Source organism: Nuphar pumila, chromosome 5, assembly GCF_984573655.1.
Source record: "Nuphar pumila chromosome 5, dmNupPumi1.hap1.1, whole genome shotgun sequence".
In the NCBI taxonomy this organism is placed as follows: Eukaryota; Viridiplantae; Streptophyta; class Magnoliopsida; order Nymphaeales; family Nymphaeaceae; genus Nuphar; species Nuphar pumila.
Window position 1 is genome coordinate 10518940 of NC_143253.1, and position 105761 is coordinate 10624700.

At 38.5% G+C, this 105761-nt stretch overlaps 3 protein-coding genes, 1 long non-coding RNA gene, 1 other non-coding gene and 3 pseudogenes across 6 annotated transcripts; 4 read left to right on the forward strand and 4 right to left on the reverse strand.

Moving 5' to 3' along the window:
- The first annotated feature begins 9662 nt into the window (after nucleotides 1-9662).
- On the forward strand, nucleotides 9663-11203 carry LOC149836747 (kinetochore protein NUF2 homolog). Its single transcript, XM_090007107.1, has 4 exons — nucleotides 9663-9734; nucleotides 9832-9989; nucleotides 10077-10172; nucleotides 10945-11203. The coding sequence occupies exons 1-4, from the start codon at nucleotides 9695-9697 to the stop codon at nucleotides 11014-11016; spliced, it is 366 nt and encodes a 121-aa protein (XP_089863233.1). The 5' UTR covers nucleotides 9663-9694; the 3' UTR covers nucleotides 11017-11203.
- A 741-nt stretch (nucleotides 11204-11944) lies between these two features.
- Nucleotides 11945-12063, forward strand: LOC149836748 (5S ribosomal RNA). Its single transcript, XR_016432281.1, has one exon. It is a non-coding gene; the product is annotated as a 5S ribosomal RNA (ribosomal RNA).
- A 4465-nt stretch (nucleotides 12064-16528) lies between these two features.
- On the reverse strand, nucleotides 16529-17572 carry LOC149836749 (glucan endo-1,3-beta-glucosidase pseudogene; annotated as a pseudogene).
- A 10695-nt stretch (nucleotides 17573-28267) lies between these two features.
- Nucleotides 28268-31337, reverse strand: LOC149836750 (glucan endo-1,3-beta-glucosidase-like). Its single transcript, XM_090005556.1, has 2 exons — nucleotides 31198-31337; nucleotides 28268-29397 (listed from the first exon to the last, which is right to left on the reverse strand). Exons 1-2 carry the CDS (start codon nucleotides 31265-31267, stop codon nucleotides 28445-28447), a joined length of 1023 nt encoding a protein of 340 aa, XP_089861682.1. The 5' UTR covers nucleotides 31268-31337; the 3' UTR covers nucleotides 28268-28444.
- Nucleotides 31338-40241: 8904 nt separating this feature from the next.
- Nucleotides 40242-43554, forward strand: LOC149836751 (glucan endo-1,3-beta-glucosidase pseudogene; annotated as a pseudogene). The gene has a single exon (XR_016431833.1). The product of XR_016431833.1 is annotated as a glucan endo-1,3-beta-glucosidase pseudogene (transcript).
- Nucleotides 43555-66566: 23012 nt separating this feature from the next.
- LOC149836752 (glucan endo-1,3-beta-glucosidase-like) lies at nucleotides 66567-69128 on the reverse strand. The gene is made up of 2 exons (XM_090005557.1): nucleotides 68974-69128; nucleotides 66567-67705 (listed from the first exon to the last, which is right to left on the reverse strand). Exons 1-2 carry the CDS (start codon nucleotides 69041-69043, stop codon nucleotides 66744-66746), a joined length of 1032 nt encoding a protein of 343 aa, XP_089861683.1. The 5' UTR covers nucleotides 69044-69128; the 3' UTR covers nucleotides 66567-66743.
- A 5003-nt stretch (nucleotides 69129-74131) lies between these two features.
- LOC149836753 (glucan endo-1,3-beta-glucosidase pseudogene) lies at nucleotides 74132-74752 on the forward strand (annotated as a pseudogene).
- A 24097-nt stretch (nucleotides 74753-98849) lies between these two features.
- Nucleotides 98850-105029, reverse strand: LOC149836754 (uncharacterized). The gene is made up of 5 exons (XR_016432053.1): nucleotides 104914-105029; nucleotides 104498-104614; nucleotides 104313-104404; nucleotides 102246-102313; nucleotides 98850-99715 (listed from the first exon to the last, which is right to left on the reverse strand). It is a non-coding gene; the product is annotated as an uncharacterized LOC149836754 (long non-coding RNA).
- Nucleotides 105030-105761: the final 732 nt, after the last annotated feature.

Here is a 105761-nt window from a genome sequence, read left to right on the forward strand (position 1 = left end):
ATGAATAGTAAGTTTGTTATATATTATCTAGGGCTTTAAAAAGGTCAGATGGCGCCATGTCCCAAAACAATCTATATACTAATATTTTCATATATAAAAAGTAAAAAACATTATTATGTCCTAGATCAACAGATTGTCGCTGATCCAGTGAGATTTGAACTTGCATGCCCAAATCAATATCTTGTAGATTCAGGGTTTGCATGGTGTATGCAACAAGATGTGTTGGGACACATGTATGCGACATAAATAGGGACGGAGCCAAAAATCTAAACTAGGGTGAGCACAAATGCACAGTAAAAAAACAAATCAAAACCCAACAACATGATTCATGGATATGTTAATTGAAAAAGAAACATAAAACCCCTAAAATTCTAACCAAAGTCAAGCATGTATTCATGAAATCATATTTAATGTTGATTGAAAAAAAAAAGACAAAAATACCTAATTAAATATTCATGGCATTTTAGAAACCAAATAAAAAACTTAAATTCTAACAAAAACCAAAGATTTAGGGGTTTGATAAGTATAATCAAAATCAAGCATGCATTAATGGAATCTTGCTTAATGATATATAAAAAGTAAAACTAACAGAAAAAAACCCAAAAATTGTAATTAAACATTTGAATCATTCGAAAAAATGCAAACCAATACCTTAATCTCTAAAAAAAACATGGATTTACGTTCAATGAAAAAATCTTTAATATTCTAATTAAATCAAGCATTAATTACATGCCTAATGCTAATTAAAAAACATAAAAAAACCTTAAAACCCTAATTAAACAATTATGCTATTTAAAAAATAACCTAAATAAAAAGTAAAAACCCTAACTAGCATCATATATTATGCGCGAGCGAGAGCGAGCTAGAGAGAGAGAGAGAGAGAGAGAGAGAGAGAGAGAGAGAGAGAGAGAGAGAGAGAGAGAGAGAGAGAGAGAGAGAGAGAGAGTATGTACTCGGCTTGGGGTTGTTAAAGTGTATATATATACTTAATTGTATATATACATTAATATGTATACATTTTTTTATGTAATAAGTGAAACCCATTAGGAGTATTTTGGTCATTACACATTATGTAATTAGTGGTGTTCCTAGAGGGCACTTTAGGGTTTTCCTTTTTAATGTATTCTATTCTTTTCCTCAAGGGCATTATAGTCCTTATAATGCCCTTGAAATAGAGCTTTTGGGAGTGCTCCCAACAACTATATTTCTAGCTGTTGGGAGCACTTCCCAATGGCTCTTCCTTGCTTCCTTTTGTGTATAAATAAGTGGTGTAACCCCTCTTGTATGTTAAGCTTGTTCACAAGCATTCTCTTAATAATATTTGTATATGTGGCTTGTGTGGTTGTGCTCTTGTATTAACCCATAAGTTGTTTTGATTGTATATGTTCTTGTGTTCTTGTATGCCCATAAGAGACACTCAGATGTACTCTTTTTGTATTTTCATTACATGGTATCAAAGCATTGGTGCTCTTGGGTTGTATCTCATACGTGAAGATCAAGAGGAAGATCGTGAAGAGCGGTGAAGCTTTGGTTTGTTAGTTTGTTACCTCGGGAAGAACTATCTTCGACTATTTTAGACTAAGAACTTTTGGATATAAACGTTTTATTCTTACCAATAAAAATGATAAACTTTCTTCAAGAGCCATTCATTGTGTCTTTCTTTGTTATGGGGAAAGTAAAAAAAGATTTTGATGTTATGCTTTTAAGCATGATAAACTTTATATATCAACGGATCACACCTTTATAGAAAAAAAGGTTTCTTTGATTTAAATGTGCCTATTAAAGAAAAAATGGTTACTCTTTTTTGAAATTGTCTCCTAAATGCTATGTCACAAGGTGTAGGTGCGGGTGCGGCGATGTGGCATTCTAAAAAAACTTGGGTGCCAGGGTGTGGAAGGGTATATACATATATTTAGTTTATATATATAAATTTTTTAATATATATATATATATATATATATATATATATATATATAACTTATCCATAAAAAAAGCTCTCAATAAAAAAATCCGTTTTTCACCAGAAACAATAAAAAATTTATAAGTATTTCTTAATCAAAATTTTAATCGGGTATTGCTTAATCAGATTTGGATTTATATACATTTAATACAAAGGTCCATTCCAATGCAGTTTTCACTTTTTTTATTAATGCATTTAATACAAAAGTTTAACCTACTTGGTTCTCTCCATTTAATACAAAAGTACATTTAATATAGAATCCGACCTACTCAGTTCTCCTTGTTTAATGTAGAAATTCATTCCAATGCAGTTTTCACTTTTTCTATTAATACATTTATGACAAACCTCTATAAAAAGTATAAAAGAAAATGTAATGGCTCAACTTTTTATGATAACTTTTTAAAAACAGTAAAATAATGTACGTGTCTCAAAACATTTAATGCACAAATTTTCAAACTTTCAAAGCTTTGTATATGGGACAAAACTTTAAATAATTAATTTTTTTAGTGTAACTATGTTGGACAAAAATTAACCCTGGGTGTGGGTTGACTGCACCCAGGGTCACATTGACAGCTTCGGGTGCGGCACCCGCACTCTCGTCGCGTCGACGCGGGTGCGGCGGCCTCTATGTCGAGTCCTTATGACATAGCCTAAATGTAATGATGAAGTGTTGAACAACAATGATGTTAATGATGAACCTCAATATGACGTCCAATGTGGTGAGTCCCATGATATTAATGATGGACCTTTGATTATCCAATACTGAAAAACTGATGATAGAAATCCCAGTGCCTTAGAACAATATTCTAGCATAGAAAATCTTGAACAATATCTAGCTAAAATTTTCTCTTTGAACCCTCTTCCTACAAACATGACAAAAATTATCCTAAATGGATGAATGCTATGAATGATGAAATGCTAGCCTTAGAGAAGTCTAAAACTTGGGATGTAAAAGATCTTCCTCATGGAAAGAAGACGATAGGTTGCATATGGGTATTCAAAATTAAAACTAAAAGTAATTGAACTTTAGAGAGGCACAAGGCTAGATTAGTGGTCAAGGGTTACTCTCAGGAGTATGACAAAACTTTTGCTCCAGTAGCCGGAATGACTTTTGTTAGAACTCTTATAACTGTAGCTGCCATTAGATGTTGACCTATTTATCAAATGGATGTCAAAAATGCCTTCCTCAATGGTGAATTGAAGAAAGAAGTTTATATGGATCCACCACCTAGATATGAGTTTCTTGTTGGAATGATGATTCATTTAAGGAAAGCCTTTTATGGTTTGAAACAGACACCTAAAGCCTGGTATAATCGTTTTATTTCTGTTATGATTAAACTTGGTTTTACTTCTTGTTATATTGACACTATTATGTTTATTAAGAGATTGAATGCATGTATTGTTAACCTCCTCTATGTTGACGACATGAACATCATTCGTGAAGACAAACAGAGAGTTAGTTTTATTAAAAATGTTTTAAAACAAAGTTTTGAAATGAATAATCTAGGCTTTCTTAGATATTTTTTAGGGACTGAGGTTGCATATTTCGCTCGTGGTTATTTTCTAAATCATTCCAAGTTTGCTTCTGACATACTAGACAGGTCTGACACTACTAATGAAAAAGGGTAGATACTTCTGAAGTAATAAATGCAAAAATAAAGATAGATGATGGCATACCGCTTGATAATCTAACTCCTTATCGCCAAATAATCGGGGTCCTCACATACTTGACAATTACCAAACCTGATATATCACATGCAGTCCATACTGCCAGTGAATTCCAGCATTCCCTTACTACTGTTCACACGAGTGCCGTTATACGTATCATTAGATATTTACAAAACTCTGTTTCTAAGGGGATTGTTTTGTCTTTCTCCCCCTCTACTTGAATTAATTGCTTATACGGACTTTGATTGGAGAGGAGATCCTAATGATAGACGCTCAACTATATGTTTCTATATATTTGTAGGTGACTCATTGGTGTCTTTAAAATAAAAGAAGCACCATAAGGTGTCGTTGTCGTCCATTGAAGCTGAGTATCGTGCCATGGCCACCACAACATCTGAAATCTTGTGGTTGAGAAGATTATTGAAAGACATGGCGGTGCATATGCTCTCACCCTCAAGGTTATGTTTTGACAATAAAAGCACCATCTACATAGCTAGCAATCACATGTTTCCATCAGAACACCAAACATAGGTTTGTTAAACTTGTTCACAAGCATTCTCATAATAATATTCTTATATTTTTTACTTGTATTTTAGCTCTTAAGTGGATTGTGTAGTTGTTCTCTTGTATTGACCCGTAAGTGGCCTTGATTGTGTATGTTCTTGTGTTCTTGTATGCCCATAAGAGACACCCATTTGTAATCTTTTTGTATTTTCATTACAGGGGTCACCCTGACCCATTTGGGTCGGGCACGAGTGGTGCCCACCCTGACCCAGGGCACTGCCAATGAAGCATTTATTATATTCTCCACTTTAATACGGCTTTTGTTTGGCCATTTGGCTATGAATTTAGCACTTGCGAGTTTTCAACTTTTAGCACTGGATTTGTGTTGGTGAACATGTCTAAAAACATAATTTTAGAGTAGCCAGAATATGAAATAGTTGTATATGTTAAAGAATGTAATACATATATTACAAAAAGTCGTGCTACCTCTCTCTCTATTGTATATTTGATTTATTCAGAGGGGTACTTTTGTAATTTATCCATTAGGGCACTTAGTCAATTATTTTTGTCTTTTAGCCTATCCATAAAGGGTTGAGCCCTATTAGTTGTGATTTCTTTGTTCTTTTGAGTTAATGAAGCAAGCGTTCTTTCTTCCCTTTGTGTCTTCTTCCTCACTCTTCTTCTTCTTGGTTTCTTATGCAAATCTGTATATGCTTATAGTATACTAGCCAGAAGAGAGAGGTGGATAGCCTTGTTTTTTTATTTGAATTGTTGTTTAGAAGCAATATGCTTTTTCCCCCAATCTTACCTTATTATTGTCCTTGCAAAATATGATAGCATTACTAAGGTCGTCTATTCAATCTAACCGTTTTGATCTAGCTCAACTTTTCATGTTCTCCATTTGTTTTATTGTTATTTAGTGGATATGTATATTTGTCTTATGTGACATTTTTCCCCTTCAGGCATTGAAAAAGCTATCAAAGTACTTGACAGAGATGCAGACTATGCTAGAACAGGTTCGAGTCTTTAATCCTGAGTAGTCCTTTCATCTTAACTGGTGGCTCAGTTGCATCCTTTGGTTTGGTCTGTTCTTTTTCTAGATAGGCTTTGCATATCAGGACTCATCATAAACAATGGTAGAAGTGATAAATGAACTATGAGAGATCTGCCTTATATTCCAAAAACAGGAATCCTTACATGGAAAGGAACCAGGCTTGCTCTATGCCACAAATATTTGCTGGTTCAGGCAGTATTTGTCAGCTTGTTTCTCCAGATCCATTCTCTCTGATTGAACTTCCATGGATTAACTTGAGTCACCCATGCCAAAATTCCAACAGTTCCGTTCTCAGGACACTTCTAAATATGTATAGGTGCAAAAATTGTGGGGGACTATAACTAGGACAAATATATACAAGCAACTCGAGATTGAAAATAAAACTGTTAATTGCTGTGTTACTTTTGCCATTTCTACTCAGTTATAAGATAAATAATAAATTTCAGTAAAACAGTTTTTTTAGAGAACTGAATATATTGAATCAACGTAGATAACTATAAGTAGTACAGATCTCGTTAATAAGGCGGCGTGTGATGAGAGATCACACCCCTACAACATAAAAAGAATTGAACATACAGATCCACAAAAACCATACCAATGACCAACAGAAAAATCCATACAAAAGACCATCGTCCCAGCCATCATAGCCCACACCATGCCCCATCTCAACCGATTCAGTTTGGACCTGAATGTGTCCCCAAGGCAGCATCAAGAGACCAGCCAAGTCCCCCTAGCCAGTTGATGGAGCAATCCGGTCATTTGCGTCTCGCTCTGTCGTTGACCTCCCATCTTAGTTGGTGTAGAATGTTATGAAGGCTGCAAGCCTTTCCTTCAAAGTTGCATTGATTCCGCTCTAGCCAAATTAGCCTCCAAGCTGTCAAAATCCAAATGCGCCAAACAAACTTCCAATGGTGACCATTGGAGTGCATATGGGCTGCAATCAAAGCCCCCTTAGGAAATGATATACTGTCCCATTCTGAAAAATGGTCCTTTCATATTTGATGCAATAAGGAATGCATGAAAAATAAAATGCAATTCCAAAAGAGGTGGTGAGAGGATTCTTCTTCGCAATAACAAAGTGAGCAACGGCTAGCAAGGTGAAAACCCCATGTTTTGAGCCGGATTTCTGTGTTAACCACATCATGAAGTAGCACCCAACCCATAAGGGATACTCAAAGAGGTAGACCTGCTGCCCATAAAGCCTTATTCGGAAGCCATGAAGGTGCTGGTGTGCCTAGGGACCGATACATACTTGATATGGAGAAGGATCCATCACTAGCAAGTGGTCATGTGATCGTATCCTCCCCTTGAGATAAAGACCTTCCCTACAATAAACCTATAATAAGTGATGTCCCTTCATGAAAAATCGATTCCGATGGTTCCCTTTTAAGAACATCCCACATGCCCTCCCTACTAGACCAAAAATCACAAACTTTACCATATTTGGCCCTAGTAGCTGCATACAAGAGTGGGAAAAAGTCTTTTAGGTTGGAGTCAGCAAACCACACATTATGCCAAAATAAAGTTGCAATGTTATTTCTCACCTTGTAGTTAATTTGCACGTTGAAATGATCCAATGCCACCCATCCTTTCCAAATACCGGATCCTTTCTTCCATTTATGATTATCAGACCAGCTCCAAGACCAACAAATCAAGTCATATTTTTCCAAGAAAACTATGCGTAGTTTGTCCTCCCTACCACATAACCTCCATAGCCATTTGGACAAGAAGGCAATGTTGAATCTTCCCAAATTGTGTATCCCCAAGCCTCCTATATGCAAAGGTTGTGAGATTATCGACCACTTAACCGGTGCTATAAATTTTCTTTCAATCAACCTATGCCAAATGAACTTTTGAAACATAGTATTGAGGCGCTTTTCAACCGTCTTGGGCATCTTGTAAATTTATAGAAAGTGTCACCAAAGGGGATATATTAAAATAGATGAGGTTAATCCTTCCCGCTCTTGAGAGTAAACGGGAAGAGCATGATTTATTTTTTTGCAAACTTTATCTTCTACCATGCTCCAATGCGATTGCCTAGAGACCCCCAAGTGAAGTGGGATGCACAACTATTTCATTGTTAGGGAGTCTAGGGACCCTTCTTCACAATTAAATATTGTCGCGACAAACTTTTGCAAGCCCCCAAATTGATCATTGAACACCATGATTTGACTCTTTCCTTCATTAATACGTAGGCCCGAGATCTTCGAAAAACATTTAAGGATCACCCATAGGGCCCACATATTTTCCTCCGTGGCTTTCCCAAAAATCAAGAAGTCATTCGTGAAGAGAAGGTGTGATATATTAATCGATTCTGACACCTTACATCCACAGAAAACACCCTCCTCCACACTTGAAATCATCACTGATAGTGCTTCCAAAGCCATTATAAAGAGGAGAGGGGAGAGCAGGTCCCCTTGCCGAAACCCCTTTTTTGGTTTAAAAAAGGAACCATTTTCTTCATTGATTGTTACCACAATCGTGGTTGTAGAAAGCAATCCTTCCACCTATTGCCCCCAATTCTCACCAAACCTTATATATTTCATACAGTAAGATATGAATCTCCAAGTGGTAAGTGGGGTCCTCTGTCAAGCTGAAGGTCCAAGATTGAATCCCTCTACCACATTGGGCAACCATTGTTTTGGTAGGGGTCCACCTAACCCCAATTTGCCTTAAAAAAAGAAAAAATATATGAATATCCAATCAAGTAAATCGAAAGTTTTTTTGAGGTCAATTTTCAAGATAAAGGACTTCGTACTTGAATGCTTGATGAAGTGAATAGTTTTGTGTGCCAAAACACATGCATCATGAAGCCGCCTATCTGGAATGAAGGCACTTCACGATTTCAAGATGAGTTGTCCTATTACACCTTTTATTCTTGTTGCCAAAATCTTGGAGATGATTTTAAAAGTTGAACCAACCAAGAGATGGGTCCAAACCTTCCAATCTCATCGGCTTGTGGATCCTTAGGAATAAGAACAAGTGTTGACTTACACGTGAGACTCCAGACCATTGCATTATAGTTAAAATCCATCATAATTTGAAGTAGATAGCCATTCATACTTTTCCATGTAAGCTTGAAGAATTCTATAGGGAAACCATCACACCTCGACCTCGGACTTTTGCCATTTGGAAGAGACCAAATCACATTCTTTATCTCCTCCAAAGTGAAAGCACTAGAGATGACCCTCCTTCCCTCAGCTAATGATTTGAAAGCCAAACCGGATATATCGTATTCCATCGGTGGCGTTATGCAAAATTCATGATCCTTCATTTCGTGTTCCATCAATGAACAAAGATGGGATGTCATTTACACTTCTTCTCGTAGAGGCATAACGGTGAAAGAAGTGGGTGTTCAGCTCTTTCGCTTTGAGCCAATGAGCCTTCGCTCTTTGCTTTCATCGTAAGCATTCCCGCATCCTCCACTCCCCAATGCGGTCAATAAGCCTTTGATACTCTTCCACTTTCGTATTATTTTCTTGCTGATGTATAATTTTCAATTGAGCCTCCCATTCATCAATTTGTTTGAACTTTAATGAACAATGCTTTTTGTTCCATTTGATGAGTTTACCTCTCACAAAACCAAGTTTAGCATTGATTCTTTGTGTAGCCAAATTCCACCATTCACATAATAGCTCCATGAAGCCTGGCTCCCTTCTCTACCAAAGTTCCATGTGAAATCCTCTACTTCGGACTCCACTCCCCACACCCCAAGATAACCAAATGGAGGAGTGGTCCGACACCGTGATTGGGTCCACTGCAGCCTTCAAATCATAGTGTCGTTGAAGTATGTTTGTGGAGACCAATTACCTATCAAGCTTCCTCATTACCGACACTACCCTCTTGTTAGACCACGCGAATTGTGATCCTTGCATAGGAAGGTCTTACAATTGTGCTTCTTCCATAAAAGCCTCAAACCGCCTCATATTCCTTGTGTACAATTGTGCATGGTTGGAGTCTTTCAAGCGAAGGATAAAATTGAAGTCACCCCCTACACACCAATCCTTCTTTATGGAGGGGCTCAATTCCACTTTTATTTTCAGCAACTCTTTCCAAAATTCCTTTTTCAACCCACTAGTGCAAGGCCCATAAACAGTTGTAAGAAGGAACTCCATTCCCGCACTTTCAAGAGAAAAGAGTACGGAGATGGAGTAACTTCCAACATGAATAACATTACCATCCAAGCACTCCTTCCATGCCATCAATATGCTGCAGGACCGGCCAACCGACGGACGAGTGACAAAAGAGCAATGTCTCCAACGCTCGTTAATGAACGATCTATCCTCTCTGACATCTTTATTTCTTGAACACATATTATATCCATGTTTTTTGAGCAATTAAGCTCGATATATATGGCTGTTTTTCAGGAAAACTGTTATAGGTGATCCATGCATGTATGTCTCTTCAAATAAGATCTCTCTACTGATGACCAGGTAAATTCCTGCAAGTCCATTGAGAAAGATGTTAAAGCAATAAAAGCTAAGCTTAGTGATGTGGAACTGACGGCTATGTCTCTTGACGCAAAACGGGTTGAGTTGCAAGGCAAAGGTTGCAAAAAATCCTTCATATGATTTCATTAGACATTTGGCCTTCTATTTATCTATCTATCTATGTCAAACAAAAATATTTTGTATTTATTTTTCAGTTGATGATGCTGAAAAGACGTCAAGGGCATTAGAGCAAGAGAAAAAGCTAAAATTTGGGGAGGCCGATGGAGAATTAAATGCTGTCAAGTCAGCAACAGAATTAGAACTACTGGAGCTGGATCTAAGACACAAAAAGATTGAAGCCATTATTGCTGATGTATTGCAAAATATTGCATTGAAATGAGCAGCTATCTGGAATATTTCAAACTGACAAATTATTTGTTGGCTTCTCTATATTTTGTAGGCAAATAAGATAAACATGCAAACAACTTCAACAAGGAATAATGGTGAAGCACTATTGCAGAAATTAGGCAGCAAATGTGAAGAACTTGTAAATGAGGTAAATTTGCTTGATTGTGTTCTTTTGATGCTAGATGACAGGAATTAAATATGGTTCCATGCATTTTAGAAATTATTGAGCTTACTGGCTATTCTCAATATATATATATATATATATATATATATATATATATATATATATATATATATATATATATATATATATATATATATATATATATATGACGAGACCGTCGCTGAGAACCGGGGCACTTAATGAGCCAACCCCCTGTAAGGTAAACCCAGGGTGGGGTCACTAACACCCAAGCCCTTATGGTGCCCACCAGTTAAAGGTATCCACACACCTGGTGGGAGTCAAACCTGGGATGAAGGGGTCAGCACCTTCTCCCTAGGCCCACTGCCACTCAAGTGACCCAGGTGGGTATTATTCTCAATGTTATTAGCATTCCATTGCTAGCAGAAGTGAAGTACTTGGACTGATTGGGGCATGAGAGATGAAATATTCTCTCTCTCTCTCTCCCCTTTTCCTTTGGCTTTCCGGAAGCCGGTAATAGCTCATTTTGGTGGATGATAACAGTTATCAAGCATTCAAATCCAACAAGTAGTATGTGCTTCATGCAATTTTGTGCATTTGATGTAAAGACTTAATATGGGTTTGTACAGTGTCCCATAGCATATAACAGGCACACTTGGATCCTTTTCATGTTCATCCCTGGGGTTACACGTGCATAAATTCATGTCTCCTGGACAAACTTCAATAAATGCATTAAGGTTGCTTGGAAATACTTAAAGATGTGTTTTTATGATTGCAGTTTCTCAACTATGCAGCTCCAATTGATTCCCTTCTATTGAAGCTAGAAGAGGAATGCAAGCAAATGCAGTGAGGTGCATCTTGGTAACAAAACCTTTTTTTATATGGAGCATGCTGCTCTTTGTATATTTTTAGGTTCTCGTTATGTTTTGACCACAGTGATGCTATGAGCCTATGATGCTCTCAGACACACCCCTAGCTACTTTGACATTCAGGAAGGTACAGAACATTTTTTGCATAAAATTCAGTATCATGATAGATGTTTCTTAAATGGCATCTTTGCTTATACATCATACAAGGTTAACATAATATGCATAACATGCTGATAAGAAATGTCACATATGCTGGTATGTTAGAAAACTTTCTGTGCATAATCTCATAGTACATTTTTCTGATAATGAAGAAAACATGTCAACGAATATAGCTTTATAGAAACTGGACTAACTGTTTGTTTCTTGTTATAATTTAATCTTTTAGCATTTAAAAATCACATGAATATGAAAACCTTAGTCCATGTTAACTTAATAAGCCAAGGATTATTTGTGATCAATCTCATGAGGAGTGGATTAAGACTGGTTAGTTCATTCTGTATCTGAAAATAAATGTAAGATGCTAGCATTTGTGCTTGAGAGGCAATTTAGCTGCATAAAATTATTTAATAATAAACCAACGAGGATGAGCTATCATGGATTGGATCCTAGATTACGTGGTTAAGCAATTGAATTACACAAGCAGGTGTCTATTGTTGGGTAAGTTGGACTTTTTTCTTGTGCTCATTACGTTGATTTAGTGTGAATGCATTATATTAATCAAACTTTTTTATTTTGAAAATAATGAAATTTATTTCAGGAATTGTGGAAAGCAATCACATACATTGTATTAACCAAACTTTTAATCACATTTGGCTGCATGGTTACAATTCTTTTAAATGCAAAAAAATATTTATTTTGAATGAAAATTGTTATTTTTTCAAATATAAATATTTTTTCAAAAATATTTATGGGTGCGATCATACCAGCACTAAAGCACCGAATCCCATCAGAACTCCGAAGTTAAGCGTGCTTGGGCGAGAGTAGTACTGGGATGGGTGACCTCCTGAGAAGTCCTCGTGTTGCACTCTCTTTTAGGGCTGCCAAGAGACATCATATTCAAAAAATGAGTGTAGCTGAGATGCGGATGTTTAGATGGATGTGTGGAAATACAATAAAAGATAAGATTCGGAACGAAGAGATACGTAAGAAGGTAGGTGTTGCACCCATTGAAAATAAGATGCGAGAGAATCGTTTACGGTGGTTTGGACATATTCGGCGAAGGCCTAATGATGCTCCAGTTAGAAGGTTGGAGAAATGGGAAAATATATTTGTTAAAAGAGGTCGGGGTAGGCCTAGGAAGACTTGGATGGAGATGATAGGAAAGGATATGAATGCTTTGAACCTCACCGAGGACATGACGTTGGATAGAAATGATTGGAGGAAAAGGATTCATGTGGAAGACCCAAAATGAATTTCTTTTTTGGTTCATATCGCTGACCCCAATTGTTTTGGGATGAAGGCGTAGTTGTTTTGTTGTAATTTTGCTACTTTGAATGAAAATTGCTATTTATCAAATATGATTTTTCTAAAATTTTGTTTTATGATTAAAGCTAAAAATTTTACAAAATTATATGTGGGTCCATTTATTATGCTTTTAATATATCTAAAATTGGTATTTATAGAAGTTTCATATTTGTGAGTTTTTTAAAAGTTCGCTTGTAGAGTTTGGCCTTATCTGAAAGTACGTCAAGTTAAGTTGGAGTCAACTAGGTATTCCAATGTCAAAAGAAAATTTAAGTTTTCCAATTTTATCTTAGCTGGTCTAACTAATTATTATTATTTTTTAACCAAAGTGCTACTTACTCTAAGTAGTTGGGTACTTTGAACTGTATGCTCAACATGTAAGATTTTTTTTTTTATATTTATAACCCAAAGAAACTGCACTTGGCATGAAGACCTGGTTGCGCTGGCTCAGTCTTAGATTCGTTATTTACTACTCTTATGCATGAACATTACTCGTCTCTGATTAATGTGCAATATTTATATTTTTGGTCCTCTTATTAAAATGAATAAATATGTGACGCAACCAGCTTCATTTTTCTTTATTTGATTGTAGTTGATGTTAGATTCTCATTTCTTTTCTTTGGAATCAATCATGTCCATATGAACGAATAATATTGTTTTAGAAGATTGGCACAAAAAGATTAATGTTGTCTTTTCTTTTGGGATAACTAGGAAAAAAACCCTCCTTACTCGTGTACTCATTGGTGTAAAAACCATAATTTCTCATATCTGCCCATGCCCAAAATCACAAATAGGCAAATTTATTAGGACCTGTTTACCCTTTGCATGTCCGAAACTGACAAAGTTTGTGCGATATAAAGGAAGTTCACATGTTTTTTGTGGACTTCATGAAGATTGCATAATCATATTTGCAAACATCGCGAACATCCTGTTAAACTCACACATCAAAGCTTTACAAATACCTGAACTCAACTTGTGGGTCTCCTAAGTAAAGGCCTTCATTTTCTTAGTTTGGTTCATGCATGAATTTTCTGCAAAACCTAGCCCTATCTTAATGATACTACTGGGTAGGGTCATTGGTTGGTGTACCTCACCCATGAGGTGCATTTACTTTCACCTCATTCTTCATGTTAATTTGACGATGTTAACACCTTTGCATAGACCAAGTTCGTATGTCAAGCTTATCTGGATCATATCTGACCCAAACACTGATACATTTAATGAAGGGGTTGTACCGATTATTGGGCCGGGACGTCATGGATTATCTGGTATGTAAATGACATCAATCCTAAGACAAATTGATGACCGGCAAGGGTTAATCCTGGATAAACCCAGGTTCGAATCTGAATCTGTTTAGGCAACATGTGATTAGTCAGATTTGGTATTGACAACATCCGATCCGAATGTGAACCGATTACATCCCTGTTTGCCGTTAAATCGTTTTCAGATTAGCAAGTTTTGTAGTTGGAAAGTTATGTTCTCGTGCATGCTTATCTAACTTCTGTGTTTTGAGAATGGCATAAGCTTCCAAATCTAGAGGAAGCGACTGCCTTGAAAAGTAATTCCTTTGATTACTGGATCCATAATCGGCCCAAAGTGCATCGCCGAATCTGGGACAGTGCTGACCCATCTTATGGTTGCAAACCCAATGCGCTTGTGTACTTTAGATTAAGGGTGTCAACGGGTTGGGTTTACCCATACCTAACCCCAACAAAACCCTATAGGGTCTGAACCCAAAGGTCTGATTAGTATATGGACCTGGGTATAGTTTGTAAAATTTTATAACAGACCTGGGATTGACCCAAGTTCTGATTAAGACTCACAAATTTTTAATGAAAAAATGACAAATAAAATATAGTTTTACTGGGTATTGCCCGAGTCTGGTTCATGTAGTTCTTATCTATCGGGTCCGAGTATGGCTTCTCTTTTGGTGGGTCTGATTAGGCTCAGGTCTGGACCTGCTACCATACCCGAAAATTAGGCCAGGTCTGGTTCTACCTGGGTCCTAACCAAACCCGACCTGTTGACACCCCTACTTTAGACCCATTTGATGGCAGGCCAGCCGCATCGGTTTTATAATACTGATCCCATCTTATGACATATGATATGATCTATCTGTGTTGATCCTTTGTCGTCCAACCAATGGCTAGGATTAGTCCATATTTTCCTTAGGAACGTGGACTGGTCTCAGCTATCGATAAAAAAATAGCCTGCTAAACCTTTCAAAAAACATGGGGGACCTCTTTAAAAAATCAACCAAAAGCTGAGGCTCTAGGGCACATGTGAAAGCGAGAAAGATGTAATAAAAGTGATGCAAAATTAAAAACCCATACGGATTTTCTGACCCATACAAATGAGAGAAACTCTTTTCAGAGAGTTTTTCTAAAAAACACACCTTTTGATGGGAAACATTCCTTTGTGGGGGAGGTGGAGTAATGTTTCCTACTAAGAGAAAAACTATTTTTATACTCCTCACCACCACCACCACTACCCACCATCTCACCATTACCACCACCATCTCACAGTTTGACCCTGTCTGAGCCCTCATAGCATTTTACTGGTTCCTTTTCACTGTTTTACTTTTTACTACTAGGCGTCTTCTAGGGTGTGCTTGATTAATTCGGATCTCTGACGAGAACCGATGTTTAGTGGATCGAAGAGGGGTGTCGGACTAGAGAACCTCAGATTACAGATCTGAGGATCTCTACTTCAGAATCCTCGGATCTCTAATATGCGGTAATCAAACGCAACCTGCATGCACCCATATCTTCAACTTGTGGGTCTCCTTCCTAAAGGCCTTCATTTCCTTCGTTTGGTTCATGCATGAATTTTCAGCAAAACCTAGGCCGATCCTAATGATACTGCTGGGTATGGTCATTGGTTGGTGTACCTCACCCATGAGGTGCATTTATTTTCACCTCATTCTTCATGTTAAAATTGACGATGTTAACACCTTTGCATAGACAAGTTCGTTTGGCAAGCTTATTTGGATCATATCTGACCCAAACACAGGTCCATTTAATGAAGGGGTTGTACCTATTATTGGGCTTGGGCTTCGTGGATTATCTGGTCTAAATGACAAAGATCCCGAGACAAATTGATGGCCGACAAGGGTTTCCGATTAGCAAGTTTTGTTGTTGAAAAGTTATGTTCTACCGCATTCTTATCTAACTTCTGTGTTTTGAGAATGGGACACACGCTTCCAAATCTAGAGGAAGAGGTCGCCTTGATTACTGGATCCGTAATCGGCCCAAAGTGCGTCGCTGAATCTGGGACAGTGCTGACCCATCTTATTGTGTGCAAACCCAACTTGTGTGTACGTTAGACCCATTAGATGATGGCAAGTCAGCCGCATCTGTTTTATATTACCAATCCCATCTTATGACATATGATAGGATCCATCTGCGGTGATTATTAGTCGTCCAGCCAACGGTTAGGATTAGTCCATATTTTCATCAGGAATGTGGACTGGTCTCAGCCATCAATACACATCGGTTGGACAGCTAGCGTTGATGTACCACCCTATGGGATTATTTTTCTGTTTCATACAGATTTGCCATCCCTAACCATGGATGAAGTGTGCTACGTGATCTGTTTCATACAAATTTAAAACTTTCAATAATTCATGGTCTAATGGCCCTACACTTCCAAGCCTGTATAATAACCTTGTCCGCTGACCATTTACACAAAAATTTGACACTTTGCTTCACATTTATTCAGATGACAAGATCCTTAGTTATTACATTATCACCATCACCAGTCTTGTTATTATACTACATCATACTTGAAGCAAAATATGACTCAGGTCTTATCAACCACATCCCCAAACCACTTGATGAGCAGATCAGGTGCAATCACATTGCACACTTTAAGTGTGCCGCTGCACCTGGTTGCCCTCCACCTTTGGCTGACATCCCATCAGTTGTGGGGCCCAACAGCAGATGAAGGGCAGTTGGGTACAGCGGCACACTCAAAGTGTGATACGTGATTGCACGGGATCTGCAGTCAATCCCTTGGTCCTCGACTTAATTAAGGGAAGTTAACTTGGTACACCAGCTTCTTGTTGGGGTAGAAGCGCCCCCAGTTCTGCTCTATTCCAGCAGGCTTCTGGTTCTCATTGTGTAGGCAAATATGTAGGTTTCGAGCGGCGCCCAGGGTCTCTTTGGGGTACCTTGACCCACGTGGTTCACTAGGTTCTGGTTGTACGTCTGTGCATTGGCCCTGTTGGTGATGCCGTCATAGCTGTTGCACCTGTTGCACTTTGGAGGACCTTCGCCGACCGCCCGACGGCCACCCACTCTCCGAGACGATGATGGGAACATTGGGTCGATCGACCCTCGCCATTGCCGAGTAGAGGGTGTCGACATCGACCCTCTCCATTGCCGAGTAGAGGGTGTCGACGATGGCGTCGAAGAGGCACCGGTACCGGAGTTGGCCGACAGGGTCGGTGAACACGTCCCAGTTGGCTCTGCAGAGGGCGTACGGCAGCGAGATGTTGCTGCGGTTGCCCACATAGGCAAAGTAAGTGAACACATTTGCCATGAGTGGGGCTCCTGATTTTGCCAGGAAGTTCACGATTGGGCCCATGAAGGGTGCGGCTTCCTGTGTGAATGTGGCCGCTGAGGGAGGGAATCCGCTGACGACCGACGTGGCCACTGCTGTGGATACCTTGATCTGGTCTTGGAGACCCGACCCACGAATGGCATTCAACATGTTCTGCATGGCCGGAAGCACGTATTGGGCTTGGGCTCCAGGGACGAGTTCGACTCCCATGGTGATGTACCGGAACCGGACGTCCGGCAGGTATGCCTGGACGTTCGTTGCGAACCACCAGCCAGCGAATGATGCATTGGTTGCGAGCTGCTGGATGTCTGTATTTGGGGCACCTAGGATCACTTCGATCCCAGAGTTTCTCAGCGCTTGGAGGGCTGCTGGGTTCGGTTCGTACAGCCGGACCCTTCTGATGTTCTTTGATTGTAGCAGCGCAACGACTTCCACTGGAGGCGGCAAGTTGTTGCCGTTCATGCCGTAGCATACTCCGACGGATTGAGCTTCTGCGAAGGGTAACGACATTTCAAATTTCAGAACTTGATTTTCCTTTCATTTTTTTAAAAAACATGACAAGTTTTCTAGAACATTAGGGAAAAAAAGTAGGAAGGCTTCGTTTGTTTCATGCAACTTTCATGGGAAAGTACTGAGCTGACAATCCTAATCAATGAAACAAACATCAAATCATTATCATAGGAAAGTGCTATGCTGGCACGAGTGAGCCCCAGATTTTCCCACCACCTATCATTGTTTATGTGTAAATCCTTTCATACCTGAAAGCTTTCTCACGAGAAGTCTGAGCTGACAGGATTTTTTAAAAATCCATGCCCATTCTCAAGAAAATCTTTCCTTTACATGAGAGCAGAGCCTTATAAATGAAATTTTTATGAGACGAGATCCAGTGATCTGACCAAGTAACCTTGGTTCTTGGCATCCTACTTGGTGAAGAATAGCCGATTTTTTTTTTATAGGCAAACTGAGGTTAGGCAGACCCCACCAGTTATACAACCATACCATTGGGATTTGAACTTGCAACGTCCCAACACAAGGTGATGTGCCTACCAGACAAGCGGAGTCCCGTTGGTTACTGACTTCATGAAGTGACTAAAGTGGACAGCAAGAGGATGGAGTTTATCAAATCTTAGTCGAGTTAATGAGTTCATCAAGTCACCGTATAGTAGTGACTAAAGGATCGAGCCTGGACTTGGCTTTAGGACAATTACAGTCAAATTCTATTGTAGAAAATGATAAAGGAGCGGTTTAGACACGCTGTTACTGTTGCATGTGGTCCAAAACAGTTCTCATGTGGAGTTGTGAATAAATTTAACAAGATTACAGTTTGAAATTTTGAAATTGAAAATTTATTTGTTTTCTTCAATAGCAGAAAGAAAGTGAGCTCTTAAGTAATTGAAAAAGAAGTCACGTGGGAGATCATGGAGAGGACATTTTTGGGGAGCTTTCAAGTCCTTAAAAAATTGAATACCCCAAGAAGGATTTCCTTTGCGGGCAAATGATATCCTCCTTCAAGCTAAAAATCTCCTCCATTTGAGATCTGAGCAATTAAAACGCTACCGTGGGTTGAATTGTTCGATTGCCTGACCCATTTGGTGCTCCAAACAGCAGCCCGAGTAGAACCAATGCCCCCGGTATTGAGAAATAAGGATTCCACACAAAATTAACCATTGAGAGAAAGAGAGAGATACTAAGTCTGGGATGCCTCCAACCATTAGTATATATAAGAGAGAAGCAGAAGGGTTCATGCATTGCCGGTCAAGTTGGGCATGGGACCGCCGCCACATCAAGACTCAATCGAGATTCAGGATAAGGGAGGACAAAAGTTTGTCCTGGTCATGCATCAAGATACCACTGGGACATTTAATCGGGTTCTTTATATTTTTAACCACACACACACACATATATATATAAAAAAATATATATATATATATATATATATATATATATATATATATATATATATATATATATATATAGAGAGAGAGAGAGAGAGAGAGAGAGAGAGAGAGAGAGAGATCGGTTCCTCCTAATGGGAGGAGAGTGAGGACAGTATTTTTTTTCCGGATCATCACCTTCCAATGTGATGTACAAAGTTTGTTACGAATCATCAACTTTTGAATAAGCCAATTTCTATCATTTCGACCATGAAGAATGCATATATGAGGTCCCATTATGTTAGAATAACCTGCACCTTTGATTTTTACAGGCGACATGACATCTTGGGAAAACATGAATAATAAACACCCACAGTCGTGAACTAGTACAGAACCCGAGAGAGAGAGAGAGAGAGAGAGAGAGAGAGAGAAAAAGGTGGGTGCCCGAAAAAATTAAGGAAAAAAAAAACACACACGTGCAGCATGTACAAATGTGTTAACTGGATAAAGAGTTGTTGCAGTCTGCAACTTTAACCAATTGTCAATAGTTTTTAGCAATTATATGAAGCGCACATAGCCTCCACACAAGTAGTGCATTATTTGTATTGTCCACGCACAAAGTGTAACAGACAAAGCATACCTAACATTAGCACCAAGATTCAGTGCCCTCCAAATGGTTTCGCTACTATCATTCTCAGGTATCTCAAAAAAGAGGAGTAAGACCGATGGCCTTGCATAAGTTTTGATGAAATTCAGATTGGGGAGTTGTGCCGATTCTCTCGACTCAGGAGTCCGGAGCACGGGTGTTTCTATTGTACACAAACGTGCAGTAGGGCGTCCAAGGAGAGGGCCAGCCTTCATCTAGAGGCTCCAAGCCTTGGGACCCTGGTGATAAAGCATCCTCCAAGGCTCGAAGCTGGTGGTATGTGGTTGGCAGTGGATCTGGTTGCTAAGCACAGAATAAATCACTTGGAGACTTGTGAGCAGAGGTGGACAATGCTCCCGGCTTGGGACTATAAATTAAGTACAAGGACATGGGACTGCTCCTTAAATAGTGCGCACAGGCACTATAACACAAAATCTGGTTCAGCGCACGCAGGCGCGACTCAAACTTGCACACACAGGTGCCGTGTGACTCAGTGCTCACAGGCGCAGTGAAGAATGCACTCGCAGGTGCATGCTTGTAGGGCGCACACAGGCACAATGTATCAGCGCACGTAGGCGCCTTAGCCACAATGCTGCACACATGCAGTCGGCCAGTGAACCGCGGCTTGCGCAAGATCGCAAATGCTTGATGCTTCAGCCGATCGCTGGCTGTATGTCCAATCGCCGTGCTAGCTGGAATGTCCTTCCGATCGTGTAGAGAGCGTGAGCTCTTTAGCACTGACAACAATTTCCAATTCTCAATGGCACGCTCCAACCACACGTCATGTGAACATCGATCATCTTGCAAATGTCATTCCTTAAGATGCAAACCTGTACAGGAAAAGGTGATTTGCAGATGCAACAGATCAACTGGTATCTTACTTGAGTGATTGCACTTAGCTGTAATAGTTTTATCGATGATCAGGAACTTATTGAAGTTCCTAAAATCGTCAAGAGTTCTTTGGATTCCGGTGATTGCCGGTTGGATTGCGACAATATTGAAACTAATCAGATCGAAGATTAGAAAGTTGTCAGAACGGAATGTGAAATAAAAATGAAGGAAGTGAACGATGATCCTTCACTAATTAGCGACAAGACTAGAAAGACCAAACTCCTCTATGCGAGACCATCTCCAAATTTGAGCCAAAAGCTAAAAGCTTCATTGCTGATTTTTTCACTTTTTTGTGCTAAATCATACTGGTGTGGTCTTACACTTATTGGCCCTTACTCTTTCATTAGAGGAATATGATGATCTTGGGAGCGTGAAGGAGGCAACCCTTTAGGTTCTCCAAACACATCTTGGAATGACTCAAGTAAATCATTCATATCCGACAAAACTTATTCTTCTAGCTTGGACTTTTCTTTAGTTGCAAATGGTTGTGCCAAATATATAAAAGCCATATGAGTAGCCCGAAAGATTTTGAGTGCTTCTTGGCTATCAACAATTACTTCCTCTAATGAGTTATTAGCTTTCAAGCTCATAGGTCGTCCCGCCTTGGCAAATGCCATCTCCATATTAGTGATGTTTCATGTGACACTTCCAAGTGAGCGTACCCAACACATTCCAAGCACCACATCGGCTCATTTTATGGGTAAAACAAACAAGTCCAACTTAAAATGAAAACCTTGAAGGTTAAGTTCCACATCCATGCATAGGTGACCACACTTGAGATGACTTCCATCTCCTACCATAACATCGAACCTCGAATGTTCATGTGGCATAAACTTGAGTTTAGACACTAAGTCTTCTCTGACAAAATTGTGTGTTGACCCCATATCTATGAGAACTTCAACTCTCTTGCCGAAAAATATGTCAAAAGCTCTCATAAAATTTGGGGCGGATTTACTCCCCAAGGCATAGCATTGACCAATTGATCCTTGAATATTTTCAATTTCCTCTTGGTCGAACTCTTCCATGATTTTTTCTTCTTTCGAACCACTTTCTTTTTCATCACTAGTCACTAATAGGCATTTGAGAGAGTTACACTTATGTCCGAGCTTCCAATTGCTCTTGCATTTAAAGCATAAACCTTTTTTTCTTAAATCATTCTCTTCTTCCGGAGTTATGCACTCAACTTTAGGGTTATTGGAACCCTTAAACCCAAATCCCTTATTAGGTATGTACTTTGGTATGACTTTAGAATTTGAAGTGGAATTCCATGAACTCTTGCGCACTCCATGCATTCTTTTATGTTTTTCCTCCACTATGCGCGCTTGAAGATAACACTCTTCAAGTGATTTCGGATTTTGAGCTAAGAGCTCATGATAGATGTCATCTTTGAGTCCTCCTATGAAAGAACTCAAGAGTGCTCCTTTATTCTATTCTTTTTATAAGGAACATAAATTTTTGAATTATGCTTGATATTCTTGCACACTCCCTAATTGGCAAAATTGCTTCATTTCAGCCCCATGGTGGTTGATGTAAGGAGTATGACCAAACCTCTTCACAATATCATCTTTAAGGATATTCCAAGTAGGGTACCTTTACCTTTGCTCATACCATCGAAACCATCTCAAAGCTTCTCCCTCGAAGCTCATGATTGATGCTTAACATTGTGACATACAAAAAACTGTCGAGCTTTATAGATCCATTCACTTGGATTCTTCCTCGAGAATGTAGAGAATGGAGTTTTGATGAATCTTGAAAAATTTGCATGTTTTTCAAATTATTTGTGGTATCAATCAAAGTTGTCGTAATCATGCATTTTTGCCCCTTCAATCCATTCATCAAAATCATCCTCGTGTGCACATTCATTGTAATCCTGCTATATCAAACCTGTCACTGTTGTGCGTATCTCTTGCACAGATAAGGCTCTTCGTCCTTCATGCTCGTATGCCATGGTACACACTTCATATGCTTGTGGCATGCCATGCTCGACGGGCAAATCGTGCTCATTACACATACCACGCTCATCTCGTGCATCATGCTTATCACGCACACTGCGTTTGTCGTGTACACCATGCACGTCGCACACACTGCGCACCCCATAGCCTTCCCGCGCATAGCGCATGGCGCAATCAACACGCACACCATAACTCTCATGCGCATAGCACGTTGTGGTATATGCGCATGTTCCGCCTATCTCCCGAGTGTAGCGCATTTTTCCTTATGCGTACAAGCTATCATCCTCTAAGTCCTCACGCGCACTTGGCACACACTGCTCACCAAAGGCGTGCAGTATAGCCCACACATCCCTCTCCTGGCGAAACTCATGCATGCAACATGTTCCTTGAGTGTTGTGCTCATCATGACGCTCATGGTCCTGCGTCAAACCATACCCCGTGCGCCTGTCACCATAGTGCGCAGGGATACTACCACTAGGTAATTTTGGGTTTAAATCCTGTGAAATCGTACCTTTACCTTTAAGCTCATCTCGATCTGGCATATTGGACGTCATCGGCTGATCTTGCTGATGTTCATCTGGCAAGTGTTCCTTCTGCACCTCTCTGTGCGATTCTTTCTTACTCAGCTGTTGTTGATGCAACTCCATCAGAATGGTCTGCATATCCACCTTGATTGATCCGAGTTGCATTTCCAGACTTTCAAGTCTGTTGTCAGATTTGTTGAACTGCTCCTCAATTGCATTCAAGCACACAATACTTTGATCAATATGTTCTTCTAATTTTTGCTGGATCTGATCAAGCATGATCTCTTTCAATGGAGTAGACTTTGGCGGCATGGCTCTGATACCACTTGTTATGCCCTGGCTAGGAACGTTCATTGCCTTGAACTCCTTAACTAGTGTGCACAAGCTCTATGACACAAAATCTGGTTCGATGCACGTAGGCGTGACTCAAACTTGCGCACATAGGCACCATGTGACTCGACGCTCACAGGCGTAGTGAAGAATACACTCGCAGATGTGTGCTTGTAGGGGGCACACAAGCATAATGTATCAACGCACATAGGCACCTTAGCCAGAATGCTGCACACACGCAGTCGGCCAGTGAACCGCAACTTATGCAAGATCGCAGATGCTTGATGCTTTAGCCGATCGCTGGTTGTATGTCCAATCATCGCGCTAGCTGGAATGTCCTTCTGATCGTGTAGAGAGCATGAACTCTATAGCATTGACAGTGATTTCCAATCCTCAATGGCATGCTCCAGCCGCACATCATGTGAACATCGATCATCTTGCAGATGTCATTCATTAAAGCCCCTCTGACAACGACCTTTATCCTTCTGTTAAAACCATTTCATCACTTAATTTAGCACATGCTGAACTCTATACCTCTTACCCAACTGATCTGAACTGCTTGAACTGACTGGCTGAGCCCCTCCTACCGAACTTGACCTTTTTAGCTGGATTTGGCTTGTTCTTTATTGACATTTAAAGTGAGGCCCGTATCACATGTGTATATATAAAACATAAAAAAAATATAATATATTATACATAATATAATAGGCCTGGCCCGGACCAGCGGGCCAAACCCTATTGTCAATCAACGACATCCTGGTATACCATGTACTTGAAGTCATGAACTTAGTTTCAGTCTGGATTCGTCTACCGAACCTATCTATCAGACTGTGGAATGGAGAGTTCCTTTAGGATGTTGCCGAGTATATGGTGGGCTATGTCACAGGGATTCAACAGCAGGGTGTTGCACCCATGTCGACGCAATGCGACTCAGGTGATACAGTCCCTCTTGATTTCTGTATCTTTGCCACGCTTATACGGTGCTTACATGCACCAGTTACAAGATTTAGCCAATGGGCGCAAACAGGTGCCTCAAGTACAGTGACAGGTTGTGCACACAACCGTAGCCTGCAGTTAACTCACATAGGAGTTTGCAGGTAATGTGCTTGTACCAAAATGTAAGTCACGCACGTAGGCGTCTTAAAGCTCAAGTCTTTGCCTGAGCTATGGGCGTTGTCTCCTTTGCAGATTCACTATTGTGGTTGAAGGAACTACTGCAAATGTCTAAAACTAAACTAACTGAGGTTAAGCCTGTAGGATACAATAGTTAACGGTTTGAAGAATGATCAGTCTGGGTTCGGTTGTTGATGCACTTAGCTTAGAAGGTTGAAGCAGTGAATGAGGACTGGCTCGATTCACTGGAGCGTTCGGCCAGTGTCCAATTTGAATATCTCAAGTGAGATATGCGCCCCTGCGGTATAATCTATGATCACTTTCTTGACTGTCTTTCCTGTTAGATCAATCACAGGTTGAACCGCAGAAGCGCCATGAGAATCTGCATCTACCGCAGGTGGCTCTGTAGATAGCGCAACTTAAGGAAAGTTCTGTTTCTCCTAGGAGTGCAAATGCGACATTATTTTAGGATACTTCTCTGACATTTCCAGCTGGAGCACAATGATGCAGCCGTTGAATTGATCAAGCTTCATCTCTAGTGCAGTTGTTCGTAACACAATCAACTCATCTTTTTCCTTAAACTTCTGCTGTAGAGTCTCCAACAGATCTTCCTTAAACAATGTCTTCGGCGACATTGGCTCTGATACCAGTTGATACAGTCTCTCTTGATTTCTGGATCTCTGTCGCGCTTATATGGTGCTCGCAGGCACCCGTTACAAGATTTAACAAATCGATGCACACAGGTGCCTCAAGTACAGTGACAGGTTGTGCACACAACCGTAGCCTGTAGTTAACTCACACAGGAGTTTTCAGATAACATGCTTGTACCGAAATATAAGTCACACATGTAGGCGTCTAAGAGCTCAAGTCTTTGCCGAAGCTAAGGTCGATGTCTCCTTTGAGGATTCACTATCATGGCTGAAGGAACTACTGCGAACATTTGGATATAAACTGACTGAGGTTCAACCTGCAGGATAGTAGTTAACGGTTTGAAGAATGATCAGACTTGGTTCAGTTGTTGATGCACTTAGCTTAGAAGGTTGGAGCAGTGAATGAGGACTGGCTCAATTCACTGGAGCGTTCGAACAGTGTCCAATTCGAATGTCTCAAGTGAGATGCGTGCACTTGCAATATAATCTATGATCACTTCCTGCAAAGAATTGCATTTCAACCATTTATAATAAAAATCCAGAGATAGTCGAGTATGCACTTAGCTGTAGCTGAGAGATCAGTGCATTAGACAGATCGCTAATGTCACTGGAGGTTGAGTCATTCACTTAAGCATGATCTGACTGAAATTCTCAAGCTGACCGACTTAGAGCAATGAGATTGGATGGAAATGGGATGAAGATCGTTAGAACGATCTAAGGAAATCTTCTTCAGCTTGCGAAAGAGCTGAAGGAGCCGATCCTCGCTTGGAGGCCATTCTAAAGCTAGAGTCAAAAGTCAAGTTGTTCTTATTGAATCAAACTCAGATTATAGAAATGTTCAAGAATGGATTTTACACCTGCATCTACTTATTTATAGAATGGCTGAAGTGGGCACCAGCTCATTGGGAGGCCCACACTTCAAGACCTGCTGATGACGCCCTTATTCCCTGGTTGCTGACCACTGCACCAACTGTTGCTGTTGACAGGTTCTCTTGCTGACTGGGCAGCTTCCTTTACTGCTTACACATGCTGTTGGCTGTTGCTGCGCATTATTCGTCTGCCCTAGGCAGTACGGTTCCAACTTGACCCGTATCACAAGTGCGGGTGTGACACTCGGTGCAGTGTCCTACCCTTGACCCCCCCCCCCCCCCCCAAAAATAAAATAAAAATAAAAATAAAAAATGAATGGGGTTGGGTGGGGAATTAGGGCAAAAACTAAATGTCTTTTTTATTTTATTAGTGCTATTGTTAACTGTTAAAAATTATATATACCCTCCTGCACCCCCCACCTTATATACCCTCCCGCACCCCCACCCAAGTTTTTTTCAAGTTCCACATCACCGCACCCACACCCGCACCCGCACCCGCACACCTAAACCTATGTGACATAGTTGGTGGGTAAACTCATATGGATTGATCAATTTACAAAAATCACCCCGAGCATTAGGGGTGGCAAAACTTGACACGACCCGCCAACCTGCCTCTTAGGCGGGTTTGGGTTTGGCTTAAATGAACACGTTTAATAAACGGGTCAACCCGCCTAACCCATTTATTAAATGGGTCGGGTTTGTGTTAGGGGTATGCCAACCCGCCAACCCAGCTGAACCGTTTAATAAACGGGTTAGGCGAGCGGGTCAACCCAACCCGCTAACCCGTTTATTAAACGGGTCGGTGGGTAGTGTCGGGTTACCCGTTTAATAAACAGGTCAGGTACGTGTTTGCGACAGCCGATTGGGTTGAGGTATGCTGACCCGCCAACCCGCCAGGTCAACCCGCCTACCCGACCCGATTGCCACCTTTACCGAGCATGTAATCCTTTGCTAGGTGCTGCGTGAAATTTCCACTCTCTCCCCTTATCTCTTTCTCATTGTTATGGAGAGGCTTACTAGTGGATTGTTGTTGGCAGAAAGAGACAGACTCATGGTACTTGCAGCTATTAGAACATTTAAATATGGAATCATTCTTTCAATGCTGATGATACTTCTTTATCAAAGGCACTGGTAGGTTAGTGGAAAATTTTAGAATGATTCTACATCGTTTTGAAAGGGTTCTGGGTATCCTCAATAATAAAGGAAAATCCACTTTTGTGACTTTTAACCATCCTCTTTTTCGCATCACTTATATTAGAGGTGCCTTTGGTTGGAAAAAAAATAATTAAAAAATATTTCGTGTCAATCAGAATGTGACACCCGTCCTATCGTCATAGCTACCTAGGAATCTCATTATAGCATGTTGTTTTGATCAAATCTGACACAGTAGATCTTATCTACATGGTCAATTTACTGAAGTTTGATGTTTGAATGGACAAAATCTGATCTTTATGCAAGATTTTGCTGCTAGTAAAAAATAAGGATCGTAAGCTACCAAAATTTTATGATTTAAAAAACCAATGTTTTTTAGTCGAAAAAACCTGATTCAAGGATTGATCCTTATAATTTATGAGGGTGCAATTGAAAAAACCAATGTTTTTTAGTAAAAAATAAGGATCATAAACACAGTTTTACATTAATTGATAATGAGAATTGTGGGTACATAAAACTTTTTTATAGTTAGGAATAAATGTTGACAATTATTTACATGATAAAGAACAATCGTCTCTCCCTCTCTAACTATGTTTTCAATCTATTTTGGAAAAAATTTATTTACATGATAAAGAACAATTATTTACATATATGCACCGGATGCGGAATATATAATGTTCGCTAAACCAACCTTTTCTCTGTCAAGACTCAAGCCCCGACCAACCTTCCGTGTCAATCCCGCCATAGACTTACTTCTTCCAAGTTGAGTCTTTTTTTTTTCTCTTTAGGAATAAGTGACACAATTGCTAGGTGAACATGAACCGACAATCTGCCATTGCGATGAAACTCAGCGAAGACACTAAGAATGTCACTCTTAACACATTGCCAGAATATGCGAAAGAAATCCACTGGATACCCATCAAAACCTGGAGCTTTCCACCCAGACGAATCCTGCACCGCCGAGACGATTTCTTCTTCGGTGAATAACCCCTGAATCGAGTTGGAGAGCGCTCGATCCAAGGACAAAAATAAAATCGTACCCATATTGCCACCTGCAGCTTGGTTGAGAGAGAGAGAGAGAGAGAGAGAGAGAGAGAGAGAGAGAGAGAGAGAGAGAGAGAGAAATTAACGGTTGGGTCACCCGGCGTTTCATACGATCCACTCTCCTCCAAGGACTTACCAAAAAAAACTTGAACACTCACCATTTACGTGAAAATCTTAGTGTTTGCGTCACATTTCTTCAGATGACCACATCCTTCATTATTACATTAGCACTATCATCACCATTATCATGGTGAATTATTATGCAACATACTTTAACTTATGCATGACCCTCCGATCTCATCAACTATGGCACTAAATCCCTTGGTTCTCAACTTAATTAAGGGAAGTCGACTTGGTACACCGGCTGCTTGTCGGGGTAGAAGAGCCCAAAGTTTTGCTCTGCCTCTAATCCAGGCTTCTTGTTCTCATTGAACAGGGCAAACACGTAGGTCTCCAGGGGTGTCCCAGGCCTCTTTGGGGTGCCCTGACCCACATGGTTCACCAGGTTCTGGTTGTACGTCTGCGCGTTGGCGACGGTGGTGACATCACCGAGGCCACCGGCGGACGGCCACCCGCTCTCCGAGATGACGATGGGGATGCTGCCGCCGCCGACCCTCTCCATCGCCGAGTAGAAAGTGTCGACCATCGCGTCGAATAGGCAACGATACCGGAGTTGGCCGTCTGGGACGGCGTCCGCGTCCGGTAAGGTAAAGAGGGCGTACGGAAGCTTGATGTTGCTGCGCTTTTCCACGTAGGCGAAGTAAGGGTACACGTTGACCATGAGTGGCCCCCCCAAGCTCGCCAGGATCTTCACGATGGGCTCCATGAAGGATGCGGCGTCCTGAGCGAAGGCGCCTTCGGAGGGAGGGAAGCCCGTGATGACTCGCGAGTGCACCGCGGTGGTTACCTTGATCTGATCCTGGAGACCCGCCCCGAGAATGGCGTTGTGTACGTTCTGCATGGCCGGGCCCACGTACTGGGCGTCTGGATTGGGGAAGACCTCGTTGCCGACGGTGATGTACCTGATCTGGACGTCCGGGTAAGCCAGGACGTTCGTCGCGACCCAAGAGCCCGCAAACGATGGGTCGGATGCGAGGTGCTGGATATCTGAGTTCAGGGTGCCGAGGTTCACTTCAATTCCCGATTTGCTCAGCGCCTGAAGGGCTTCTGTGTTAGGGTCGTAGAGCCGGACCCGCTTGATGTTTTTCGATTGTAGGAGCTCAACGACTTCTGTCGGAGGCGGCAAGTTGTCACCCATCATGCCGTAGCATACTCCGGCGGACTGAGCTTCTGCGCAGAAGATAACGGGCTTTTCAAATTAAAGGGACTCGCTGTTTTTTGAAAACTTGATATTTAGTTGATAGTTATGGCATCGTAGTGTTAAAAATAAAGAAGCTAGATAGTGAGCGGACGATTTTGTGAATTAATGAATGATGAGCTCGTTTAACATGTTTTGCATGAAATAATCAACGTCAGGTTTTCATTTTTTACTGATTAAAGTTTTAATTGGATGATCATGGCGCTACTAATTGCCGCTTGAAAAACACGTTCAACTTTTGGCAGTTAATTTTACGGAGAATTTCACATAGAGACATGAAGTTAATTATGTGATGGTTAAGTTCAGGGGTGTCAACAAGCCGAATTTATAGCAGATACAACCTGAATTTTTGGGTATGGGCAAAAAAATGATGACCCGAATAATGTTCAGGTCGACCCAAGTATTATATGGGCCGGGTTGGGCTATGATTTTTGCCGCGCAATAGACCCGACCCTTTTTTAATTTCTGCCGGGTACCTAACCTAACCTAACCTAACCCGAATGTTTTATTTGTATAATTAAAAATAAATGTAAACTTCTGAAATTATATGTATTCGGGTTTGAGATTTCATTCTCCTAACCCAGCAAAACCCAAACCCAAACCCAAACCCAAACCCGACGTGACATGTTATTTGGGTGGGATCGGGTACCCGACCTGTTGACAGTTTCAGTATGTTTTTATCTACAAGTCAAACTAGGAAACTCCCTCTGACATCCCGGATTGACAGATTCAAATAAAAAAGTTAGGCTGTTGAAACTTCAGAAGAAAAAGAAAACATGGGTTCTCTTTGAAACTTCAGAAGAAAAGCTGAGGGTCTTTAGGTAAAAGTCTTAACTGAGTTGGTGTTTATCATTGACCCACAAATGCCTAGGTCATCCGATAGCCTGTCAATGTACGGTAGATGATGAGATGTTTTTCCTTGATCTGACTGAAAACAAAAAGAAAAAAACAAAAACAAAAACAAAACCTTGTCATTGTGTAGGATAGCTTCTTAATTAAGCTCTTGCAACATGTGGGTGATGATCAGTTGGCCGCTCCGTTTGAAAACTGGTAGTCCCAAGGATAGCAGCTGCCAATTCCTGGATTTGGCAGCTACCACCCCTAGGAGGTGGTGGTCCTTATCAGTTTCTTTCTTTAGTGCAATTACAAAGGAGAGTGGACCACACTTTCTACCTCAAATGCATAAACACCCAGCCCAGCTACTTGGTTGCAAATATCCAAATCAATCGCTCGAGTAATTCAAAAAAAAATCTAAAGAGGACATTTTTTAAGGAGATTTCAACCTCCACGCAAATGGCCTCGTTTTAGTCCGACAGATTTTAGGACCGATCGGGAGGGGGGTGGTTTGGACTAGAGATCCTCAGATCTCTAGCTAAAAACCTCCCAAGGTAATCTTTCTTGAAAAAAAGAAAAGTGATGGGATTTGAACCCAGGCTAGATCCCAAGGTAATCAAAAGCATCCTAAGGGTTTTACCAACCCGAAGCCTGCCAACGTGTAACAATCCAATATTATCGTGTTACCAAATATTGTAACAACATGAAAGAGAAGGAAATGCTTTTTATATTCAGATTCAAAATTGGTAAAACAGGAGAGAGAGAGAGAGAGAGAGAGACGAAAGTAATATAACATTACCACTCATGAAGATCAACAAAATGTTGAACCCATGAACTGAACAAGAACAAAAGCCAAAACAAATAAAGAAAGCACAAGAGAAGACAGATAAAATGGGCTCACGCCGGAGCCAAGAGAGAGAGAGAGAGAATACAAATACCTGCACCGTTGGGCACTGCTAATAGCAGGCCAAGAAGCAATGCCACCAACGTGGCAACAAAACTAATCATTGTATGAGAAAAGAAGAAAGAATTTCAAAATGATAGAAGAGTAAGTAGCAGATAGCGCACTCGATGCTGTGAGATCTTTGAGCAATCTTACACACATATATATGCACCCATTGGTGAAATAATGTTGGCCAAAACCTTCCTTCTCAATCCCGCCAATAGACTTGAACAAAAAACAAAGACGGTGACTTAGACTTTTTTATTAAAGATGGTTTCTTATACTTTTTCCACAAAAAAACGACGACTCTGGTCTTTTTTATATATAAAAGATTCTGACTTAGTCTTGCATCGCTTACATGAGTTCTGAAAATTACTCAAGTGAATGCGATATTTTGACGCTCACTCTCCCTTTTAATCGCGACATTTTTGTTCAAGTGCTATCAAAGAATTGGATTCACAAAGAAAAAACAGAACAGAGGAATAAAGAGAAACAGAAACACAAAAATAATGGTGGTTTGAAGATGCAGAACAGAGGAATAAAGAGAAACAGAAACACAAAAATAATGGTGGTTGAAGATGCAGAACAGAGCAGCGGTTCATAGCAGAATCACTGAAACATAAGGAGTCTGAATATAACTGAGGCCCACTCGTCACAGATTTTGAGAATATAAATTTAACATAGATAAGTAAATTCAGTTAAAATATCGGAGCTTAAATTATTTTAAATAATGTATGACAGAATTTCTAACATCAAGTAAGTTTTTGCGTTATAGGTTCCGAGTTAGTGGATTGTTTTGCTTGGTTGCATGAAACAGTTCGAGAGAGGTGAACCAGATGAATTTGTGTCATACTTTCGAGCAGCACGTGGGCATATTGAGGCAGTGTGTAGGTGCAATTTTTTATAAAAATAATTTGAATACAAAGTGTAAATTATGTCATGATATATAGGATGAATGACATAATTGGCACACAATGGGTGCACTGTTATATCCAAGTGGAGAGATATCTCAATCGAATGATCTATGAGATGATATGCATGTTTGAGCTGGATGGAGCTCATATAACATGAATGTATGCTACAAATGTTATGGATCCAAAATTGTTCTTGTAAAGAATATATGAAGGTTAAAGATGTAAAAGATACATAAATAGTGTACTAATTTTTTCTCTTTGGTTGCTCTCTAAGAAGGTGAAAACCTTTGATGGTTGTTATAACAACCCGACTCTTTAGACATCGTAATATGACAATACTTTGAGTTAAATATAAGCATTTTCGTGTTATGAATATTTCATTTCAAATAAACATTTGTTTTTCATGGATCTCGATCTCAAACAGGTCTAGTCCAAACAGGTCTAATTTGGGTTTGAATCAAATCCATCACAATTCAAGGAAAAAAAAATTAGTTTTTAAAAAGATAATGGGCCTTTGGGCAAAGAACATGCCCAATATTCTTGATAAAGGTTTATGATACTTTTTTCATAAGGACATAAAAGAGATTTTTGAAAAAGATATTAGTTTTTAAGGGTAATGACAAAATTATAAATTAGGTGGCATATAACGATAACATTGATATGGGAAGGGCATGATAGGAATTCTTTTACTTTTTTAGGGCACTGCTGTCATTTTAGTAGGATAGTTGGTGTAGTGGTGTGGCCAGGTTGGCCTACCCTCTCTCTCCTTTTTCTATGTTGACCCATCTTAAAAAAATGAGATTAAAATGTGGGTTAGTGTTCACCCATTCTTCCTTTCCTATGTTCCGTATGTTGTTTCTCACTCCTCTCTACCACCTTCTCCTTTTTCACCAATGCTTATAACACTTGTCCTTTTCCCCCTCTCACTCACCTCCATCCCCTTCTTCTCTTAAACTCTTGTGAGATTTTAACAAGTAGGAGGGGCAACAACTCGTAGAACCTACGTTTTGAAGGAGTTTTGATTCCTTGGGGATTTTTGCAAAACTAAAACTGATCTTAGACAATTGTTGGTTGTATTTCGGTGTTCTTGCACGATCTAAGAGGTAGGTTGCCCTACTTCCATGACCCTTAGGAAGTATGCAATACGTAGATGAATTTTTGAGCATGTATTTTAGAATTTTTTGTGGTTGTGTCTTGGCCAAGATGTTGGTATCATGATAGTGAGATACGTAAAGCATTAGCTCGAGTTGCCTTAACCATGAGAATATGATGCATGAATGTATGTTATGTTATAGTTTTGAGCTTATGGCAATTGAAATACGCCACTAGATACCATTGAGCTTTTGTTGGATTGTCTTCTCTTGGATTGTGATTATTTGTACTATCCTATATATGACTTGAGTTTGGAAGTCTATGTTGAGATTATCCTGGAGTTTACCCCTTAATTTTTAGATTGTTGGATGTAGGGTCGACACCTCCATGTTTAGCTTGGTGGTTTGGCTTGATAGTCGATCCTTGGGTTTGCAAGGTTGACCCCTCCTCAGAGTACAATTGTCTGTTTGACTCCTTAGTGATGGTTGACCCCTTGGATGGCAGGGCCAATACTTCTTAGGTTTTCTTGATATGTTGAGTGTGGTTGAAGGTCGACTTCTTGAGTTTTGGTTATGATTAAGCTTTCCAACCACAAATGCTTGATATGCTAGTCTTAGTGGATCGTGTTGAGTGTTGGATCATGCTGAGACACATGTAGTCTCAACTTACTACTTGAATTATTTTTTGGTGCTTTTTAGGCGGGCAAATGATACAACACGGTGGACTCATTGGCATCTGTGTAGCTGGACCTAAGACTGTTTCTTGGAGTTGTTTTGGGTTTTGGTACTTTGCCACGAACAGATGATGTATTTTGTGAATTTACACATTGTGAAATGAATAAACATATTTTATGCCAAAACCTTGTGTATGATTTTTTTTTTTTTGGGTATTGACCCGGTACCAGAATGGTACATTAGGATTGGCTTAAGGTTGATGTCGAAATGGTAAGTGTAAACATAGTATTGTTGACCTATAGTTGATGTTATAATGGCACATAAAGAAAATGATGACTTTGCAAAGATGTGCAAAGTATTTAAATCATTGAGGTCCTGGTTTGAAACGTGTGTTTCAAAAGAGGGTTTTGTAAAAAGAAAAAGTCTTCCACAGTGTTGGCCTTTCAAAAAAGGAAATTTTAAAATGAATTTTGAAATTTTTTTTTGGATCTCACAGGCATCAACGAAGGATGCAACATCCATGTGAGGCACCAAGGAGAGAGAGCAGAAGAAGGGAAAGGGGTCTCTCTAGCTTCCAACGCCTTCTTCAATGGCTTTCACAAAGGGAGGGTTTTTGAACAACAAACAACAAAGGACCCCCTTTCACATGGTGGGGGTTCTCCTTAAAACCAAAGGGGAAGTGGGAGATGTTCAAACGTCTCTCTCATTTCGGTTTTCATGCACCACCCAAGTAAACCCAATATTGGGTCCTTGGGGGCCAATGGGTGGGAGGCGCATAAGTGCCCCCCCCCCCCCCCCCCCATACAAGGATGAATGTTTGCTTATTGAGGAAAAATTATAAGTATATAAATGTATGCTTATACAGGGATGAATGTGTGTTTATACAGGGATGAATATATGCTTAAACAAGGATGAATGCATGTTTATATAGGGATGAATGTATGCTTATACAGAAAAATTTATTTCTAATAAACATAATAATTATTAAAATATATTAATCACATTTACTGATGCTAAATTAGCACCATTAAACAAATTTTTTAACGCTAAAAGTGTGCCAGTAAATGTGATTTTTATTAGCACTAAATGTGTGCCAATAAATATATATTTTGTTGGCGCTACAAGTGCGCTAGAAAAAGAATGTTTTTATTGGTGCTAAAATAGCGCCAGTAAAAGTATCATTTAGTGGCTCTATGAGTTAGCACCAGTAAAATTTTTATCGATGACCTTTTTTACTGGAAAAACTGTTGGCGCTTTGCCAGCGCCAGTAAAATCTTTACTAGAGCACATCATGTTTTTACTGGCTCTATTTTAGCACCAGTAAAAGTCTGATTTATTTTAGTGATACCCACAATGAAGAACGTGAGATTTATGATTTACTATTCTTGTGGATTTTAAGATAGCCAATAATGGAGGGTTTTCACTTATTCTAAGTAATTGGTTATACTCTTGATTTGAATTGAGATCCAATAATTCCTTCTTTTACAAGTCTTTGGGCTCTCTCTTTCGATATATGTCCTAACTTTCGATATCAAAGCAAATAAGATTGATCATCCTTTAGGGCACGTTTATTGTCAATTATTGTATTCTCAACAAAGTGAGATAACTGAATTTGGAATTTGGTTTTCAAATGATACAAACCATCACACATATATGTAGAATCTACAGTAATAGATTTTTTAACAATAATAACCTTGAAGTTCTCAAATTTAAAAACAAAACCAAACTTATCAAGTTTTAAAATTGAAATAAGTTTCTGACTATAGAATGAAACATAAAATGTATTGACCAAATAAAAAATAAATCATGACTCCAACACAACTCTGCATGTCCCAACATTCTTGACATACAAACGCTTCTTATTTTCTAAGAATATGCTTCTTTCATGTTCTGTTGGTTCCCTTTTGTTCAAAATGCTTGCAAAGAGTTGGCAATGCGCATCGTGACACCAGAATCAATCCACCAACTATGCAATGGAACATGGATCAAATTGCACTCATGAGAAATGAATGATTTATTATCTTTATTCTCGAGTCATTTCTTATGCTTCAGGCAGTATATCTTCTTATGTCCTTTCTTATAGACAAAACACTTTATAATAGAACTTACTACAGGAGATTTGGATTTTACTTGAGAGTTTGAACTCTCACCAGAGGTTTTCTTATTGAAGAAACTTTTTTTTAGCCCCGACGTATATTTTTTCTTATTAGAGGTCATATGTGCACTCGACACCCTTCTGTCTTTCTTTCTCTTTAATACACTTAGTCAAGAGGTCATTAAAAGGTCACTCATCATTATGTGTGTTATAGGAGATTTTGAGGGGTCTATATTTAGTAGGCAATGAGGTCAAAATGGGATGGACCAAAAAAGAGTCAGAAATAGTAAACTTCATGTCATTCAACCGAGATGCAATGTTTCTTATCTCCAAGATGTACAGTCGCATGTGTCGCTCAACAAAATATTTCATAGACACCAATTTAGACATCAGTGTATCAGCCCTTGCCTTATTAGAATTGATGAATTGAGCCTTAATAACACCCAAAAAATTCTTCATTGTTCTACAGTGGGGGATGATACCTCAAATGTTTTTTGTCACTCAAAATTGCAAAAACAACATGCTAAGACTATTCGAGTACTCCCACTTCGTAGAGGTAGCCTTCAGTTTTTCAACGTTTTTACACGTTTGTTATATACATTACATTTGTATCTTGATGAACATTTCTATGAGATAAAATGAGCTTCTTATCTTTTCTAACTTCCTCCTTGTTATCAGAATAATCTCTCTTCAAGTTTATCTCTTGGGCAAATGGGGTTAATGATATCTTTGAGACCAAATGTGGTTATCAATATCTTTGAGAGATCGATCGGCCTCTAGCTGTTCACGACAAATGTGAGTAGTGATATATCTATCATGATTAAATTGTTCACGTCAAATGTGCAGAATGGGTTTAGATCCGTTGGATCTGATAATAAGAGAGCAGGGGCGGCAGACAGTCTGCAACCAAGCTGGAGTTGTGCCTGTTGCGGTATGGCCTACTGGCAAGAGAGAGAGAGAGAGAGATGGACCACTCATTGTGAAAAAGGCATACGTCGAACCAAGGCCGTCAGAATCCTGGTCGCCGACTGAGAGACTAGAGTCTGGAGGGGCACATGGAGATGATCACTGCGGCAGCTCAACTTAGGGCTTAGGGAATCCAACCATGGTTTATTGCTCTAAAAATTATATAGAATGTATCCCTTGTAACATCAGATTAAGCAAACACACATGACAGTTTTTTTAGTCCTTGGAGCATAGGTTGGAGACAAGATTAGATAAGGGGACCGTATTTTCTAGTCATTTTTAGGTACAAATGCCTCATATTTTTTTTTAATTGTCATGACAATAACCTTACATATGTGATCTACTTATTTTTCTAAGTGAGAATCAGCTCTTAGATCGCCCCATTATCATACATAGATAAGGTTTTTATAAGGTTTAAGAAAACATTGCCCTAGAATGTGCAATACTTTTCTAGGTCATAAAATAGTATTTTTCATAGGAAAACACTATTCAAAGTCGATCACTATATTGGCCATGTTGAATCCATTGTGAGGTCCAATTAAATCAAAAGAACCTTTCACAAGGACATGCAAAGGCATTTTTACTTACAAATGTTTGTGATAATATATTACCGATAGATAGGACGTCTCTCTCTCTCTCTCTATACATATATATATATATATATATATATATATATATATATATATATATATATATATATATATATATATATGTGTATGTGTGTGTGTGTGTGTGTGTGTGTGTGTGTCTGTCGGGGGGTGGGGTGGGTGCGTGGGTGGCTTCCAGACAATCTCAGACCCTTTTAAATGTCATACTTGCAAGCTTTTTTTGCTTAATTCAAACTTGTAGATGCGTTTACCACTACTTATTCACTAAAAACCATACTTTGGTCCAATCAATTTAACAAAAGCTTTTGATTTTTAATCAATCAAGTTTTCGGTATATTACAAACCGTTGATTTTTTTGTTGAGCATAAAAAATGTTTAAATAAAGCATGTTTTCGACTATGTAAAACATAGAGATCACATCTAGTTAGAAAGTCAAATTGGCGAGTATAATTTGTTTAATGAAACCGAGAAGGCGTTTTATCAGAGAGGGTGGTGTATGTTCGCCCCCGATGATTCACTGAATCCCACGCCTGTGTTCGGGGCTTTGAATGAGCACCACGTATACAAGCACATGGGGCTCGTATTCCTGTGTATGTTGACATAACTTTGCATCGGACTCTGGTGTTGTTGCAAAGACTTAAGTACCCTTTATTGCTATTCTTCTCATAAAGTGATGGTTTGAGAAAATGACAAAAATGTCCTTCATTCAAAAAAGAAAAAACAAATTGTTCAAAAAAAGGACAAACATGTCCTCCATCCAGAAAGTCGAGGATGATGTTGACTCTTCAAAGTCTTCTTCTTTTTCTGTTAAAAAAAGGGACAAACATGTCTTCTTCTTCTTTCTCCGTAAAACACTGTAAAACCCTTTCTCTCTCTAGAGAAGAAATCAAGGGAAACAAAGAGTTCTTCCTGGAGAAGGCCATGAACATCAACCCTCTCACTCTCTCTCTCTTCTCTCTCTACTTTTGTGCACATCCAACAGACGATCCTATATTGCTCCATCGTCATCTTCTTCTTCTTCCTTCTTCGTAAAACACTGTAAAACCCTCTCTCTTTGTAGAGAAGAAATCAAGGGAGGTAAAGGGTTCTCTCTCCCTTCTCTCTCTACTTATGTGCCTGATTTAGAGTTTTTGCCCTTACAGGAGGGGGGTCCGGGGGCTCCCCCCTGGCAGCGCCCTCCGGATCAAATTTTTTTTGGGCCTTCCAATAATGATTTGTAGTATTATCGGGCTTTCCTACAGCAATTTGTAGTATTTGTAGTGTCTTCCGTAAATCGCGAAACGCTATAGCGATTTGTAGTGTCTTCCGTAAATCACTATAGCGATTTGTAGTGTCTTCCGCAAATCGCGAAACGCTATAGCGATTTGTAGTGTCTTCCGTAAATCGCTATAGCGATTTGTAGTGTCTTCCGCAAATCGCTATAGCGATTCACAAATCGCTATAGCGATTTGTAGTGTCTTCCGCAAATCGCTATAGCGATTTGTAGTGTCTTCCGCAAATTAGGACCAACTTGTCAGAGCCATATCTCCCTAACCGGAGGTCATATTCCAAATCCGTAAAAAGTGGTGTCTTCGTTATTGAGTCTAGTTTATTTTTGTAAATTTTCAGTAATTTCTATTGTCATTTCATTCCCCATTTTAACTTCAACGATACATTACAACCACAATCATCAAAAGAAAGATGGCCCAAGCTAAGAGTCTCCGTTCTCGCCCTCCTCCTCGACAGCAACTCAGTCGGTGCAGTCGCGCTGAGGATGGCCAGCAGAAGCTCCACCACGTCGTCTTCCTCTCCCTAGCGAGGAGGTCTCAGCGGAGCCGTCGTTCCGGTGACGGGTGTTCATCTCGTTCCGGTGACGGGTGTTCTACGGTGCTTGATGGAGCAATGTATGATCTTCTAATGGATGTGCACAGAAGCAGAAATAGAAGGGAGAGAGAGAGAGAGAGTGAGAGTTGAATGATGCTACCCACGCTGGGATGAGCCCCCAAACCCTCCTCCTGTAAGGGTAAAAACTTTGAATCAGGCTCCACAACAGTCAATGTGCAGGTCAGTCGGTGCTTGATGGAGCAATGTATGATCTTCTAATGGATGTGCACAGAAGCAGAAATAGAAGGGAGAGAGATAGAGAGTAAGAGGGTTGATGTTCATGGCCTCCTCCAGAGGAGATTTCTTTTTCGGATAATCCTGCAGTGCAGAGACTGGGTCTTAAATAATCATCTTCGGGGCACTTAAGTCTTTACAACCACTCATTTTCAAGAGCCGTCATTTTTTTTTGCACCAATGGAGGAGATGGTACTTAAGTCTTTGCAATCGCATCAAACTCCAACGCTAATTAATGCTGACAAACATGGGGATACGAGACGCACATGCTTACATACGTGGTGCTCTTTGGGACCCCCGATTCGGGGGGGGGGGGGAACATATAACCTGCTTCGGTTTTATCAGGCCAAACAGCTTCCTAATAAGTAAACTATGAAAATCACATATACAGAGACCGACCCATAAAAACATTCAGTAAAATATTTTTTTATGGAAGGAGAAACATTCAATAAATTGTTAAGAAAACAGATGGGGTCTGTTATACGGAATGTACCCAATAATAATATATATATATATATATATATATATATATATATATATATATAGAGAGAGAGAGAGAGAGAGAGAGAGAGAGAGAGAGAGAGAGAGAGAGAGAGAGAGTTGAAGGGAAACGAAAATAAATCCCAAAAATGGGAATCAATTTGAACCTTGTTTCTTTTCTTTTTTTTTATTCAATAAATCCGAAATGCCTTTCCTCTCAAAAAGAAAAGTTGAGAATAGAGGACTGGCTCCTCTCTTCTGTTGCTGTTTTTTTTTTCTGTGCAGTAGAGGGTTGGTTGGTGGTTGGTTGGAGGTAGATCGGACATCCAAATGGGCATTTATTTGTAGAATTTGCAGTGATCTTGGAGAAAAATCTTGCTCCGGCATTCTACACTATTAGTCCATTATATTCAGACTCTTTATGTTTCAGTGATTCTGCTATTAACTTCTGCTTCTGTTCTGCATGGCTTCTGGGCTACATTCAACCACCAATCTTTGTGCTAATGTTTCTCTTTATTGTTCTGTTCTGTTTTTTCTCTTCGAATTAAATACTTTCATATCTTTTGAAAAGTAATGTTGAGATGAAAAGGGAGAGTGAGCGTCAAAATATCGTATTTACTTCAGTAATTCTTTGCATTCAAAACTCGTGCAAGCGACGCAAGACTAAGTAAGTCACCGTCTTTTTCTTTTGTTTTTTGCAAATAAAAGACCAAATCACCATCTTTTTTTTTTGGAAAAAAAGGACTTGACTTGGAAGAAGTAAGTCTATGGCGGGATTGACACGGAAGGTTGGCCCGGGCTTGAGTCTTGACACAGAAAAGGTTGGTTTAGCGAACATTATTTGCCTATCCGGCGCATATATATATATATATATATATATATATATATATATATATATATATATATATATATATATGTGTGTGTGTGTGTGTGTGTGTAAGATAGATCAAAGATCCTATAGATCGAGTGCACTATCTGCTACTTCTTACTCTTTATCATTTTGAAATTCTTTCTTCTTCTTTTCTCATACAATGATTAGTTTTGTTGCCATGTTGGTGGCATTGCTTCTTGGCCTGCTACTAGCAGTGCCCAACGGTGCAGGTATTTGTATTACCTCTCTCTCTCTCTCTTCTGTTTTACCATTTTTGAAGCTGAATACTATAAGAAAGTGATTTTACATCTTCACCGTCCATTGCTTCATCCCTCAAGGGCCTCATGCCTCATGGTCCTTGTGTACATTGTGGACGGTGAGAATGCCAACAGATCACTTGATCTGCTGATCTCTCCCCACTCGGTCCTCTTCAGATATTCGAGGTTATCACTCAAGGTCCCTCCACCCACCGGGAAGTACACCCAGATTTGATCTTGTGGCAAGGGGTGCCCCTTTTGAGTTTCGAACCGTGATCATCCCATGTCAAGTGACAAACCACAGGAGATACATGGATCTTATTGAGACCACGGTCTGGTTTATCTTAGACATCTTAAACCAGGTCAGGTGAACTAATAGTTTGAATCTTTGAACTGATCCAAGTATCTGTTCTTGTGGTCCAAATGCATGCAATTATATCGAGCACTGGTTGATCGTGGCTAGTCTTAATCCAATAGACCCAAGATTCAAAACGCCGATTGACAACTGGAAAATAACGATGGACCCAAAGACTGATCGTGGCTAGTCTTAATCCAATAGCTCTGCTTGTCTTGTAGGAGCAGTGCAAGTCACCTTGTGTTGGGACGTTGCAGGTTCAAAACCCAATGATATCGTTGTATAACTGGTAGTGGTCTGCCTAACCCCAGCTTGCCTTTCAAAAAAAAATGCCAAATCTCCAACCAATGGTGATCAATGGCCATGTCCGCAGCTTCTAATGATGACATCACACACCGGTTGCGCTAGTGAAGCCCCCATGGGGAGAAGGTGCTGACTCTTTGGTCCCACATTCAACCCTCACCAGGTGTGTGGGTGCGATGGTCTCCGTACTGTCATGGGTGTCAGTGACCCCATCCGAGTTTACCACAGATTATAAGGTGATTTGATAAAAAAAAATCATTTTGAAATTACCATAGTCACTTCAATCACAATCATTCATTGTGCAAGCAGTGAAACCCACCAAAAGTGCTGATATCATTCCACATTGGATGGTGATTGAAGTAATGGATGATGGTCATTACAAAACACAAAAAATTGTTTTGTCCAATTACCTGATCATGTATAGTTTCTATCTTTTATAACAAGCTTCAAGATTTTAAGAAGCATCTAGTAAGTAATTATGGTTTAGGATATCACTGGACCCATTCCCCCTATAGACTTTCTACTAAGCATATACAAAGTTACTGTAAGCTGTCCTCAAAATTGCTTGTGATCATTATTTGTAGAAGCTCAAACTGCGGGAGTGTGCTACGGGATGCTCGGCAATAACTTGCCGCCACCACCGGAAGCGGTTCAGCTCATTCAATCGTTGGCCATCAAGAAAGTCAGGCTGTACGATCCGAACCGAGATGCACTCAATGCACTAAGAAACACCGGGATAGAAGTCAATGTGGGCACCTATAACCAAGATCTCGAGCGCCTCGCCTCTGATCTGTCTTATGCGAGCTCCTGGGTCGCCGAGAACATCCAAGCCTACTTGCCGGATGTAAATTTCCGGTACATCACCGTCGGCAATGAAGTAATCCCAGGTGACAGTGCCCGCTACGTGCTCCCAGCCATGCAAAACATGCTCAATGCCATACGCGCTGCAGGTCTCCAGAACCAGATCAAGGTGTCCACATCGGTAGCCATGGTGGTCATTGGCAACTCTTACCCTCCTTCCCAAGGCTCATTTTCTGGCCAATCAGCTCCAATCATGGGACCCATCGTCCAATTCCTAGCTAGCAATGGGGCCCCACTCATGGTCAACGTGTACCCTTACTTTAGCTATATGGACAACAGGGCCATACCAGCCCCCTATGTCCTCTTCACTGCTGATGACCAGAACGTGGTCACAGACCCTTACAGCCAACTGAGGTACAGAAGCCTGTTTGATGCTATGGTAGATGCAGTCTACTCAGCCATGGAAAAGGTTGGTGGTACCAACGTCCCGATCGTCGTCTCCGAGAGCGGTTGGCCGTCTGCCGGAGGTGATGACCGCATCGCTACAATCGCCAATGCACAGACATATAACCAGAAACTAGTGAGACATGTGGCTCAAGGTACACCAAAGAGGCCGGGGAATTTGGAGACTTATGTGTTTGCTTTGTTCAATGAGAACAGGAAGCCTAATGGTATAGAGCAGAATTGGGGGCTCTTCTACCCTAACAAGCAGCCAGTCTATCAGATCACCTTCTCTTAAGAGTCCAAAACTTTGTCTGCTTTACTAGTTATGTGTGGAGTGGTGTGATAAAAAATGGTTTTTGAGCCAGTTACGTAATATGATATGATGAAGCTGATGTACAGACCCAAGTTTTATTAATTGCTTTCAAAAGTTGTGGTGAAATGGGGAGGAATAGAAGGGAAGAAAAAAAGGCCCTATCAAATATCTTTACTTGTATTACTGCATCGCCAATGCCAATCATATTCTTGTAAAAGGGTCGAATAATTATTGACTCTCTTATAATTGAAGATGGACCAGTTTGGTGTCGAATCGATTGTTTTCTCCAACAAAAGAACAAGTCATGGCCCAATCCATGCTTGTCTAAAATTTAGGCACTTAAAATTGGACAAAAAGCCACTGTTTTGTAGTCCTACCCTTATCAAAGGCTGTCCACATAAAATTCTTTTTTGGAACCATCAAAATTTTAAGCCTCCAAAATGGAATTCTTTCAGAGTTCAACTTTTTGGATCTGCTGGGACAGTAGCATCGCGAGGTCGCTGTTGTTCGCACCCCATGTGCCTGATGCAAACATCGGACATGCTGTATTCCTAGAGCAAAGGACCAGCGGAACACCTTCTAGGTGTCCCCCAGTGTTCCACTCCACCCTATGGAAAAGTGGTGCTAAGAGTACCTGGGATAAAAAACCAAAAAAAATATAAAGAAATGGAGCAAAACACCTGGGATAAAAACTTTACTTGTCCAAGACGCCTTTTTCGCCTGGTCAGCACTGTCCAGATAAGACCGCCCTGCATTGTTTTGACGGAACAATCAATTAACCTTTACATCAGCGATGTGCGCAACACAAGCGCCCATACAACCTTTCTAAGCCATCTTCAATATTGCTGACTAGGACATCCTCACATGCCCTAACAACCCTTTCTTTTTTTATGTCCCGAAACCTCCCTGATAACACAGGTCGCTTAATGGGTCTGCCTCCCTACGAAGTAAACCCTGGGTAGCCCCCCGACACCGCCATGCTTTATGGAGACTGACCAATGAAAATGAAGGATAACATCATGCCAATCATATTGAGTGTCTTCACACACACCCTGCTAGACAAGTGTGTGCAACCCCCATGATCTTGTTTGATGTATGGTAGATGCAATCTACTCTGCCATGGAGAGAGTTGGTGGTACCAACATTCTAATCACCATCTTCGAGAGTGGCTGGGAGGTGATGACAAAACGCTATGATCACAAAATATTTCATTTTACAAAGCAATCTTTTCACAACTGAACTGAATCTAAATAATTTGCAATTTAGTAAATGGTTATAAGGAATTGCTTTCATCTCACAATTTCTTATGAGTTATGTATATAACCAAAATAATTTAATCCAAATATACATAAGGAACTGGTCAGATCTCACATTTTTTTATGAAAACAGTAATCAAATTAAATAATTAATAAATGGATAATTATGTATCGACATGCTTATCCTATATGCATTAACCATATTAATATCTTTGAAATTAAATTGTTTTTTAATTAAATGTCATGCTAGCAAACATTTCACATAATTAAGTGACCATCCTGATTCAAAACCTGAAGCATCACTATCTCAGTAGATTATAAGCATTCATAACTCGAGAAGATGTTCATTCATACATTTCTTTTCACATTTTTACCTCTGGCTAGTAAAGACATCGACACCAAATTCAAGGAACCTTCGTCAAGGATTGTTGTGATTGACTATGATCCTAGTCAACTACTAAGCACACGTATGTGGTTGGACTACCAGCCATTTCAATTGAGTCCAAAAATTTCATTAATCTGCTTAAGGGAAAGGATCAATTGTCCTTGATATTTTTTGATCTTGGGTTTTCACTCTCACGGGGATCCTGGCCTTGGATTTTCATCCTCACAAAGTAGCAGAATCCATGGGGTTGGTGCTTACGTCGGTTCACATTTAACAGACTCGCGCCTCTAAAAGTTGATTCTTGATTGCCTGCACTCCTCAAAGAAATCGAAGATCGTAGATAGATATAGGTCGATGTTATGAAGGTTTCTAACAGATTAAATCAGAAAAACAATGGAGCTCGAGATCAAAATCTAGAGAGAGGGTCCGGGGAAGAGAGAGAAAAGGAGGGGCATGTGAGGAGAGAGAGAAGAAAAATGGGTTAGAGAGAAGGGAGGAAGGGGCATTTATAGATTTTTTTAAGAGATGGTTTTTGGAAAAAACAATCTCTTGTATTTTTTGGGGAAATGGTTTGGAAAAACCATTGCTTCCCACCTTTTTTTAGGAAATGGCTTTGGAAACACCATTGCCTCTCACCTTTTTTGGAGAAAAGGTTTTCGAAAAACTAGTCTCTCACCTTTTTTGAGAAAATACCAAACTTGTCAAAAAAACAAATATGAAGGAATGAAAACCTCGGGCCATCTAAGTCCTTTACCTATACCCAAAGGAGTATGACAATACATTAGCATGGATTTCATTGAATCTATGCCACCGTCTCAAGGAATGGAAGCCATTTTGGTGGTTGTAGATAGACTTTGAAAATTTGCCCATTTCATGCCTTTGCCCAAGAATTATACCACAAAACACGTTAAATCATTTCAAGATCACGTAAGGAAACTACATGGCCTACCAAAAACCATTATGAGTGACCGGGATTCCATTTTTTTAAGTACGTTTCAAACAAAATATTTTCTTCTAAGTGAAACTAAAGTCCTTTATAGCTTTGCATACCACCCACATACCGATGGTCAAACCGAGGTAGTTAATAGATCCTTCGAAACCTACTTAAGGTGTTTTGCTAGCTCCAAACCTACAAGTCAGATTAACTATTTGTCTTATGCTAGGTATTTTTACAACACCACTTATCATTCTAGTGTTAAAATGTCTCCATTCAAATTTTTGTATGGATACCCACCTCCTAGTCCTATTACATATGAACATGGAAGTTCTCAAGTGGTAGAGGTTGATCATACTCTACGAAGTTGAGATGAAATCCTTAGAGTGTTGAAACATAATATTGCAAGAGCACAAGAAAGAAAGAAGATTCAACACAATAAAGGGAGAAAGAATCGAGTGTTTGAAGTTCATGAGTGGGTATGGTTAAAAAAGACATGCACATAAACAAAGAAGCATGTATTCGCAAAAAAATGCTAAGTTAGTACCAAGATACTATGGGTTTTTTCAAATAGAAACTTGCATTGGGAAGTTGGCATACAGACTAAAACTAACCCTAGGCTCAAAAATTCATCCAGTTTTTCATGTCTCACAGTTAAAGTCACATCATAGGAAAATTCCTTAAGAGATTTTAACATTGGAGGAAGGGTTACAACCTCTAAGGATCATAAGAAGTATGCTAAAAAAGAAGGGTAATCAATGGGTAATAAGACTCCAAATTGAATGGGAAAGAGATACTGAAAAATCTGTGTCATGGATGGAAGAAGAAGAGTTCTTCAAACAATTTTCAAGATTTACCTTTGAGGACAAAGGATAGGCGAAGCATGGTGGACTGATGCGACCCACAGTGAATTCGTGCAGACTTGGGGTAGCAGGTTGTATCGGTCAGCACAGTGACGCATCTGAAAGCTGCACTTGCCAGTGCGAGTTATTGTTGGTTGTACAGAAAATGCTGCCAGCAAAGCTTGCCACTTCAGCTAAGTAGTCAGCAAAGTCATTGAGCAAGTCGGTTGCACAGTTGTTAGTGTGCCACATCAGAATGTCCACATTCATTGTAAGGGAGCCTTGGTCGCCACTTCAGCAGGTCGAATTCAATGTATATACGCCTTGAGCTGTTGGGACCACTTGTGGCAGTTAGAAAATAGTTGTGGTTTATTAGTCTGGTTTCTGGTTTTGTTCAGCCTATAAATAAGGTCCATGTCCATCGAATTGTATCTTTTGAAATCATTTTGAATGAAATTGGACTTCGGTTTTTTGGGAAGAGAGAAATCTCTTTTGGTGCCTTGTGCATTCGGTTCCTTTATTTAGAGAAATTCGGTATTTATGTTCAACATTCATCCTTGAGCCAATTTTAGTTGGTTTTAAGCTGACTGAGTTGGACTTGACCTTGATCAAGCACTTCGAGCCTAGATTAGGTCCATCGCAGGTTCGATGAATTGCGGATTCATTCAGAGTTTCCATTGCAACGAAGAAGTCAAGTTTGCAGTGTTGACCTTCATGCAAAGGTGAGTATTTGACGCCTCTTGTCTTTATAGTGAATTTCATGTCAGCGCATTCTCTAATACAATCTTGATTGCATGTGCTGACTCATGACTGAGGACGATCGTGCTGCTGCCATGTAAAACAAATGAACTCTGCTCATCGTAGAGGTCTTCTTAGCTCAACTATAGTGAAGGGAGGCTTTTCCGCTCCAATTCCTTCGCAGGGAGGTTCAACAGTCGAACTCGCTCCAATTCCTCTAGTGGTCTGTTTGTTGGCTGTAGGCTTAATAGCAATATATATATATATATATATATATATATATATATATATATATATATATATATATATATATATATATATATATATATAGCTGCTACAACCTATAGTGGCGACAAAATGTCGCTATAGCCCATTATATTTATATATATTGCCGCTACAGCCAATAGTAGCAACAACAATATAACCGCTATGGACTATAGCAGCGACAAAATTGTCATCCCTATATGCCAATAGCGGTGACTTAAAAGCGCTGATATGGGCCAATAACAACCACTTAAAGTTGCCACTATAGGCCAACAATGGCCAGGTAATTCTTGTCGTTATAAGATATAACAAAATTTAATTCTTGCCATTATCTCTTACAATGATGACTTAATTGTCGTCGTTGTAGGCTAGTCGCCGTTATAAGGACGTCGTTGTTATAGGCTAAGTCACTGCTATTGGGGTGTACCCTTTAACGGTGACCAAAAACTGTAGCCATTATTTATCAACATAGGCAAATACAAGATGACCATTTTTTGTCGCTATTATAGACCTAAAACGGCGACAAAGAGAGCAATAGCGACGAGTTCTTCTAGTGACCCATATTCTTGTAGTGACATATTCAGCCTTGCAAAAAACACAACATTTACCCATACATTCACACACATTTATATTTCTTCAACTGTTTAGAATTTTAAATCTTATAATGAAATACTTGGTTGTCAGAAATTAGATGATCAAAGAGTGGATTCTTATAAAATCAAGCATATAGAACACAACTCTACGGTCATATTTAAGAAAAACATGATAATGATTCAAAGAAATATTTATTGAGCATTATATTTCATCTAATATGTATCATCATATATTTATGTTAATAAAGACATCATAATTGACTTATTGCATATGAATTCCTAATCAAATAAGATTTTTTTTTAAATGCTAAACAAAAATCGTACAACAGAAGTACAAATCAACAAATAGATTGTATATAAATCAAAGTATAAAACAGATTTGTAAAGTATAGCTCTCAAATTGACAAGGTTTCAAAATTTTCAAAACCTATTGATAAATCCAAAATAAACACACCTGTTATCACTTAAAAGTACAATTACAAAAATACCTTTTCCTGTTCATTACGTGAAGCATGGTGTGCTCAGTGCTGTCAACGTTAGTCGTGAAACAGGGTGCACTGTGTGGGTAACAATGTGAAGCAAGATGAGCATTGTGCATAGTGTTGTGCGTAACAATGTGGGTCGTGAAGCTTACATCAATTGCTTACGGTAAAAAAATATCAAAGGAAAATTGCACACAAAAAAAACCCAAAAAAACAAGGCAGCACTGGCACAATAAAACTAGCATTAATTGAGAGAGTGTGTGTAAAACCACCCGACGAAAGCTTCGGGTGGGAAAGATAAAAAAAAAAAGGGATAAGGTAAGGCGGTTTCCCCTATTTGGGGAACCGCCTTCCCCATAATCGCAGGGGGGATTAGGATAAACCTCACCCCCCACGATTGATGGGTGGGGTGAGGTTTATCCTCACCCACCATGAGGGCTCTATAAAGAGACCTCACGGTGAGCCCTCCACCCCGTCGATACACACACACACACAGAGAGAAAGAAAGAGAGAGAGAGAGAGAGAGAGAGAGAGAGAGAGAGAGAGAGAGAGAGAGAGAGAGAGAGAGAGAGAGAGAGGGCATGAAAAAAAAAATCGAGTGAGAGAGGGAGAGAGGCTTACCGAAACCATCGTCGGCGACACCACATGTATGCCATCTTTTTTTCCTTTTCCTTTTCCAGTCGATCAAAGGGCCGACAACCATGGTTGTCGGTGAGTTGCAGAAAAAAAATAACCCTAGCCTAGTTGCTGAGAGAGAGAGGGGAGGGGGGGCTGGCTGTTGGCCCCTCTGCAACAGAGAGAGGGCCGACTCTGGCTGCTGGCCCCTTTCTGCCCTTTTGTTTAATGACTAGGTTGGTCTGGGTGCGACCCAGACCGAACCAAGTGGTTTGGCTCGAATACAAACCGAACCAAAAAAAAAATGTATCGAATCAGACCGACGCAGTCAGATCGAATCGGTCTGGGTATGAACTAGACCGAGTTGGGTCTGACTGGGTCTTCGTTCTCTGTTTGGATCTAGTCTAATTTAGACCAGACCGAATTTGGATCCAGATCAATCCAGTCAGTCTAGACCGATCCGAATTAAACTAGATTCAGACAAATTTGGGGTATGAATCCTTTCTGACAAATATGGATACAGATCAAAACTTGATCTATTTTGGATGAGTGTTGGATCCAGAACAGAACTGAATCTGGTTTGAATTTGTGTTTAGTCCAGATCAAAACTGGATCAGGATCCAACTAGATGAATCAGTTGTTGATCCATATCATAACTGGGTCTAGATCTAGTCTCATAGTTCTAAATATGGATAAGAACTAAATTTGGATCCAACTCATAGCTGGATGGATCAGTTCTAGATCTAGATCCACACTTCTGACATTTTTTGATCCAAATAAAAAATGGATCTTGATCCAGTTTGTGATCAATTATGAATTTTGAGAATCCAACTGAGTTTTTTAACCAAACTCAGATGGGTTGAGACTAGGTTCAGTAAACATACTACTTTAAGCTCAAACCGAATATGATTTTACCTGGGATGAGTCAGGTCAAATCATAAGAGTAAAAATGACCAAATTACTCATATGTGTATCCAATACCCAATTAAGTAAAATGGGCGTAACTTTACATTTCAAACTCACAATTGAGTGAGGTTTGGTGTGTTAGACTCGTATCATAGAGGAGAATATCCTTATTCTCTGGTTCTAATCAAATTAGGAGCACAAAATTGAGGTTTAACGAGTCAACTTAGGAGGGGTATTTCGATAATTTTATCAAATATAAAGAAGTTATGGGTATTAATATAAACATGCGTGTGTGATGATTAGATCCTATTGTTAGAGTCTCTTGAGACTCGATTGCGATCAGAGCACAATATTTGTATTCGAGGTAAAGGATATTACAAATAATCTTAGTTATTAATAAACCATATTTTGTTGCATGTTATGATTGTTGTTGCATACTTAGAAATGTTGCTCTTGAGTGTGAACATAATATACATAAAATGATCATGCATGATATCATTGTAATAAGATGAATATATGTGCATGTTAGTCATGATATGTCATGCATATTATAAAGAAAATATTTTTGTGATAGCATATTTATGTTATAATATGCAAATAACATGTTTTGTGATGAGATTGCGATTAGACTTGAGTCCCTTTATTCTAGTCATGTTATATAAATTTTACATTGAGATTAGCATGCATAACCCCTTAAATCTCAAAAGTGGTGACCAATGAAAATGGCTACCTGGTTCGCAGTCAGAATGCAGTCAACATGGAGAGTGTGTCATCGATAATTTAATGAAGTAGAGACTCTACTTTTTTACATGCTTAGTATGATTCAAGGTTTGAACCCTAATATCATTCTGAGAGTGAGATCTATCCTGATTATTTCATGATATCACTTGTAGGAGAATGAGTGAAACATGAGCTTGAGAGTAAGGTTCAATGTAATGAACTTAAAATATGACTTAGGTTTATATTCACATAGTATTTGGGACTCTAGACAACCATGCTTGGTTTAAAGTCATTATGGTTAGGATATAGCATGAATCCTGCCGAGATTGAGTTTGAGTCTAACCTCACAACTAACTACCGATAGGATCTCCCTTTTTGTTTTACTGCAGTGCCTGGTGATCCGGGGATCACTGGGAGTGTATAGTTCATAGTCTGACCAACATTTTAGAATTAGAGTGTTCTACGCGGGTTGTTACGCCCATACACGGCTATGACCGGTAGTGTTATAGTTTGGTGTGAGTGAGTATTTGTTTGAGAAAGTTAACGGAGAAAAATTAAAATATATAAACCTTGTGTATTGTATTACAAATTAAATTCATATTAAGGGCTTAGAGCCCACTATAGTTGTAAGTTAAAGTCATCATTTGCCTATAATTATTCTTTACTGAGTTGTAGACACACTCCCCATATAATTACAATTGTAGGTTTCAAGCACACTAGCGCAGGCAGGACGTGATCGGCTACTCCGACTTTGCAGCAGAGTACTTGTTAGTTTATTTTTTTGTCATTGAATAGTTATATAATCATTATTTTTGTATGTTATGATTGATGAACTTGGAGAAAGAAATTGAGTTATTAGAAAAGAATGAAAAAAAAATTAGCCATGTTTTTCCTTTAGGAAGTAATACCAACGAGGCTTGGACTCTCGAGGTCCCAGATAGGGGTGTTACATAGAATTGGTGTGTGAAGTAGCGACGGAAGGGGTCGGTGGTGGAGTAGCGGGGGAGACCGAGGTACTTGTAGGATTGGTGTGTGAAGGCACCATGGGCGGCAATTGTTGAGGATCATCCGGATATCCATGTATAGCAGTGTTCTTTGGATGATCGCAGATGGTGCTTTGATTTTGGTTATCAATATGTATGGTTGGACGCTTGTTGACTTGCTACCAATGAGAAAGATCTTGACTATGAGAGAAACTGCCTTGGAAAGGGAAATAACTTTCATAAAAAATCATATGATGACTAATGTAAAATTGACCAGTATCAACATGTAGGCAACGATATCCCTTATTGTTATCGCTATAGCCTAAAAACACACATGGTAGAGACCAAGGAGAAAATTTGTTCTTGGCATAATCACATAAATGCAAAAAACACCTTGTCCCAAAAACATGAAGATATTCATATTCAGGCCCTTTGCAAAATCACTTCTCATATGAGGACGTCATTTTTAATGCAGAGCTGGGTAAGAGGTTGATTAACCAAATGATCGTGAGAAAGCTTTTACCCAAAATTTTGTAGGCAAAGTAGCATAAAACATCATGGCAACGCTCCGCTCAACAATACTACGATGTTTCCTTTCCGCTCATCCAATTTGTTCGGGCGTGTATGGGTGTAAACACCCCAAATTTTTAAGGTCTTTTCCGGACACCCCCTTTCACATATGTCGACCCCTGTAGATCAGTGTATGATTTTAAACCCTAGGTCTATTCCAGTTTAGAGGCCATTCTACCCCCTTTTTGTTAGTAAAATTACCACTTTACCCCTAGGTCACCTTAGACCTCTGTCAGTTAGACCCAACCAAGCTCATTTTAACTTCAAAAGAGTTAGAATGCCAGTCATTTCTAGCTCTCCTAACCTCACGATGAGTAGTGTCGGTTCATTTCCTAAGAAATGAGCGCATTTCTAGCTTGAATCCAAGCCAATTGTTTCTGAGTCAGTTAATTCCAGTTGACCTCATTTCCCTAAGTCTAACATGAGCTTACCAGGAGTTCAAGTGATCCAGTTTTAGTTCAAACTTGCTTCCCACAGTCTTGGAGTCCATTTTAGCTCATTTCAGATAAAATTGAGCTAATTCTTGCCAGCCAAGTTAGTGTTTAAGCTTCAGATTTAGTTCACTTCAGTATATTTGAGGATCATTTCAACTCAAACCCAGTACACTCTCGTTACTCACTTCACTTCAGTGTGTATTTTCATCATTTCACTGAGAATTGTATTGTTTTTCGATCATCCAGTCTAGGAATCTAGTTAAGTCAGTGTCTTTTTAGCTCATCTGAGTTTAGAAACCCTAGAACCCAGTTTAAATCAGTTCTGCCCAGTGTCACTCTTCACTCTGCAGGGCGAAAAATCATTTCTTGATCATTTTTAATTAGAAAATCAATTCGATCATTTTTTTAAGCTGGGACAATTGTGAATCTGGACTCGGATCAGTCCCTTTATCTGATATTTTATCCAAGTATGAGATTCAATTCATGAATCGGATCCAATACCGGCTCTGATATCTGATATCCATTCTCTATTCTAAACCTGGATCTTTTACTCAATTCACTGTATTATCTATATCCATAGTCCAATTTATTTTCTGAACCTGAATTATCTCATCAAATGTCCAAAATCCAATCATTTGTCATCTCAGATCCGTTCTTCGATCCAAGATCCATTTTCACTTTATTTTTTGATCCAGGATCCACTTTTTAAGTCCATCTCTGATCCGAGAGCCATTTCATTTGTTTTATCAAGATCCAAGATTTATTTTCTAATTCAATAAAAATTTTGAAACTTGTTAATTAAATCTAGAAGCCCTATCTCCCGCCTAAAAATTATTATAAATAGGGCTTCATGGTGGACGTCCAGCCATATGAGTGTTCTCGCCGTTGGCTTCCTCCTCAAGCCCAAGCTAAAATCCCTCTTCTTCTTCTCTCTTGTTTATTTTCATTTTTTCTTGTTTATTTTTCCATGGTGTCACCCCTTTTTCTTAACTTTCTTCTTCTTTCTTTAATCTATTTTTTGTATGGTTGCATCAATGGCTGATCCGGCCACCGGTAAACCCTCAGCCTCTTGCTTTTTTCATATTTTTTTATGTTCTTTTTATCGACTTCATCTCAATCAATAAGAAGATGGAGATTCAACCTTTCATAGATCGAATCCCCTCTTCAATCGACTACATCAAAGCAAAGCAAATCCCATGCTATTTTTGTTTTCTGTATTTTTCTTTATTTTATTAGCATATTAGATTTAGTTTTACATTATTTTATCCATAAAAAAATTTAAAAAAAAAAATTGTATTTGTGTTTTTCTTTTTCGTTTATGCATGTTAGATCAAATTCTTGAATCTTGTGTGACAGTACTGCATGAATCTTGATTTTGGCCATGCGTTAACAACGTTATTTCAAGTACGTATTTTTGTTGTTTCGATCTAAATTTTTTATAAAAGTTATATACATATATTTGCATAAATCTGGCAAAATTGTATAATTTTTGGGAATCTGACGACCCATTTATAAATTTAAGAACCGAAACCTGTTTTCTGCACCGTCAAAACCTGTGCAGAATCAAGAGCAACTTGTCGGAGTCATATCTTCCTAAACAGAGATTGTATTTCAAATCTGTAAAAATTGGAGCCTTTGTCTACATATCTAGTTTATTCTGTGTGATTTTTGTGTTTTTTGATGATCATTTATTATTTTAGTTTCACCCAATATCAAAGCATACTTTTCTTTAATCGTCAGGCACGATTCAGATCCAGGTTCATCTTACCAGAGTAATATCTCCCTAACTAGAGATGATCTCTCTGATCCATAAAAAGTGATCGATCTGCATGCATATTTAGTTTTTGTCATGTGATTTTGGTATTTTTTTCAGATCGTTTATTATTTTCTTTTAACCAAGAACCAGAATCAGCTTTTCTTGAATCGTTAGGCACTGGTCAGAATAATGTGCATCTTGCCGAAATCATATCTCCCTGACCGGAGATGATTTTTTCAATACGTAAAAAGGGTTGTTTTAATTAATATATCTAGTTTATTCCTGTTAAATTCCATGATTTTTCATCATTGTTTGATATTTTATTTTGATCTGATACCATAACAGGTACAAAATAGCATGTTTAATGGCTTATTTCCTTTTTTATTTAATATTTGTTTCTTGAATAATCATAAAAAAATATTTTTCGATTGTATGTTGTTTTTAGGATTGTTAACAGTGTCCATGTCGATTTTCATAATTTTTAGAGGTCATTTTATATTTTATTTAGCGGTTTTACAAAAAATGGATTCCCGTAGAGTCGTGTTTTACTGAAATACGAGCAAAAAATTAATCTTTTTTCTATTATTTAATCTTTTTTATAAAAGTTTTTTTTTTTAGAATCTGATTATCTTCATAATCATGTCAGGGTACTCTCCACCCGATTTGACATCGTTTTGAATTTGTTTAGTCTTCAGATTAAGCGTATTTCAAAGATCTTTTCTGAAAAACCCTGATTTTTAACCCTATTTTGCAATTAGTGTCAACTTTCAAGGGTAGTTTAGCCTTTTATCCTCGATTCTGAGTTTTTTTTTTATAATCAGTTTATTATCATTGTTTATTAAATCATGCATCATCCTTTATTTTATTTAGTTTAATTTATTTTATTTTATGAATGCATGAAAAAAAGTCTTATTACGGGCAAATATCCCTCAATTACCAAATATTGTTGGATAAATCCAGAAAATCCAACATATTTCTTCTAATATGTTTGATAATTTTGCAGGAAATCTCAATACTTTATTTTATTTATTTTCCATTTTTTTATTTTATTATTCAATTATTCAATGTAAATTATAATCAAAAGCCAAAAATAGTGGTTTTTTTTCATAGATTAGGGTTGCATCTGCATATAGTTTATTTTCTTAGTATTAATTGCTATGGTTAATGATTCATATACATTTTCCTATTCTATAATGGTGAAACACGGTTGACACATGCACCTTCTTTTAAGAAGTTAATAAACTTAGTGGAGTTCGTATGTGGTCATAATCAAAATACGAATGAAATTCCGATTTATCATCTTCTTTTAAGTTATAAACAACATACACTCTTAGGCTATCTTAAAAAAATATTACATATTTTCAACACTTTTATTACAAAACCCTCCTTTTATTATTTAATGGGATATATTCGCCAATGCAGAGACATATAACCAGAACCTAGTGAGACATGTGGTGCAAGGTACACCAAAGAGACTGGGGAATTTGGAGACTTATGTGTTTGCTTTGTTTAATGAGAACAGGAAGCCTGATGGTATAGAGCAGAATTGGGGGCTCTTCAACCCTAACAAGCAGCTAGCCTATGAGATCAGCTTCTCTTAAGGGTCCAAAACTTTGTCTGTTTTGCTAGTTATGAGTCTTGGTTATGTGTAGAGTGGTGTGATAAAAATGGTTTTTGATTTAGTTACATTATATGATATGATGAAGCTAATGTCAAGACCCAAGTTTTATTAATTGCTTTCAAAAGTAGTGGTGAAATGGGGAGGAATAGAAGGTAAGAAAAAAAGGCCCTATCAAATATCCTTGTATTACTGCATCACCAATACCAATCATATTCTTGTGGAAGGGTAATTATTGACTCTCTTATAATTGAAGACAGAGCACTTTGTTGTCGAATTGATTCTTTTTCATTTTTCTCCAACAAAAGAACAAGTCATGGCCCAATCCTTGCTTGTCTAAACTTTAGCTGAGGTGATCTTATATCAAAAAATAGTGATATGTGGATTCGGGAAAAACTTGCCAAGGCAATATCTCCCTCGTCGAAGATTCGATCGATGATACATAAGTTGCAGTGTCTTCGTTATTCTGTGTAGTATTTTCTGTAACATTTTAAAATTTTTAGGCATCTGTTTGCTATTTTTCCTCTGACATAAAGTAAAATTGGTTTTACAGAGCTCATTATGCAATGTCTAAACCCTAGATCGACTTGTGCAGATCGTATCTCCCTCACCAAAGATCCGATCGATGATCCATAAAAAGGAGTATTTTTATATGTGTATCTACTGTCATTTTCTAAAATTTTGTAATTTTTTAACACAGTTAGCTATATTTCTCTATACCCAAAACTGGATGTATTTATTTCAACTCGTTATATATTCGCTAGAATCAAGCATATATTGTCGAAGCGATTACTCCATAACCGAAGATGATTTTTTCGATCTTTAAAAAAGAAAATCTTTGTTTTTTTGTCTAGTATCTCTATGTAAATTTTTATGAATTTCCATGGTGATTTAATACCTGATTCAGGTCTAACACTGTGACAGATACGTGCCGATAGGCAAAATCGCGTATTTTAGGGTTTTATTCAGTTTTCGTATGAAAGTAATGTCAAAAATATATTTTTTTGAATGCAGTTTAATTTTAGGGTTATTAGAACTATCCATGTCATTTTTATGGATTTTTTAATTCATTTGATATATTATTTCATTAAATCATGAAAACAGGGTGCCCGCGGAGTCCCGGTTCAAGTAAAACACAGATAAAAATTACTATTTTGTGATATTTTGATTTTTTTTATAAAAAAATTATGTTTTTAATGTTTGATCATGTTTATAATCATGCTAGGATGCTTCACACCCGATTTGGTGTTTATTTGAATCCATTTGAGCCCTAAATCTAAAGTTTTACCAAAATCTTTTTTGAAAACCCTGATTTCAAGGCTATAGTCTTGTTTTTAGGGGTATTTTTGTCATTTTTCTTCAAATTCCGAATTTTAAAGTTGTTTATATTTATTATTTCTTCAATTTTATATCATATTTTATTATGTTTATCTCAGGAAAATATGTAAAGAGTCTTATATCCAGATAAATCCAGTAATTTCCATATATTATTGGATAAATCCAGAAAAGCTGACATATCTTCACTGACAAGTTTGCTAGTTTTGCAGGGACACTTAATGCAGTATTTTTATTTTATTTTTCTTTATTTTAATTCAATTAGTGGTATAAATTAAATGTAAATTTGAAATAAGAATTTACTTTTTCTACTTAGAATAAGGTTGCATTGCATATAGTTTATTTCTTTCAATAATGTCAATGTGTGATGAATGATGATTCATATACATAATCAAATTCACTATGGTCTACACGAATGACACATGCACTAGCTTCTAAAGAGTTGATAAACTCGGTGAGTTTCGTATTTATGACCATAGTCAGAATACGAAGGAAACTCAGATTTATCATCTTTTTTTAAGCCACAAATGGCCTATACTCTTAGGCATCTTAAAAAATCATTGTATTTTTTCAAAGTTTTCTAAGTATTTCCTCCTTTTAGAATCAAATGAGCTATATTCAATGAGTATTTGTGGCCATAATCAGGGATATGTAAAGAATTTATTTTATCTAAATTCTATAAGGCACAAAAATTCTTTTTATCAATGTTTTTCCTTAAATTCTTTAGAAAATATTTTCTCAAATTGCATTCTATGAACATCTCAAAATTTTCAAATTTTCAAAAAAATTTGTTTTTGAATCCATGCCTTAGACAATCTTATATCGAAAAATAGCGACGGATTAGCAACGAAAAATTTTCGTGTCAAAATCCGTCGCTAAGTAGCAACTTCCGTAGCGATAAAAAAATTATGTCGCTAATTTGTCGCTAAGTTGCGACGGAGTTTGACACAAAACTTTTTCGTCGCTAATCCGTCGTTAATTAGCGACAGAATTTGAGACAAAATATTTTCGTATCTAATTCTGTAGACTTAACGATGACTAATCCGTCGTTAATAGACTTAACGATGACTAATCCGTCGTTAATAGACACAAAATATTTTCGTCGCTAATCCGTCGTTAATAGACTTAACGATGACTACTTTTCTCTCGCTAATCCGTCACAACTTTGCGACAAAAATAATCTATCGTCAATTTTTGCCGCTAATTAACGTTTTTCTTATAGTGGAAACTGCACCTGACAGGAAGACCTGGTCTTAGATTCATTATTTACTACTATTTTGCACGAACATTACTCGTCTCTGATTAATGTGTAATAATTATGTTTTTGGTCCTCTCTTATTAACATTAACATGAATAAATATGTGACGCAACCAGCTTCATTTTTCTTTGTTTGATTGTAGTTGATGTCAGATTCTCAATTCTTTTCTTTAAAATCAATCATGTCCATATGAACTAATAATATTGTTTTAGAAGATTGGCACAAAAAGATTAATGTTTCTTTTCTTTTGGGATAACTAAGAAAAAAACCCTCCTTACTCGTGAACTCATTGGTGTAAAAAGTATAATTTCTGAAATCTGCCCCCATGCCCAAAATCACAAATAGATAGATTTGTTAGAACCTTTTTACCCTTTGCATGTCCAAAACGGACAAAACTCGCTCATCTGGTAGGCTATCACAAAATCAAAATCCACACGTTTTTTTGCAGATGTCATGAAGATTGCATAATCATATTTGCAAACATACTATTAAACTCAAACATCGTAACTTCACAAATACGCATATATAATATGAAATCCTTAGCTTCAACTTGTGGGTCTCCTAAGTAAAGGCCTTCATTTCCTTCCTTTGGTTCATGCAAGAATTTTCAGCAAAACGTGTACCTCACCCATGAGGTGCATTTACTTTCACCTCATTCTTCATGTTAATTTGACGATGTTAACACCTTTGCATAGACCAAGTTCGTATGTCAAGCTTATCTGGATCATATCTGACCCAAACACTGATACATTTAATGAAGGGGTTGTACCGATTATTGGGCCGGGACTTCATGGATTATCTGGTATGTAAATGACATCAATCCTAAGACAAATTGATGACCGGCAAGGGTTAATCCAGGATAAACCCAGGTTCGAATCTGAATCTGTTTAGGCAATATGTGATTAGTCAGATTTGGTATTGACGACATCCGATCCGAATGTGAGCCGATTACATCCCTGTTTGCCGTTAAATCGTTTTCAGATTAGCAAGTTTTGTAGTTGGAAAGTTATGTTCTCGTGCATGCTTATCTAACTTCTGTGTTTTGAGAATGGCATAAGCTTCCAAATCTAGAGGAAGCGACTGCCTTGAAAAGTAATTGCTTTGATTACTGGATCCATAATCGGCCCAAAGTGCATCGCTGAATCTGGGACAGTGCTGCCCCATCTTATGGTTTGTAAACCCAACGCGTTTATCTACTTTAGATTAAGGGTGTCAATGGGTCGGGTTTACCCAGACCTAACCCGAACAAAACCCTATAGGGTCTGGACCCAAAGGTCTGATTAGTACATGGACCCCGGTATAGTTTATACCAGACCCTGGACCGACCCGAGTTCTGATTAAGTCTCACAAAATTTTAATGTAAAAATGACAAAAAAAATATTGTTTTACGAGGTATATATATATATATATATATATATATATATATATATATATATATATATATATATATATATATATATATATATATATATATATATATATGGCCCGAGTCTGGTTCATATAGTTCTTATCGGGTCCAAGTATGGTTTCTCTTTTGGTGGGTCTGATTAGACTTGGGTCCGGATCCATACCATACACGAAAATTGGGCCAAGTCTGGTTCTACCTGGGTCCGAACCAAACCCGACCCGTTGACACTCCTACTTTAGACCCATTAGATGGCAGGTCAGCCGCATCTGTTTTATAATACTGATCCCATCTTATGACATATAATATATGATCTATCTGTGTTGATCCTTTGTCGTCCAACCAACTGTTAGGATTAGTCCATATTTTCATTGGGAACGTGGACTGGTCTCAGCTATCAGTAAAAGTTAGTCTGCTGAACCTTTCACAAAATATGGGGGATCTCTTTGAAAAATCAATCATAAGCTGAGGCTCTAGGGCACATTTGGAAGCAAGAAAGATGTAGGAAAAGTGATGCAAAATGAAAAAACCCTACTGATTTTCTGACCCTTCCAAAGGAGAGAAACTTTTTAGCTGAGAAAGATTTTCTAAAAAGTATACTTTTTGATAGGAAACATTCCTCTGTGGAGGAGGTGGTGGTTATCAATTTCATTCTTTAGTGCAAATACTAAGGAGAGAGGACCTCACTTTCCATCTCAGATGTATAAACTAGAATCGACCGAGAACAAGGGTTCCTCATCAAGGCTTACGTCGAAGCATGCTCGTAGTAATTATGCCCAATCTCCCACCTGCCCACTATGGACCAAGGTTTTTTTACCTTAGCCTGGCCCATAATGTAATGGACCTGATACGACTGGGCCATAGGTCATCATGCCTGACTATAACGTGCTAAATGGGTTTTTCAGGAATTTTTTGTATTATTTTTAAAAATTTTGACAATGTCCTTGACTTTATAGGGATAAGCTCTTGTAGTATTTGATTTGAACACATGTATGTGTTTTTATAAAGTTTGAAAGATCAACGCCCAAAAATCTTCATAAATTTTTTAGCCTCCAAATATCATTTTTCCAGTGAAAAAGCATGAACGATGTGTCAATTCTTAGCAAATCGGCCATGTTGAACACATCTAAATGGTTAAAACTAGGGCTGAGAAACAAGTGGGCTGCTCGTGGCTCGGCTTGTAAAAAGCTCGTTCAAACTCGTAAAATAGGTACGGCAAGCTGAACAACAACATAAGGTGCTCGAATCGGCTCGACTTGTACAATCGTGTTAGGTAGTAAAAAAATTTATTTTAGATAGTATATGTAAAATATATGATTGAACTATTTGGTTTGCAAAAAATGGGTTTAGTGGTATAATCTTATCACTTCTACCTGGCTCGCCACAAGACCGAACCAATCTTGAACACTTCAATATCCTTAGTTAGAATTGTGAAAAAATCACCAGAAAACATAAAAACCTCATTTAGCATGTGCTCATATATATATATATATATATATATTTGGGAGTAGCTGCCTACACCGATTCGTGCCTATCGCTGCCTAAGGGGCTTTAGGAGGGTTATTTTTCCTGTTTGCCTCCACTCTGACATTACAAATGTGTTCCACATGTTTGATTTGATAAGAATGGACTCTTGCATCATTCAATTTCTATTCCAAGGTGTTTTGGCTCTCTATTGCATGCATTGCCATGCTCAAACTGCGTCACTTAAGAACGTCTCATGGTATGAGAAATGAGTGGGTATTATATGGTGAGTTGACGGAAAACATCAATTTTGATCTATCTTTGTTGAAGTTGCCTTAGATTATTTAATTTGATTAAAACATCAATTTTGGTCTAGAATTTGGGTGTAGAATAAGATTTAGGCTATGTTTGAGAGCCATGCAATGGGATGGAAACATGGTTTCAGTGTTGCCAAACTATTGTTTTGCCAACGTGATGTTGAGAGATTGAGTTGCCAAAAACATCCTCTCGTGAAATGTGGTACTGAGCCTGACCCAAAGCGTTGTTTCCGCAATGCCACTGCTCTCAAACAACAAGAGTGTTGTGAGGGCATGGCAGAAACCACTACACAACCTCTCTTTCAAGGCTCGCAAATATAGCCTGATTTGTGAATCAAATTGAGTCAGGTTGTCCTCATAGTTGTCATAACACTAGCAAATGTGTCATGAATGGTTTCAATATGTCCATATGAAATTAGTTTGAAAAATAATTGTACTGTACTTGTAAAATGGTGTGTTTTAAAGAATGTCTCACAATTTGCCCAAATCTTTCCTATGTCCAAAATTCTGATTTTTAATTTTTTAAAAAACATTTTACACTTTGTGAACCTTCTTTGATGTTTGTATGCAAACGTTCACATATTTGAACCAACTTTGATGTTCACATGTGAACCTCCTCTCACATTCGTTTGCACAAATAGGTTGAAAACCTTTAAATATGGTCAAAATCACTTAGGAGATTTGCAATATATTTGTGTGAACCTCCTGACATTCGCACATATATGTTGTGAACCTCCTTATGTTTACACAAATATGTTGCTAATCTTCTTTGTGATTTTAACCTTATTTGAAGGTTCGCGAATGTTGGGAGGTCCACACAAACATATTTGAAGGTTCACAACATATTTGTGTGAACGTCAGGAAGTTGAGCGAACTTCAAGAGGTTTATAGCATATTTTTATAATTTCAGCTGGTTTGTAATATATTTGGATAAAGGTCACGAAGTTCAATACATATTTATGCTAACATCAAGAGGTTCACAAATAAATATATAAATAAATGTGTGTGTGCCTAACATCAAAGGATGTTTGTATAGGGTAAAAAATGTCCTAAAAATCGAGAATGAGAATTTTGGACATGGGGAGTATTTCAGTAAATTGTGAGGCATTTCTGAAAATGCTTAATTTTACAAGTTCTGAAGGGTCATTTTTCAAAATTAGTTTATCTTAATACTAGCCACATTAGTTTTCTTGGTATTTTTATTATAAGCTTTCTCTATTAGTCAAAATCTTGTGCAAATTTGTCATTATATCTCTAAACTAGTTAGTAACTTGTCTTCCAAGAAAATGGCATATATAGCGGACCTTTCCACCATTGTTTAAAAATTCAATGGTTTGTGACAATCGAGGATGTGTTGACGCGTGACATGTCAACTTTATATTTTGCAGAAAATATATATAAGATATATTTATATATGTTTCTTACATATTTAATATGCAAATGATATATATAAAAAAAATGCAAAAAAAAATTGCTAAAGGCGTTTTAGACCCTTCACAAAAAGTCCCAGCAAAAAATGGATCCTTCATCGAGGTAAAAAACTATCACTAAAGGTCCAGTTTTCAGCTGGGGCCTTTAGTGCAGTATTTTGGCCGCCACTAAAGGTCCCATTTTCTGCTGGGAACTTTAGTGACGGTCAAAACCATCCTTAAATGGTCTAAAACACACAAAAAGTGCGCTTTAGCCTATTTTTTGGCCATCCATGAAGGTCGCAAGCCAGTTTGCCTTGGTAGCTGCACTTTATATATTTATATATGGGACTCAAATGACTCATGCGTATGCTGATTTGGTGGGGTTTTGTTCGGGTCATCTACTGGGTTGACCTAGTAAATTATAACTGAGTCTATGAGTGGACTCGATGTCTGAGCTCAGTTAGACAAAAAAATGATTTCTCGTTATCTTTTTCGTCACGAGACTCAAACACTTTAACTTGTGTTCGCAAAGACATCAACAACTAAATGTAGCTTTTTTTCTTTTAAGTCTACAAATGCTTTAGGTCATCTGATAGCCTGTCAACCTACGGTCGATGCTGAGGGGTTTTTCCTTGATCTAACTGGAAAAAAAACAAAAACAAAACCTTGTCATTGTGTAGAATAGCTTTTTAATTAAGCTCTTGCAACATGTGGATGAAGATCAGTTGGCCCCTCCGTTTGAAAACCCAAGGATAGCATGGCGAATTATTATGCAACATACTTCAACCCTCAGATCTCATCAACCAAGGCACTAAACCCCTTGGTTCTCAACTTAATTAGGGGAAGTGGACTTGGTACACCGACTGCTTGTTGGCGTGGAAGAGCCCAAAGTTCTTCTCTGTCTCTAAACCAGGTTTATTGTTCTCATTGAACAGGGCAAACACGTAGGTCTTGAGGGGTGTCCCAGGCCTCTTTGGGGTGCCCTGACCCACATGGTTCACCAGGTTCTGCCGTTCTGGTTGTACATCTGTGCGTTGGCGACGTTGGTGACATGACTGGCACCACCGGCAGAAGGCCACCCGCTCTCCGAGACGATGATGGGGATGCTGCCGCCGCCGACCCTCTCCATCGCCGAGTAAAAAGTGTCGACCATCGCGTCGAATAGGCGACGGTACCGGAGTTGGCAGTCTATGACGGCGTCGGCTTCCGGTAAGGTAAAGAGGGCGTACGGAAGCTTCTTAAAGGGTCAAAACCGTTCTTAAAGGGTCTAAAACACACAAAAAAGTGCGTTTTTAGCATAATTTTTGGCCATCCATGAAGGTCGCAAGCCACTGTGTTTGCGTTGGTAGCTGCACACCTGAGGGTTGAACAGCTACCACTTTATATATTTATATATGGGACTCAAATGATTCATGCGTACGCTGATTTGGTGGAGTTTTGTTTATTTGCAGCTCATTCATTGTGTTGACCTAGTAAATTATAACCAAGTCAATGGGTGGACTCGACGTCTTTTTAAACAATGCTTTTCACCACAAAATCAAATTAGTTTTCACGAACAAGTAGTTTCCCTGAAGCTTCAAAACACAACTGAAATTATCGTTTACATGTCCTTATAAAATTGTGACAGCTTTGATTGAATTAACTTTTGGTCATTCTTACATATGATCCTAGCCATCCGCATGAATACGTACAATTCTTTTTCGACATTTTCCATAGTCCGGTGCCGGTTGGCATCCCATAATTAATGGATCCTTATCTAGATTTGAAATTAAAGTGATTATTTTTTAAGGTCCTTATAAGATTATGACCGTTTTGATTGAATTAACTTTTAAATGGTTATTTATATAGAGTTTATGAGGCTGAAGAAGGTTGTGAGTTTGGTACGCGGAATGGTGAAGCAGCATGCTTCTTTGTATGAAGTAAGCTGGTCGCAGTTGACACGCGCATCTACAAGGTTAGATTTGATCAAAATAACTGGCAACAATGAGATCCCAGGGATGGTATGAACTCATCGACGAACAGATCCTGTTGCATATAAGATCAGATCATGTCCATTGTTTGGATCCCATCTTCTCTGAAAAAGGAATGTATGCTACGACATACGATGTTGGGTATCGCATTTGAATCCTAGCCATCAAAACAGATGCATTTAGACGGCTAGGATTAGTTCACATTATTCTCAACCATTCGTACATATGATCCTAGCCATCCGCATGAAAACAATCCTTTTTCGACATTTTCCATAGTCCGGTGCAGGTTGGCATCCCATAATTAATGTATCCTTAACTAGATTTGAAATTAAAGTGATTATTTTGTAAGGTCTACTTTGGATGGCTAGAAAATATGTTGGTGCTTTCTTCTCCAACCTAAAAAAGTCAGGAATTTAATGAGTTCTAATTAACTTGTGCACTTTGTTTAACTTTGGGCCTTTGTTTTTGTTCATGACAATGTATGCACTTGTCCTTATAATTTACGAGGGTGCAATGGTGATGAGGCCCAAGGCACATAAATATGTACATTGTTGTTGCTTCTAGACTTCTAGTATATGTATTTCCTCGTTGGATCCAGCTAGGGGTATAAATGGGTTGTATCCATGATGGAAGTTATGCAATTTCTGACTGCTTCTTGATTCTACAGGTCATGTATTTAACTCTTCTGGATTCGAACCCTTTTCATCGTTTGAACTGAGCTACGGCAGAGAAGGGGGGGGGGGGGGGGAGGAGATTAACGGTTGGGTCACCCGGTGTTTCATCATACGATCCGCTCTCCCTCCAAGGGCTTACCAAAAAAAACTTGAACAGTGACCATTTACGTGAAAATCTTAGTGTTTGCTTCACATTTCTTCAGATGACCACATCCTTCATTATTACATCAGCACTATCATCACCATTATCATGGTGAATTATTATGCAACATACTTCAACTTAAACATAACCCTCAGATCTCATCAACCAAGGCACTAAACCCCTTGGTTCTCAACTTAATTAAGGGAAGCGGACTTGGTACACCGGCTGCTTGTTGGGGTAGAAGAGCCCAAAGTTTCGCTCTGTCTCTAAACCAGGTTTATTGTTCTCATTGAACAGGGCAAACACGTAGGTCTCCAGGGGTGTCCCAGGCCTCTTTGGGGTGCCCTGACCCACATGGTTCACCAGGTTCTGGTTGTACGTCTGTGCGTTGGCGACGTTGGTGACATGACTGGCACCACCGGCAGAAGGCCACCCGCTCTCCGAGACGATGATGGGGATGCTGCCGCTGCCGCCGCCGCCGACCCTCTCCATCGCCGAGTAGAAAGTGTCGACCATCGCGTCGAATAGGCAACGGTACCGGAGTTGGCCGTCTATGATGGCGTCGGCTTCCGGTAAGGTAAAGAGGGCGTACGGAAGCTTGATGATGCTTGGGCTGTCCACGTAGGCGAAGTATGGGTACACGTTGACCATGAGTGGCCCCCCCAAGCTCGCCAGGATCTTCACGATGGGCTCCATGAAGGATGTGGCGTCCTGAGCGAAGGCGCCTTTGGAGGGAGGGAAGCCCGTGATGACTCGCGAGTGCACCGCGGTGGTTACCTTGATCTGATCCTGGAGACCCGCCCCGAGAATGGCCTTGTGTACGTTCAGCATGGCCGGGCCCACGTACTGGGCGTCTGGATTGGGGAAGACCTCGTTGCCGACGGTGATGTACCGGATGTGGACGTCCGGGTACGCCCGGACGTTCGTCGCGACCCAGGAGCCCGCGAACGATGGGTCGGATGCGAGGTGCTGGATATCCGAGTTCAGGGTGCCGAGGTTCACTTCAATTCCCGATTTGCCCAGCGCCTGAAGGGCTTCTGTGTTAGGGGCGTAGAGCCGGACCCGTTTGATGTTCTTCGATTGCAGGAGCGCAACGACTTCTGTCGGAGGCGGCAAGTTGTCACCCATCATGCCGTAGCATACTCCGGCGGACTGAGCTTCTGCGCAGAAGATAACCGGCTTTTCAAATTAAAGGGACTCGCTGTTTTTGGAAAACTTGATATTTAGTTGATAGATATGGCATCGTAGTGATAAAAATAAAAAAGCTAGATCAAATAGAGAATTAATGAAATAATCAACCTCAGGTTTTCGGTCAGGTACCTAACCTAACCCGAATGTTTTATTTGTATAATTAAAAACAAAAGTAAACTTCTGAAATTATATGGATTCAGGTTTGAGATTTCATTCTCCTAACCCAGCAAAACCCAAATCCAAACCCGACGTGACATATTGTTATTTGGGTGGGTTCGGGTACACCCTGATAGATGGATCGGGTACCCGACCTGTTGACAGTCTCAGTATGTTTTTATCTACAAGTGATCAAACTGGGAAACTCCCTCTGACAGATTCAAATAAAAAAGTTAGGCTGTTGAAACTTCAGAAGAAAAAGAAAACATGGGTTCTCTTTGAAACTTCAGAAGAAAAGCTGAGGTTCTTAAGGTAAAAGTTTTAACTGAGGAGTTGGTGTTTATCATTGGCCCACAAATGATTAGGTCATCTGATAGCCTGTCAATGTACGGTCGATGATGAGAGGTTTTTTCCTTGATCTAACTCGAAACAACAAACAAAAACAAAACCTTGTCATTGTGTAGGATAGCTTTTTAATTAATTAAGCTCTTGCAACATGTGGATGAAGATCAGTTGGCCGCTCCGTTTGAAAACTGGTAGTCCCAAGGATAGCAGCTGCCAATTCCTGGATTTGTCAGCTACCACCCCTAGGTTGCAATTACAAAGGAGAGTGGACCTCACTTTCTATCTCAAATGCATAAACACCCAGCCCAGCTGCTAGGTTGCAAATCAAGCACTCGAGTAATTCAAAAAAATAAATAAATCTAAAGAGGACATTTTTTAAGGCGATTTGGCTTCGTTTTAGTCCGACAGATTTTAGGACCAGATCGAGAGGGGGGTTGGTTTGGACTAGAGATCCTCAGATCTTTAGCTAAACACCTCCCAAGGTAATCTTTCTTGAAAGAAAGGGAAGTGATGGGATTTGAACCCAGGCTAGATCCCAAGGTAATCAAAAGCATCCAAAGGGTTTTACCAACCGGAAGCCTGCCAACGTGTTTACGTTGGAAAAAGTGGTGACTAACAATCCAATATTATCGTCTTACCAAATATTGTAACAACATGAAAGAGAAGGAAATGCGTTTTATATTCAGTTTCAAAATTGGTAAAACAGGAGAGAGAGAGAGAGAGTGAGTACAAATACCTGCACCGTTGGGCACTGCTAATAGCAGGCCAAGAAGTAATGCCACCAACGTCGCAACAAAACTAATCATATTGTATGAGAAAAGAAGAAAGAATTTCAAAATGATAAAAGAGTAAGTAGCAGATAGTGCACTCGATGCTGTGAGATCTTTGAGCAATCTTACACACACACACACATATATATATATTGTAATGTTGGCCAAAACCTTCCGTGTCAATCCCGCCAATAGACTTAACAAAAAACAAAGACGGTGACTTAGACTTTTTTTTTAAAGATGGTTTTCTTAGATTTTTTCCAAAAAAAACGTCGACTTAGTCTTTTTTATAAAAAAAAAAAAAAGATTCTGACTTAGTCTTGCATCGCTTACATGAGTTTTGAATGCAAAGAATTACTAAAGTAAATTCGATATTTTGACGCTCACTCTCCCTTTTAATCGCGACATTTTTCTTCAAGTGCTATAAAAGAATTTGATTCACAAAGAAAAAACAGAACAGAGGAATAAAGAGAAACAGAAAGGTGGTTGAAGATGCAGAACAGAGCAGCGGTTCATAGTAGAATCACTGAAACATAAGGAGTCTGAATATAACTGAGGCCCACTCGTCACAGCAATGACACTTTCCTACCATAATGATTTCATGTTTGCTTAATCGTGGGAAACGATTACATGAGGGTTGCAACCCAACACTTTACCGTGCAAGTTGGATGAAACAAACGAGGGCTTGGTCTAAAAATTGCCTGATTAACACCCGAGATGTCTATACCCAGCTCACTTAATACCCAAACTTGACAACCTATATGGGTCTACAATTTTCATTATACATAAACCGGAACCTGAATCCAGCTTATATTGGGTCAGGTTCAAGTCTAAATTTTTAGATCCATTTTAGAATTAGATTTGACGAACTCTCACAGGAACCGAGCCTCTACACTGAAAGCATGAAATATAAATAGATAAATGCTCTCTCTCTCTCTCTCAGGGATTCTTCAGCTTGTGCCTATGTCGTGTCCTTTTATATACTAGTTTTAATAGAAAACTACACAAAAATAGTGTGTCCCATGTCCTTTTAGGCGTATCCATGTGACAAGTCTCTCTCTAGCTCATCCAAAAGGCGATTAAGTAAATTTTAAAACCAAGATTTTTTTTCTTAGAAAGTGTTTTGATTTGTAGAAGAAAGCAAACTCATTTGTCTTTGAAAAATGATTGGATTTGGGCTTTATAATTATGTTAGGTGATGCATTTTTGTTATATGCATCAGATTTAATCCTTGTAGGAATTGTTTTGATGTTGCTCTTGATGTGTATATGCACTTTTATTTCGTTGGATCAATTTCTTGAAGTTATCTTGAAATTTAAAGTGTGAGTATAGATACGAAAGAACACATGGTTAAAATTTTAGAGGTCGTCACCTCGTGATTTAAAGATGATAATTCGAGTAAATTGGTTCATAATCTGTGATTTTCAGGGACACGGTGTGTCGAGTAATAGAAACACCTCGGGCCCGCCGCCATGCCTTAGGCTCCCCCTCACTGCCTCGTCACACCCGCCTCTCTCTCTCTCTCTCTCTCTCTCTAGCGGCAAAGAGGCTCTTTCTTCTGATTGTCCTAGCTCGATTGGGCATCCGACCATTTCTTGATGGTGAGGAAGACCAATCTTCCTGCCAGAATCCACGGTTAGAGAGAAAGAGTGGACGAGGGAGGTGGGGTTTGAGGGGATTTCTTCATATAGGTAGTTGCCATTTGCGTCAGAGATGATGGTTTGGAGTTCCAAGATGTGCATTCTCGACATGGGTACGCTTGATTCCACTTCTTCCATTGGCCCCTCTGGTTCCGCCATCAAACTCTCTGTCTGAGTCCGGACCAATTCTGAGCCTTGGGTTGCACTCTCACTGCAGTGCCTAAACCACTAAACGAGCAGAGCTTGGTCTGAACCAAGCTCAACACTAGTTGAGCTCGAGCCAAGCCACCATTTTACGTGGGCGAGCATAGCTTAAACATGCCAAGCTCTGCTTGAGCTCGGCTCGTGTGCATCCTTACATGCAGACTAACAAAAAGAGGACCCACTTTTTCATGCCGGATCTTGTTAGGTCATGTGATAGGATTGACTTGGATTTTCTTCATAGTTCTTTGGTGTTTTTTGGTTTCACTAATAAATGGATTGATCATATTATGACCTTGTTTCTACTGCCTCCTCCGTGGTTCTTATAAATGGGGAGCCAAGTGCGATTTTTTGGAGAAATCGTGGGATTCCTAAGGAAGATCCACTCTCGCCTTTATCTCTTTCTCATTGTTATGGAGAGGCTTACTAGTAGATTGTTGTTGGCAGAAAGAGACAGACTCGCGATACTTGCAGCTATTAGAACATTTCAATGGAGTCATTCTTTCTATGCTGATGATACTTTTTTATCAAAGGCACTGGTAGGTTAGTGAAAATTTTTAGAATGATTATAGTGTGGAGAATCGGAGGAGCATACACATTGTGTATAACATATATTTAAAGGGATATGGCCACATACATGTCCTTGCCATTGCGCTGATGTGAGAGATGGACGATCTCCTCAATAGAACTGCTCATGTTGATGAGTACAAGCCTTCAAGCAGTAGGTGAGTAGAGACTGATCTCTGTAAACCTTCAAATTTTTCTCACACACCACTGCCCATCAAGTGGTATATATAGGTATCCAAGGGATACCTCTAAAGGGTCACCATGCATCATAACAAAAGGTATGATGCATGAGAAGAGGAACATACGAAAGGACACTTTATTTCTTAACATTCTCCCACTTGACTCGAGTATGTGAAAGTTCATGTAGATAGGTCTTAAGTCTATTTTATCAGTCCAAATTTGTTGTTATGCTAAACTCTTAAACTTTATGAGCAAACTTGATGCATAACCAACAAAAGAAAAAAAGAGAGAATCATATCTTTATTACCAAAATGTGATCACATAAAAGTCAGTGTACATGATTATAGGGTTTCAAAAAAGCCCATTCTCTTAACATCGACTAGCAAAAATATGTATCATGTGGTAGACTTTCTATTGCCAGGACAACTTCCCAGATCTGCATCTGAGTAGCCAATAATTTTGTGGTTTGTCTTTCTTCAGGTTAACATATAGTCTTTTGTCCTTTGCAAATAACACATGACTTTCTTTACAACCTTTCAATAAGCTAGACTAGGATTCAACTGAAATCTGCCCAGAACCCCGACTGCAAATGATATGTTAGGGCGAGTGCATGTCTGAGCGTACTGCAAGTTGCCGACCACTGATGCATATGGTATCATGGTCATCTGTTCATTTTCTTCTTCAGTCTGTGGGTAGTCCTTAAGGCTCAATTTATCCTTTTTTAATATAGGTGTCGTAGTATGAGCACAATGTTTCATCCTATATCTTTTGAGAACTTTATTAATATAAGCTTTCTGAGAGATACTTAGAACACCTTTAGACCTGTCTCGACGAATCTCAATCCCGAGAACATAGGCAGACTCTCTTCAGTCTTTCATTTCCAAATGAAGTTATAGAAATTGCTTGGTTTCTGTCAGCATATTCTTATCGTTGGTTACACGTAAGATGTCATCCACATAAAGTACCAGAATTATGAACTTACTCCCACTTATCTTGAGGTATACATATCGATCAACGATGCTTTATGTAAATTCAAAGGTCAAAATGACTTTGGTAAACTTCATACATCATTGACGAGAAGCTTGTTTAAGTCTATATATTAACTTTTTTAACTTGCAAACTAACCGGTCTGACTTACCTTTATAGAAACCTAGAGGTTGATCCATGTATACCTCTTCACTTAATTCACCATTTAGGGATTGACACGAAAGGTTGGACACATATATATGTGTAAGATTGCTCAAAGATCCTATAGCATCGAGTGCAGTTCTGCTACTTCTTACTCTTTATCATTTTGAAATTCTTTCTTCTTTTTTTCTCGTACAATGATTAGTTTTGTTGCCATGTTGGTGGCATTGCTTCTTGGCGTACTAGCAGTGCCCAACGGTGCAGGTATTTGTACTACCACTCTCTCTCTCTCTCTCTTTGGAAAGAATAAAGGCTCAACGTCTCTCCCTGTCCCTCGCTCCCCCCCCTCCCTCTCTCTCTCTCTTCTATTTTACCATCTTTGAAGCTGAATATAAAACGCACTCTTTATGTTGCTGCAATATTTGGTAACACGATAATATTGGATTGTTAGTCACCACTATAAGAAAGTGATTTTACATCTTCACCGTCCATTGCTTCATCCCACGAGGGCCTCATGCCTCATGGTCATGGTCCTTGTGTACATTGTGGACGGTGAGGATGCCAACAGATCACTTGATCTGCTCTCTCCCCACTCGGTCCTCTTCAGAGATTCGAGGTTATCACTCAAGGTCCCTCCACCCACCGGGAAGTACACCCAGATTTGATCTTGTGGCAAGGGGTGCCCCTTTTGAGTTTTGAACCATGATCATCCCATGTCAAGTGACAAACCACAGGCGATACATGGATCTTCTTGAGACCGCGGTCTGGTTTATCTTAGACATCTTAAACCAGGTCAGGTGAACTAATAGTTTGAATCTTTGAACTGATCCAAGTATCTGTTCTTGTGGTCCAAATACATGCAATTATATTGAGTACTGGTTGATCGTGGCTAGTCTTAATCCAGTAGACCCAAGATTCAAAACGCCAATTGACAACTGGAAAATAATGATGGACCCTCGTGGCTAGTCTTAATCCAATAGCTCTGCTTGTCTGGTAGGAGCAGTGCACGTCACCTTGTGTTGGGAGGTTGCAGGTTCAAAACCCAATGATATCGTTGTATAACTGGTAGTGGTCTGCCTAACCCCACCTTGCCTTTCAAAAAAAACACATCACGTGGAATGCCAAATCTCCAACCAATGGTGATCAATGGCCATGTCCGCAGCTTCTAATGATGACATCACACACCGGTTGCCCGAGTGAAGCCCCCATGGGGAGAAGGTGCTGACTCTTTGGTCCCACATTCAACCCTCACCAGTGTGTGGGTGAATTTAACTGGTGGTCTCCGTACTGGCATGCGTGTCAGTGACAAGCCACAGATCAGATGAATTGATAATTTTTTTTTTCATTTTTGAAATTACCATAGTCACTTCAATCACCATCATTCATTGTGCAAGCAGTGGAACCCACCATGCAAAACATGCTCAATGCCATACGCGCTGCGGGTCTCCAGGACCAGATCAAGGTGTCCACAAGGGTTGCCATGGTGGTCCATGGCAATTCCTACCCTCCTTCCCAAGGCTCATTTTCTGGTCAATCAGCTCCAATCATGGGACCCATCGTCCAATTCCCAGCTAGTAATGGGGCCCCACTCATGGTCAACGTGTACCCTTACTTTAGCTATATGGACAACAGGGCCATAGCAGCCTCCTATATGTCCTCTTCACTGTTGATGACCAGAACGTGGTCACAGATCCTTACAGCCAACTGAGGTACAGAAGCCTGTTTGATGCTACGGTAGATGCAGTCTACTCAGCCATGAAAAAGGTTGGTGGTACCAACATACCGATCGTCGTCTCCGAGAGCTGCTGGCGGAGGCGATGTTCGCATCGCTACAATCGCCAATGCACAGACATATAACCAGAAACTAGTGAGACATGTGGCTCAAGGTACACCAAAGAGGCCCGGGAGTTTGGAGACTTATGTGTTTGCTTTGTTCAATGAGAACAGGAAGCCTAATGGTATAGAGCAGAATTGAGGGCTCTTCTACCCTAACAAGCAGTCAGTCTATGATCAGATCAGCTTCTCTTAAGGGTCCAAAACTTTGTCTGCTTTACTAGTTATGAGTCTTAGTTATGTGCAGAGTGGTGTGATAAAAAATGGTTTTGACCCAGTTACATTATATGATATGACGAAGCTGATGTCAAGACCCAAGTTTTATTAATTGCTTTCAAAAGTTGTGGTGAAATGGAGAGGAATAGAAGGAAAGAAAAAAAACCCTTATCAAATGTCTTTACTTGTATTACTGCATCGCCAATACCAATCATATTCATGTAGAAGGGTCGAATAATTATTGACTCTCGAAGATGGACCACTTTGTTGTCAAATTGAGTCTTTTTCTTTTTTTCTCCAACAAAAGAACAAGTCATGGCCCAATCAATGCTTGTCTAAACTTTAGGCACTTAAAATTGGACAAAAGGCCACTGTTTTGTAGCCACACTGATGGGTCCTACCCTTATCAAAGGCTGTCCACATAAATTTCTTTTTTGGAGCCATCAAAATTTTAAGCCTCCAAAATGGAATTCTTTCAGTGTTCAACTTTTTGGATCTGCAGGGACAGTAGCATCCGCAAGTCGTTGTTGTTCGCACCCCATGTGCCTGATGCAAACATCGGACATGCCGTATTCCTAGAGCAAAGGACTAGCAGAACACCTTTTACGTGTCCCCCAATGTTCCACTCCACCCTATGGAAAAATGGTGCTAAGAGTACCTTGGATAAAAAACCAAAAAAAAAAATATAAAGAAATGGAGCAAAATACCTGGGATAAAAACTTAACTTGTCCAAGACGCCTTTTTCGCCTGGTCAGTGGTGTCCAGATAAGACTGCTCTGCATTGTTTTGTCAAAGCAATCAAATAACCTTTACATCAGTGATGTGCGCAACACAAACGCCCATACAACCTTTCTAAGCCATCTTCAATATTGCTGACTAGGACATCCTCACAGGCCCTAACAACCTTTTCTTTTTGTATGGGTAGCCCACCGACACCCCCATGCTTCACGGAGACTGACCAATGAAAATGAAGGATAACATCATGCCAACACTGGGGTTTGATATGGTGTTCTTCATTTGAGTGTCTTCACACACACCCTGCTAGACAAGTGTGTGCAACCCCCATGATCTTGTTTGATGTACGGTAGATGCAATCTACTCTGTCATGGAGAGTTGGTGGCACCAACATTTTAACCGGCTGTATGCAGAAGGAGATGACAAAATGTCATGATCGCAAAATATTTCATTTCACAAAGAAATCTTTTCAACTAAACTGAATCTAAATACTTGCAATTAATTAAATGATCATAAGGAATTGCTTTCATCTCACAATCCCTTATGAGTTATGTATATAACCAAAATAATTTAATCTAAATAAACATAAGAAACTGGTTAGATCTCACATTTTTTTATGAAAACATTAATCAAATTAAACAATTAATAAATGAATAATTATGTATCGACATGTTTATCCTATATATACGCATGACTCATATTAACATCTTTAAAATTAAATTATTTTTTAATTAAATATCATGCTAACAAACATTTCACATAATTAAGTGACCATCCTGATTCAAAACCTGAAGCATCACTATCTCAGTAAACTATAAGCATTCGTACCTCCATAAGGTGTTCATTTACCTCTGTCTAGTAAAGACATCAACACCAAATTCAAGGAACCCTCATCGAGGATTCTTGTGATTGACTATGATCCTAGTCAACTGCTAAGCACATGTATGCGCTTAGACTACCCGTCAGTTCAATCAAGTCCAAAAATCTCCTTAATCCACTTAAGGGAAAGGATCAATTGTCCTTTATATTTTTTGATCTTTGGTTTTCACTCTCACGGGGTTTCTGGCCTTGGATTTTCATCCTCACATGTAGCAGAATCCATGGGGTTGGTGCTTACGTCGGTTCACATTTAACACAGACTCGCGCATCCAAAAGTTGATTCTTGATTGCCAACACTCCTCCAAGAAATCGAAGATCGTAGATAGATAGAGGTCGATGTTATGAAGGTTTCTAACAGATTAAATCAGAAAAATAATAGAGCTCGAGATCAAAATCTAGAGAGAAGGTCCGGAGAAGAGAGAGAAAAGGAGGGGCATGTGAGGAGAGAGAGAAGAAAAATGGGTTAAAGAGAAGGGAGGAAGGGGCTTTTATAGATTTTTTTAAGAAATGGTTTTTGGAAAAACCAGTCTCCTATATTTTTTTGGGAAATGGTTTTGGAAAAACCATTGCTTCCCACCTTTTTCTAGGAAGTGGCTTTGGAAACACCATTGCCTCTCACCTTTTTTGGGGAAATGGTTTTCGATCAGTCTCTCACCTTTTTTGGGGAAATGTCGAACTTGTCAAAAAAATAAATATGAAGGAATGAAAACCCCGAGCCATCTAAGTCCTTTACCTATACCCGAAGGAGTATGGCAAGACATTAGTATGAATTTCTTTGAATCTATGCCACCGTCCCAAGGAATGAAAGCCATTTTGGTGATTGTAGATAGACTTTAAAAATATGCCCATTTCATGCCTTCACCCAAGAATTATACCACATACACGCTAAATCATTTCAAGATCACGTAGGGAAATTACATGGCCTACCAAAAACCATTATGAGTGACCAAGATTCTATTTTCTTAAGTACATTTTGAACAAAATATTTTCTTCTAAGTGAAACCAAAATTTTTTATAGCTCTGCATACCACCCACAAACCGATGGTCAAACCGAGGTCGTTAATAGATCATTCGAAACCTACTTAAGGTGTTTTGCTATCTCCAAACCTACAAGTCGGATCAACTATTTGTTTTGTGCTGAGTATTCCTACAACACCACTTATCATTCTACTATTGAAATGTCTCCATTCAAAGCTTTGTATGGATACCCACCTTGTAGTACTATTACATATGAGCATGGAAGTTCTCAAGTGGTAGAGGTTGATCATACTCTACGAAGCTGAGATGAAATCCTTAGAGTGTTGAAACATAATATTGCAAGAGCATAAGAAAGAATGAAGATTCAACACGATAAAGGGAGAAATGATCGAGTATTTGAAGTTCATGAGAGGGTATGGTTAAAAAAAACATGGGCACATAAGCAAAGAAGCATGTATTCATAAAAAAATGCTAAGTTAGTACCAAGATACTATGGGCCTTTTCAAATAGAAGCTTGCATTGGGAAGTTGTCATACCGACTAAAACTACCCCAGGCTCAAAAACCCATCCAGTTTTTCATGTCTCACAATTAAAGCCACATCATGGAAAAATTCCTTAAGAGATTTTAACATTGGAGGAAGGGTTACAACCTCTAAGGATCATAATAAGTATGCTAAGAAAGAAGGGTAATAATACTCCAAATTGAATGGGAAAGAGATGGTGAAAAATCTGTGTCATGGATGGAAGAAAAAGAGTTACATAATATGATATGATGAAGCTGATGTCAAGACCCAAGTTTTATTAATTGCTTTCAAAAGTTGTGGTGAAATGGGGAGGAATAGAAGGGAAGAAAAAAAGGCCCTATCAAATATCTTTACTTGTATTACTGCATCGCCAATGCCAATCATATTCTTGTAAAAGGGTCGAATAATTATTGACTCTCTTATAATTGAAGATGGACCACTTTCTTGTCGAATCGATTCTTTTTCTGTTTTCTCCAACAAAAGAACAAGTCATGGCCCAATCAATGCTTGTCTAAACTTTAGGCACTTAAAATTGGACAAAAGACCACTGTTTTGTAGCCACACTGATGGGTCCTACCCTTATCAAAGGTTGTCCACATAAATTTCTTTTTTGGAGCCATCAAAATTTTAAGCCTCCAAAATGGAATTCTTTCAGTGTTCAACTTTTTGGATCTGCAGGGACAGTAGCATCCGCAAGTCGTTGTTGTTCGCACCCCATGTGCCTGATGCAAACATCGGACATGCCGTATTCCTAGAGCAAAGGACTAGCAGAACACCTTTTAGGTGTCCCCCAGTGTTCCACTCCACCCTATGGAAAAGTGGTGCTAAGATCGTACCTGGGATAAAAAACCAAAAAAAATATAAAGAAATGGAACAAAACACCTGGGACAAAAACTTTACTTGTCCAAGACGCCCTTTTCGCCTAGTCAGCAGTGTTCAGATAAGACCACCCTGCATTGTTTTGACGGAGCAATCAATTAACCTTTACATCAGCGATGTGCGCAACACAAGCGCCCATACAACCTTTCTAAGCCATCTTCAATATTGCTGACTAAAACATCCCCACAGGCCCTAACAACCCTTTCTTTTTGTATGTCCGAAAACCTCTCTCGGAACATGGGTCGCTTAATGGGTCTGCCTCCCTACGAAGTAAACCATGGGTAGCCCAACAACACCCCATGCTTTACGGAGACTGACCAGTGAAAATGAAGGATAACATCATGCCAGTAGTGGGGTTTGATCTGGTGTTCTTCATTTTGAGTGTCTTCACACACACCCTGCTAGACAAGTGTGTGCAACCCCCATGATCTCGTATGATGTACGGTAGATGCAATCTACTCTGCCTTGGAGAGAGTTGGTGGCACCAACATTTTAATCGTCGTCTTCGAGAGTGGTTGGTTGTATGCAGGAGGTGATGACAAAATGTTATGTTCGCAAAATATTTCATTTCACAAAGCAATCTTTTCAACTAAACTGAATCTAAATACTTGCAATTAATTAAATGATCATAAGGAATTGCTTTCATCTCACAATCTCTTATGAGTTATGTATGTAAACAAAATAATTTAATCTAAATATACAAAAGGAACTGGTCAGATCTCACATTTTTTTATGAAAATAGTAATCATATTAAATAATTAATAAATGAATAATTATGTATCAACTTGCTTATTCTATTTGGATGAACCATATTAATATCTTTAAAATTAAATTGTTTTTTAATTAAATGTCATGCTAGCAAACATTTCATATAATTAAGTGACCATCCCGATTCAAACTCTGAAGCATCACTATCTCAGCAAATTATAAGCATTCTTACCTCCAGAAGGTGTTCATTCATACATTTCATTTCACATTTTTACCTCTGGCTAGTAAAGACTTTGACACCAAATTCAAGGAACCTTTGTCAAGGATTCTTGTGATTGACTATGATCCTAGTCAACTACTAAGCACATGTATGTGGTTGGACTACCAGCCATTTCAATTGAGTCTGAAAATCTCCTTAATCCACTTAAGGGAAAGGATCAATTGTCCTTTATATTTTTTGATCTTGGGTTTTCACTCTCACAAGGATCCTGGCCTTGGATTTTCATCCTCACATGTAGCAGAATCCATGGGGTTGGTGCTTACATCGGTTCACATTTAACACAGACTCACGCATCCAAAAGTTGATTCTTGATTGCAAGCACTCCTCCAAGAAATCGAAGATCGTAGATAGATAGAGGTCGATGTTATGAAGGTTTCTAATAGATTAAATCAAAAAAATAATAGAGCTCGAGATCAAAATCTAGAGAGAGGGTTCGGGGAAGAGAGAGAAAAGGAGGGGCATGTGAGGGGAAAGAGAAGAAAAATGGGTTAGAGAGAAGGGAGGAAGGGGCTTTTATAGATTTTTTTAAGAGATGGTTTTTGGAAAAACCAGTCTCCTATATTTTTTGGGGAAATGGTTTTGGAAAAACCATTGCTTCCCACCTTTTTCTAGGAAGTGGCTTTGGAAACACCATTGTCTCTCACTTTTTTTGGGGAAATGGTTTTCGACCAGTCTCTCACCTTTTTTGGGGAAATGCCGAACTTGTCAAAAAAATAAATATGAAGGAATGAAAACCCAGGGCCATGTAAGTCCTTTACCTATACCCGAAGGAGTACGACAAGACATTATCATGGATTTCATTGAATCTATGCCACCGTCCTAAGGAATGAAAGCCATTTTGGTGGTTGTAGATAGACTTTCAAAATATGCCCATTTCATGCCTTTGCGCAAGAATTATACCACAAAACACGCTAAATCATTTCAAGATTACGTAGGGAAACTACATGGCCTACCAAAAACCATTATGAGTGACCAGGATTTCATTTTCTTAAGTACATTTTGAACAGAATATTTTCTTCTAAGTGGAACCAAAATCCTTTATAGCTCTACATACCACCCACAAACCGATGATCAAACTGAGGTAGTTAATAGATCCTTCGAAACCTACTTAAGGTGTTTTGCTAGCTCTAAACCTACAAGTTGGATCAACTATTTGTCTTGTGCTGAGTATTCCTACAACACCACTTATCATTCTACTATTGAAATGTCTCCATTCAAAGCTTTGTATGGATACCCCCCTCCTAGCCCTATTACATATGAACATGGAAGTTCTCAAGTGGTAGAGGTTCATCATACTCTACGAAGCTGAGATAAAATCCATAGAGTGTAAAAACATAATATTGCAAGATCACAAGAATGATTGACCATGTGAGGATTGCTATGATTTTGTCTCTATGCATCAAGTTGCTTGCTTTGCTTCTATTGAATTTTGACACTTGTTTTTGTCAATAATAATTTTCCTGCAACCATCAAACACATTCTGCCTCTTGATGCTTCTACTTTTCTTTTGTGATATTGAAGCTGGTCAAGACATCGTATTTCATGCAACTGTCAAGTTGTCAATAATGAGAGATTGGAAAACAAGTTGCATATAATTTTTTTGAAATATCTCAAATCATATTTTCTTTATTTCATTTGATGCTTTCTCTATAACTTCAGAAATTTGAACTTACAAAACTAAAGTAACCATCCACCAGAAGATATCACAAAAATATATAAAAGAAATACACTTCACAGAATCAAATATGCAGATGTGTCCCATGGATGAAACTTCAAAGTATAGTTCTCATTTCTTATTATTTTTTGAACAGTGCCAAGCTTAATTCGCATTTCTTAATTCCTTATTTGTTTGTATCGTTTTTTTGTAGAATTGTGAACTTGTGTTTCGTCTGATGACTTCTGTGCTAATTTATATTACTCTACGTTGGACATCTATTCTTTGCCTTGTCATATGAAATACGGTTTATGGCCATAGTTTGGACTGGTGGTTAACATAGTGAAATTGAACTTAATTGATTCAGTGCCCATCTATCATTGAGTTAATCTTTTTAATTTTTTTCTTAATAAATACCTCCAGTGGTCTGTTTGTTAGCTGTAGGCTTAATAGCAATAAATATATATATATATATATATAGCTGCTACAGCCTATAGTGGCAAAAAAATGTCGCTACAGCCTATGGCAGCATAGCCGTTAAAGGGTACGCCCCAATAGCGGTGACTTAAAAGCACTGATATCGGCCAATAACAGCCACTTAAAGTTGCCACTATAGGCCAACAACGGCGAGGTAATTCTTGTCGTTATAAGATATAACAAAATTTAATTCTTGCCATTATCTCTTATAATGATGACTTAATTGTCGTCGTTATAGGCTAGTCGCTGTTATAAGGACGTCGCTGTTATAGGCTAAGTCAATGCTATTGGGGTGTACCCTTTAACGGTGACCAAAAACTCTAGCCATTATTTGTCAACATTGGCCAAAACTAGACGGCCATTTTTTTGTCGCTATTATAGACCTATAACGGCGACAAAGAGAGCAATAGTGACGACTTTCGTCGCCGCTTCTATGAATCCATATTCTTGTAGTGACATATTCAGCCCTGCAAAAAACACAACATTTACACATACATTCACACACATTTATATTTCTTCAACTATTTAGAATTTTAAATCTTATAATGACATACTTGGTTGTCAGAAATTAGATGATCAAAGAGTGGATTCTTATAAAATCAAGCATGTAGAACACAACTCTACGGTCAGATTTTAGAAAAACATGATAATGATTCAAAGAAATATTCTGCCTATGCACAGTTGTGGCTGCATCGCATTGTAGCATGCCAATGACTCATCGTGTCCCGACTATAGTCTCAGAAGTATACAACAATATATATATATATATATATATATATATAATATTTAAATGTTAAATGCTCGAATCCGCAAAACCTTAATTTTATACATAACCTCATTTTATTCGACAATCTAAAGAAAAAAAATGGAAAATTTAGGTTGTTGTGACCATTATAGTGTATGCAAACACACTTTTGCAAATTTTTAATTTTATTATTATTATTATTATTTTTTTTTTTGAATACATGAAATTGGTTGGTCAGCTTGGGCAGGAAGGCCTCTACTCTCAAGTAGGAATAGCAACCTCCTGCTGCCAATGTGTGCAGGCCAAGCTTTGCATGCATTGGTCCAAGAAAATGTGAGATAAGCTACTTTTTTCTTGTATTTTTTTCTACTCTATTTTTTTGAATGGCCATAGTGGGCACCAAAAGGGGGTTCAACATCCTTCAAGTGGGCTCATGATAAGCCCATTGCACGACCCTAGAGTGGTCAATGCATGCAGACCAATCTTTGTATGCATTGTTCTCAGGTTTTGAATGTCTCTTCCCTCTTTAAAAACCTCTTTTCCTACTTTTTCAAAACACCTCTCCCAAAAATAAAAATTCAATAACCCTCCTTAGTCAAAGTTTAGTGAAAGTGCATGAAACCAATTTGAGTCTTATGCAATTTACTTGTTTGGTCAACCCAAATTGGGATGACTATGTCCCTCAAGGTAAAAAATACCACTACAAGACTTTGAATTTACTCAAATTGCCCCTAAAACTTGCTGAGGGTGTTCCAAAGTCAATTCAAGTTTGAATTTGATGAAGCATGGTGTGCTCAGTGCTGTCAACGTTAGTCGTGAAGCAGGGTGCACTGTGTGCGTAACAATGTGAAGCAAGGTGAGCATTGTGCACAGTGTTGTGCGTAACAACGTGGGTCGTGAAGCTTACATCAATTGCTTACGGTAAAAAATATCGAAGGAAAATTGCACAAAAAAAAAACCAAAAAACAAGGCAGTACTGGCACAATAAAACTAGCATCAATTGAGAGAGAGTGTATAAAACCACCCGACGAAGGGATAAGAGAAGACGATTTCTCCCATTTGGGGAACCGCCTTCCCCATAATCGCAGGGGGGGTGAGGATAAACCTCACCCACCATGAGGGCTCTATAAAGAGACCTCACGGTGAGCCCGCCACCCCGTCGATACACATAGCGATAGAGAGAGAGAAAGCATGAAAAAAAATGAGTGAGAAGAGGGAGAGAGGCTTACCGAAACCATCGTCGGCTACACCACAGGTATGCCATCTTTTTTTCCTTTTCCTTTTCCTTTTCCTTTTCCAGTCGATCAAAGGGTCGACAGCCAAGGATGTCGGTGAGTTGCAGGAAAAAAATAACCCTAGTCTTGTTGCTAAGAGAGAGGGTGGGCGGCTCTGGCTGCCGACCCCTCTGCAACAGAGAGAGAGCCGGCTCTGGTTGCTGACCCCTTTCTGCCCTTTTGTTTAATAACTAGGTTGGTCTGGGTGTGACCCACACCGAACCAAGTGGTTTTGCTCGCACCCAAACCGAACAAAAAAAAATCGTATTGAATCAGACTGAACCGGTCTGGGTGTGAACTAGACCAAGTCGGGTCTGACTGGGTCTTCGTTCTCTGTTTGGATCTGGTCTAATTTAGACCAGACCGAATTTGGATCCAGATTGATCCAGTCAATCTAGACCGATCCAAATTGAACTAGATCCAGACAAATTTGGTGTATGAATCTTGTCTGACAAATATGGATCTAGATTAGAACTTGATCTAGTTCGAATCAGTGTTGGATCCAGAACAAAACTGGATCTGGTTTGAATTTGTGTTGGATCCAGATCAAAACTAGATCTGGATCGAACTGGATGAATCAGATCTTGATCCAAATCATAACTGAGTCTGGATCCAGTCTGACAGTTCTGAATCTGGATCAGAATTGGATTTGGATCTAACTCATAGCTAGATGGATCAGTTATGGATCCAGATCCAGACTTCTGACATTTTTTGATCCAAATAAAAAATGGATCTTGATCCAGTTTGTAATTAATTATGAATTTTGAGAATCCAATTGAGTTTTTGAACCAAACTCAGATGGGTTGAGACTAGGTTCAGTAAACATACTACTTTAAGCTCAAACCAAACATGTTTTTACCTGGGATGAGTCAGGTCAAATCATAAGAGTAGAAATGACCAAATTACCATTATGTGTATCCAATATCCAATTAAGTAAAATGGGCATAACTTTACATTTCGAACTCAGAATTGAGTGAGGTCTGGTGTGTTGGACTCGTATCATAGAGGAAAATATCCTTGTTCTTTGGTTCTGGTCAAATTAGGGGCACAAAAATTGAGGTCTGACGAGTCAACTTAGGAGGGGTATTTTGATAATTTTGTCAAATATAAAGAAGTTATGTGTAATAATATAATTATGCTTGTGTGATGATTAGATCCTATTGTTAGAGTCTCTTGAGACTCGATTGTGACCAGAGCACAACATTTGTATTTGAGGTAAAGGATATTTCAAATAATCTTAGTTGTTAATAAACCATATTTTGTTGCATGTTATGATTGATGTTGCATACTTAGAAATGTTGCTCTTAAGTGTAAACATAATATACATAAAATGATCATGCATGATATCATTGTAATAAGATGATTATATGTGCATGTTAGTCATGATATGTCATGTATATTATAAAAAGAATATTTTGTGATAGCATATTTATGTTATAATATGCAAATAACATGCTTTGTGATGAGATTGTGATTAGACTTGAGTCCCTTTATTCTAGTCATGTTATATAAATTTTACATTTAGATTAGCATGCATAACCCCTTAAATCTCGAAAGTGGCGACCTATGAAAATAGCTACCTGGTTCGCAGCCAGAATGCAGTCAACATGGAGAGTGCGCGATCAGTGATTTAACGAAGTAGAGACTCTACTTTGTTACATGCTTAGTATGATACAAGGTTTGAACCATAATGTCATTCTAAGATTGAGAGTGAGATCTGTCCTGATTATTTCATTATATCACTTGTAGGAGAATGAGTGAAATATGAGCTTGAGAGTAAGGTTCAATGTAATGAACTTAAAATATGACTTAGGTTTATATTCACATAGTATTTGGGACTCTAGACAACCATGCTTGGTTTAAAGTCATTATGGTTAGGATATAGCATGAATCCTGCCGAGATTGAGTTTGAGTCTAACCTCACAACTAACTACCGATAGGATCTCCCTTTTTGTTTTACTGCAGTGCCTGGTGATCCGGGGATCACTGGGAGTGTATAGTTCATAGTCTGACCAACATTTTAGAATTAGAGTGTTCTACGCGGGTTGTTACGCCCATACACGGCTATGACCGGTAGTGTTATAGTTTGGTGTGAGTGAGTATTTGTTTGAGAAAGTTAAGGGAGAAAAATTAAAATATATAAACCTTGTGTATTGTATTACAAATTAAATTCATATTAAGGGCTTAGAGCCCACTATAGTTGTAAGTTAAAGTCATTATTTGCCTATAATTATTTTTTACTGAGTTGTAGACACACTCCCCGTATAATTATAATTGTAGGTTTCAAGCACACTAGTGTAGGTAGGACGTGATCGGCTACTCCGACTTTGCAACAGAGTACTTGTTAGTTTATTTTTTTGTCATTGAATAATTATATAATCATTACTTTTGTATGTTATGAATGATGAACTTGGAGAAAGAAATTGTGTTATTAGAAAAGAATGAAAAAAAAACACTACAGGAAATTGTTTTTAATCCATGCATACAGTGGGAATCCAAAACCAATGGGAAATAACAGGCTTTTATCTAAAATTATGGGAAAATACTAAACAGTGACCAAAAATTCTAAAATTTTAGGAGGATGTTGTAGACAAACAGAGGATCACATCCTCCTTTTACAGATTTATCATTGGATCTATGGTTGCATAGGACACGTTGCAATAACAGACAACCAAACTTGAATCCAATTTATAATAGAAAAATTGAGTCTTTGCTACTTCAATTTTTCTACCGCATCAGATTAATTATGTGCACACATATCTTTATATACCTCACGCGTCCAATTTATCTTAGTCTAGACTGAGTCGGTCAGACCCGTATTGGGCCTGCCTTTGGTCTGGACTGAATCGGTCCACCATTACAAACCTGACTCGGTCTGCTAACTAATTCGGACTCGACTCGGTCCAAATAGACCGAGACGGTCTGTCATGACATACAGATCCTGACTCATTTTTTTTCATTTGGCTTGGTCTGGACACACCCAGACTGAGCCTATAATCGACCTAAGTCAATCCAAAGCTCCAATGACCTGTAGCGAGCTTTGTAAAATGATCTATGTATTCTAATTTTTGAAAAATAGCAGATTGTAACAAAATTTTTTGATAAAATCCAGTAAAATACTAGATCTCTCCATGAATCCACTATATTTTACCGATTGTGAATCGAATCTCCCATGAGAGAGATTTCAGATTAACAAATTCAGCCTTAATCACAGATAGCAATTTCACAGTACTAAAACCCAGTTCAGTATTTCATTTTTTAAATGGGGTTACAGACATCAAAAGGATCCGGATTTTTTGCAGAAAACCGAGATTAAACATGTCCATCTGCCATAAACAAAATCAGGATTTATTGATAAAAATTTTTACATGAAATAACGACTGGACTGTACGCATGTATTAAAAACACTACAGGAAATTGTTTTCTCTGTATGTTTTCTCTTTGGGAAGTAATACCAACGAGACTTGGACTCTCGAGGTCCCAGATCGGGGTGTTACATAGAAAGAGCATGCTTCAGTATGCAACTATGAGCCTACGGTCTGGTAACACCGTAGTTTTCTTCCCTCTTTGAATTTACAAGGAAGAAAATAAAATTTACAAAAATAGAGAGAGATAAACAAATTCAGAAGCCCATAATGAATAAGAAAAATGACATGATAGAGTGAGAAAGAGAGAGAAAAAAAAAAGATGCTCGATATACGTGGTTTGGCAATAGCGACTATGTCCATGGGCTCACAATGTATTCTTCCTTGAGTTTTTTCAACATTTTGACACGTTGTTATATACATTACATTTGTACCTTGATAAGCCTTTCTATGAGATAAGATAAGCTTCTTATCTTTTTTAACGTCCTCCTTGTTATCAGAAAAATCTCTCTCTTCAAGTTTATCTCTTGGGCAAATGGGGTTATCGATATCTTTGAGAGACCAAATGTGGTTATTGATATCTTTGAGAAACCAATCGGCCTCTAGCGGTTCATGACAAATATGGGTAGCGATGTCTCTATCATGATCAAACCATTCATGCCAAATGTGGAAAACCCATTTACAACCGATAATATTCATGTCAAGGGTCTTAGAAACAAGTTTCCAAGTTTTGGTATAGGAAAGAGCAGTCATTTCATCCTGTATGGCCTGAAGCTAACCTCGGTGAGAAAGGGACACTTTAACGGTTTTGGGTTCAAGAGGAATGTCAAGCTCGGCTAAAAAATATTTTGGGTTGGGTTTGACAACACTAGATTTAGCGTGAGTCAATATAGGATGAGCGTTAGTAGGGAAGGCAGTAGAATGAGAGGAAACAGGGGAAGGGGTCGGTGGTGGAGTAGCAGCGGAGACCGAGGTACCTGTAAGATTGGTGTGTGAAGGCACCATGGGCGGCGGTTGTTGAGGATCATCTGGATATCCACGTATAGCAGTGTTCTTCATATGATCGCGGATGGTGCTTTGATTTTGGTTATCAATATGTATGGTTGGACGCTTGTTGACTTGCTACCAATTAGAAAGATCATGACTATGAGAGAAACTGCCTTGGAAAGGGAAATAACTTTCAACAAAAATCATATGGTGACTAATGTAAACTTGACCAGTATCAACATGTAGGCAACGATATCCCTTAGAGTTATCGCTATAGCCCAAAAACACACATGGTAGAGACAATGGACAAAATTTGTTCTTGGAATAATCACGTAAATGTGAAAAACACCTTGTCCCAAAAACATGAAGATATTCATATTCAGGCCATTTGCAAAATCACTCCTCATATGGGGACGTCATTTTTAATGTGGAGCTGGGTAAAAGGTTGATTAACCAAACGGTCGTGAGAAAGCTTTTACCCAAAACTTTGTAGGCAAAGTAGCATAAAACATCATGGCAAGGCTCCGCTCAACAATACTACAATGTTTCTTTTCTGCTCGTTCATTTTGTTCGAGCGTGTAAGGGTGTAAACACTCCAAATTTTTTAGGTCCTTTCTGGACAACCCCTTTCACATATGCCGACCTCTGTAGATCAGTGTATGAGTCTAACCCCTAAGTCTATTCCAGTTTAGAGGTCATTCTACCCCCCTTTTTGTTAGTAAAATTATCATTTTACCCCTAGGTCACCTTAGACCCCTGTCAGTTAGACCCAACCAAGCTCATTTTAACTTCAGAAGAGTTAGAATGTCAGTCATTTCTAGCTCCACTAAGCTCACAATGAGTAGCGTCAGTTCATTTCAGCTAAAATTTGTTCATTTCTTATGAAATGAGCGCATTTCTAGCTTGATATCAAGCCAATTGTCTCTGAGTCAGTTAATTCCAGTTGACCCCATTTCCCTAAGTCTAATCTAAGCTCACCAAGAGTTCAAGTGATCCAATTTTAGTTCAAACTTGCTTCCCACGGTCTTTGAGCCCATTTTAGCTCATTTCAGCTAGAATTGAGCTAATCCTTGTCAGCTAGGCTAGTGTTTAAGCTTCAAATTTAGTTCACCTCAGTATATTCGAGGGTCATTTCAGTTCAAACCCAGTACACTCTCCTTACTCACTTCACTCCAGTGTGCATTTTTCATCATTTCACTGAGAATTGTATTATTTTTCGATCTTCCGGTCTAGGAATCTAGTTAAGTTAGTGTCTTTTTAGCTCATCCGAGTTTAGAAACCCTAGAACCTAGTTTAAACCAGTTCTACCCAGTGTCACTCTTCACCCTACAGGGCAGAAAATCATTTCTTGATCATTTTTATTCAAAACATCAATTTTTCAAGCTGGGACAATTGCTAATCTGGACTCGGATCAATCCCTTTATCTGATATTTTATCCAAGTCCAAGATTCAATTCATGGATCGGATCCAATACCGAACCTGATATCCATTCTCTATTCTGGACCTGGATCTTTTACTCAATTTGTTGTATTATCTATATCCAGAGTTTGATTTATTTTCTGAACCTGAATTATCTCATCAAATGTCCAGAATCCAATCATTTGTCATCTCGGATCCGTTCTTCAATCCAAGATCCATTTCCACTTTATTTCTGATCCAGGATCCACTTTTTAAGTCCATCTTTGATCCGGGAGCCATTTCATCTATTTTATCAAGATCCAAGATTTATTTTCTAATTCCATCTAGGATCTTTCATCATTTTCAAATATAGATCAGACTCATGGTTCGAGATCCAGACCCATTTGTCATTTTAAAGCTTCGGATCTAGATCCGAATTCAAACTTTCTTCTGATTTCAAACCTGGGTTCAAAACTGATCTTTTAAATCTAAAACCCAATGCTTTACATTTAATGTTTTGAAATGCTTTTTAGAAAAATATCTTTTTCAATGTGTCAGATCTGGATCCGGATAGAATTTCTGATTTGGATTTTATCAAACCTAAATTTCAAAAAATGGATCTTAGATCCAATTCACTTCAAAAGGGACCCACCTTGGTGGTGTCACCTATGGATTCATCTTTTCATTTTGTCCTTTATTATTTCAGAATTTTAGTTGGTTTGGGACTCTACTTTTGTTTTTATTCTTTACTTTTATTTTTATTTATTTTCAAAACCATTTTAAACCTTTAATTTGTTTTCAAAATCAAATGTGAGGCCCACCTAGGTGGCGCCACATTTGGTGTTTTTTATTAGAATTTTAATTAGAGTCAATTAGGAAAAGTCAAAAGTCAAAAATAAAACCAATTAGGAAAAATGCTCCCCTAGTCTCCAAAAATTTTGAAACTTGTTAATTAAATCTAGAAGTCCTATCTCCAGCCCAAAAATTATTATAAATAGGGCTTCATGGTGGACATCCAGCCATATGAGTGCTCTCTTCCTTGGCTTCCTTCTCCAGCCCAAGGTAAAATGCCTCTCCTTCTTCTCTCTTGTTTATTTTTATTTTTTTTTGTTTATTTTTCCATGGTGCCGCCCCTTTTTCTTTCCTTTCTTCTTCTTTCTTTAATCCATTTTTTGTATGATAGCATCAATGGCTGATCCAGCCACCGGTAAACCCTCATCCTCTTGCTCTTTTCGTATTTTTTGTATGTTCTTTTTATAGATTTCATCTCAACCAACAAGAAGGTGGAGATTCGACCTTTCATAGATTGAATCCCCTCTTCAATCGGCTACATCAAAGCAAATCCCATGCTATTTTTGTTTTCTATATTTTTCTTTATTTTATTAGCATATTAGATTTAGTTTTACATTATTTTTTCATAAAAAATCAAAAAATATTGCATCTATGTTTTTCTTTTTCGTTTATGCATCTTAGATCAATTTCTTGAATCTTGATTTTGGCCATGCGTTAACAGCGTTATTTCATGTGCATATTTTTGTTGTTTTGTTCTGAATTTTTTATGAGAGTTATATACATATATTTTCATGAGTCTGGCAAAATTTTATGATTTTTGGGCATATGATGGCCCATTTATAAATTCAAGAATCGAAACCTATTTTCTGCACTGTCAAAACGCTGTGCAAAATCAAGAGCAACTTGTCGAAGTCATATCTCCCTAACCAGAGATTATATTTCAGATTTGTAAAAATTGGCGTCTTCGTCTATATATCTAGTTTATTCTATGGAATTTTTGTGATTTTTTATGATCGTTTATTATTTTTGTTTCACCCAATATCAAAGCATACTTTTCTTGAATTGTCAGGCACGGTTCAGATCGAGGTTCATCTTGCCAGAGTGATATCTCCCTAACCAGAGATGATCCCTCTGATCCATAAAAAGTAATCTATCTGTATGCATATTTAGTTTCTATCATGTGATTTTGGTATTTTTTACAGATCATTTATTATTTTCTTTTAACCAAGAACCTGAATCGACTTTTCTTGAATCATCAGGCACTGGTCAGAATAAAGTGCATCTTATCAGAATCATATCTCTCTGACCGGAGATGATTTTTCCAATCTATAAAAAGGGGTATTTTCATTGATATGTCTAGTTTATTCTTGTTCAACTCCATGATTTTTTATCATTATTTGATATTTTATTCTGATCTGACACTGTGATAGGTACAAAATAGCATGTTTAATAGCCTATTTTCTTTTTTTATTTAATATTTATTTCTTAAATAATCATAAAAATTTAGTTTTTGATTGTATGTTATTTTTGGGATTGTTAACAGTATCCATGTCGATTTTTATAATTTTTAGAGGTCATTTGATCTTTTATTTAGATATTTTACAAAAAATGTATTCCCGCATAGTCCTATTTTACTGAAATACGGGCAAAAAATTGATTTTTTTTCTATTATTTAATTATTTTCATAAAAAGTTTTATATTTTTAGAATCTGATTATCTTTATAATCATGTCAGGGTACTCTCCACCTAATTTGACATCGTTTTAAATTTATTTGGTCTTCGGATTAAGCGTATTTCAAAGATTTTTTTTGAAAAAACCTGATTTTTAACCTTATTTTGTAATTAGTGTCAAATTTTAAGGGTAGTTTGGTCTTTTTATCCTTAATTCTTAGTTTTTAATTTTATAATCATTTTATTCTCATTGTTTATTAAATCATGCATCATCTTTTATTTTATTTAGTTTACTTTATTTTATGAATGCATGGGAAAAAGTCTTATTACGGACAAATATCCCTCAATTTCCAGATATTGTTGGATAAATCAGGAAAAACCAGCATATTTCTTCTAACATGTTTGATAATTTTGCAGGAAAGCGCAAGACTTTATTTTTTTCTTTTTTTTTATTTTATTATTCAATTATTCAATGTAAATTATAATCAAAAGCCAAAAATAGTAAAAATTTTCTTTTCTACATAGATTAGGGTTGCATTTGCATATAGTTTATTTTCTTAATATTAATGGCTATGGTTGATGATTCATATATATTTTTCAATTCTATAATGGTGAAACATGAATGGCACGTGCACCTTCTTCTAAGAAGTTAATAAACTTAGTGGAGTTCGTATTTGTGGTCATAGTTAGAATACGAATGAAATTCTGATTTATCATCTTCTTTTAAGTTACAAACAACCTACACTCTTAAGCTATCTTCAAAAATTATTACATATTTCCAACACTTTTATTACAAAACCCTTCTTTTATTATTTAATGGGATATATTCGCCAATGCACAGACATATAACCAGAACCTAGTGAGACATGTGGCGCAAGGTACACCAAAGAGGTCGGGGAATTTGGAGACTTATGTGTTTGCTTTGTTCAATGAGAACAGGAAGCCTGATGGTATAGAGCAGAATTGGGGGCTCTTCTACCCTAACAAGCAGCCAGTCTATCAGATCAGCTTCTCTTAAGGGTCCAAAACTTTGTCTGTTTTACTAGTTAAGAGTCTTGGTTACGTGTGGAGTGGTGTGATAAAAAATGGTTTTTGATCCAGTTACATTGTATGATATGATGAAGCTGATGTCAAGACCCAAGTTTTATTAATTGCTTTCAAACGTAGTGCTGAAATGGGGAGGAATAGAAGGGAAGAAAAAAAGGCCCTATCAAATATCTTTACTTGTATTACTGCATCACCAATACCAATCATATTCTTGTGGAAGGGTAATTATTGACTCTTATAATTGAAGACGGAGCACTTTGTTGTCGACTCGATTCTTTTTCATTTTTCTCCAACAAAAGAACAAGTCATGGCCCAATCCATGCTTGTCTAAACTTCAGCTGATGATGGTCCACTTCAGAGATTCGAGGTTAAATGCATTACCACTAGCTGCATAGTTCAAACATATTGCATGATCTAGCTTCAACAAATGAAGGCATCACCTATCTATACCGAAATCCTTTATTTTCTGCTTTTCTTATTTTTATCGTTATTATTATTTATTATGGTAATGACAGAGAGAGAGAGAGAGAGTAGCTTCATGGGATGAATTAAAAGTGGTTGTTTATCATAGAAAATTTCGTGTAAACAATATTAAATCGAAAGAATAGATGAAACTGTCAACCCAGATTTATTTGTCCAGTAAACTGAAAAATAGTATAGTGATCTTGGAGGAAATTGACAGAAAGGAAACAAATAAATAGTATAATCTGGAAAACCAATAACCTGACTTCATTTTGGTACTTTTGGTTGTTACAAGAAAATTTCTTCTTTGGAAGAATATGACAGCTTTTGTTTTTAATCCTATAGTCCAAATTGTACAAATGTCTCTTTGTAATTTCTTCTGCCAGTAGACTACTTAGTCGGCCAGTCTTATTCCATCCATCTCCCTTTCTTTGAACAAAAGGTGGTTATTTGTCTCAGTAAACTTCAAAGATGATCTTGTGCCTTGACAAATGGGGAAAATACTTGCTACTAACTGGAGCAAGAAATCATAGGTGAAGTTATATTGACTCAATCTAACCACATAGATGTGTTCAGCAAGATTTGTTTGATAAAGATCAGCCTGAGATCATGCTTTTATGATGTAAAAAACATGATTTTTCGAGTTATAAAATTCTGACTCATTGTGGGCCGTTGACTTTTTCACTACTTAGAAACCTAATTAATTGTCAAAATCACATGATTCAAAACAAGTTTAAGAAACCATGATCAGTAACATTTGATCTACAAAAAAAATTTGAAAATTTTGAAGAAATATTAATTTCTATTAATTAATTCCTCACCTTCATTCGTAGCCAATATTTACTTGACAAATGAAAATATTTTGACAAAGTACAAGGGGTTTGCTGAAATGCTGGGTCAAGGTGCTAGAGTGATGCCATTGAAAACGGTGTTACGTATGTGGACCTGTTAACAAGCGATTTAATTAGTTTTTTTTTATGAAAAGCCACTTTAATTTTTTAACGATGTGTCAACTGATGATAAAAAAATTGACCGATTCCGTTCCATTCTGAATAGTCCAATTCTCTGAATAGTTTTCAAAATCAATTGAGACCAGAAACCGATTCCGACAACATTGAGAGAGAGAGAGAGAGAGAGAGACCAACCGTCCAATTCCTAGCTGGCAATTAAACGGGCAGGATGCATTTGATTGCAGGGGGGGAGTGGATAGGGGAAAACAGCGCCATGCCCCGCCTCGTCCCGTTTGGACCAGGGATGGAGGCAGAACCGGACATGTAAAGAGGCCAATGAGGCTTGGGCCTCAGGGCCCCTGGGCCCAAAAAAAATTTAGGGGCCCATTTTTAAGGCCCGAGCTCCCCATTTGTTTAGAAAAGGTTCAGGTAAAGGATCAGACCCGGATTCGATTAAACATTAAAAACTCATACGCCCCCTCGTCTTCTTCAATCTAAAACCCCTGCGCCCTCTCGTCTTCTTCAATCTAAAACCCCTGTGATGGCCTCTCTTCTTCTTCAATTTAATTATATTGCGCTAACCTCTTTTCTTCTTTAATCTAATTCAGATTCGACCAACTCCACACTGATTCAGAGCTCACCCGATCAAAATTGACATCGGAGTTTCGGCTTCCGGTGCCGCCTGGATTTGATTTAAAATTTAAAACTTCTCTCTTGCTCGATTTCTCACCAGAGTAGTGGCAGCAGAGGTCGCTAGATCGACTCAAGTATCTCCCAAAATCTTCATTTGTTTCTTTTTCTGGATTCGTTATTCCATCTGGTCTGGTGGAGATTTGGAATTGAACATTTTCTAATACATTCACAGAATCATAGTCCCACATGAGCCTTCTCTCCTCAAAATAGTGTGTTTGTTTTCTTTGCTGATAGCAGCTACCAGTGCCAGGCCCAGCTGCCTCTTGCTGTCTTGCAACCTGCATATTGAATATTCTGCACTTCCATGTTCGCTTCTCTGATGCCATCTCTTTCAGAGCATTGGAGTTGTGATTCTACATAAGAAATTCCACAATCAAGTTTCTTTTCTAATATTTTTCCTACTGCCATAACTTGGATTACCCTGCACATTGTTAGAGTTATGAAATTAGCATTTTTAATTCTTCCATGTTCTGAAATTAGCATTTCCAATTATCTGCACTTTGTTAAAGTTCTGAAATTAGCATTTCTAATTCTTCCATGTTCTGAAATTAGCATTTCCAATTCTTCCATGTTCGAATGTTCCTTTCCTGTTTAAACTTTCTGGATCTCTCAGATATGTGCTTAGCTGTCTATTTCTTTCATAAGTCTGATATTTTGCAGATAAGTTCTGAAATTTTATTCAATTGGCATGTTAGGTTTATATGAAAGTGATTGAAGTTGTTAAAATTATTAATTCTTTTGGATTTTTTTTGTTTTAACTCCCTGATTTGATTCTTTCCAGAAATTCATCGCCTTTTACTTTCTCTGATCTCAGAGTTTCTCTGTTTTCGATCCTCATCTTGCTTTGGTGGCTTAGATTCCATGAAGAAATCTATTTGGAAAAACATAAGCTCTGGTAAGAAAGTTTCTCACCTTTGGATTTGGAGTTTGCTAACTTCTTTTGACTTTTGGACCTTTGGACCTTCTGTTAATTTCTGATTTGTTATTAATTTTTATTAATTAATGTCAATTAATTTCTGTTAAATGATTATATGTATTTCTGTTAATTTTTTATTTGTGATTTGTTTCTGTTAATTGATTATAGGTCCTTCTGTTAATTAATCAGACGAGTATTGTTTAGGTAGTTTATATAAATATTTTATATATTTTTATTTAATATAATATAAATATTTAGAATATTATATTTGTTTAATGTGAATGCAAAATTTATTGTTATTTTGATTTTTTTTTTAAATTTAGAGGCGCTACCCCCGAACTCCTACTATTAATAGGGGCCTCATTTTTTCCATCTGCCTCAGGCCCCATAAAACACAGATACGGCTCTGGATGGAGGACATGAACGGGGGGTGAAGGCGGGAATGGAGGTTAAAATCAAAACCCGTGAAAGATGAAGGGGGGGATAGACTCTTTCCCCCGCCCCACCCAGTCCATGACCCCCATTAGTAAAATGCTAAAATACTCGTCAGGAATGGCGGTGGACCAAGGGAAAATGGGGCCCCGACCTGCAGTGCATCGCCCCATTTGGACCATGGATGGAGGACATGAAATGGGGATGGAGGCCAAGATGGAGGTTAAAATCAAAACCTGTGCGGGAATGGAGGGCAGAATTTTATAATGGGGCGGGGGTGGAGACCTTATCCCCCACCCTTGCCCCGGTCCACTGCCATCCCTAATTGCAGGGACAATATCATCCGTAGGTCGTTGTTGTTTGCACCCCATGTGCCCGATGCAAACATCGAACATGCCAGATTCCTAGAGAAAAGGACTAGCGAAACACCTTTTAAGTGTCCCCCAGTGTTCCACTCCACCCTATGGAAAAGTGGTGCTAAGAGTACCTGGGATAAAAAACCAAAAAAATTATAAAGAAATGGAGCAAAACACCTGGGATAAAAACTTAACTTGTCCAAGATGCCTTTTTCGCCTGGTCAACAGTGTCCAGATAAGACTGCCTGCATTCTTTTGTCTACGCAATCAAATAACCTTTACATCATCGATGTGCAAAACACAATCGCCCATACAACCTTTCTAAGCCATCTTCAATATTGCTAACTAGGACATCCTCACAGGCCCTAACAACCCTTTCTTTTTGTATGTCCAAAAACCTCCCTAGGAGCACGGGGTGCTTAATGGGTCTGCCTCCCTAAGAAGTAAACCTTGGGTAGCCCACCGACACCCCATGCTTTACAAAGACTGACCAATGAAAGTTAAGGATAACATCATGCCAACAGTGGGGTTTGATCTGGTGTTCTTCATTTTGAGTGTCTTCACACACACCCTGCTAGACAAGTGTGCACAACCCCCATGAGCTTGTTTGATGTACGGTAGATGCAGTCTACTCTGGCACCAAGAGGTGACGACAGCGGCTGGCTTTCCGCAAGAGGTGACGACAAAACGCCATGATCGCAAAATATTTCATTTCACAAAGCAATCTTTTCATCTGAATTAAATCTAAACACTTGCAATTAATTAAATGATCATAAGGAATTGCTTGCATCTGACAATTACTTATCAGTCGTATATAATCAAAATAATTTAATCTAAATAAACATAAAGAATGGGTTACATCTCACATTTCTTTATGAAAATAGTAATCAAATTAAATAATTAATAAATGGATAATTATGTATCGACATGCTTATTCTATATGCGTGAACCATATTAATATCTTTAAAATTAAATTATTTTTTAATTAAATATCGTACTAGCAAACATTTCACAAAATTAAGTGACCATTCTGATTCAAAACCCGTGGCATCACAATCTTAGTCCACTATAAGCATTTGTACCTCCAAAAAATATTCATTCACACATTTCATTTCACATTTTTACCTCTGGATAGTAAAGACATCGACACCAGAGTCAAGGAACCTTCATCAAGGATTCCTATGATTGGCTATGATCATAGTCAACTACCAAGCACACGCATGTGGTTGGACTACCAACCATTCCAATCGAGACCGAAAATCTCCCTAATCCACCATGCTTGAGGGAAAGAATCAATTGTTCTTTAGATTGCTTTATCTTGGGTTTTCACTTTCACAGGGATCCTGCCCTTGGATTTTCATCCTCACAGGTAGCAGAATTCATGGGGTTGGTGCTTACGTCGATTCACATTTAACAGACTCGCTCATCCATATTTGACAAGCCTGAATTCATTAATACAACTTTTCATATCTTTCTGAGAATATTTTTTCAATACATGTCATTTTAAAAATAAATGCAGCAAACTAAAAAAAATCACAATAGTTGAACTTTTTGGTTAATACTCATAAAAAAAATTATGCATCAATATGCATTTTCAAAATCAATATGCTTATAATTTTTAAATAGCTTGGATTTAAATTTGAAGCATAATTTTACTTTCCCAAACATTTATACATCGCATTATGCATTTAAACAAAAATGATTACCACAAAAGATGCATATTTGTATCAACACAATTTAATACATCATTTATGTGTTTTCAATCATTCAACCAAGAATGAATCTTTGGATAATGCTACCCAATACCAATTATACCATAGAACCATAAAAAAGAAAAAACAAAGCACTGCCTGCTAGACCATGAGCAAGATTCAACAAATCTCAAAATATACTCCAACTATTGCCAAGAGACTGGTTTCAGCAGCCTTCTAGACCAAAAACGATGCTAACAGAAACAAACCCAGTCACCAAATACCAAGCATCTGGTCAGATTCACCAAAATCTAGTCAAGTTCTCTCTCAACACAGAAAAATTTTGAAAAATCATAGTAAATCCAGACCTTCAACAAATCGACTGAGCTTTGTTTTGTAGAACTCCTAAAATCTGCCTCTACCAGAACCCCAACTCAGATTAAACAAACCTGGGCCGGCAGAGACACTCATTCCTTTGATGTTGACATCAGTGATGGCACAGAACTCGATGCAGGCCAGAAGCTTCGATTCCTCCTCCAATGCAATCAGATGCCTCTTCTAGGAGTATATTTGGCTTTGATACCATCTACGAGTTCAGCTACGAATGGAAGGCACAAGTGAGAAAAGAAACATACTTTGAAGCTTCATTCCTTTCTTTTAAGGTATATACCAAGTAGATAGGGGTTGAATCCCCTTTTACAACAATCACTTGCCTAAAATGCCCCTCAGAACATAGGCAATACAAGAGTAAATAAAATGTAAAATTCTGGACAGATTTGACTCTCAAGTTTTTACTCTAATTATACACATGTACAACATTATATTACATTCAAACTTCAACAGCATGCACATGCAGATGCACATTTATACACATGCTGTTTCCATTTCTTTTTCATTCATGACCGCTATAGTTCAATTAACAACTGAGAGCTGCCAATTGATTGCAGTTTTGAACTCCGAGTCCACATTGCAAGTTTTGGGCCAAGCCTCCAAGCCCAAGAGAAAAATGGTTAGGATCTCCATTAAAATAAAGTAGACCAAAATCTAGTGCTGCAAAAGGCACACTAACATTAAAAATACACCTGAGCATCAAACCTTGATACAATAAGATATATCCTTTATATATATATATATATATATATGTGTGTGTGTGTGTGTGTGTGTGTTAAAAGGGTTTTATCATGAGAAAGCAACGACGTCATAGGATTTCTGAAGTGAGGCAAAATATTAGAGCAAATTGATTGGTTCAAGTGGACTCAAATTTCTTTCTTAAACTATCCATGCTCAAAACCTACCTCGAGAAGGACTCTCTCTCCCTTACGGACATCATAGGATTTCTGAAGACGATTAATCAGTACATCTTGAGGGTGCATAATATAAAGCTATCTTTTTTCTGCCATTTTTTCTAATACATCACTTTGGAGAAGGAGAAGTCCGTCAGAAACAGTGGATAGAAGTTGATAGAAACACTGCAAAGGATCAAATGATCCTAAACTCGGTGAAAGAGCGCCCAAATAAATTTGGCGACTGCTGGGGCATAAGTGTTCAGACACAACATAACATGTACCCATTGTAGGTTCAAACTCAAAAGAAATAATCCATTCTCAGAATAAGTTGACAGTTTACCAACAGAAGGAGAACACAGCCAAAACCAACCACTGTCTCTTCTGGACTAGCGCTTAAGCCTACCAGCGTCATGCCAGAGGTAGCTGGCAAACGCAATCACCATATCTGATGATTGGGCATGGATTAAAATCTTAACAACCTCTAACTTGCCCTGGAGATTTTCAGGCAGCATCTGCCACAATTCAGGCATGCGGTCAGAGAAGACATACAACTGATTAGAAACTCCCTCAAGTAGACAGAAGGGGCTGGAATAGCACCAGCATACGTGAGACTTAGATCCTTTGGAATAGTCGAGGGCATCTTCAAGCTGCCAGGCACCCACCTTTTCAGGTCTGTTCTCATTGCCCTACAACATTGTGTCAGCACCAGAGACTTTTGGACTTTGTTTTTGGAGGGGAGAAACCCATATGCCTTTTCGGTAAGTTGGCCAACATGGGCTCCAGAGAGAAGTGGTGTTTTTGGATTGGAAACCTGATCCACAAATGCCTTGCTATCCATAACCACAAACGGAAAGAAAGAAGCGGCCTTTCAGGATCCTGATAAGGCTGCCTCTTACCCCTACGCTTTAATATAGTATTCTAAAGGTCAGGGACACTTGGGGAGCTCATTGAGGGTTTTGCCTCACCAGGTATCTAGCCAATTAAAGATATCCTTAAAAATTACTAAAACGCCCATGGCAGCGTAAATGCATAAAATCACCAATGTCATTTTTTAATATGTTAGGGGTACAATTTGTGGAACTTTTAACATCCATAAAACGGTGTGGAAGTTAACATCACCCTCTGTCTGTGTGTGTGTGTGGATGGATGGACAATATAAATCAAGCAATAGACCTATAGACATAAACAGATATTCTAATAAAAATAGTGTCCAGTTGATACTAAATGAAACATGATGTAACAAAATTCGAAGTGAAATTCTCAACCATAGCAAGTCAGACTTGTCTCATAGAGGAGGACTTGGCTATTCTTGGTCCTGGTTAGAATGAAGTTTAAAAAGCTTACAGGAAGAATATCATGAGCCAGTAAAGATCCATGGAAAAGAAGAACAGATTACTGAAAACATTAAAAATAATTTCACTGTCATCCACCAAAAATACATGGAATTATTAGTGACTGAATATCTTTCAGAAAAAAAAAACAAATTTTGGATATTCACTTCATAATTTTTGAACCATGAAATGCAAACATGTAAGGAGATTGGACAGCAAGTCACCAAATCACATATGAAAACAATATGAAACTCTCAGCAATTTGTCCATACATGAGAATGTGCACTCTAGCATTCTACATTTATGCTCTATTTAGAATTATAGAGAAAATAAGCAAGTTAACTAACAATAAGTGGACGATAGAAAAATGACCTAAAGCATATTGCATACACAGGATAATTTATCAAGATAAGATAAACCATTAATGTTTAAAGCGTGAGCAGTGAAAGAAAAAATCATCATGTTGATGCTAAAATAAGATCAACCAAATAACTTCTATACTTGTTCTAATACCCAATAAGATCATCCACTAAAAACAAAAAAGATGCAAGATGCAAGAAAAGAAAAGGAATTATACAAAAAAAAATTAAACATCAGATAAATTTGAAAACTAAAACGAGATCGAAAACTACCAAGATTAATTAGTTTTCAACCTCCTAGACATCTAAAAGTGAGGTATCTAAAGTCTAGACCTGATTATAACTTTATGGCCTCTAAATTTAAAATACTTTCCATGTATGTTTAGGCATGATCATGATGTGAATGATCATGACCATTAAATCTCCCATATCATCTAAAACTAAAAGATAATCTGGAACGGGACAGTTGGCTTGGCAATCATGACATTCCCATAGTTTGCTAAGCACCATTAAAAACCGCTAATTGAGCTCCTCTGAAAGTGTAACAGAAAAGAAGACAGTGCATGTCATGGAAATCAAAGATTCCTCAGATTTTTAATGATACCTCTGGGAACAAATAACCAGCCAGAAGCTTTGCCATATTTGGATTCCAAGAAACCTTTGTCTTGTAAGCTTCACAACAGAGGAGATATATGCTATCAGTTAATTTAGCTAACCAACCTGACACTCATGAACATGTGCTAAGACAAACAACATAGAATGTCTGAAAAATATCCTTTACTGCAATACACTGAGGAAAATAGCAGTATCAATGGGATCTGTTTTGAACAAAAGGTCTGATGGTTCATATAGCATATGCACAGAGGCTGCATTAAACACCCCATCCCCCTCCCCTCCCAACACACACGCAAACATGCACATTCTTAAACAGACCACTTAGTTCATCTATTAGGTTTTGATTCCCTCTAATTTATGCATATACACATAGTATGAGTATGCATGGAAAGAAAAACAATCTAGAACAAAAGCTCAGCTGTCTTTTATATATGATTTAAATCTCAAGCAAGAAAGAAAGATGCTCCTGGATTAGCCCATCAATTTGATATAACAAATTCAACTGAACTGGATCCAATTGAAAGGAACTCCATAGCTTCCAGAAAATCCACCACAGCACAAAAATAATGACTTTTAATATTGCATGGATGATTTAGGAGTTGATCATACAATAGAAGAACATGGCAATAATGATATTGTTGGTGAAGAATAGAGACTTACTAACATGACGACTTCAACGCAGATTATTCATTTCTTTGTCCTGTTGCAAGGCCTTTATCATGCAAATGGTCGTTGGCCTTTCTTTCTTACTGTACTTATGGCAGCTAGATACAGACCTTCTAGTTTTCGTTTTCAATCTGAGCCTAACATTTTTAGATGCAAAATGAATGTATACCATGTTTTTTCCGAGAGAAGATCCTCATATTTTTTTCCTATAAAACCAACGTAAGCCATGTTTTTTTTAGAGAAGAACTTCATATATGCCTGTAAATACCACTTTATTACTTTCCTTCAGCTTTCTCAACTTGTTAAACAGGTCCTAACTCTCAAGCATTGGAGTGTTTCTCCCGAGACCCCTGCCCCTTTGATAAAATTTACATGGCATCATTTGAGGACTGGGTTAATAACATATTATAGAACTCTGGTTAAGCCATTGTTAGAATAGGTAATTTTAGTGTGTCCCAAGTTCCCAACAAATACCGTTTAAAGTTGCGAACAAAAAATAAGTGCCCACATATGTTTGTTGTACTGATCAAATTACAGGAACCAAGGTTCGAACAAGAATCCATCAGGAGACTGAATGGATATAAATCAATCAAAACCATGATGGGTGCGCTTTGTTCCATGTGTTGTGCTGAATAAATTCTGCTTTCACACGGAAAACAGGAAAACGTAAAACAGCATTGCCATGGTAACCATCAGTAGGCAGCCTCTTTCAACCTCCCATACTTGAGGGAAAGGGAGCTTTTGTCAATTGCAACCTTTGAGCATCATATGCTAAAACCAACAAAAAAGACACTCTGAGGGAAATTTTACGCAGCAATTTCAACTTTGAAATGTAAGAAATCCCATATGTTCCTGCGCCTCATTCCAGCTTTGACATGGGGTAGAAAAACATTTTGTTAACTGTGCTGCCCTCTCCATCAGCCTGCCATTAAATGTCTGTGTTGGTTGCATTCGATGAAGGGCAGCTTTCTAGCACTCCCATGCACCCAAAACCAGAATGGCATCAGATCAGCTAACGAGTACAAACGCAAATGGACCTTTAACATGAGTTATCTTTTGCGTAGTTCGTTCGCAAACTGCGACTTGAATAAGTGAAATTTTTCTCTTACTTGTACATTCAGTAGATCAATGGAAATTTTTCGTGGCAGTCTATTATCGAAAATAGGCGAATTGTTTCAGTACTGCAATCAAGCGATTCTAATAACGAAAAACGACCATTTCCCTTTCCATTGCTATGAACATTACTTTGTTTTTTCCCCAAATGAACAACACGGCATGCAAATGAAACGATGACTTAAACAGTAGCAAAAGGCAAAACGAAACAGAAAGGCTAACGAAAGGGAAAAAAAATTCTGCGATCTCATTCAGAAAAGCAAGAAGAAAAACCAACCAGTGGACACATTAGACTTCTCGATCGGCTCAGCGATGCATCTAAAGTTTCCCTTGCTTCCGTTAAAAGCCAAACTCTTCGAAGAACTGCAACTGCCAAAACAGCAGCCCGAGCCCGAGAAATTAATACGAAAAAACGATGCACATTTCGAGGGGTCGATGCCAACAGATGAAGGTGAAAATGACCTGGAATTCAAGGCGCTGTAGTCAAGAAAAACAGACGAGGAAGACGAAAGGTTCGCGGAGGGAAGCACGAAAGACGACATCGCCGCTCTTCCTTCGGCCCTACTTCAAACCTTCGAGCTGAGCAACAAGAAAATGCAGAAAGAAAGAGATGTGCGATCAGCAACAGAGAAGGATAATAGCAACATCAATGAGCAGCTTGGCGCACAAGATGAAGATTGAGCAGACGATTTCGGGCTCGGTGGCCAGCAAACTCTGGTGCGAAAACAGCTCTCAACTCGCCGAAGCTTAAGCAGAGGTTGCTTCTGAAAAGAAGCCCCAGTGTACGACTCCCGAGCATGATGAGACACGGACACACACACATACACCTGCACAGAGAGAAGAGGAAGACGAAGAGGAAGGGTACAGGAGGTACGTACAGGACACGAAGGGAAGTGAGGTGCAGAGAGCTCCGGCAAGCGAAACTGTCTAGTGATTAGAAACAGGCAATCAATCGGGTGATCGAGCGATTGCGGGAGACAGCCGTCGAGCTTTTGTGGAAGCAAGGAGAGAACACTGTAGCTGTCTCCTCTCCAGGCTCAAGTCTCATCGACAGGACATCAGGTAGGGTTGTACATGGATCTCGGGTCCGGATCTTAGTCCGAACCGCGTGACTAAATCAGGGAAAAATTCTTAAACCTTAAACCCATTCTTTAATAAGCATAAACCAGCTCACCCGCTCGCCTGCTCATTCATTTAATTCCATTACATGTAAAGAAACCTGATTTGGTGTGCAATTTTCATCACCCAAATTTGAATTTTTTTAGCCAACATCCATTTAGTCGAGTCTAGTACGGCCATACATCCCTAATTTGTACTAAGGCTTTCTTCATCAAATCTAACCATATATGGCCCATATGCCAATCATGATCGGCAGCACATTGGCAAACCACCAATTGATTAAACCCTTAAAGTTTTCCCTTACCTATAGGATACTACACCTAGCTTGGACTTTAGATAAAGGGTTCTTACTGGGTTTTGAACCACAACCATCCCCATCCCTGGCTAGGAAGGCAATGCCCATGAGGGTGATAACTTAAAAATAGCTAAGGCTATGCTTGGCAACCCGTTTGGAGAGAGTGGCAAGGAGTCATGGAGAGTAGAACCACTGGAATTCAAGAAAAATGAATTTTGAATGAGTTGTGGACTTCCTCTTTTGTTTGGAAGCATAAACAACTCCTTGGAGGATTTACAAAGGTACGTTAGCTTGTTGTATTGTTCTCAGCCG

Excerpts from the sequence above, each read along its gene's own strand:
- LOC149836752 (XM_090005557.1), bottom strand. The coding sequence starts at position 69,043 with ATGATTAGTTTTGTTGCGACGTTGGTGGCATTACTTCTTGGCCTGCTA. Across the intron at positions 67,706-68,973 it reads AGCAGTGCCCAACGGTGCAG|AAGCTCAGTCCGCCGGAGTA; the intron begins GTATTTGTACTC and ends TCTTCTGCGCAG.
- LOC149836747 (XM_090007107.1), top strand. The coding sequence starts at position 9,695 with ATGTCTCTTGACGCAAAACGGGTTGAGTTGCAAGGCAAAG. Across the intron at positions 9,735-9,831 it reads GGTTGAGTTGCAAGGCAAAG|TTGATGATGCTGAAAAGACG; the intron begins GTTGCAAAAAAT and ends TTTATTTTTCAG. Across the intron at positions 9,990-10,076 it reads TTGAAGCCATTATTGCTGAT|GCAAATAAGATAAACATGCA; the intron begins GTATTGCAAAAT and ends TATATTTTGTAG.
- LOC149836750 (XM_090005556.1), bottom strand. The coding sequence starts at position 31,267 with ATGATTAGTTTTGTTGCCACGTTGGTGGCATTGCTTCTTGGCCTGCTA. Across the intron at positions 29,398-31,197 it reads AGCAGTGCCCAACGGTGCAG|AAGCTCAGTCCGCCGGAGTA; the intron begins GTATTTGTATTC and ends TCTTCTGCGCAG.